Here is a 110,858-nt window from a genome sequence, read left to right on the forward strand (position 1 = left end):
AAGAAAGGAAAAATGTTCAAAGATGCAATTCTTCAGTGAGGCGAAAATGATATGTTGTGATATGGATGGGATAAATATGAAGCACAACGGAATAAATATAAGAAGTAAATGAAACACAACTAGAACAAGAAGAACAACAATATTTACGTGATTCGGCAAAGCCTACATTCACAGAAATAATGACACAAATTTCGCTATGAAAATCACAAAGTACACAATGTATGCCTTCTTAAATGATCACTCGTCTCTCACTATCAATGTATGCCCAGAATGACATATATAATAGTGAAACCTTCGATTATCCAACCACCTCAACGTTCAATTTCAAAATTCAAAAAAACTGCTCGTAGCCCATAACTTCTTGTCGACGAGACCAAGAATACTCGCCGACAAATCATTCCACTCGTCGACGATCCCATTTTTTTGCTCTTGGTATTTCAGAAACTCTGAACTTTTGGGTCTCTCGGGATTTTCTCATTGACGAGCACAGGATACTCATCAACGAGTCCTTACTGTCTCCTCATCGACGATCATAGGGCACTAGTCGACGAACCCTTGTTGTGCTCCCCCTTCATGTTTTTCTTTCTTCTTTGTTTATGAAATCCAAAATATAAGAGCCACACCACAAACAACAATCTCTACCTTAACGATTATATGTGTAACAACCTGCTATTTAAATGTGTTTTTTTTTTTTTTTTTTCTATACTATAACATTTACAATGCTCTGATACCAAACTGAATTAAACCCAACTATCAACCTAAGCAGTGAAAAACAGAAATCAAATAAATATAACCATATGTAATTATATATAATACCAGAGTACTAAATTATTTTCCAAAATATACATATATAACTATTCCCCAAAAATATCCTCAACTGGTTATGGCTACACAAAATACTCCTAAAAACACTCACTTTGAAATTAGGGCAATACTGAGACACCTCTATCTGCGAGTCTGATCTGTTCGCCTACTTGGATCACCTAAAAAATGTTAAAGTAATTGGGACGAGTCAACGCTCAGTAAGACGAAATATGTTATTGCTAGTGTGTGGCAAATGAGTTACAATACTATGAAAATCTGTTTCTATATAATCATATATAACTGGATCTGTAAATACAGTACAAGTAATAGAAACCACTACCATTTCCATGTTGCTTAACATATCTATATTTTAGGTTTCTATTCAAAATACTTCTAATGTACATAAGTATATTCTCTATCTCTGTAAATCTGTATATACGTAAAAGTAACTGAAAACTTTCTTGTGGATAACTGTGTGTCATAATTTAACCCCTCATGACAAGGTTGTGTGGCCCGTAGGCGGGATCTACCCTAACTGGCCGTCTAGGGTAAATCACTATACTCCCTCGGTCTGATCTGCCCTCCTCAACCATACCTGATGGGGAGTCTGTCCACGTCAGGGCACTATACAATCGACCTATTACCACGTATTATCTGAATAGGTGGTTGCACTCTATAAACTGTATGTAGCTACGGTACCGTGCTCTGTAACTATATGGTTCAACAGGGTCTGATACTATATAATACATTTCTATATACAACTATCTGATTTATCATGATTCTGAAATAACTGTATTTACCATGACAATGAAATAAATTGTAACTGTGTCAATTGTGTTTCTGAATTGAACTTTAATCTGTAAGTCATGGTACTGGAAAACTATATAATCATGGTACTGTAAACTGTATAATCATGATACTATAAACTGTATAATTATGGTACTGTAATTACTATAGAACATATCTACTAGCTGTATATTCTATAAAAACATACCCTGAAAATATTGTAAAACTTGCTTCTATACTATATTTATATTCTCAAGCTACATAGTAATTTATTACATAATATCCATAATTCATCATCTGTATAATGTCCCGTTGTAAAGAATAAACTGATAAAAATAAACATTTCACACTGGAAATCATTTTAGAACTACCTAGTATAACATATTTCTCTTACCTGTTTCCTGCTAAAAATCCCCTACTATAACGGGTCCAACACTCGCAGGGTTCTCCACTCAACACCTTGAAAATCATAAATCCCATAACTGAATATCAATATTTCTTTACCTACATTATTTCCTACAACTGTCATAAGGCCAAAAATTGACTAAAAGGTCTTACCCTAAATTTGAGATGAAATCCAACTCGATCCCACCGACGATCCGCTCCAACAAACTTGAAGAGAACTTCGCCAGGAGCGTCGTGGTGGTTTCAGATCGTCGATTCAGCGACTGACGGAACCGAAATCGAAGAGAGAAGGAGAAGAGACCGTGGAAGAGAGAGAGAGAGAGAGGAAGTAATTGTGCTGAAAATCTGATAAAAAATCTGAATTTTCACTATTTATAGGGCCGGATTCGTCGACGAGACACATCACCTCGTCGACGAGTCCTTAAGTAATTTCGTCGACGAACCTTACCTCATCGTCGACGAACTTCAGACTGTCAAAAAACCCCTCTCGATATCTTCTCGTTGATGAGTCGTAGCTTCGTCAACGAGGTCCCCTTGTGCACTTGTCGATGAACTCCCTGTGTTCATCGACGAGGCCCACTGAAAAATCCTTCGGGTTATTCCACCCAAAATGCAATGTCGTCGACGAACACGAAACGTTCATCGACAAAGTCGGCTGCCTCTTTCTGTTACTATTTCCATTACTCTCCCTCGTTATTATTTAAATACTATTATTCTTCGAGTCACTACAATACGCCCCTTAGTAGAATCCCGAAAAACATGTCTAATTGCTCCACCTTGAACTTGAAACGCTTGATTGGGTATGTCTCTCTTCTATCACTTGGAGACATGAAATAAGTCCAAGCAATGCTTGAACTTCTCAAAAGTAACTAATTTCGTCAGAATATCCGCTACATTTTCAAACGTGTGAACTTTCTCCAACACGAGCTCACCCGAAGCAATCAATTCTCGAACCCTGTGGAACCTCACATCAATGTACTTGGTTCTAGCATGGTATATCTGATTCTTCGCCAAATAAATGACTCTAACAATCACAATGCAGCACCACTCCATCTTACGGTAACCCCAGCTCTCTAACTAAACTAGTAAGTCATAAGGCTTCCTTTGCAGCTTCGGCAACTGTCATATATTCCGCCTAAGTCGTGGATAATGCTACTAGAGACTATACCATAAATCTCCAACACACCGGTCCTCCTACAAGGGTTAACACATATTCCGTTGTATACCTTTTGTCATCCATATCTCCAACATAATCAGTGTCAACAAATCTCATAACTAAAGGAAAACCCTGTTACTTGCTGAACATGATGTCATATCCCGATGTACCCCATAAGTATCTAAGTATCCATTTAATGACTTCCCAATGTTGTCTTCTTGGATTAGAAAGAAACTTACTTACCCACTCACTGCATGAGCCAAATCTGGCCTCATACACACCGTGACATACATCAAACTCCCCACATCACTAACATAGGGGACCTTTAACATATCCCAAATTTCCTCATCCGTACTTGGGCAATCTGTAGTAGATAACTTGAAATGATTCGCCAAAGGTGTACACACTAGTCTTACATCAGTCATGCTAAACCTCTCCAACACCTTTTATACATAACTGTCCTAAGATAACCATAACCTCCTTGCAATTCTGTCACGGCGAATCTTCATCCCAAGTATTTTCTTGGATGAGCCAAGATCCTTTATGTCAAATTCTTTATACGATAGGTCATTTAACTTATTCATCTCAGTTAAATCCTTTGCAACTATCAACATGTCATCAACGTAAAATAACAAGAAAATAAGAAAAACATCCTTAAGCTTGTTCACATATACGTAGCAATCATATTCACACCTCTTGTAACCAATCTTGATCATGTAAGAATTAAACTGTTTATACCATTGCCTTGGAGACTATTTCAACCCACAAAGAGATTTCTTCAACCTGCAAACAAAATTTCCTTTTCACGGTTCAATGAATCCCTCCGCCTATACCATGTAGATTTGTTCCTCCAAGTCACCGTGAAGAAATGTCGTCTTCACGTCCATTTGTTCCAAATGAAGATCATAATGGGCTACCAACCCCAATACAATTCCAATAGAAGTATGTCGAACTACTGGGGAAAAGATTTCATCATAATCTATCCCTTTCTTCTATGAGTATCCTTTTGCTACTAACTGTGCCTTGAATTTTTTTCCTTCTTTTTCTGAAATTGCCTCCTTCTTCCTATATGCCCATTTGCAACCTATCAGTCTCTTCCCATCTGGAAGCTCGACCAAATCCCAAGTTTAGTTCTTACATAGTGATTCGATCTCCTCAATCATTGCACCCATCCACCTATCTTTCTCCTGACCGTGCATTGTCTCTTGAAAAGTAGTTGGATCGTTGCAACTAGTAAGGAAAACATAAGATACTAACTTTTCAAATCCATACCTTGGAGGCCTAATAGTGCGTTTGAATCTCAATAAAGGAATATCGTCGACTTGCTGATTTCCTGAACTAGAACTCCTTTCAACCATAGGATCATGATCATTTCCGTTGCCCTAAACTTCCAACTCCACCTACACAACATGTTCATCACTGCCCCAACTTTCTAGCTCCTATTTCTGTTCATTATACTCTTGAGTACGCTTTATCATAGCCTTTTCATCAAAGACTACATCCCTGCTGATCACCACCTTGTTTGCCATTGGATCCCATAACTTGTACTCCTTCACATCCTCTAAATATCCCAAAAAGATGCAACGACGAGACTTTTGGTCAAGCTTAGACATCTCCTCACTAGATACGTGAACATAGGCCGGACACCCGAATACCTTCAATCCGGAGTAGTCTACTGCATTTCTCGTCCAAACCTCTTCTGCTACTCTACCCTCTAGTGACGCCTTTGGTGATCAGTTTATCAGAAAACAAGTCATACTCACTGCCTCGGCTCAAAAGTTTTTCGATAGTCCTGCATTTAATCTGAGACACCGGACCCTTTCATTAAGAGTCCAGTTCATTCGTTCTGCCACACCATTTTGTTGAGGTATCCAACGTACTATAAAGTGTCTCTTGATGCCCTACTCCGCACAAAACTCTATAAACCGAGAATTAGCGTACTCGGTCTCATTATCCGATCTTAAATATTTGATTCTCCCCCCTTGCCAGGTTTTCCACTTCAACCTTCCAAATCTTAAATTTGGCAAACATACTTGATTTGTGACACATGAAGTAAACCCAAACCTTCTGTAAGTAATCATCAATGAAACTCACATAATACACATATCTATCCTTTGATGCAACTCTAACCGAACCCCAAACATCTGAATGCACATAATCAAGAATACTCTTTGTCTTGTGTTTAGCTGATATGAACTTTGCCCTGTTTTGTTTTCCAAAAACACAAATCCTACAAAATTCCAACTGACATGAATTCAAGACCTCCAAAAGTTTCCTCTTGTATAGTTCTTTCATGTCATGTTCCCCCATATGCCCAAGACACATATGCCACAAGACAGTTTCATCTAATTCAACATCTATGGCTGCAACTCCACCTACAACGGTAGTTCTCTACAATGTGTAGATATTTCCATCCAGTTTCTGCCCTTTCATTGCAGCCAGATTACCTTTCCATATCGTCAAAATTCCACCTTTAGACTTATAATTAAAGTCATTACAATCCAAAGTACCGAGTGATATCAAACTCTTCATCAACTCTGGTATGTCTTACATTACACAACGTTTTTACAACACCATCAAACATTTTTATCTTTACATTTCCTATGTCAATGATCTTACAAGAAGCATCATTACCCATAATAACTGATCCAGAATTCACTAACTTGTAAGTGCTGAACCACTCCTTGTTCGCAGTCATGTGATAAAAACATCCTGAGTCAAGTATCCAAGAGTTCGTTAGATTATCCAACCCCGCTAAAACTGATAGAACATCATCATCACTACACGTTGAACCTCTTTTTTTGAACAACATTCACAAATTTTGAAGTACCCTCATATTTCTACGAATTTCCGTTCTTCCAATCTGGACATTCCGGTTTCACATATCCTTTTTACCACATTTATAACACCAGATTTCTTTCTTCTTGGATTGATTTCGAGATTTCTGATTGGATCCATGTTTGGATTTTCCCTTGCCTCGCTCGTTATTACCCTTTACCACAAGTCTTTCTCATTCATCATATATTTTCAATATTTGATGAAAATTTGACAAAACACTTGTTACCTCTTCTAGATCAAGAGTTTTTTTTTTTACCACGTAAGAGTGGTCACAAGATTTTCATAGTTATAAGTTGAGAGCAAAAAGTTTAAAAACATCAAAACTTTGTCATCCTCATCAAACTTAACATCAACTCTCATCAAATCACTAATAATTTGATTGAAAGTATTAATGTGTTGATCTATGTTTGATCCTTCAACCATCTTAAACCAATACAAACTTTGCTTAAGAAAAAGTTAATTATTGAGAGATTTAGACATGTACCAGCTTTCTAACTTTCGCCATATAACCGCTGAAGAATCCTCCTCCATCACCTAATAGAGTACTTTGTTGGCCAAACATAAGCGTATTGTAGAAACGGCCTTTGCTTGCAATTCTCCCCATGTTGCCTCATCCATCCCATCAGGTTGAACACCAAGTAATGCCTTTCCCATTCCTTATTGTATAAGAATGTCTTTCACTCTCCTCTACCATAAACCAAAGTTCCCGATTCCATCAAATTTGACGATGTCAAACCTTCCAGAAAACCATCCCAATGTCATAACAACAATCTCTCTGATACCAATTTGTTGTGATATGGATGGGATAAATATGAAGCACAGTGGAATAAATATAAGAAATGAAACACAACCAGAACAAGAACAACAATGAGATTTACGTGGTTCAGCAAAGTCTACATCCACGAAAGTAATGACAGACAAATTTCACTATGAAAATCACAAAGTACTCAATACACTTCTCAAATGATTACTTTTACTATCAATATATGCCAAGAATGATATATATGTATGTATAATAGCCCCTCGGAGGTTTCCCTCCGATTACCCAATCACCCCAACATTCAAATTCAAAATTAAAGAAAAACTGCTCGAAGCCTAGAACTTCTCGTCGACGAGAACAAGGGATTCGTCGACGAGATCAAGAAGAACACTCGTCGATGAATCATTTCACTCATCGACAATCTCATTTTTCTGCTCTCAGTATCTCAGAAACTCTGAACTTTTGAGCCCCTCGGGATCTTCTCATCGACAAGTCTTTGTTGTCTCCTCCTTGACGATCACATGACACTCGTCGACGAACCCCTACTGTGCTCCCCCTTCATGTTTTTATTTCTTCTTTATTTATGAAATCCAAAGTATAAGAGTTACACCACAAACAACAAGGTACAAGAAGGGATGAAACAACATTGCCTCCACAATCAGAAGGCAAAATCCTTCAATGATTTTTTTTCATCCATGGGCAACAATATCACCAAAAACACGGAAACATATATTAACATGCATGATCACATACTCAAAAGGCCAAAAAACAAAAAGAAAATGAGGAGAAATAGTTCGTGAGATAAGAATGGGCGATGCCAAACCTGAATAAACTGAGGACTGCTCGTCTCAGGTGAGATATGCAGATTTCGTTTGATCTGCATGCATTGGATCCGCAGGTGCACAAAGATTTTCCACAATGTGAGAGAGAGAATACCATAAAACTTGAGGTTAAGAAACAGCTGAGGGCTGGAGAGGACTTCCTCATCAGATTTTCCTCTTTTTCGGATGACTGCCCATTCTTTCTTCAAGTAATGGCCATTCCAAGGGAATATGCTTTCTCACTTCTAAAAGCATTGTCGTTCCATTTCATTCTTGGATACCAAGCATACTGTAAGGAAACATACGCTGTACATGCTCTCAAATTTTATTTTGTATGACTATACTTCAAAATTGAAAAATGGAACAGATCATACAACAATCTCAAAACAACAACAGAAAATAGCAAATAGGATCCTTTCCAAGTGGTAGACCAAGAGCTCCAAATTAAAACTCTCATTATGGAGCATTCAGGATTTCAGGTTGGAGCATGACATGACTAGAGTTCATTATTATTCACTTGGATGGTAGGAAGGAAAATTTGGGAGCATTGATTTTTACCTTTTTGGTTGAGAATTAAGAAGCATTCTGCAGACCAAATAAATAAACAAAAGACACTAGCATCATCCTTTAGGTCTGTAAGCATAACAGCATACAACTAGAAATTTACAATAACTGGAAATTCCCTAGGGTACCAAAGAGATGCCTATAAAATATAGAGAGCTACATGCTGAGTGAGGCATTTGCAAAGACAAAGCGCACAGAAGTTCATGTGTTTCTAGTGGTATTTTGTGCCTTGTGCATCTTCACCTGCGCTAAAAGAAAGTTCCATGGAAAATAAATTAAGAAAATATCTTATTAATATTGATATCTGCACATCATATTGTATTGACTAATCATCAACTTGAAAATATAAATATATAGTTTTTGCTGATGACAGCTCTTCATCACTTTCCCACACACAGCTTTCACTCACTTTTTCACGGTGCTAATCAACAAAACTGTTAAAATTTTCTCAAAAAGAATATAATCTAGAAAATTGCTGGCTAATTGCACTTTTGAGATTTTTTTTTTTTTAAAGAAATGGGTCCATGACGAGAAAAAAATCAGTAAATACACAGGAACCATCAATTAGCCTTCATTGATCTCTTTCTCCTTTGCCTTGCACATATCCTCTGCTGACTTGACGAACTTCTTGGTTAGCTCGTCAACCTGGGAAAATGGACGAGCACATGATGGTAATTAGTACAAGAAAAATATTTTGCATTAATTCAACTTTCATCAGCTGATAACTCACTTCCTTCTCCAATTTTTTTACAGTATCCTTTGGGAGACTTGAACCAGCTTTCTTTATTGTATCCAGTGCCTGCAAATGCCAAAGTAACAACTGCTTAAATACATTAACAGCATCATCTTTTTTCAATATGCAACATGTATGTAATAAAGTCAAAGGAGTTCTTTATATTTCCCATAAGCCCAAGCAACAGGGGTTCTTCTATCATTGCACACTTTTCTGAACTCTGTTTCCAGCATTAGTACTTTTGTCATATTCATTTGTCACAAAGTTCTTGCACCCTTATGATTTCAGAATAATGGTTGGTTGTGCATATACCTTTTGGCGAGCCCTTCTAATACTTTGTTTAACATCTTCACAAGATTTGGAAACTACCTTACACATAGCCTGGTTCAAAAGTCAAATCATAAGATGTGAACAGCAAGCAGAACAAAGACTAAAAATTTTAAGAAGTAAAAAATGAATGAAGGGAAAATTTATTGGGACCTCACCTGCATGTGTTCCTTTGTTAATCTGGTCATTGCAAAGAATAAATACATATATCAGTAAAGAACTCAACTACTACACAAAATTCTATGCAAAAGTACATGCCTCGAAACAACACAAAAACTAAATTCTTCAATATTTTTATCAATCAAATAAATGATTTTTGTACCACTCCAAGAGGCTTTGGTTAGCCCTCATCTTTTAGATTTCTTGAGATATACTTAACAGAATGAAACTAGTGCTTACGGTGGAATAACAGCAATCAATCGTTGGCCATCGTCCCTGGGGTTTAATCCTAAAGGAGATGAAACAATTGCGTTCTCCAATGCTTTTAAACCCTGCAAAAGCAAATGGTCAATGTGTTAAAACTTCAAAAATTTGCCGTCAACATGTTGCTACAAACATGTTCAAGAGTCTGTTTGTGCAACGGGAAATGTGTTGGAGCAGCTTATCTTAATTTCAATCCAAATTAGAATATATTATCCTCAAAGTTATGCCAGGTTAAATGTGGACATGCACCAATAAAGTGGAAAGTTCGCCAGCATATTAGAAAGTTCGCCATATTTACCAACTACTTTAGTTAATTATTGAAAACATCCAAATCATCTAGAAAATTTTGTCTGGTATGCACAGTGCACAGAAACACAAAATTTAATTAAAATGCCAGCCAAAATGTCAGATTCCAGGCATATACGTCAAAACAGATGCTAATGAGATGGAAGAATAAACTGTAAATTCAAACCAAACATCAAATTTCTTGCATAAGATACATTTCATTACATTTGAATCGTAAGGAGTTACTGATAGAGTTTTTGAATCCATGACTGAAACGACAGCTAACCGATTCAAAGGCATCTTCACTCCACCAGTTTCTACTATGATGTGATCAAGCATTCCTGCAAATACATATAAATGACCAAGTCAATGAATTAGAACACTGAATTAGAAGTGTCTACATGAATGTGCAAAGGCACTGTACCTGTAGATGCCCTTCCTGTACGTAGTTTGCTTAGATCTCGTGACAACGCAACCACTGCTGCATCCATCTGTGATGAAGCAGTGGTCTTAATGGTAGAAACAAAATCTGGTGGAAGTTCAACTTTTTTGGCATCATCATTGTCATCCCCTAAAATATGTACATGAAAAGAAATAAAATTAGGGAGGCAATGGTGAAAATAAAGTGATTGAAGTTCCATATTATGTATAACTGCATAAGTAAATGCATCTATCTATACATGCCCACCTGCAAAATTACACAAGCAATATCATCACTACAACCACCAACCGCTAACACAAAACTAATTTTTATAAAGTATATCCGACATGGTAATAAAGGAACAAAAAATAATAGGATTCCGCAAGCCTCTTAAAGTCCATTGTGAACATAGCATGCCAGCAATATCATTAACTATATACGGCAAAAAAATGGGCATGTTAACTTGAAGCTATAAAATAGGGCACACACTTTGAATTCCTCCTCCTAGTGCCATTTATTGTGCATGCTACTCTTTTCCACATTTTTATATTACTAAATGCATCAACTGATACATGTCCAGCAGCAAAATTACATCAGCATATTTCGCTACAGCCCTCAACATTAACACAAAAATTGATTTTTTTACTAAAGTTCACAAGCAATGTGATCATAAAAGGAACAGAAGATAACAGGATTTACCCAAGCCTCTTAAAGCTCGTTTTTAGTATGCCAGAAATATCATCCACTCTAATGGCGAAAAAAGGGGCATCTTTTAATCTATGTGCACTTTGAATTCTCCTAGTGTCACTCGTGCTGTCGTGCTCGCTACTCTATTCAAGTTTCTTCTCAAAGCTTTTATTATAGTCAGATATGGTGGATACCAGTCCCTATCTTCTTTCTCATAAGTGTATGTCCAGAATAAAACTTTCTTCTATACCTTAAAAAAAAAATCTACTTTGTCTTCATTGTGTGAATTTTCTGAAAAATAGCCAAACAAAAACACCATAAATTGAAAATGAAATTCAATGTTATGGCCAAAAAATAAATAAATAAATAAAATAACGTTGAACATGCAGCCCAAGGTGTGCCCAAAGTGTTTCCATTTCCAGTCAGATAGTCATATATGAAAAACTGCAAATGGAACATAGAAAACAAATATAAATCACATAGTGCACCGCATGATAAATATCTATGAGGTAACCAGATAGAATTTACACTGTTTGGTTGGGGAAAAGGTGGATAGAAGAAAAAATAAATTAATATAGCAGAAGATGAGAGGAAAGAAAGTGGAGAGAAAGAAAAACAAAAACAAAATTATTCCATTGTCAGTTACAGCTTACAATAATGCAGTGGAAGGATCACTTTTAGAATTTGTTCAATGCTGCATTTGGAAGCATGGATTTGAGTCGTGGATTTTAGATTTGTGTGAATTTGGACAAAATCTAATATAATTTTGTATTATATTTCATCCAAAAAACCTCACAAATCTAAATTCAAGGCTTCTCCCAAACAAAAGGTAAGTGTATTTCTATTTCTATGAGTCACTCCATTTCTCCTCAAAATCTCTCTGATCTGGGAGAGGAAAATGGCATTTTCTTCCCTTCTTTTCCCTCCACTTCTTCCTTTCTTTTCCCTCCAGTTCATCCAAACCAGAGAAGTTGTTGGAACTTCATTTCTTTTCTGTTCTTTTTTCTGCATTTCTCCCCAGCCAAATGCAGAATAGGAGAATTGAAATTCCATCACCATAGATACGGCGTGAATTCAAAAGCAATCATGCCATGAACAACAAGATGTTGAAGAACTAACCCGTGAAATTCACACGAAATAAATTACAAACAAAAACAATCCGAGCAATAAAATACTCAACAACTCCATAAATCTGGGAATAGATCAAATTTTGAAATGGGTTTACTTGATTTTTTTCCTTTAGAGAAACCCCTGCGACTTTCTCTGAGGAAATCAACGGCGGGTAGCTCGGGAAGCGTTCTTCTAGCACCGGAGTTGCAGAGGCTGGAAGAGAAGACAGCGTGAGAGAGGTTGCGGGAGAGGAGAGAGCTCCGAACGAGAAGGATGTTCCTGAAGGAGAATGCGTGTCTGAAAAAGATTGCCATGGCTCTATTATTTCATGATCTTTCTACTACAGCAGTGACAGAGACCAGAGAGTCGGAGACAGTTCCCCGCTTACTAGGGTTTTAGTAAATCCATCCTCCATAAACCCTAAGCAATTACAAAAATACAGGTAAAAAATTAATAAAGTGTAAACATTAAAATTTATATTTTTAAAGTTTTGAAAATGTATTATATAATGAAGGTGAACATTAGCAATTGTATTTTTAAGGTTTTGAAAAATATATTTCCTTAAACTTCCTATTAAAAGAACTTAATCATCTCTTTCAAAATTACAACTGTATTTAAAAATTAATCTTACTCATTAATAAAAAATAGACGGATTATATAATTAAAACTAGGTAAAATTATTAAAAAACCACAGAAGCATCTCATTCAAAAATATGTTGGTCAGAACTATTTTTCAAATTAATCATATGTTGAAAAGTATTAGCGGTGCACATAATAATGCACTAGAACTTTAAATTATCGAATTTGATAAGAAACATTTTATTAGTTTATTAGATTGTGCTATTTTTTATACTTTTATGAAGATTATTTGTTGACATATGTATTAATATATATACTTCTCGTTGGATGCCCTTTTATTATTGGTCTTCATTAGACAAACTATTACTCCCAAAATGTAATGATTCGTTTGGTTTTAATCATTCTTTTACCGAGTAGATGTTGATGGCAAGTTTAGTTTATATCACAATTTCCTTATCACGGAACCATTGATTATGATTGATCTACTCAACTAATTTGACCAATATCAACAATCTAAGAGATAAGCAAGAGCTCCCTTCAAGATGGAGTAGGAGTAGAAAATGAATGAAATTAAAATTTGAATGGGAAACTATGATGAAATCAAGTGGTAAGTTCGATTACATACTTCTCTTTATTCTATTCAATTCATACTTATCAAATATATAGTAAGGAGTATTGTGCAATGTGCGACAATTATGATAAATAGTATGAAAAATAAAAAGATAGACAAAGCAACAAAAACACATGAATTTAACGTGATTCGATAGTATGCCTACATCCATAGGAGTAAGCGTCGGCTGAATTTCACTATTTCAATTTAAGTTTACATCTTATGTATTTATATTAATCCTGACTATACATGGATATTTAAAAAATTCCTCAAAGACCTATATACCTACTTTTCTTATACATATATTCCACTTAATATGAGTCACATATTAAAACAAGAAGAAATATGATTCCAACCTTAAATTGGAAAAAAAATGAGAGCTCGTTGTGGATTAAGGATTCAAAGCTTGCCAATGATGATGTTTTTTTCTTTAATATTTCAAATTCATACTACCACTTTAAATAAAAATGATGTATAAATGTATGGATTACTTTACAAAAAGTTAATTATTCATATAAATCATTTTTTGCCATTAAATATCTATAAATTTAATTTCTTCAAAAACAAATGAAAACTAATAATTAAAATACAAAACAAGCATTAAAAATACAAGCATTGTCATAATATGTTTTTTTTTTAATTTTATGGATTCAAAAAAATAAACCAAAAATGATGCCCAACATGCTCAAAATTTGGCCAATATCTCTAAAAACAAAGCAAATTAAAATTGAATTGAACATGTTCATTTTTGTCATTAAATTAAACAAAAATTAAAAAATTACTAAAATAATAAAATTTAGACAGAAAATACAATGAGAATAGAAATTAATTATAATTATTTTATTTAACTACTATATTTTGAAACTCACTTTTTAATATAACAACAACAACCCCACTGTACATGATAATAATTATAAAAATGATTGTTTGAATTTTGTTTAAGTTTTTAAGAATTTTTTGAGTATTTTTATTTTAGTTTATTTTAAATTCACAGGTCATTTATTTTATTTTGAATAAAAAATTTGTACAAATTAAATATTTTAATCTGTAAAAATTAATTTATGATTATTGAAAAATATATATCACAAGTTGCATAACAATTAAAATGCACAAAATATGATTTTTATTTTTTGTAAAAAAAAAAAAAAAAGCAAAAATAATCAAGTTTCCATTTTTTTTTTTTCGGGACACGTGGGAGGGGACCGGGCTCCACTCCCGTCGCGGAGGCCACAGAAGGCAACACGGTCAACTCTCCGTCGTATCATTTTGAAAAATTTGTGGCACCCATTGCAGCAGCCTACCGATACTGGGTCACCCCCATATCCAAATCCTCCTCCTCTTCCTCCCCTGTTCTACTCATCTTCCTCGCTTTGCCTCCTATGTAATCCTAAATACCCATTTCATCCCTCTTCTTCCTGACCACGTTCTTGAACCAATAAGCATTTGTCTCATTGTCCGAAGATTATAATGAAAGCTTTCTCTGCTATCGGCTTGTCCGAGTCGCTGTTTCTGTCAAAGGCCGTTCTTCCCACCGCGAGGTACTCTTTCAATACGACCCGTCTTCAAATTGACTCTGTTTCTGTTAATATCAATGTGTTTTGAAATTCTGATTGTTGAGAAAATTTTGTTTATTGAGAAGTTCTTAGTTCGCGGGTCTGGAAGCCCTTTTGATAGTTTGGTTGGCCAATGCTTTGGGTAGTTTTTGTTAGTGTTTGTGAAGTATTTCCTTGCTCCGAAGAGCTCACATGGTGAAATTTTTTTATTTGAAAGCAAGGGAAGTGCTTTGAGAATGCTGAACCAGCGGGGGGCTTACCGAAAGAGAAGATTAGTTTAACACACTGGAAATTATTTAAAATGGTTTTCTGAAAATGCTCCTCATCCCATAAACTTCTGGTTGGTTTTCAGAAAGAAAAAGAAAGGAAAAGGCCTAAACATGGCACCATTTGTTAAGCATTTTGAGCGCTTACATCACATTTTGTTTGTAAATGGAATGGGGTGAGAATGAAATTGCTACTAGATAAGGATATAATAGTTTACAAAAAAAAAAAAAAAACAAAAACAAAAGAAGTGATCGATGTCATTCTAAGGCAAATTACTAGGCGAAAGTTGTTTATTACAACCAACATAAAAAGGAATTTTTATTCCCAAATCTCACCATTGAATTTGCATTCTTATGCTACTCCATATTGGTTGGATGTTGGAGTTACGCTGAGTGTTACTTGATAATTAACTAAGAATAACTCTCTCTGAACTACTATGTCTGTTACTGGTTATCTAGTGCCGGCTATCAGTAAAAGATATATTCTAAACAGCAAGGGAGACTGATCGCTGTGATTAGGTTTTCCAATTTTACCAAACACTATTAACATGGTATCAGAGGATGGTACTGAGACCTAAACCAGTCACAGCCACTGCCAAACCAAACGATAAGCCTCACAACACTATGTATGTATGCCAACGTAGGAAGGCTGTCCACACCATTTTAGGCATGAACTAGCTCCACCAGCCATTGGAAAACTGAGTAGTTGCTGGAAAATTCCTGGACAATGCTGCTAGATCAAAACCATATAATCCCCTTGAGTTTTTGCAGAACCAACACCATAGATACCCACAGATGAAGCCAATATAGATCCCTGAAATCCTATCACCAAATGTTCTCCCTTGCACACTCAAGCCGTCATGTGCTAGCCAAAGCCTAACAGCTCTGGTGTCACTTGCCGATGCATGTCATAAAAGCCCTGTTTTTGCTCCAATTTTGATCCCACTTGGTTTGAATACACATGTAAACCATAATTTCACGTTGTGGGCCATGAATTTTAGTCCACAATCCATCATCTTTAGTTGTTTACTTGTGGCACTCTGTTAATTTTCATTTGGCACCTTTGGTGGTTGTTTGCTAGTGTAGCAACTTAGTCCATTGGATGCCGAGGTAGTGTGTCATGAGCCGAATACTCCTCACCCTACGAAGGCTTAAGCGGCACTAATTATATTTAGTTGAAAGTACTTTGCTGTTTCATGACAAGAACAACTTTACAATCATCAAACACAAACTAAGCGGAAGCAGTAAATAAGAATTTATGTAAACATGAGTAATGCAGTAAACTCTAAAATAACAAAATTCATTATTCACACTTCAGTAGGCCACATGTGTTTAGTGAAGAGGCAAGAGCTTTTCCGAGCATCTCATCTACTCGAACTAAACTAGACCAAGTTCAAAACAGCCCCAGTGGGGGCCTCATATGCTGGCTTATCATACACACTATTTTTTCACAAAGGCATTATTCTATTCGTGGAGTAAACCCTGCGCTAATATGCGCTAGCATTTACATGATGGTTACCCATCCCATAAACACAAGACAAGCCTTCAATAGCAAGCATAATGCCTTGAATAATCTCGGCTTGTGACATTCTCTCCCACTGATGTGGTCAACATCCTCATATTTAACCCTAGGTACTCTTCAAATTTGTCCATGAGTGGTTCCATGTTTCCCATTTACTGCTGATTTCATCATTTTCAAGGCCGTCCACTTTGCTAAGAACTTGTGCTGCTTCTTCCTTGACGATGTAAACGCTTTGTTTGCAAGATTATCTTTACTTTTTGTTTGTTAGGTAGGGAGGTCTTCAGTGGTGCTTTGGTTGATTGACATCGGGTCGGGTTGGATCTTTAGTGTCATAAATAAATGGCTCAAGGCAGCTGACAGGATGCACCTTCGTCCTGTCATTTCTCCCGTAGAAATGAACCAGAAAACGGAATTGACACCTCCTTAGTCACCTTTAAGACTTCCATTCCAAGTATCACTTTGAAATCATCCTTCCGAACGATTGTAAAATATGCATGTCCAGCCCACTGCCCAAGCTTCAAACTTGCTTTGTTGCCTACGCCCATTGTAGGTTGAGTTGCGGAGTTGACCGCTTTCATTTGTCCTGAGTCCTTCTCCAATTTTGAGTTGAACTTTTGCTCTTTCCCTTGTGAGACAAAGTTATGGATAGTCTCAATATCCATCATAGGACGGTTGCTTTTACATTTATCCAAAATCCACAAACATTAACACTTTAGCCCTAGTAACTTTTGTTTGTTTTGTTTGCCTCGCTAATATGTCGAGTAATTGCTTTGCACCTGTCCTTGGGGTTTCCTTCTTATATCATCTTCATCATTCAGTCCATGTGTTCCTCATGCAATGAAAGCTTGTAAGGCATTGAACGGTTACTTGTGAGGGCAATTAGCAAATTTGTGAGGACGTTGACATACGAGACACGCCATTCACCTATTTATTAATGCACAAAAGAAGCAAAAGGCGTGCAATTTTGTATTAATGTGTAAGCCTTAGTATGTATTAAGTCGGCCTTTTTTGAGGCCTAGTATTTTACACTAAGCTTCGAAGCATTTTAGGCATACCTCATCTTAAAGTGGGCCTTAATTGAGACTTTTAAAGTATTGATAAAATCAATTAATTGTTCCACTTTTGTTGTTATTCAAGATTTGAAGACGAGGGAATGGAGGATGTGAGATTGCTGGAATTTACTACCTTTAAGTTGCTATCTCTGTCTACGACTTCTATGACTTGCGCCACTACTGTTACACCACTTAAATTCCATTGTCACCATGATCATCCTTCATTGGACAAGTTAGATTTCTACTTTGAGTTTTTGTGTTTAGTTTTGAGTTGGGTCTTGTTAATTGGGAAGGCACCATTGTGTCTCGTTTGCTTCTTGAGTCAAGGTGAGCTGTTAGATCTTTCAAGTTAGTCCATTGTGATGTTTGGGGTCCTAGTCTTGTTGCATCAAAGTTAGGTTTGATTTTTTTTTATTTTTTTTATTTTGTTGATGGCTGCTCAAGGATGACTTAGCTTCATTTAGTAAAGGATCGTTCTAAGTTATTTGAATTCCTTTTGTGCCTTTTGTCCTAAAGTATTGCCTTCTATGAGGATACTTCACAATGATAATGCTAAGGATTACTTCAATGCCTAATTCACTACCTATATGACTAAATTTGGTATGATTCGTGAGTCATTTTATACTGACACTCCACAACAAAATGGAGTTGTAGAGAGGACTAACAAACATATCTTCAAAGTCACTCTTACCTTGCTATATAAGGTGAATGTCCCAAAGTGTTTTTAAATGATGTTATGCTTATTAGTTGCTTTTTTTCTCAATAGAATGCCATCCTTAATGGTAATGTCCCTTACTTTGTTCCCTTGTAGTTGCTCTATTGTTCTCACTACCTCCTTGTATATTCGGATGTGTCTTTTGTCCGTTAGTTAAATCCAAGGTGGATAAATTGGATCCTTGTGCTATCAATTGTAATTTTTTTTGGGACAACTTTGTACTCAAAAGGGATATCCTTGTGCTAATGTTATCTTCTTTGACACTACACCATATTTTTTTGATTCCTAGAGTTATGATGCTGACGTTGATAGTCCTTTCCTCTTTGTCTTCCAAATTGCGGCTAATGTTATCTTTTTTGAGATTACACCTTATTCATCCTTTCATGTCTTTCTCTTGAGTCCTTCTAGTTGATTGGATCATCCTAATTTGTAGGTGTACACATACTCAAGGGAGGAGAGCTTCCTCCAAATCCTAATGCTATGATTTATGCCTTTGGTTTTCTTGTTTGATGGTCCAATTACCCATGATATTGACCTTCCTATCTAGTTTGGAAAGGTAAACCCAAAACCCAATCTCTAACTATGCTTGTTATGATTTCCTTGTCACTGTTTTTTTGGATTTTTTCCTTCCAAAATCTGCTTCTGAAACCTTATCCCATTGTGGGTGGAGGGCTAAAATGGATGAAGAGATATGTGCTTTGCATGTAATGATACTTAAGAAATTCTGATAAGTCTAGTTGCATTTCATTGGCTGTGTACCGTAAAAGTCAGTCTTCATGTTTCTGCGGCTCACATGAATGTTTGCCTTGTTGCCAAAGGGTATACTCAAGTGTATGGATTGGATTGTTCTAACACATTCACCCCATTTGCCACACTTGTGTCACTCCATCTTTTTATCTCCTTAGTCACCTCTTTCATTGGCTTCCGCATCAGTTAGATATGAAGAATGCGTTTATACATGGTGATTTTCAAAAGGTCTATATGGAGCAACCTGCTAAGTTTGTTGCTTAGAGAGAGAGCATTTTTGTGTTGTTGTCTAGAAAAATCCTTATACAATCTGAAGCAGTCGCCTACAACATGGTTTGGTAGGTTTCGTGTAGTGGTGCTTTGCTAGTGTAGGATTTTGAAGGTTGTTTTTATGGATGATATGGTTATTATGGTGATTCACGTAAAAGGTGCCCCTGAGGGAGGTCTATTGTATAAGGATCATGGTCACACTTGTGTTGAGGGATATATAGATGCAGACCAGGCGAGGTCATTCTTTGACAAAAAGTGGTAACTTGGTATTTTGAAAGAGTAACTGTGGTTGCGTGGTCAAGTGCGTAGTCTGAGAATACGGCCATGGCACACACTACATGTGAATTGGCTTGGACATGTAGGAAGAATTTGGTTTTCACATTCACAACCTATGGAATTAATATTTGATAATGAAGTCGCTTGTTTACTGCCTCTAGTCCAATATTCCATGAGACGACGCAACAAATAGAAGTTGATTGTCATTTTGCTTTGGAGAAACTTGTGTAGAAGCTCATGTCAACCACTCATATGAAGTCTGAATACCAATCTGCTGATTTGTTCACTAAATCTTCGGTGGGTGCTTGGGTTAAATTCATTTGTAACATGCTAGGAGCATATTATACTCTAGGTTTTTTTTTTTTTGGGGGGGGGGGGGGGGCTCTTACCAGCTATTTAGTGTCAGTTATTTTGTTCTATTACCTTATGTTAATAAGCGTGAGTTAGTGAGAATATGATGGTTGTTATGATGTACATGGCATATATTATTAATAGAGAGGGAAACCTATCACTGTGATTAGGTTTCCAATTTTACTAAACACTGTGGCAATATCCTTATACAATAACTATTCCATTCCACTCCATTCTGTTATGGTGAACTAAGTGTAATGTTAATATATTATTTCCCTTGTTTATTTGCCACAAGTGTTATGAATTATGATGCTCATTTATTGATATTTGAAGTTCCAAAAACTAATGTTGCTCATTTGGAAGGTTTTTATTTTTAGGGCGTGTCATAGCAAGAATTACATACAAAAAGTAAACTTCTGAAAAAAAAGTTCTGTAGCATTCATTTGGTTGTATGGGAAATAATCTATACTTCAATGCCAAAATAATAATTAACAGTTTCTTTTAAATCGGGATTAAATTCTGAAAAGTTCTGAAAATGATGCTGCATGAATTTAGGCATGATGGCTATGTGCTTATACAAATTGGTTGGCTTCAAAGTCTAAAGGATATTTCTTTATGAGTATTCAGTCTCTACGTAAGGAAGAAGAATAGATACAGGTATAGATTTTTTATTTTTTTTTCCTTTTTAAGAGGTAATATAGTTACCCAAAAAAAGTTAACACCCTAGTATGCCACGAAGAAGTATGAACAATCTGAAACATTATACATTCTCATTCTGGTACTGATCTAGCGATCCAAAGTTTTAATTCAATATATCCCTAATGGCATATATTTTTGTGAGTAAAATTGGAGCATTATTGCATTATAATTTTATTTTTCAGTCATTATAAGCCTACTTTACCAAAGAAAATCTCCTTTAGATTTATAAATACCTTAACATCCTCGTTTAATATAGCTGTTTCGTTAATATTTTTTCATGTATTAAAGTATATCCCTAATGTGCTGCATTTTAGAGCATGTGTGTACTATGGTCTCGCTCCCATTTCATGATCTGAAACATTCTGCATTCTAGGTAACTTTGAGTTCCTTCCCTTCAGACTACAAACACAATCATGATTTGTGAATTAGCAGGAGTATACCCTATCTTTTTGTTCTGGTCTATTTATCAACAAGAAAACTTGAATGGATGAAGCCTTGGAAGCAGAAAGCACCTTTGTGAATTTAAAAAATTTTCATCAAGTAAGAAGTGCTGTAAAGCCTGTAATCATATCGTGGATATGAGTAGAACAATTAGAACAGAGAGGATTGGACGTTTTGTGTCTTTTGAATTGTGATATTGCTCCTTTATAAAATTAGAACAATGTTTTAGATGATTTGAACTCTAGGTATGTTCAAAGATGGATCATGTTAATGATTGGATGCAGTGAGAAGAGATGAATTAGTGTGTGGTAAGAGGAAGAGGAAAACTGGAAAACAAAAGACCTATTTATTTATCTTTTATTTTGTGGAAGGATAGGTATAGTAATGGTCTTTCAAGATTTGAGTAAGTCTACTTTTTAACAATCCTCTTGTATTGTTGATTATGGTGATGCCATTTTGCCATCATAGCATGCTTCCAACATTTGTGTTCAACTGCTGACTAGAAACAGGGTGGACAGTATTTGTCTCTGTGGAATGTCTGAACTTCTGATTTCCCCTTATTCATTTGAGGCTTACAAAAACAGCAGGAATAATATATTTCCATCTTCTTTATTCTTTTTGCATCTCTGTGTTTTATTTTCTGTTTTCTGATTTTTCCATCTTCTGAAAATTCATTTTGCTTTTTTCGCATACAGTTTCCAGGTTTATTTTCCTACAAAATTCTTCATTTGCCACGCAAAGTTTGGTGAGCAACTAATTTTCTATCCTCTTTCATTTAGCTGCTGTATTAATATTCCAACTTTCACATGGAAGCTGAAAAAATGTACATGCTATTAACTTGTTACTCCATTGAATAGGCAGCTGAAAATTTGAGACAGGGAAGCTGAAAAAATGTGCATATTATTAACCTGTTACCCTGTTGATCTGTTTTGATATAGCGGCAGCTGAATCTATGATAGAAAGGCTGGAAAAAAGTGCATATTATTAATTTGTTACTCTGTTAATCTGTTTTGATATAGCGGCAGCTGAATCAGAGAGAGATGAGCCCTTCGGCTGGAGAGTGGTTCCTCCAACCTTGTTAGTTGCAGAAAAAGAAGAAGCCAAGGCTGTTCTAAGCTTGTTCTTGAAAAAACAAGGTCTTAGCAATGCAGTTGCTGCAAGAACAATAAAAAAATCTGACCTCCTCATTGACCACCTTGTCTCCAGGCTTCATTCTGTTCATAAATCTCGGTATCTAGTAGGTTAGATTTCAGAAAATCACTGCTTACTGTAAGTTGTGCAGATAATAGTATCTGAAGATTCCGCCCCTACTAACTGATCCCGTTTGCATTGCAGGACGAGAGCTTACAACTCTTGAAATCAGGGATGCTCTTATTCCGTACCTTGAAAACCTCCTTGAAGGGCATGAAAATGTTCTGTTAGATGTAGTGGAGAACTTTCCAAACCCACCTACCAAGGAAAGATCTGTTGCTCCGGTATTGCTGACCAATTCAACCCTAGATTACAAGAAGCAAAAAGCTGCATCTCGAACTCATGCAAGTGAGACTGGACCCGAGGGAAATCTCCGACCGCATATACTGTACCTTATAGAGCTCGGCATGGAGCTTGAGCAGATCAAGAAAATTATTCGCAAGTTCCCTGCTTTTGCCTACTACAGCTTGGAGGGGAAAATCAAGCCAGCAATAGAGTTCTTTCTCGATCTTGGAGTTCCAAAATCAGACATTCCTAGCATCCTTATCAAAAGGCCTCAATTGTGTGGAATCAGTCTGTCGGAAAACCTAATACCCACCATGACATTTTTGGAAAACTTGGGCGTGGACAAGAAACAGTGGGCAAAAGTTATATACCGTTCTCCAGCATTTCTCACTTACAGCAGGCAGAAGATGAATACAACTGTGGAATTTCTCCGTGAAATGGGACTTACTGCAGAGAACATAGGTAAGATTCTAACACGTTACCCAAACATCATTAGCTACAGTGTGGATGATAAGCTAAGACCAACAGCTAACTACTTCTTGTCACTTGGGGTTGATGTTGCGTCCCTTTTGTACCGATGTCCACAGACTTTTGGTCTAAGTGTTGAGGCCAATTTGAAACCCATCACAGAATTCTTCTTGGAGAGGGGATACACTATGAGAGAAGTTGGAATCATGATTTCAAGATATGGAGCTCTATATACATTCAGCTTGGCTAAAAACTTGATACCAAAGTGGGAGTTCTTTTTGACGATAGACTATCCAAGATCAGAGTTAGTCAAATTCCCTCAATATTTTGGTTACAGTTTAGAAGGGAGGATCAAACCAAGGTTTGCACTTGTGAAGGAGCGTGGAGTGAAGTTGCTGCTGAATGAGGTATTGTCTCGCACAGATCATGTGTTTGACAAAGCTTTAAACAGGAAAGGGAAGAAAATGCTGCACAGCAAGGCCTCAAGGGTTTCAGATAAGAGTGATGATCTTCACTCGGATGTGGAGCAATAAGACTGTTCTGTGTACATAGCAACCTAACTCAAAAGAAACACCAATGCAATGCCCATGCTATTGTCAGATCAAAAAACGTTGAAGCAGGTGCACTGAATGGACAGTAGAATAGTGGATTTAACATATTGTTTCTGAGAATCAGAGAAGATGTATATATATTTTTTGTTTTTGGTGCTGCATGCCTGCATCTGCAAACCAAGGGCAATGAAGTGTTGTTTAAGCTTCTATAATCAAATTTGAGAGTATGCTGTCTGGTGCATGATGCATAACGGTCTGGTCTGAAGGTTACTGTGCCTGGTTAGCTTCTTTCCTCTTTTCATTCTTGTATGCATTCTTTAATATTGTCAACAAACAAATCTAGTCTCTCTGACTTGGGATCTGATTTCAATTCCATTGGGTTGTGATTTCAAAAAATAATGATGCTGTATTTTAGAGTGTCAATTTTGAGACTTGAATTTAGATTTGTGTGAATTTAGACGATATTTAATATATTTTTGTATTATATTTTGTTTAAATTCACACATATTCAAATTCAAAACCTCTCTTAAAACATGGTTAGACGACTTGGGATGAGGAAGCCTTTGGAGAAGAATGTCTTTAGGGGTCTTAGGTCACATTTTCATTGTCATCTGAAAGTGTTGGTTTAAAAATGAGAAGTGATCACTAGAGTTGTTTGTGATGAGGTGTGGATGTATTTGGGTGGAGTTGAGTTGGAATGAGGCAAACTCAATTCAAAGATGACTCAAGCTCGACTTATCTTGTGTTTATTGAACTCGAACTTTATCTATTCAAAATTATTGAACTTGAACTTAAATTTGAGTTGATTAAACTTAATTTGGTTATAAAATAGTAGTAAATATATGTGTAATTTCAATATAACACTGGTACAATATAGAAAAATAGACTCAAGTAAAAAATGCTAATTCAATTTGCAAGTGATATTTTAAATTCGATGTTTGCATGTCAAGTTACTTGGGTTGCTTGTGCCTGATTAAGATCTTAGTCAGAGTCAAACTCAAGTACTTCACAAGTTATCTCAACTCCTATTTTTAAAGAAGGCGTTGATTCTATTTTGGGTTTATTTACTAAGCAACAAGTATCAATGGAGAATATGTATTCACTCAGTGTATGGGATTGAGAGTTCATAGTTTGAATTTGGATTTATGTAAATTTAGATATATTTCAATATAAAATTATATTGGATTTCTTATAAATTTGAGAAAATTTGAATTCAAAATTCTAACTCTATGCTTTCAAATATAATATAGTGTTTCTTGATCCTTCTCCTTTTCTTTTTTTTTTTGGATCAATTGAAAGTTGAGTTTGGGCTACGGGACAAGAGATCTCCCATCTCTCATTCCACATCCATTCCCACCCATCTTGAGATTTGAACTTGATACTTATAACAGGATATCTGAAACTTTGACTGTTGGAATGTCTGTTTTGGGCAACAGAACCTATTGGTTCTTACATACTAGCATATTAAGAGTTACTGGCATACTTATTTTGATATGCTCTTAAGGTATATTTTTTTTTGTAACTTGATTAGATTGAGTTAAGCACCTGTAACCCATACTCTGTGTAATACAATTGTGGAATAGGACTAGCAAAGAGGAAGGCTTTTAAACCATTTACATGATATAATGTTGGTTGACCCCCTTTTGTCTAGCCAACAATGGCTAGACAAAGGTTGGTCGCTCACCCCACAAATCCAAAGAACCATACTGTCCTTTATTTATTTCTTCTCCTATTATGTTATTGTTTTCATTAAGGTTGTGTCGGAAAGCATAAATTTTGAGTTTTAAATTTCAACAAAATTAAATATAATTTTATACTCCTTTTGTTTAAATTCACATAAACGTAATTTCAAACTTAAAACTCCAAACTCTCAATCACCCCACGGTAGTCTTTGGGAGTATGAATTTTGAATGGTCAACTCGAATTTATGCGGATTTCAGATAGACTTAGTGCAATTCTATATTACATTTTTTGTTTTAACTTCTACAAGTTCAAATCCGAAATCCAAACCCATGTTCCCAAATGTAAGATAAGATAGTACTTAAAACAATGAACTCTGAAACTTAAATTTAAATTTGTGTACATCTAAAAGGAATTGAATATAATTTCAAGTGAATCTTGACTCAAAATAAATGCATAGGACATACCAAAATAATTGAATTTAGTTTAATTCAAAATTTAATATAATTTAACATGAATCCTAACCCGAAATAAATACATAGTACATGCTAAAGTAAATAGACAATGGTAACACTAAGAATAATTGTAAATTCCTTATTTTTAGGGTTACACAAACGAGCCGAGTCAGGTTGGAGCCGAATAAGAGGACACATTACTCTACATAAGGCGTGGCCACGTGCGGAGTAGAAGTGGGCCTGCAATTGCTGAAATGGGCCTACATGTGGACCTTATTAATGGGCCCTAAACAAGGCTTGGGTGGGTCAAAATGCATTGGGGTTTGGGACAGTCGGTTGCCAGAATAGCAATTAGGGCTCTCCTCCCGAGGGTTAGGGTTCTTCATAATTATAGCTAAGCCCAATTCCAGGGAAGAGATAAGCATGAGTAGCAAAGTAATAAATAATAAAAATAATTATTATTATTAACCTTTGTTTGTAAGTATGAAATATTGGACTTCAATTTATGTGCGTTTGAGTAAAATAAAAAATTTTAATTTTGGTTTTAAAAATTTAAGATTCCAAATAAATAGTTAAATAATTTTAAAAATTTTTGCTTGTAACTCAAAACAAAGAGAGAGATCGAGAAAAATTACATTATTACTAGATCTTTTATTTTAGAATGTGGGAAGTTTTTATTTATTTTTCATTTTTTTGTGGGGGGTGGGGGACGGTGGGTTAGCTTGCATAAAATAAAATATTATTTTTTTATGACCCGAGAACTCCATATCACCACCAAGTCACATCGGACCTCATGGTGCGACACCAAATCCGAAGGATGTTTAGTACTTAGTAGACTCTGCCACCAACATTTCGGTAAATTCTTGAATCTGATCTTAGGGGCAATGAGTTCGAACCCTTGACCATGTGGTAGTTAAAATGTTGTTATCTAATTAATTTTGTTTTAGTAAATGGTAAGTATTACAATTTAGGGCAATTACAAATTTGTATGAGTCGCACGCGTGCCTTTGGTTTGAGGTTTTTAAAAACGAGACCATTTATGAAATGCGATATCAAGCATTTTTTTATATTTTATTATCTATTAGTAGTCATTTTATATTTACTCATTGTTTTTGTTTTTAAAAATTTTGAAATACTTTTACTATTAGTTATTTTTGTATTTTAAAAAATCATGGAGAAGATAGTTTGTGAGCGTCATTACTAGTAAATTTTAACCGAAATACAAATTCACAATTGAATTGTATTTTCATTAAGAAAACTCGCTTAGGATTGGTATTTGATTCCCGTATTGTGAGAATTTTTTTATTAAATTTCATGAATTTAATTATATTAGCCTATTTTTTTCCCCAAAAAAGGAAATCTGTTACTGCCAATGAAATCTTAATTTGTCATTAACTATTAATTACTAAAAGATCTCCTTAATGCCCAGGTGACATTATTATAAACCATACCTTATGTGAACAAACACTTCTCTCTAACTTTATGAGACTAAGATTTGAATATCCTTTTGAAACAATCTATTAATGTGCAAGATTAATCAAGCATAAGCCCCCACGGGTATGGTGCGGTGGAAAGACATTAGTACGTAAGAAGGAGTATCGGGGGTTCAATTTCAGGTAGATTGTAAGAACCCGAACCGTGATAATGGGTTTATATATATAAAGAGAGGGACATTTTGGTAAAAGAGCAGATTTGTTGACGAAGCCGGATTTCGTCGACGGAGCCTGTGTTCTTCTCATCGACGAAATTCAAAAACTCGTCGACGAGGAGAAGCCGAGGAGTCTTGGAAAAATCGGCAATCTCAGATTCATCGACGAGAACACCATTTTATCGACGAATTCCCCCGAGTCAAAGGGCTATAAAAGGAAATTTGCATTACTTCTTCATTAAGAAATTTCAAATATCTCTCTCTCTAAAACTCTCCCTACTCTCTCTCTCTCTCTCTAGATTTTTTCACCGATCGTTGATGGAATTGGAAATCTGAAGTTACCACGAGGATTGTGAAAGGATTCTCTACAACTTCTACGGATCGGAATCTCGATTCGAAGATTTTCGAGTTTTGGTGAAAAATCGAGGTAAGCCTCGGTTTTCATTTCTGATCCGGTAGTTTTGTAGATAACAATGTCGTGAGTATATTCTGTATTGTGATTTGTAGGTTTTGGAACTCGATTCGTTGTTTAGGGGCCTTGGAGTTCGGGATTGCTATTCGAGGGAAAGGTAAGGGGAACTATATTTATATTGGTTATTTTTGAAATCAGATTCAGTGAAACTGTGGTTCACGGTCCTGTGTGTGTTTTGGCTACTCATTTGGGGGGGATCTAATGGGAAAAACTATGAGTTTTTCATTATTAAAGTTTTGGGAAAAGGGAGTGACGGACTGCATCCTTGGTTTTGTTGAAAACCGTAGGTATATGTTGATTTATACTATGATATTGAGATGACCGTGCCTTGACTTGTTTAAATTATATTTGTTTGAAAAACCATGATTTAGATTACCAAATGGGTGTGGTTTGTTTGGTTATATGTGCATGCATGTGTGTGTGATATGTTAAATGGCTAGTAGGAATGGGGTTCCGAATTGTCCAGGTACTGAGAGTGTCCGGCTCTATATCCGAGAGTGTGTGTTTATCGCTTGCCACGTAGGTAAGAGTGTCCGGCTCTATATCCGAGGGCGTAAGCCTATACTAGCAGATTAGGGCGAAGGATGTGGATCCACCAGTTATGCGTCGGTACGATGCCATGGGAGTCAAGGACTAGCTATGTGTCGGTGGCGCCGTGCTTCGCGGGTTGGTCAGGCCAACACCGGATTATTGTGGACCGACTTCGGGCCGAAGAGTGTGATGACACTGTGGATTATTGATCATGTGTATGTGTGTGAGTGCGTGTATGTACTATGGAAATTTGTACTGGAATGCATTTAACTGCGTGTTTGTTGTATCATGATAACACTCAAATGCCACACACCGATATAACTTGTGTTTTTCCTTATTGAGAGGTGTCTCACCCCTACTGTACATACATTTTTACAGGTCTTTTGGGTAACCGAAACTAGCATCCTGGTGTAGGGAGCGTAGTGGCCGGTGTACCGCGTTTAGCGCTAAGTAAGTGTTAGGATTGTAATTTTGGTGGGTTCCCATTTTGGGATGTTTTTGGGCATCGGTTTGTACATTTTGATAGAGCCATGTTTTGCTCTTGTATAGACTCTGGTATGGTACTGCATATGTTTATATAGATGACCTTTTTTTTTTTCCGCTGCGTATATGTTTCGATTGGATGTGTTTAGGGTGCCTGGGAACCCCATGGGGTCGGACCCTTATCCATTGTATTGTATCTTTGGATGTTTAATCGGATACAGGGACAGGTTAGATTACATTTTCACCCTTGGGTCCCATTTCAGGGTTCGGGGCGTGACATAGATACTCGGGGTTCGGGTTGGCCGAACCTCCAATTGATGCATGGAAACTGTGTCCGCATTTCGGACTTTACCTAATAAGCGAAACCTAGGGAGAGGACGCTGATCCGTAGGTTTGGTACCGCACCGGGGGTCCGAATGACTTGGTGGTGGCTGGAGTTCCTATGTAATAAAAAAAAAAGATTAATCAAGTATAATTGTAAAATGGGATGTGTGTAATTTTATTTACATAATTGTATTCATTTAAAAGTGCAATTCCAAAATAAAATGTACATAATCGCATTCTTTTAAAAGCGCATGCTTGTTGCAAGCATATGATGTATGCGTTTTATGGCTTTTTACTTGTATAAAAAGATAAAGAATAATTAGATCATAAATAAATTCAATATTTTTAAATAGAAAATCAAATGAAGAGCTCCATTCGAAAATAAAATGATCATTAGATTTATTTATAATTATGTTAAAAAGTAGAGAGCAAGAGAGAGAGTAAGAGAGAATTAAAAAGGAAGAAGATATAAAAAGAGAATGAGACGAGCTAACTTGTTTCGTACAATTATAGACAACTTTGAAATTTAATTTACTTTAAGATCAATTGGTTTTCTTTTTAAAATTTAAACTCTATAATCCGTGTTACTCTTTCTCTAAGTTTTTATTTCAAGCAATCAACCACTTGGGTTAGGTGTACATACTGACCTATGATTCTATGTGTATGTTAAGTTTTAATATTCAATAAAAACTGAGTAAGAAACAACCAAAATGGATCAAAGTACTTTTTAAAGAAAAATTAATTGTACTATTTTCCTTGTCTAAACAAACACATAATGCATAAAACATGAGTAATGAAATTACCTTAAAAAAACTAGACAAAACTAGAATAGAATCGTAAAAATATATGTATTAAAAACTGTGAATGCATGACATTCATTTTTTTAATCAGTAGCAAGAAATATTGTAATTGAAACTCTTATTTTTACAATTAGCATTTACAATTTTCACAATATAAAAAAAAAAACGAAACAAGTGAAATACATAAATAAATTTTGTTTGAAGGATATTTGGTGTATTTTAATTGTTTGTTGCTCATTTGAGGTTAATTGATAAATTTTAATTGGTGAAAATTTAATGGTAGTAATATATCTAAGTTAGAAGATTAGCTACTAAAAATAAAAATTTTAGAGAGAAAATGCTACTAAGAGATAATTTAAGATAAAGAAAATGTCATTAAACCTAATAAAAATTATTTTTTATTTATTTTCATATTTATGTGATTAATTCTTAAAATGATTCAATAAAAAATTATTTTAGAGTTGTAATAAAAAATATAAATATTGCTTTCAAGTCTCTTTACCAATGATGTGATTTTTTAATTTTTTTTTAATTCAAACTTGGTAAAAATATGATACCAAATCATTCAAAAATGAGTTTAAATATCTTCTTGCCCCTTTTGAGTTTTGACCTTTTCTTCTCTATTTTGTTTCAAAAAAAAAAAAAATCACTTTCAAATTCTCCATTCTTAATGAATATTCATTTTATTTTTTATCTCATTAAAAAAAAAAAGAAAACTGAAATGCAGTAAATTCATGCTGCGTGGAGGCGTCTCTGGCAATCTTCTGGTGACTCGACCGTTTCTCAACCTTCTCCTTCTTCTTCTTCTTCTTCTTCTTCTTCTACTCCCTCTCAGCATTTCCCGACCCATTTGCAGTTGCAGAAATGTCCCATCTCTAGGATTTCAGACCCAACCCAGAAACAGAGGAGCAAAGTTAGAGAAAGAGAAGAGAAAAAATGTTCTACTCCAAGTGTTTGCTTTCCAGGAAAGGGCCTTTGGGCGTTATATGGGTCGCTGCTTACTGCCACAAGAGGCTCAAGAAATCTCAAGTCGTCGAGACTGATATCTCTTCGTCTATTGGTTCGTTCCCATTCTCTTTCTGCAACATTCATTCTCTTTTTTTTTTTTTTTTTTGGTATTTTTAAGGCTCTGTATGGTTCAGTGGAAGGGAGAGGGAGAGAGAATGCTTTAGTGTAGTTCAGAATGTTTTCCTTTCTTAAGTATGTAAGGGTATTTTGTTTTCTCTCACTTTCCCAACAATCAAACAGAGGGTCGGTGTTTTTTCTGGTACCGTTGTTTTGATATGGAGGTAAAAAAAGGTGCATTTTCTTATGGTATTAAAATGTTTAAAATTGAGATTAGCTATATGGGTATTCATATATAGCCGAATTAGCTTATACCCAATTCGTTTTTTCCCCAATGGAAGTTACAGACTCTTGTTTTGTTATGTTCTCTGCTTCCTGTATATTCATTTTGTAGCCTAGTTTCTGTTCCCTTAGCTACGTTTCTTTGTGTGTGTGTGTGTGTGTGTGAGAGAGAGAGAGAGCCTTGGCTATGGAATTTACTATTTGGACAAATTTTCTGATGTGGATTTTAAGATGGGAATGCCCAACATATGATATTGTTAGGCCAAAATTAGAGAAATCACGAAATACACGATGCAAGCATAAAAGAATTAAACATGTACAAGTAGTTGGTAAGCAAGCATACACTCAATATTTAAACATGGTTTGGCTCTTCTACTTGGACAAGAGTGAGAATTCACTGACATCGGCAATGATAGAGGTTAGATGGACTACTGAATTGAAATCGTCACCCTTGGTTTGAGTCTACCTCAATGGCCCCACCATTCACAAACTCTCACATCTTTGCCTTTTACTCAATTGGCGTCTCTCCTGTTCCACTATAATCCCATGAATGTACATACATCTGTAAAGCCCAAAAACCCAAAGTCAACTTGGGCAAGTAATTTTTTGTACTTCAACCAAAAGCAAACTCAAACTTAGGAAACTCTTACCTGCCAAGAGTCTATCAAATGGGAAATTCCTAGTCAAAGTAGGAATTTGAGGCATACTCCAATAGATGTAATAATTAGGTATGCAAACGAGTTGAGCCGTGCTGAGCTTTGCCTTGCTCAAGCTTGTTTATTAAATTTTTAACCGAGCTTGAGCTTGGGCTTGTGCCGAGCTCAAACCAAGTTTTAATATACTAGCCTAAGTAATTTCATTACTATATTGAACCCCTTCTATATAATCTAGAGGGCAAGTGATTTCAATTTAATTCCAACATTGCTTATATGTGTATATACATGCATGTATGTATATACCATCTTTGTCCTGCAATCTAACAATAATCTAAACTGTTACCGAATGCTAGAATCTGAATGGGGCTATCCCAATATCTCTTGCGATCTTATTCTTCCTTAAGTCCTGTCCTGTTACTGAGTTCCAAGTCTTAATAGCTATTGCACTATAGTGTCAGACTTTCTGCTGAGAGTGTGGTTGGCTGCTTAGACCACTGTTGCTTGAATTATAAGGATGCCTGGTTTGTGAGGGTACAGGGAATGAAAGTGTGGGAAAGACTGGGACTCTGAGGAAGTATGGAAAATTTAATACATGGAACTATTGTGGTGAATGCTGAAAATGTGATGGAAAACTATGGCACTATGACTATAAGATTTCATTAGATGTATTATTTATCTTAAGATCCCACCACCCTTCGCTTTATTGTAATGCTAGTTTTGATTTTGGAACTGGAGCTGGCTTTTCAGAAGATTTTGAAGAGGCTTCATTTAAGTTTAAGGTTCAAAATTTCCTCTCAGTAAGGGTGTTTGGTAACCATTGCTGCACTAGTGATGGAAAAGTGTTCTAAATTTGGCTAGATGCACTTCTCTTTTTCTCCTATCAGACCAAAAAACTATATATCACGTTCCTCCTCACTACTTTCATCTCAGCTGCAGCAATTGTTAATGTGCTTAGAATTTAAGCAGTTATGCGTGGTTTTGGGAGCCACCTTAAATAAAAGAAAGCAGAATTAGTAAGAAGATTATACTCACATAACTTTATTTATACCTTTTCGTTGTTTTTTTATTGGCTTATGATATCTTTTAAAATAGACAAGTTTCCAGTAGCAGGTCTGAACCAGGTTTGGATCTCAAATCACTGGAAGTTGTTCCAACCTGATTACTTAAATGGTCTTGAGATTGGCACCCTGGAACTGATGTAAATTATGATTAAAATGCATTAACTAGAAAACTGTTATTTTAGCTGGGAAATCTTATTAAATAAGGCATTCAAGGATGCATTGTTCCTTTCGCTTGCCTGGATAATGTTTAACACAACAGGGTTGATAACAGTCTATCTTTACCTCACTTATAAGAGTGACGTTCTCCTTTTTGGGGCGTTAAAATTTTGTGCAGAAGAGATTATGTAACAACTGACATAGGATCTTCCTTAAATCAATCTTCATGTACCATTTAAAACAACTATTGACAAACAGGTTGGAGCTTTAAAACAACTGTCACAGTAATACATCAAGGAAATCAAGGATTACACAAATGTCCATCCCAGACAGCTCACTTTGCTAATTAGAAATCATAGATATCCAACTGCCCATAATAGCCTGTAAAGTTGAGACTGTTCCTTTGAGAACCTTCCTGTTCCTTTGCCTCCAAACTGCCCAAAAAATCTCAAAGGGAATGAAGGAAAGAACCTTCTTTTGACCTTGTTAGAGCAGATCCTTTTCCAAGGCCAAATCTCACCTTCTGCTGAACCTGTGGTGATCCACTTCTGTTTGTCCATGGAAATGGCCAAGCTCAGGTCTCTGGATCAAGAACAGTGCAGAAGGATGTGCTCCACTGATTCAGCCTCCCCAAGGCACGGAAAATACCTATTCATGAGAAACAAGCCTTTTTTCTGAAGATTACCATAAGTTAAGGATCTTCTCCAGCATAGTGTCCCTTGTGAAAAAAGCCAGCTTTGAGAGGGCTGCTGTTTTCCAAATGAGCTTCCTAGGGAAATTGTTGCTGCACTCTGCTGGGTAGCTAAGGTGTTATAATAAGATCTGACTGACCATTCCATCTTTGTTCAAGGAGGTGGCCTGGCACTGAATCTTGTAAAGGCTGCTTTAGAAATTTGTCATAGTATCAATCTCCCAATCGAAAAATTTACTAATCAAATAGTAATGTTGAACTTGTATTAGTTATGGATTGTTTGAAAAATTATCTGGATTGACAAATAAGCACTCGTTTAGAAAAGTCAAACAGTAACTTAGAAAACCCAAATGTATTGACGTACATGGACAAAAATTGGAGAATCGAAACAATCAAAGAACCTTGGCACCTTGAAGAAATTGTCTGAAAATATAAGCTGTTGAAAAAGCATGGGAGACACGGTAATTTTACCAATTTGAGTGGCAGTTACTAAGTAAATGCTTAAAAGGTGTACAAAAATGCGGGGAGTCACTGGTCTTAATGGGTGGTTTGTTGTATTATATGCCAATAAAGCCCATATGGGTTTAGCATCAATTCAGTATTGGTGATTGACCAAATAACAAAGATAAGAGTTTGGTCTTGTAGGACATGGAAGTGCCACAAAAGTAGTTAAGAGTATCCTCAGGATGGGAATATAGGAACAACTAAAATATTTGAATTAATCTTTATGCTATATTCTGACCCTTCTGTAGGTATTTGAGTTAGTTTCAGGGTTTAAGATTAATTTGGATAAGTGTAAACTAGCTGCTATTAATTTGAGTCTTGCGGTGATTTTATGTTTTGCTGCCCTTGTGGGGTGTGGGATACTGGGATTTTGCAGTGGCCTTTGTGTAACTTAGGAGTCCCTCAAGTGGGAATCCTCGGTTTGTAAGGTTTTAGGTGTCTAATGGGTGGAAGGGAGGGCGTGCTCTTTTACACCTTGCTCACGTGCTCCCGCCGGTTTTTTTTTTTGGAGGGGGGGGGGGGGGGGAGTCCCATTACTTCAATCCAGATTTTTTTATTATTTTTTTTCTTTCCTTGTTTATGATTTTGGTGGGGGTGGCTTGTAAGCTTGAGTAGATGATGTGGGATTTTCTTTGGTTAAGGTTGGGTGAGAAAGGGGGATTCATCTTATGAGTTGGGACTTAGTTGGTAGGTCTTGCCGTCTTGTGAGGAGGGAGGCTTGGGTCTCAATAATTTTATGTCTTAAAGCTTTGGTTGATAAATGGTTATGGTGGTTTCCTTTGGAAACTAATTCTTTGGCATAGGATTATTAAAAGTAAATTCAGTTTGCAGGAGGATGGGTGGGATGCTAATATTATAGCTAGTCTCGCATGTAAGCTCATGGAAATTCATCCCTCAAGTTTCTTCATTCTTCTTTCCTCTTCATTTGTTTGATAAAGTGAGAAATGTGTCTAGGGTTCAATTTTGGATGGATATTTAGCTTGGGGATGTTTGCTTTTCTGTTGCTTTTCTTCCAAATTTCATCTCTATTTACATCCTGATGCACTTTCTTGTTATGAATAGATCTTTGATTCTTGGGATTTTCAGTTTCTTTTTTGTAATCTAATTGATGTGGAGGTGGAGTAATTTTCTTCCTTCTAGGTGGTTAGATTCTTTAAATTTTTCTCATTGTGTGGATGTTATGGTTTGGTGTTTGGATATGCACCATTCTTAATATTGTTCACACCAACAATTTGTTGCAGGCTAAAAGTTAAGACCATACATGGCTTTCGCCCCAAATGCTTGTGTTATGCATTATGGTTTTGATGAGGATCATGTGCATCTATTTTTGCATCGCTCCATAGCTTGGTGTTTATGGAACAAACTATTTTGGTTTGTTGGGTGAGTGTTGTGTGTGCCCTTATTCATTGAAAGATTTTTTTTTTTGGTTGATTTAGAGTGTTCTGAAGATGGGAAGATGTAAGGATTTTATGGTGGTGTTCTATATTTTATTGTTGAATAATTGGGTAAAATGGAAGACTTTATCACAAAGATGGGTCTCTCCCTCTATTTATAATTTATGTAAAAGTGCATACCCCCATGATGCCCTTACTAACTCTCTCTTGTAAACATAACACAAACACTAATAATGTTAAATGACTAGGATAGCCATCAACACTCCCCCTCAATTTGGAGCATATATCATATGTTCCTAGCTTGTTACAGATGAATGTAATACGAGCATCCTCCAAGGCTTTAGTAGATAAATCAACAACTTGCAAATCAAACTTCACATGAGTGGTGGTAATGAACTTCTGCACAAACTTCTCTTGAACAAAGTGCCAATCAACTTCAATGTGCTTTGTCTGCTCATGGAAGATCGGGTTGGAGGCAATGATTGAATGACAACTTTGTAGACACCCCAATTTTAACCAGGTTTTCATGAGAAAACCTAGTGTACTTAAAAGCTGACTTTATATCTCGGGTGTATTAAAATGAGTTCCGGCATTTTAAATTGAGTCCCTGTTCTTAAATCGAGCCCCGGGTATTTTAAATTGATTCCCAACATTTTTTAAATTTGAATCTTTTATTTTTAGAGTCCCTATATTTTTAAATTGAGTCCGGATATTTTAGGTTGAGTCTTTCATTTTTCAAAATTTTGATTGAGTCCCGAAATTTTTAGATCGAGTCTTTGTTTTTATTTTTATTTTTGGGCTTTATGTTGGCAAAAAAAAAAGAAGAGTAAAAATAAAAAAAAATAAAAAAAAAAAGAAAAAAGAAAAAAGAAAAAAGAGGGGGAGCTTAGGGTTTTAGATATTTAGGGTTTGTTTGTTTTTTTTTTTTGGTTTTTTGTTTTTTGTTTTTTTTTTTAAATATGAAGGAAGACAAGAAGGAAGTCACGGCCGTGGGGGAGAATCATTTAAAAAAAAAAAAAAACCTAAGCTATCCCCCCTCTTTGCACTCTTTCTCTTTCACTCACATAGCCACCACAACACCATCCTTCCAGCCTCCACCTCTATCTTCAGCCATACACTCACACCATTCCCAAATTCAATCCGGTAGCCCTCCACGGCCTCACGTGCAACCACCATCACACCACATCACGCCCTGCCCCGACGACGTTCCGACGAGGAACTCACGCACAGCTGCAAAACACATTCACAGCTCCACAACACCATCCTTCCAGCATCACCATTACGGCAAGCTCACCACCCACGCAACACCGTCAACCTCCCAGCCTCACCACCCTCACGTCGTCGTTACACCAGTCCCGTTGTCGTCGTACTGGACCAGCCGTTCTTTAGTTCTCTCGTTTGCCAGCGGAACAAGATAGCCATAGCCCGAGCTTCGTCGTCACTCCCCGCAAACCAGCATAGCCCCACTCCGGCCGCCCCATCAACTCTTGCTACTCATGCTCGCCGTCATCATCTCTCACACTACTCATCTTCGTCTCCATCGCCGCGCTCAGCTCCGGTCTTTAACTCCGGCCACGACCCAGTTCCTGCAAACCCAGACACGTACCAGCTCCCGTAGATCCAGCCTTAGCCACCTCACGGCCAGCCTCCAACCCCTGCTGTGAGTTCCCTCCACATATTGACACACGCACACCAACCTACGCACTCATGCACACACTAACCCACACACACACCATGCACACACAACTCACACACGCTTACTGTGCATATTGTCACACACGTGCATATGTATATATATATATATATATATATATATATGTTTGGATTTGTTTGGGGTTTTAATCTCTAAAGTTTAAGTTTTTATTGCATATGCATGTATATTAAAGGATTGATATTTATTGTATATCGTATATTAAAGGATTGTTATTTATTGTATATGCGTGTAGTATACTAAAGTTTAAGTTTTGATATTATTATTGTTATTGCCTTATATGTTTATTTGTATATTTATATTATTTTTGAATGCACATTTTTTTGTATAGTTTGTATATTTGTATTATTATTGTGATTGCCTTATATAATTATTTGCATATTCATGCACATTCTATTGTATATTAGCTTACATATTTTCATATTATTATTGCGTTTCAATTTTAGGTTTTGCTATGTTTCCATATTGTCCTTGTATATACTTGCATAATATATTTGTAGTTTGAGTTGTTTCCGTAATCTTGTTTCCATGTTGATATATTGTATGCCATTTATTAGGTTTAGTTATTTCCATATTTGTATTATTGTATTTCCATAATATTCTATGTACGTATCATCCTTACCATTATTAATATTATTATTACTATTATTACTTATTATCTTATTTATTATTACTACTATTAATATTGCTATTATTATTATTATTATTGTGTTTATTATTATTAATATATTATTATTATTATTATTTATTGCTATTATTATTATTATTATTCTATTTTGAATTATACGTATAATCAATTGTGTTATTTTTAGTGTTTCATATTTGTATTAACATGTTATTATTTTATTATTATGATATTTTTGTTATTAACTATTTTCGATTTTATCCCTATGATTGTAACAAAAGGGTATGAGCTTTTCAAGCTCCTCGTATCCTAGTTCTGAGGGAATATATATATTATGTATATTTTTGTGTGATTAATTTTTTTGCATGTGTATTTTACAAATTCATGAAAGAGAGTAATTTTAAAGATTTATTAAATTTAATTGGTGGGATAATTTTTAATTAATTGGGTACCGTTCGTAAGAATTGGCGCGTATTGGGTGCTCATACCTTCCCCTCGCATAACCGAACTCCCAATCCCTGTTTTGGTAACGCAGACCAATTTTACCCTTAATTGGGTAGTAATCGAGTGTTCTTACCACACTAAAAGGTTAGTGGCGACTCCATTCCTATTTTTTCCGAAAATTAATCAAACCATTTTTCATTCGCCTCGTCCCGCGTTTCGGGACGTCGCGACAGCTTGGCGACTCCGCTGGGGATTTTAAAGAGTCGAGCTAGTAATTAATTAGAAATTATCCCGAATTCTAATTTAATAAATCTTTTAATTACTTCTTATTTTGTGAATATTTTAATTGTGAATATTTTGTTTCCATAATTTTTGAATAATTACATTAATTGTGAATATTTTTCATAATTTGTGAATAATCTTGATCAGTTGTGAATGTCTTATTTCCATGATTTTTGAATAAACATATTAATTGTTAATATTTTGTTTCCATAATTCGTGAATAACCTTGATTAATTGTGAATACTTTATTTCCATAAATTGCAAACAATCTTAATTAATTGTGAATATTTTGTTTCCCTAATTTGTAAATAGCCTTAATTGTGAATATGTTGTTTCCATAATTTGTGAATAACCTTAATTACTTTGTGAATATTTTGTTTCATTAATTTTTGAATAATCTAATTAATTGTGAATATTTTGTTTTCATAAACATGTTTTATTAAATTCTTCAAGCATGTGAATATCATAGATTTGTTTATATAGTTTTGAAAATCTAATTGTATATATGTTTAGAGATGTAATTATGAATATGAGATCAAGTGTGAATATTTGAATATTGTGTGACATGTGGGGTAGAGGGTATAGGCTAAAATGGATGGATTACACCCTATACCCGGGTTTTCCTAATAGGACTAGATAGGGGTGTAATAACGTTTGTTCCTTCGTAGCTTAAGCTTGATGGGACCTGCAGACCACCCCACTCAGTGCGAACTTTATCCGGACCCCTATGGGGAAGGATTGAAGTTCAATCTGGGGACCTTGTCATCAATAAGGAATAGAGCCTAGCCACACATAACTATCCAAAATCCTTTGCCTAGGACAGAGCCCTGAAGAACCCTGTTTATCCAATCCTACCCCGGGTCGGGATAGGAGCCTCATACTTCTCCATGTGACTTAATCCCGTTTTTTGTATATGTTTTTGAAATAGTTCATGTTGTATCATACATTTTGCATCCATTTTAGGCATGCATACCACTTAGCCAATATTCTGGAATAGCCCGACAGTGAGATCACAACCCATTCTTCCAAAAAATAAAGCACTTGGCCTAAGTATTTTAAAAGATGGGCCGGTCCAATCCTTTTCAAATAATTCGGGTCCAACTCTTTTTAAAACAAACCCGGGCCTAACCTTTTTCTAAGCAAACAACCCGACCTAGACTTGATTTTCAAAAAGCCAAACCCAAAATTCAAAAGTGGGCTTCAACCCTATTACCGAAAAAAATAGGCCAATATGTTTAAGGAATCTAAGCCCATGTTTTAAAACACCCAAGGTCTTAATGTACATCTAAGCTTACAAGCCCACATTGAACCAACCCAATGGGTCAACTCGTCCGAGTTAACCCAAATCCAAAATATAACATGATCCTTCGTAGAATCTAGGGTACATAGACCATCACCGGGGAAATGAATAATTGAGGGAGGAATTGAATTGAAATGGTGGTCCATTAATGGCCTGCTTAATTTTGAAATCTTTCATTAGTTGAAAAGGTTTTTTTTCCCTAAAATTCTGGTAAAGTAGTTATTTAGGTTGCATTGCATTCATGCATTTCACGTGCATAATTTCACGTATAACCATGCATGCGTAGTCACTCCAATGGGTCAATAACCGCATTCCAATTGTCTGTAAAACTGGTGTGCCAAGCGGCAAAGTTAAATATCCGGGGTTCCATCGTTGAGTAGAACAAGATGATCTCTTTATTCTAGGCAAAATGTTAGAATCATGGGAACCCGTTGTCCTATCACATTTGAAATGTCGCAAATGCCATTGGGTTGAAGGATTGATTGGTATTTAACTTCAGAAGTGAGCTCACATGATACAGGAGTGATGGTGGAAAGTCAATCATGTCTTTGATTACCTAAGGATAATAATGAGAAGAATACATCCATGAATCCTTTTTGTTTAAATTTTTTTGAATTTGAATAAAATAAAAGTGCATATTAGTCTCATCTTATCCCATCCTCCTCGAATCATCACCCTTTGCCAAAATTTGTCTATTTTTGCTTGCATTTTGTGCAAGTGACATAGGAAATGGATGAAGGAAATGCCTCCAACACTTCAAGATGTTGTCAAGGAGCCTGGTTGGGACGTGGATTTCAAAATGATGAAGAGTCATAGGAGAAGTAGATAGAAATGACTTATCAAGCTTTGCCATATGTTTGCTTGATGAAATCGATGAACAAAATCTCTTGTCTTTATTATTTAAAATTATGATTGGTGTCTTAAGAGTATAATGATTATATTCTGATCAAATGAGGGGTGACCATCTTTGGTCGACCAGTATCCCTAAAAAGAACCAAATATTGATTCACTATTTGCTAACCCATTTGAGCCTGAATGTTAAACCAGTTTTTCTTAAACGTCATTTCACTAGAAATTTAACTTGGCTTTAGGTTTTCTAATGTTTGGCAAGTCGTTTGAGACAATGATCATTACTAAAAGGATGATAGGTCATTTTTTATGCTATCCAAAAGAAAGTCAAAGTAGAAATCCCTTGTAAGCCCTTTTGAGCCCGGAAAATTCAATTCTTAATTAACCCGTCAAAGGATCACACCCCACACGCACAGTTTAAAAAAAAAAGATTTGTCCCAAATGGAGCCCAAATGAAAGTGAAGCTAAGATCCCTCCATGAAAGGAAAAGCAAAAGGCGTAGTTAAATAAAAAAATGCAAAAAAAAAAAAAGATTAGAAAAATAGAAATAAAAGAAAAAAGAAATAAGAGACATATTTTATATGTGATCTTTGACTAATGATTACCCTTAATAAGATTGATAATTTTGAGCTTTATTTAAACCTTTCTTTCTCTAACCCATACCCCTAGTCTACGTTTCGGGCTAAATGAAAGTCTTGACCAGATTGTTATACATTGTTATCTCAATTGATTTGTTAGACTCAATGTTGAGTGTGAACTACGTAATAACTTGATCCTGAAAAGGTACGTAGGTAGTTTGTTCAAATAACAAGTTCGGTTAATACTTTGCGAATACTTTGCCACAAATTGGGGCAGAAAACGTTATCAAGGGATGTGATTTTTGAGTCTTAGTTTCCCTTTTCTTCTGGAAACCTGTCACCTTAAGCCTACGCTTCGTCCCGTGTCTTAAAGTCCACCCTGAGATTGGAATATTGATCAGACTACTTAATGAGACACCAGATATGACTCAAGATAAAAAATTTGAAATAAGTCATGGAATACCAAGCAAGAAAGTATCTTGGAGTGGAAGAGTTATGTTTTTTTGCCAAAGGAGGGAGAAAAAGAAGATGGTTGCTCATTGATATGATTCTCCTAGCCAGTAGCAAAACTACAAAGTACTGGTAAAGTTGTTTCCTGTTAAGTAAGCCCATAAAATCAAACAAAGACAAGTAAGTTTGAGCATTCCATTCGTATCCCTAATGAAATTGAGTTATCTGATTGCGTGTTTATTTATTTAAATTTCAAAGTGATTTTAAAATATTAAGGATGCAATCCAAAGAAGGTCCTTGTTGAGAAAATCTACTAGGTCAAGTTTCAGGGGAACCAATTTAGGGGCATCCTTGGCCGAGATCAGAGTGGTGTGTTGATTATAGGCATGTTGGAGAAAGAATTTTCGCACATCATTACGTACTTCATGCATTGCAAAAAAAAAAAAAAAAAAAAAAAAACCTTCGTACCCTTCAAAGCTTTAAAAGAGGATGGACGGTCAAAGGGTTTCAGAATCACCAGTGGTTTCCTATAAAGAAAGTCTTTGTGGAGAAAGAGCAGTCTAACTGGAGCAGATGTCATGTCAGGTTTCACAGATTTGCTTGTTCAAGTAGAATTTAACAATATGGCAATAAGCGGCTATAGATGCATTTAACTGAGGCGGGTCCCATTTTAGAGTGAAAATGGAAAACAAGGCCAAGATCAATTACAGATCCATTTAGCTGGGGCAGATTTCATGTTGAGCTTCATTGGAACCCATTCAGGTGCCTTCCTGACAAATTGGAATTTGAAGATAGGGTCAGAATAAAAAATGGGGTTATTAATCACAGGCACGCTGGGAGAGAAGATTCATGCATTTCATGCATTGCATAGAAAAATAAATGCATACATAGAACAACATATCTCTGCATTCTAGCATCACAAGTTAGCATCATGCATACATATAGCAACATATTCCTGCATTCTGGCATCACAAGTTAACAACATGCATACATATAACAACATATCTCTGCATTCTGGCATCACAAGTTAACAACATGCATACATATAACAATCTATCCCTGCATACTAGCATCACGAGTTAGCAACATCCATACATACAGCAATAGAGCACCCTTTACATTTTTCTTGTTGAATAAGCTTTTGAATGATCATCTGGCATTCTTGACTGAGCAATTCCTGTTGTGCTAATATTTGAAACTGGGGCAGCCGACCCCAAGCACACATTGATTTACTTGGAAACTGGGGCAGCTGACCTCAGATGCAGATTGACATACTTTGAAAATAGGACAGCGGATCCCATGAACAAGTGGATCCATTCATCGAAATCAAGACCTTACACCCAAGTGGATTTCCCCAATAAAGTAACCATTTTCCAAACTTTGATTTCACACCTTAATGTTACTTGAAGTTGCTCGGATCATCGTATACGCCTTGACTCGGATTCTTGCATTCGCAGCAAGCCATCATTGTGTCATGTGGCTCCGATCCTTGTATTTGTTATGACTCGGATTCTTACATTCGAGGCAAGCCATTATTGTGTCATGTGGCTCGGATCTTCGTATTTGCTACGACTCGAATTTTTATATTCGCAGCAAGCCCTCATTGTGTCGTGTGGCTCGGATCCTTGTATTCGCTATGGGTCGGATTCTTATATTCGAAGCAAGCCATCATTGTGTCATGTGGTTTGGATTCTCGTATCCGCTACGGCTCGAATTCTTACATTTGCAGCAAGCCATCATTGTGTCGTGTGCCTCGAATCCTCATATTTGCTATGGCTCGGATTCTTACATTCGCAGTAAGCCATTCTTGTGTTGTGTGGCTCGGATCCTCGTATCCGCTATGGCTCAGATTCTTACATTCGAAGCAAGCCATCATTTTGTCATGTGGCTTGGATCCTTGTATCTGCTATGACATTCGCAGTAAGCCATCATTGTGCCGTGTGGCTTGGATCCTCGTATCTGCTATGGTTTGGATTCTTACATTGGAAGCAAGCCATCATTGTGTCATGTGGTTCAGATCCTCGTATCCGCTACGGCTCAAATTCTTACATTTGTAACAAGCCATCGTTGTGTTGTGTGGCTTAGATCCTTGTATCCGCTATGACTCGGATTCTTACATTCGTAGCAAGCCATCCTTGTGTTGTGGCTTGGATCCTCGTATCCGCTATGGCTCAGATTCTTACATTTGAAGCAAGCCATCATTGTGTCATGTGGCTCGGATCCTCGTATCTGTTACGACTCAAATTCTTACATTCGCAGCAAACCATCATTATGTCATGCGATTCAGATCCTCATATCCGCCATGGTTCGAATTCTTACATTCGAAGCAAGCCATTATTGTGTAATGTGGTTCGGATCCTCGTATCCGCTACGACTCGGATTTTTACATTCGCAGCAAGCCATCCTTGTGTTTTGTGGCTCGGATCCTCGTATCCGTTATGACTCGAATTCTTACATTCGAAACAAGCCATCATTGTGTCATGTGGCTTGGATCCTCGTATCCGCTACGGCTCGAATTCGTACATTCCCAGCAAGCCATCCGTGTGTTGTGTGGCTTGGATCCTTGTATCAGCTACGACTAGGATTCTTACATTCGCAGCAAACCATCATTGTGTCGTGTGGCTTGGATCCTTGTATCCGCTATGGTTCGAATTCTTACATTTGTAGTAAGTCATCATTGTGTCGTGTGGCTCGGATCCTCGTATCCGCTATGGCTCGGATTCTTACATTCGTAGCAAACCATCCTTGTGTTGTGTGACTCGGATCCTCGTATCCGTAACGACTCAGATTCTTACATTCGAAGTAAGCTATTATTGTGTCATGTGGCTCAGATTCTCGTATCTGCTATGACTCAAATTCTTACATTCGCATCAAACCATCATTGTGTCATGTGGCTCGGATCCTTGTATCCGCTATGACTCGAATTCTTACATTCGAAGCAAGCTATCATTGTGTCATGTGGCTCGGATCCTCGTATCCGCTATGGCTTGGATTCTTACATTCGCAGCAAGCCATCCTTGTGTTGTGTGGCTCGGATCTTCGTTTCTGCTATGGCTCGGATTCTTACATTCGAAGCAAGCCATCATTGTGTCATGTGGCTCAGATCCTTGTATCTGCTATGTCTCGGATTCTTACATTTGAAGCAAGCCATCATTGTGTCATATGGGTCGAATCCTCGTATCTGCTATGGTTCGGATTCTTATAACCGTAGCAAGCCATCTGTGTGTTGTGTGGTTCGGATCCTCATATCCGCTACGATTAAGATTCTTAAATTCGCAGCAAGCCATCATTGTGTCGTGTGGCTCGGATCCTCGTATCCGCTACGGCTCAAATTCTTACATTCGCAGTAAGCCATCATTGTGTCGTGTGACTCGGATTCTCGTATCCGCTATGACTTAGATTCTTACATTCGTAGCATGCCATCCTTGTGTTGTGTGGCTCGGATCCTTGTATCCGCTACGACTCAGATTCTTACATTTGAAGTAAGCCATCATTGTGTCATGTGACTCGGATCCTCGTATTCGCTACGACTCGAATTCTTGCATTCGCAGCAAGCCATCATTGTGTCATATGGTTTGGATCCTCGTATCCACTATGGCTCGGATTCTTACATTCGAAGCAAGCCATCATTGTGTCACGTGGCTCGGATCTTCGTATTAGCTATGGTTCGAATTCTTACATTTGTAGTAAGCCATCATTGTGTCGTGTGACTCGGATCCTCGTATCCGCTATGGTTTGGATTCTTACATTTATAGCAAGCCATCCTTGTGTTGTGTGGCTCGGATGCTCGTATCTGTTATGATTTGGATTCTTGCATTCGAGGAATGCCATCATTGTGTCATGTAGCTCGGATCCTTGTATCCGTTACGGCTCGGATTCTTGCATTTGCAACAAGCCATCTTTGTGTTGTGTGGTTTGGATCCTCGTATCCGCTACGGTTAGGATTCTTACATTCGTAGCAAGCCATCATTGTGTCGTGTGACTCGAATCCTCGTATCCGCTACCGCCCGAATTCTTACAATTAGTGCAAGTCATCCCTGTGTACCTTGACCTGGATTTTTACATTCAGTGCAAGTCATCCCCGTGTACCTCGGCTTGGATTCTTACATTCAGTGCAAGTCAACCCTACATACTACCGCCTGGATTCTTACATCCAGTGCAAGTCATCCCTGTGTACCTCGGCCTGGATTCTTACATTCAGTGCAAGTCAACCTTGCGTACTCTTGCTTGGATTCTTACATTCAGTGAAATCATCCTTGGTATACAAAAGCAAACAACACTTGATTAACTTGAAAGCCATAGGTAGTTGTATAGCCTGGCTAAAATAGGTGTTTTTTTATCTTTGTAGGCTTGTTGCTACAAATAACGTAGGAAAGTTCTTACTACTACATTGAAGCAACAAAGCTTACAAAGAGGGGCAGCTGTAGACACCACTATTTTAATCAGGCCTTCGTGAGAAAACCCGGTGTACTTAAAAAGTTGACTTTATATCCCGGGTGTATTAAAATGAGCCCCGACATTTTAAATTGAGTCCCTGTTCTTAAATCAAGTCCCGGGTATTTTAAATTGATTCCCAACATTTTTCATTTTTGAATCTTTTATTTTTAGTCCCTTTGAGTCTGGATATTTTAGGTTGAGTCTTTCATTTTTCGAAATTTTGATTGAGTTTCGGAATTTTTAGATCGAGTCTTTGATTTTATTTTTATTTTTGGGCTTTTTGTTGGCCAAAAAAATAAATAAAATAAAAATAAAAAGAAAAAGAAAATAAAAATAATAAAAAAGAAAAAAGAGGGGGAGCTTAGGGTTTTAGATATTTAGGTTATATATATATATATATATATATATATAAATAGGAAGGAAGACAAGAAGGAAGACACGGCCGTGGGGGAGAATCATTAAAAAAAAAAAAAAACCTAAGCTAAACCCCCCTCTATGCTCTCTCTCTTTCACACACACAACTGCCACAACACCATCCTTCTAGCCTCTACCTCTATCTCCGGCCATACACTCGCACCATTCCCAGATCCAATCCGGCAGCCCCTCATGGCCTCACCTGCACCACGCCTAGCCGTAGCCCTCCACGGCCTCACCTGTACCCACCATCACACCACATCACGCCCCGCCCTGACGATGTTTCGACGAGGAACTCGCGCACAACAGCAAAACACATTCACAGCTCCACAACACCATCCTTCTAGCATCACCATTACAGCAACCTCACCACCCACACAACACCGTCAACCTCCCAGCCTGACCACCCTCATGTCGTCGTTACACCAGTCCCGGTGTCGTTGTACCAGACTAGCCGTTCTTCAATTCTCTCTTTCGGCCGCGAAACAAGATAGCCATAGTACGAGCTTTGCCGTCACTCCTCGCAGACCAGCACAGCTCCACTCCGGCCGCCCCATCAACTCTAGCTCCTCTGACCCGCCGTCGTTATCTCTCACACGACTCACCTTCGTCTCCATCGCTGTGCCCAGCTCCGGTCTTTTAACTCCGGCCACGACCCTGTTCCTGCAAACCCTGACACGTACTAACTCCCGTAGATCCAGCCTTAGCCACCTCACGGCCAACCTCCAACCCTTGCTATGAGTTCCCTCCACATATTGACACACGCACACCAACCTACGCACTCATGCACACACTAACCCACACACACACCATGCACACACAACTCACACACGCTCACTGTCACACACGTGCATGTTTATGTATATATATATATATATATATGTTTGGATTTGTTTGGGGTTTTAATCTCTGAAGTTTAAGTTTTTATTGCATATGCGTGTATATTAAAGGATTGGTATTTATTGTATATCGTATATTAAAGGATTGTTATTTATTGTATATGCGTGTATGCTAAAGTTAAGTTTTGATATTATTATTGTTATTGCCTTATATGTTTATTTGTATATTTATATTATTATTGAATGCACATTTTATTGTATAGTTTGTATATTTGTATTATTATTGTGATTGCCTTATATAATTATTTGCATATTCGTTGCACATTCTATTGTATATTAGCTTACATATTTTCATATTATTATTGCATTTCAATTTTAGGTTTTGCTATGTTTCCTAATTATTACATATTTGTATTATTGTATTTCCATAATATTCGGTGCACGTATCATCCTTACCATTATTATTATTATTATTATTATTACTATTATTATTTATTATCTTATTTATTATTACTACTATTATTATTATTATTATTATTATTGTGTTTATTATTATTAATATATTATTATTATTATTATTATTTATTGCTATTATTATTATTATTATTACTATTACTATTATTATTATTATTATTATTATTTATTGCTATTATTATTATTATTATATTATTATTATTATTATTCTATTTTGAATTATATGTATACTCAATTATGTTATTTTTAGTGTTTCATATTTGTATTAACTTGTTATTATTTTATTATTATGATATTTTTGTTATTAAATATTTTTGATTTTATCCTTATGATTGTAACAAAAAGGTATGAGTTTTTAAAGCTCCCCATACTCCAGTTTTGAGGGAATATATATATTACGTATATTTTTGTGTGATTAATTTCTTTGCATGTGTATTTCACAAATTCACGAAAGAGAGTAATTTTAAAGATTTATTAAATTTAATTGGTGGAATAATTTTTGATTAATTAGATACCGTTCATAAGAACGGACGTGTAGGGAGTGCTCATACCTTCCCTTCGTGTTATCGAACTCTCGATCCCTGATTTGGTAAGCAGACCGATTTTACCTGGGTAGTAATCGAGTGTTCTAACCACACTAAAAGGTTAGTGGCGATTCCATTCCTATTTTTCCCAAAAATTATTCAAAGCATTTTTCATTCGCCTCATCCTGCGCTCCGGGACGTCGTGACAAACTTGATTATCACACATCAGCTCTATAGACTGAGAATGTAGAAAACCAATTCTCCAACATGTTCTTCAATCAAACAATTTCACATGTAGCGTGAGCCATGACCCTAATTTTTGACTTAACACTTGACTTGACCACCTTAGTTTGTTTCTTACTCCTCTAAGAAACCAAATTCCATCAACAAGGATACAACACCAGATTGTGGATCTTCTATTGGAAGGTAACCTAGCCCAATCTGCATCAGTATATTCTTAAATATGAGTATGACCTTGATCTTGATATAAGAGGCCTCTCCTAGGTGTACCTTTGAAATATCTCAAGAAGCAAATTACTGCATCCCAGTGACTTGTTCTTGGAGAATCAAGAAACTAACTCACAAAACTTGTTGCAAGAGATATTTTGGGCCAAGTGAATGTGAGATAATTCAACTTTCTAACAAGTCTCTGATATTGTCCTGGTTTGGGCAACAAATCACCCATATGTGACACTAGCTTACTATTAGGATCCATAGGTGTATCAACAAGTTTGGATCCCGATAGTCCGATTTTATCTAAAAGATCAAGATCATACTTCCTTTGTGACAAAATAGTTTCGGTTTAAGATCTCGATACTTCTATAAAGTACTTCAATGGTTCCAAATCCTTTGTTTGAAACTTAGTTTGCAGAAATGCTTTAGGCTTTGAATATCTTGATCTTCATTTTCAGTATTCACCATATAATCCACATACACAATAAGCAAAATCCTTTCGAGTGGGGTATTACGGTAAAATGCAGAATGATCTACTACACACAATTGAAGGCCAAACTCAAGTACTACAACATTGAAGCAACTAAACCTTGCCCTTGGAGACTGTTTTAAACCATATAGTGACTTCTTGAGCTGACTCACTAAGCTTGACCCCCCCTGAGCAACAAACCCAGGTGGCTGCTCCATATAGATCTCCTCCTGAAGATCACCATATAGGAAAGCATTTTTCATGTCTAATTGGTATAAAGGTCAGTGATAGGTGGTGGCTAAGGAGATGAACAAACGTACTGAGGCAAGTTTAGCTACGTGGAGGGATGTGTCTGCACACTGTTGAAGGCCAAACTCAAGTACAACAACATTGAAGCAACTAAACCTTGCCCTTGGAGGCTGTTTTAAACCATATAGTGACTTCTTGAGCTAACACACTAAGCTTGACCCCCCTTGAGCAACAAACCCAGGTGGCTGCTCCATATAGATCTCCTCCTAAAGATCACCATGTAGGAAAACATTTTTCATGTCTAATTGGTATAAGGGCCAGTGATAGGTGGTGGCTAAGGCGATGAACAAACGTACTGAGGCAAGTTTAGCTACGTGGGAGGATGTGTCTGCACACTGTTGAAGGCCAAACTCAAGTACTACAACATTGAAGCAACTAAACCTTGCCCTTGGAGACTATTTTAAACCATATAGTGACTTCTTGAGCCGACACACTAAGCTGGACCCCTAGTGAGCAACAAACCTAGGTGGCTGTTCTATATAGATCTCCTCCTGAAGATCAACATGTAGGAAAACATTTTTCATGTCTAATTGGTACAAAGGCCAGTGATAGGTGGTGGCTAACATAGTAGTTAGAGGCGAGAGGCGAGCCGAGGCGCAAAGGGTATTTGAAGCCGAGGTGCAAGGCACGAGTCGAAGGCGCACACCTCACGAAGGTGAGGCGCACAACTATTAAAATGCTGTAAAATGCCTATTTGGGGTAATTGATATATGAACATATGAATATCTAGTAATATTAGAATTTAAAATGCCAAAACATTCAATAGCAAAATTGGAAATTTAATGAAATTGCCAAGGCCAAAAGCATCAACAATTCAACATAGTTCAACATCAAAATAAAAGAGTACAATAAAAGATTTCAAAGTCTAAAATCTAAATATCAGCTTGAGTTTAATTCAATACTAGTGAATTCTTAAGTTATGTTGGTCAAACAACCTTCTGTAGTTTAATACTTGTTGATTATTATATTAATTATTATGAATCTTCAACTTGCATTTTTTTCTCATTTTGTAAAATATATTTTTTAGAAGTTTAAGATTAAAATAAAATTATCAACTAATATTATAAGAAGAAGCAGCAGGCAGCAGAAAGAAGAAGAAGAACTGAAAAAGAAGAAAAATAAGAAGTGAAAGAAGAAGAAGAAGAGGAGGAAGAAGAAGAACTGAAAAAGAAGAAGAAGAAGAAGAAGAAGAAGAAGAAGAAGAAGAAGCAGGCAGCAGGCAGCAGAAAAAAGAAGCAGAACTGAAGAAGAAGAAAAAGAAGAAGACAACTTACGAAGGTTCGAAGGCTCGAAGACGAGCTCGCTGCTGGTTCGAAATGTCAAAGACACACTCGCGAAGGGTCGTGTTGGTTCAAAATGTGGAAGACGAACTCACGCTGCTGGTTCGAAGGCTTGAAGACGAGCTCGCGAAGGTTCCTGCTGGTTCGAAGGCTCGAAGATGAACTCGCGCTGCTGGTTCGAAGGCTCGCGAAGGCTCCTACTGGTTCGAAATGTGCAACAGTGCAAGATGAACTTGCGAAGGGTCGAAGAGGGCTAGGGCTCTGTTGGTTTGAATTGGATGAGGGCTAGGGCTTTGGCCTTTCTTTATTTAAACAGGCTCAAAAATTTCAAGGCGTGTCTCACGTTGCCTGACGCCCCTCTGCGGGTCGCCTTGCCTCACATGGTATGAGGCACTAGCCTTGTCGCCTCTCTGTGCCTCGCGCCTGAGGCGCGCTTTTAACTACTCTGGTGGCTAAGGAGATGAATAAACGTACTGAGGCAAGTTTACCTATGTGGGAGGATGTGTTTGAATAGTCCAGGCCATACACTTGAGTATATCCCTTAGCAACAAGGCGGGCTTTCAATCGAGCTAGGGAATCATTTGGCTTAACCTTCATAGTCTACACCCAACAACAACCAATCACAAACTTATTAGGAGGAAGATGTACTAAATCCTAAGTATCATTATCCTATAGAGCATGCATATTTTTTATCATTGCATTCCTTTGTCTAGAATGGCGAATGACTTCAAAAATAGACTTGGGAAGAGCAATAGAGGACACGATACTAACAAAATAGTAGTATGAGGGTGACGCGAAGTCATAAGAAACAAAATTAGAGATTGGATGTTGGGTATTAGTGTGTTTACTTCTCAAACAGCAATAGGAGGATCAACCACTGGGAAGAGGATCATCTGACGAGGGATCTAGAGGTATAGAAGTTGAAGCTAGAGGGGGCTCTCCTCCTTTGAATCGTTGTGTGTACACTTACAGATTGGGATGATCCAAGCAATGAGAAGGACTCAAACTTTATGAAGATGCAAGAGGATTGGACGAAGGAAATAACTTAGGATTTTGAAGGCTAGGTAGAGGAAGAGGAAGAGACTCATTAAGGTCAACAGAACTTGAGGAATTAGAGTAGTATGGTGTAGCCTAAAAAATGGTAACATGAGCATAGACAAAGAATCTATGTAAAGTAGGGCTGCAACGTCGATATCCCTTTTGAATATAACAATACCCCCCAAAAATACATTTGGTAGCGCAAGGATTTAACTTATCCGTTCCTAGAGTTAACTTTTGGACAAAAGACACTCAACCAAATATATGAGGAGGAAGGGAGAACAAAGGAGCCGTAGGGAAGATAACTGAATATGGAATTTTACCACTAAGGACAGAGGATGGCATTTTATTAATGAGAGAGTAAGCAGTGAGCATGTCATCACTCTAAAAAATTTTGGGGACATTTGTTTGATACAATTGGGTATGAATGACTTTGAGAATATGTTTGTTTTTCTGTTTTGCAACTCCATTTTGTTGTGGAGTGTGGCACAAGATGATTAATGGATCATACCAGAATTAGTCATATGGGTACTAAATTGGGTACTGAAGTACTCCCTAACATTATCACTAGGAAGTATCTTGACTAGCATATCAAATTGAGTCTTTATTTGAGAACATAAGGCGCAAAATATATTAAACAACTCAGAATGGTCTTTCATTAAATACAACCAAGTCAGCCTGGAGTAGTCATTGACAAATGTAACAAAGTATTGAAACCCCAATTTTGACGTGACACGACTAGGACCCAAAACATCATAATGGACGAGCATGAAAGGACTATCTAACCGTTTGTTGACTCGGGAAGCAAAGGGAACATGATGATATTTTGCCAATTGACAAGACTCATACTCAAGAGTAGACACAAAACTCATACCATGACCTAGCTATTTTAATTTGTGCAAGGATGGATGACCTAGGCGACAATGGATTTGAAGCGGTGTAGGTTGTGCAGGCAATGGGAGAAGAGAACGACTCAAACTAGTAGAGTCCACAAGCCTTACGTCTTGTGCCAATTGTCTTCCTTGTTTTCAGTCATGAATAATCACAAAATCAGGAAAGAAGGTTACAAAATAATTAGTGCCTTTGTAAGTTTTCTAAATGACATGAGATTGAAAAAGGGGAGTTAGGGGTTGTTTGTTTGTGCTTAATGGCCTCTAAATAGAGGTTGGGTTCTCAATGGTCCAAAATTCAGCGAATCGGTGTTGTTTGGTCAACTTGTAAAATAGATTTGGATTGCCTCTAGGAGAATTAGCATTCTCCCTGATGATGATTCAGTAAGAGCACAAATTAAAAGCTTTTTTTGACTTTTTACCCTTAAAAAATAACACAAATTACACAACCTCGACTCTCCTCCCATGATCTCCCAATTGATTCGTGCTCAATCTCTTCAAGCTCTCACCTCTCCAGTCTCTCCATTGTTGAATGAGCACCTTTAACGTTGTCTCTCTTCTTTCGATATTCTCCTTGCTCCTCTGACACCAACATGTTTTCTCCCCTTCTCCTTCTCCTTCTTCCTTTTCATTTATATTCTAATTTATTTATTTATTTTTAAAATTTTTTTTTTCTAGTTATGCTTGGGTTTATTTACTATTGCACAAGATCTCAAAATATGAATTGGGAAGGCTCATCTTGCTTGAATTATCTCCGGCTAGTGTGGCTTTCAATTTTGGAAAGACTCAAATATTCTTTTGCATATTAAAATGAATTTTGCTGTCTGATAAATCCAAGCCCACAGTAGAAAACAGGCCATGAATGCAATAGATTTAAGACTTTCCCACTTCCTTTGTAAGGATTTATGAATATTTTTCTTTGTATATATGAAGGATCAATATGTTCGATCTATTGATGGAAATTATAGAACTGATATTTTTGCAGAAGAAAGGTGGAAAAAATGGAGAAAAAGCTAGTATTTAGTTGAAGTTTTAATTATAAAAAAATATTTTTTTATTATGTTTCACAATAAATAATATTTTATGTTTTAAAGTATTTATGTTAGAAAATATTTTCAATTAATGTTTTTATGTTTTATATTTGAGTCACCTTAGTTTTGATATATATATATATATATATATATATATATATAAATTGATCTCAAAAAATGTTTATTAATTTTAACAAGGAGGTTTTTAAAGGATTAAAAACTGAAAAAATACATATATTCGGAGGTTAATTACCAAAAAACTAAAATAATTCAGCGTTCAAATTCAGAAACTGGTTCCAATTATATTCAGAAACCGGTTCACGTATTCAGAATTACAATTAGCATTTAATGCTAATTGCTAAATTTTATCAAACACCCCCTTAGGAATGTATAAAACAGAAGAAAGAGAGATGGAGGGAGTAGGATTTACTGTTCCTATCCCTTAACTATAGTTGTGGATCCATCAATAGGGGTAACTTGAGGTAGATTTTTAGGATACTAGTGCGCAGAAAAGAAGTTGGTTACACTTGACATATGGTCGGTAGCAACAGAGTTGATACTCCAAGGACTAGTGGGAGAGATACCAGGTGACATACAAATTGTAGGATTATCCTTCTGAACAAAAGATGCAATGTGATGAGATGCTTGTTGGGATGTTTGATACTGTAGGAACCTTGAATACTCTTTTTCAGAGGTAGTTAAGTACGTTGTTCACTTGAACAAATGCCTGGCAATGAGAGGTAGTTAAGTACGCCGTTCACTTGAACAAATGCCTGGCAATGAAAACGCACTTTTGGGATTTGAGAATGCCATCCCAACACACACACAACCTCGATACAGCAGCAAATCAGAAATACACAGCAAACAAAATGCTATTGGGATTCCAAAAGTGAACTTATGGATGAACTGAAACACACCAACCAAACCAAACACAAAGGAGTCAATCACTGATTCAACCACGAATGTGTCACCAACAACTGGACATAGCACTGAGACAACCCTACAAAATCAATGTATAAATGCTGCCACTGCTCCAAGAGACTTAGACCCAGCCCCAAGAAATCAACACACTGCTCTAACAGTACCAACCAGCCACTATACTGTAGAAAATCAGAAGAACACAGCAAACAACATCCTCCTGGAATTCATGGACACCATCCCAACACACAAGATCCACCAACTGGAGCAAACCACAAGCACACAATGAAAGAAAGATAAAAATGAATCAAAGAACACATCAATACCACTGTTTCAGGCCTCAATTAACTCTATAAACATTGACCAACAGCTATAGCAAGCAATCATTTCTGGAATGCCATACATGAGCAAATGAAAAAAGGTGATATCTTTGGGACAGAAAAGATGACATACAACTTGGTATCATGGTGTGAGGAAGGATTCAAGATATTTGGGAGGAAATAGGAGCAAAATGGCTGCTCAAAAGTGTCTCATATGCCGGTGCGTGGGCATGTGAAGGCTTCTCTGGCTGTGAAATTTTGATGGCTGGCAGATTGGCATGTTCTGTGGCTTGCTATGTCGTAATTTTGCAAAATATGAGGTGTTTCTTGTGGTGTTGAAGAGGAAAGCAGCATCCAGGATTTTTCCAGTGACTGCAGCTTTTTCGGCAACTGCTGAACCTCTTTATGGACTTTGGTGATGCTGATGACCCTTCTACAGCAGCAGGTTGCGTGGTATTATGGTGTTTAGGGTTTGATTTAGTAGCGGTCATACAATTAGGGTTTAGGTTGGATCTATTTATGATATATGTCAAAGTACATGCCAATTACCATACTGCCCTTACTATCTCTCACTTGTTGACATAACACTTGCACACTAACAATGCTAAATGACTAAGATAACTATCAATATTTATTTTTTCGGTTTTTTGGCTGGAGAGAAATGCTTGGACTTTTTTGAGATCATGGGTCATCTGTAGATTTGATTTGTCACAGGATTGTGATTTTAGGGTCCATGAGGGTGCTCACTACTAGGTGTTTTGGCAATACAGCTCTCTCCTGTTTCTTTTTCCTTTTTTGAAGATTTCTCATTCTCTTTGTACATTCTTCTCCTTAATATTTATTTTTTATTATTTTTTTTTTGTTTATATGAATCCAACAATGTCACTGTGGTTATTATCCTAAATATTCCCTTTTTTATTGCCTTATGCAGAGAAAATTTTGCTAAAAGACTTTCCTGAAGTTGCATGTAGAGTGCTGGGCTATCTTCTTCTTGGTGTTGTGAGAATATACTCGAAGAAAGTGGAATATCTTTTTGATGACTGCCGGAAGGTGCTTAATAGAATTAATGCTTTTGTGAATACCAAAATAGTGAACACACATAGGGAAGCTTCACATGCACCTTTCCTTTCTATCACTCTACCAGCCAGATTTGAACTTGATGCTTTTGATCTGGAGGTTCTGGAAGATGTGAGCGGGTAAGTTATCTGAAAAAAAGTGTTCACATGAACTTAAACATTACACCATTCTTAACTACCTTTTATTTGTTTCTCCAATTCTCCAGCGACCATGTGAGACCCCTTGAAGAGATCACGCTTAAAGGTTTTAGATTGCTTTAAACTTTTTGTTTGCTTGGTTCTATTGGTTATGTTTGATGTTATTTGTCCTTCTGATGAAACAGAAGCATGGAGAAATGAGACAGTGGGGCATTATTCTCTAGACATGGTATGTGTAATATGTTATTACAATGTTTGGTCAATGGTGACTAGGGAGATTTAGTGCCGTACACTTTTTTTAACAACTATTTAAATCATGCTAAATGCAGCAGTTTACCAGTTTCTGATCCCTAAAACTTCCAACAGCCAAAAATTCTTGCTGAATGCAGTTATCTTTACAACATGCATATATTTGTTCATACTTTTTTTTTTTTTTTAATATTTTAATATTTAAAGTTTTCATGAAAATTTCTGTGTTTATATTTGTTGGGATAAAAATATAATCCTTTGATGGGGAATTGGTAAATCAATGTTTCTTTTCTCGTGGGATATCAAGCGCTTGTTCTGTTTTGCTAATATTGGCTAGTTCAAAAACGTCGGTGGTGGTATCGGTAGCATTTCTTATTTATCAATTGCCACCTACACAATGGTTAGATTAATATATTAATGCACCACATCTAAAATAAAGTGTCAAGCACATTATTCAAATATTTAAAATAAGGAATAAAAAGGATAAAAAAAATGAAAAATGGAATAAAAAGAAAAGAAGAGAAATGGACTGAAATATCCATGATATAATGTAGTTTGAATCTTCTTAAAAGTTAAGATGCACATTACACATAAATGGACGTGGATTGGGTAGGTTTTGGTTTGAACTGCTCCATTTCATCACCTAATGGGTGGTTATTTTTGGGAAAAAATGCAACTGTCCTGACTAGTGGTGCTCGGTGCAACTGAAGCAACTACTGGTAGCATAGTGCGACTGCTATTACTTGCAGGCAAATGGTGCAAGTGCTAGCAATCCCAGGAGCAGAACATCTGATAGTATTGGTGGGACTTGTGGTGGTAGATTCGGTAGGTTGTATAGTATTGACCTCTTTTAGGCTAGCATGATATCTATCATGTGCAAGAAAAAAATATTGAATTGGTCATATTGTTATAAACAGTTCAATGTTTTAACAAGATTATGTTTCATCTAAGATACATAAAAATTTTTACCTTTTGTGATTTTGCAGTGTGTTTTTGAGGAAGATGTCGCTGAAACTTTTTCTGCTGCTCATGCTGAAACTTCGTCCGTTGCTCAAACGCCAGCTGAATAGTATGTGAACCACATGTAATTTTCTTGTTAGTTCATGTTCAAAGTAAAACACACACTGAAATGCATGCACATGCATTGCATTTTTGGGTGCGGGTGCTATAAACCCTTAGTGTGGATTCTGATATTTATTTAGTATAAAGCTGATTTTGTTTGCTTCTGCAAAAGGAAAGTTAAAGTTTAATTATTTACGAATTTGAATTTGAAATTTTCATGTGTGCTGAACAGAGTAGATTTATTTTCAATTTATCTTTTGTTGCAGTGTTCTGTCACCTTCGACTGTAAGTCGGTCAAATAATCTAAGCAGCCTAGAAGTGAGCTTGGAGAAGCTTCGGGATGAAAGGTTCCCTCAAGAAGAATGTCTGGACTTTGGATTGATTTGTATGGTTGAGGAAGAATGTCAAAACCTAATTAGTCCATTTGGCGAAGGACATCACATCGATGGGGGGGAGATAAATTGCCCACAATTGACATTTTCAGAAAATGGGGAGTCTCAGCTTATAAAAGACCAGATAAAGTATGTACATCAAATGACTTTTTTCTATGTTTTTTTTTTTTCAAATCCTCAGCATTCTGAATTACTTATTTTAGCTCAAATTATTACTTGCACATTCAGTTCAATTTACATTCCTGTTTACAGTGTTCTTTCGCATCATTTGATGGAAAATGAGATGGTGGGAAGTCCATCCCATAATCTAAGCAAACCAGAAGCAAGCATAAAGACGCCTGAAGATTTTAGGTTCTCTCAAGAAGATTATTTGGCTCATGAAAAGGCTGATGAAGTACCTACAGATCTTGTTAGAAGTAAAGAGCTTCATGCTGATGGAATTCAGAAAAAGTCTTTTGAGGAGACACCATTAGAAAAAAGCAGTTGTCTTGTTATTACAGAACGTGCAGTATCTGCTACAGTAAATACTACTCCAGAGTCCAAGTTCTCGACTGTTTCAGGTGTCGATTGCCAAAACCACTCATTAGCTTTGGAAATTATGATTCCTCATTGTGCAATTGTACTCTAATATTACCTTAATTCTGACAGCCTTTCTGGTCTTACATTTGCGTTTGTCTCTTCCAATTTTTTCCTACTTAAACACCTCCTTTCAAAGCAGGAGTTACAAACCCAGAGTTCATGGTCATTCCAACTCCAGCAAAGAAAGAGAGTTCTCACATTCCAAGGAAAAGAAAATGTTCATTTGACGATTTTACAGTGTTGCCTAACAAGTATGTTTAGGTCTTCTACACGTCTTTCATTTCTGCAGTACAGATTACATATTTAACACTTTGATGACAACCATTAGTTATCACCATAATGTCTGCTTTTGCCTTATTTTGATCCAACAATAACATTTTCCTAATGAATTATCTTGCCTATGTGTGGGAGCATGGATTTGGGGCCTTGGATTTGGAGTTGTGTGGAATTGGATGAAACTCAAATTGTATTGAATTTTTGTCCAAACCCACTCAAGTCCAAATCCAATTTCCCAAATTCACGCTGCCAAACACAACTTTACAGTATTTGAACTTGGTTTTGCATATGGAGTGCTGAATCATGATAAGTGCAAAGTATCACCAAGTACGGAAAGACTAGCGAACTTATACGCAGTCAGTGTACTCTTAGATTGCAACCCCTTCATTGTTATGAATAAATATTTTGGTTTTTGAAGCATGATTTCTGGGCATGTTTGAATATTCCAAAATTTTAGTGATGAGATAAATTTCTGGAAAACAAGGGGGGACTATGAGACATCATTTGAATTTCAAAATTACAGGGTACTTAGGGAAAGAATATATAATCCAAATGACTTGGTGTGTAAACGAAGGCCAGCTCCTCACACTGCTCTTGATGCGTGGAAAGCCTGTCAAATCTCCAATCTCGCTCATGGTTTTTCAGAGCCTTTGCTCCCCTGTGAGTCTGACTTTCCCCCACTTCAGTGGTTTCTTGGATGTTTGGATACTTGTTACTCACTAACCATAGCCCTGCAGATAGTTCTTTAGAGATTAGATCACTCTTTGGGGAGAAGAAATTAAAGACATCAAAGACTACAGAACCGGCGGAAATTGGTGAAGGTCTTGATAAGTTGGATGTGTTGGTATCCCCAAATGTTGGTAGATCTACAGAAGAGACTGCCCTTGCTCCAGGAACACCTGTTGATCACTCGACATCTGCTATATTGGATGTGCCAGGATCCCCAACTGTTGGTAGATCTTCAGATCAAACTGCAATTGCTCCAGAAACACCTACTGATCACCCAGCATCAACAAGATTGTGCAGGGGTCCCAGGAGCTTGCATAGATGGGGATCCATGAGTTCATCTGAAAGTGTAGATAGAGAGTCATTTTCAGCTGTAGATGAAGACTGTTGTCTTGATCTTATGAGTGAGGTAAATTTAGGTTTCCTAAAATGCTGATACAATTGTTACTTGTTTTAACTTTTCTTTTTTCAGGCATTAAACATGTAATTTTTCAAATTAACAGAACTTGATGGATAGATTTGGTTGTTTTGTTATCATTGTAAACGTGATAAGTTTGTATTTATCAAACATATGTGGTCTCAATCCAGCATGTACAGCAGAGAATTTTTTTGCAAGGCTGGATTTTGTTGGATTATTTGTTACTTGTTACTTGTTGCCCAATGGGCTTATATTACGTTTTGCTCTGTTTGGTTGCTAAAAAAATGTGGGAAATGAGATGGACTTGAATTTGAATATTCAATTTTTTATAATTTGAGAGAAATTCTCAGTGATGCTCAGTTGAATCCACAAACGCACATGTGCACACTCAATTTTAATAGGGGTGGCTGGGGAATAGGAGGGAACATGAAAGTGGTGGTTGCTGCTGCTAACGTCTTACCTTGTGTGATAGGATATATCTTCCTGTGAAGGGCATTCATGTGAGCAAGATTATGGGGAACTATGTAAGGACAAGTTATTAATTTATTCATTTTTTTTTAGTTTGCAATTTGAATGGTTATTTTTGTTTGTGGCATTCTGATATGAAATTTTTCCTCATTTCAGATGGGTGGTCAGTGAGAACCAGGTAAGCTGAAGGGGCTCAGCATTTTTTGTTGGAGTGGACCAAGAGTCGGCTTCTAGGCTTCTCTGCATGACTCTAAAATTTCTTTGTTGAATTTGTGGTACCCAGAGCAGTGGCAGGATACCTGCGCAGAAGCTTTCTGAATCGAAGAAAACAGAGAAAGGAGGAGGTTGTCAGCTTGTTGCGGGTTCTGAAAGGAAGAACGAAGGAAGAAAGTGCAAGGGTATTCTATGAGATTCTGGTATGTCTTTTTTAATTTTTAATAATTTAGTTTTTCCCCATTGTATTTTTTATGAAGACTTTTTGGTGCACATACAACCTTACCTAATAAAATTATGTGCTCATCTCAACTGGGTGACGGTGCCTGCTACAATTTTTTTTTTAATTTGTTGAAGTTACTATTTTCTTTTAGGGAATTTCTTTCCATCAGAGCTCATCCTTGAATTCGCTTCCTTATGAAACAAGCTGATTTTATGTCTGTAAAGTGGTTTCTAAAACTTCCCTATATGAGCAGAAGAAAGCTCCAAAGTGTATGAATTCTTATGTTAATTTTTTTTGGGATGAGTTTCTTCGCAATATATTAGGTGAAAATTGTGCATGCTTCCAACCCTTGATTGGTTAGTGATTGAAATTTGATGTTGAATGATTAATGATGACCATGACATGCTGTTTTTCGAGCAAAAAGGGCAGGAGGCTGATGGTCAAATAACTGAAGGAAGCAACCTCCTCCTTCTGCCTCGGAACGCAAGATGAGGAACATTTGCATTAGATATGTGAACAAAGTCCTATAATCACACTTCTGCCCAGTGCTCACAACAAATTAAGGTAGGATATAACTTCGCTTTTAAATCTTCTTTTTGCAGGTTTTGAAAACTGAAGGGTATGTAGGTGTGACGCAAGATAATGCCTATGATGACATCCTTGTGCTGGGCCTCCCCAGATCATAGAACTGTTGTAGAAGGATTGGTGCATAAGCCAGTGGAGGAGCAATGGTTGTTGGCTCGTCTCTGTATTTAATAGATGGCAATGGTATGGCTGCAAAAAATATTTCCTTGTAGCGATCCATGATCCATGTAGGCTCTAGTATCTTGTAAATTGGAACTTTTAAACATTGTATATAGAAGAACAAAGATGATAACAAAGCTAACCACTTGATAATTCTTAATGCATTAGGTGCGAGTTCACATTTTGAACTTTGATCTCAAATCTGCAGTACACAATGTGGTTGCAGGACTGCCTTTTTTTTAAGGGAATGGAAGAGCTAAGAGCTAAAGAAGACAAACAAAAGATGCTTGCCCATCAAACATTTACTTCATACTGGGATTATTAGGATGTGGAAAACACAATTCACTTAAAAGGGGGCATCAACTTCACTTCGGGTTACCAAGAAAGACTTGAGCCAGTCCACGGACTTCTTGGGGATCCGCTTCAAATTGTTGAGGTAATCTGTGTAGTAAAGCCCGAACCGGACCTTGTAACCCATATTCATTTCCATGCAGTCCATCAGAGACCACATGAAGTACCCCTGAACATCTGCCCCTTGCCTGTACAGGAAAACCAAATGATCCTTAGTAGTACATTCAAATGGCCACATAGAGCAAGGATCGATCCATGATATTGTCCTGAACAACTTCCTGGCTTCTGAAATAGCTGATAGATGGCTGAGAATGTGTTGAATTCTGGCATCATCCTGCAGGGCATTCTCCACTGAGATAGCATTGCCCCATTTCTCTGGATAACCTGTTGGAAACGGGTTTCAGAACAGGTCATTCGGTCATTGAAAGATCTTTCCTTCAAACACCCAGAACATATGACAATTTTTGAACCAAAACTGCATAATTTAGGCTTTTAGCATCAGAAGATGCTATCGACAAACACGGTCATACAATAAGACTAAACTATGTGCAAACTAGCACTCACCATTTTCAGTTATGTGCATTTTGGGATTGGCGTATTATTTCTTCATATATACCAGAGCATCCGTCAGCCCTTTCGGGTACAAGTAAATGTCTTTTCTCCCTGGTGCCTGAAAGAGATTAACAAAAACAGATGATCACATTATCTATACACAGGTTAAGCCTTCAATTGGTGGACTACTTTCGAAATGCCGAAACACCTAACACACATAATGTTAATCTCTTTGAAAAAATTATTTCACCCGCTGACCTATGGCCTTTCCATATTTTTCCTCTGCCAGGTACAATATACACAAGGAAGAAGATTGTTAACATATATATAGAGTAAATTATTTGACAATTCATTTGACTCTTGCAAGTTTGGAGGGTACCTTTGTGCTCAGGGTGCTGGAACTGATCATGTTTGGTGTATTGTTGATTTGGGTTTAATGGGTGTGAGGCTGCATCTTTGGAAGTGATTTGATAATTCATCTGAATGTTTCCAGCTTGGAGGGCACCTTTGAATTCAACATGCTGGGATTGGTCTTGACCTTGGCTGTTGGATTTGCTCTTTAGGTTCAATGGGAGAGAGTGCAAGTCTGGAAGTGTAGTAATTGATCCAATCGAAAGACCCTTAAACCAAATCTTTCTCATCCTCTGTAAAAGCTGACGCCCCATCTCTTGCCAGAGCTTTCATTATAAATGGGTAATCTCCAAACACAATGGCTCCATGAACCTATTTTTTGAATCAGAAAAAATGTGCATATTGAATATATTGCAATATACTTGCTAATTCATGGATTAATTAATTCATTAATTAATTAAATTTACTAACCAACCAACTAAGAAATCAAATGCTCTCTGGGATGCCTCTTTGTCGACCTTCATGTGGCTCAAACCAATCGGTCACCTGAAAATATTTTTTGTAGAGCTTAGCAGTAGCAGCATGGGCTGGTAGGATGTGGTGGGTAGCAAGGAAAGGGTCAGTTGCAGGGTTAGCATTAGGGTTAGAGGGCATTCCAACTTTGTAGCCAAATTGCCCAAACACTTGGGGCTCGTTGATACTTGTCCAATGCTCCACTCGGTTCCCAAAGGTTTTGAAAGAGAGATCAGCATAGGCTTTGAAATCATCCCTAATAAAATGAAAAAAAATTTAAAATTAGACAATTGAAAAATCAAAGAAGAAGCAAGGAAATGTAATGGGCAATTAATCAAGTTGGGATTTAAGAAGAAAGCATATAAAATTTTTTGGATATTGAAAGGAACTAGAAATGGTAAAAGCCCTTGTGCTTGTGGTAAATCAAAGTCGAAAGAGAGTGAAAAATGGGATTGTCCCTTCATTAATTTCTTTTTTTTTAAAAAAAATGTTCACTATTTGACAGAGGTAAATGTTGAAAAATAAAAATAAAATAAAATAAAGAAATTTAGTAATAAGTAGCTTTTTAATATTAAGGTTTTGTTTGAATCACGGGTTTTCTTAAGGGTCTGTTTGGATCAAAGATTTTGGTTAGGAAAAGGAAAGAAAAAGAAAATAAAAAAGAAATTCATTTCCAATATATTTTCCCCCTATACCAAATCCTACTAAAACTAAAATTTGTTTTAATATGGTTAAAAATAAAAATTAAAACAAATTCAAATGGTGTGTAAAATCATATTTTTACTCATTGATTGATATATTTTTTGTTTTCTTTCTTACTTTTCTTGATAACCAAATATAAAAAAGTTAGTTCCTTTACATTTTATTTTCCTTTAATATTTTTGAAGTTCCAAACATGACCGAAGGAAAGGATAAAAGAATTGGGGAAATATAGGTATTTATGCATTTTATTCACGTGGTTGAATGTTAAGAAAAGTAAAGGATTAATATTTACGGGTTCGAGGCGTGGAAATAATTTCTTACAAAATGTAAGATTGTATACTATATGTAGACCCATCCTGGTTTGTTCTTCCTTGGACCCCGCATATGCGGGAGCTCTGCTCTACCTGATTTTTTTTTTTTTTTTCGTATGCAATAAAAATGAACTCAATTCCTTTTTTTCCCCTTTCCTTCATATTTTCTAAATTTCAAATAAAAAGAAAAATAAGCATACAAAAATTACCATTCTTCTTTAGTTCATCAATAAAATAATTGTAGAAATCAAGGCCATGTTGATTTATTCCACCACTGAATGATTCAAATTATCCCTGTGATCCTTTCCTTCTTGGATAAAGCTGTCCCAAGTCCTGGCTCCTCTTCCTCCTTCATCTCCTGCTCCTTTTGTCTGCACAGCGACATTCAACACCAAATCCTTTTGTCTGCCTGTTGACTCATCATTGATAATTCATGAGTCAAACCACAAGTGAAGAATTGAATTTGAGATTTTGGGATCTCCAAGACCTAACTAGGCCCTTACCATTTGATTTGAGCAAACCCAACTGGATACAATATATCTATATTTTAACTAAATTAGACAATTTTCCTTGTATACATAGTGAAATTATATTGAATCAGGTGTATACATCTGATGTATCTAATAATTGAGAGAGAGAGAGAGAGAGATGAATTACCTGGAGGGTAGAAGTGGAGCAGTCAAATTTGAAATAAGGGGGAAGTGTTAGCACGCACGTTTCCTTTTTAAGTGGCACACATAACACATCTTGTTTTATTTGAAAATACTATTATCTAAATTATTATAATTATTATTTTATTCAAAAATTAAACATGGGAGATGAGGTTTACAGTAACTACTTGATATCTTAAGACTAAGTCTCTTAAGACTAAGTCGTTGGTTTGAAATTCAGATGGAAAATTTTGAATTTGATTTGAAATTCAAATAAGAGATTTTGAAAACTCATAATCCCTTGATGGTAGGAAATGTGAGAGGAAATCTCTTAGTGTATGGGGTCTTGACCAGTCTATAAATAGGGCCTGTGATTAACCATTAAGTCACACATTGACTTATGGTAATATAGAACTGACCAAAAACCTTACTCCTTCTACTCTCCTGAAACATAGTGAGAGTAAAGAGAATTCTCAAATCTCTTTCTCTATTTGTCATAGTTCTCTTTCTTATTTCAGATCCCTTTCTTGAAGACTTGAGCAGTTATGGCTGGAGGTCAGATCATTGTTCTCTTCCGCTTGTAAACAATTATTTGTTTGTAGTTTCTGAAATTATGCTTTCAGGAAGCAGTCCTCTCTAGTTACTAGAGACTTGGGTTGGGTGATAACAACTAAAGCAGGTTGATTAATAATAGGACTACGTCCTCCATTGATAACCTTCTGTATGACTTCTCCTTTCAAATTACATCTTATGCTATTATTATTGTTATTGTTGTAAGTCTTCTTCTAGTAAACACTACTATGGTTAGAGCTCTTCTTCACCTCACCAATTAATAGCTAAAGCCGTCCTCTCTCAAAAAGAACCCACATGATGGTGGTGGTGATGAATCACCATTGATGGGGTTTTGCTACTTACTAGAGCAACATTCATGAGAGCCATTGATTTGTTCACAAAATTAAAATAAAGCCACAGTGTAAAGACTCGAAAAATAGTAATAATAAAAATACCAATAAAAAAAAAAGAAATTTGGTTTGGTGTAGGATCAAACCGTCGACAATTTGAGAAATCTTAGGAAAATCATCGACGATTTTGTATGAGCATGGCTTGGAGAGGACAAACCGTCGACGGTTTTAGTAAGCTCAAGAAAACCGTATTTACCGAGGGTTGTTAAGGGTAAAAATGCAGTAAAACGGTTTGGTTAAAGACCAAATCGACAGTTTCCTCTGGGCTAGCAGCCTATATAAAGGATTTTTGTCACGCCCCGAACCCGAAAATGGGATCCAGGATGTGATTTAGTAACCCAACCTGCTCTTGTATCATACAACATCCATGATACTACATAATATAAGAGTCCGACCCCGTAGGGTTCACGTATACCCTATCAATCATCACATACACAATATATATAGATGCAGCGGAAAATTCAACCTAATACATTCAAAAACCATACCGGAGTCTATACAACGTTAGGATCTAGTCCCATAATACAAAACAAAATCCCCGAGTATCCACATAACTCAAAATGACACCCCGACTACGGTTTAGTACTTACACAAGTACCTAGACAGTGCTAACCAACACCTACGCTCCTGAAACACTAGAACGCTAGGGTCAACTACTGTATGATAGGGGTGAGACACCTCTCAATAAGGGAGAAATAGGTTATATCAGTGTGTGGATACATGAGTGTTATTTCAACAATAAAACATAAACATTTCACAATTTCAGTATTTTCACAATACAGTTCTAGTATACATCTCACCAAAACACCTCGATCTAGTGTCATCACACTCTTTAGCATAAGCTCTCGGTAACCTGGCGTAGCCTAAGCCCCACAGCGTTCAATTGGTGCAAACATGGTACAAACTCATACCCTTTGGTGACCAACTGAAATCATAGGTGGTATTTTACACCCTCGGCCTCAAGCTGGATATCTGAGCTTACGGTAGTTAACCGACTCGGCCACCTACAGTATTATTCCGGCACGCCTCATTTATCAGCCTTCATTTGTTAACCAGCACACTTCGATTGTCTTAGGCCTTCAATTTTATCTTGACTTGACATTTTCACAAAACCTGGAACAATTTGGAACTCATGTTCCTATATCTCATTTCAATTAGACACAGCCTACGGTAGTTAACCGACACGTTTTTTCACAAAATACATCATTCACAGCCTACGGTAGTTAACCAACACATTTTTTCACAAAACACGTCATTCAATATATATCAGCTCATTCCACACTTATTTGGGTAAACAAGCAAAACCTCATATAAGATATTTCGAAAATATAATTTAAAATAATCAAAGGTACGGTTATCTCTATAGCATAGTTTAACCAAATATATAATTTTCCAAAAGAAACAGAGATGATACTCGAAATCCCCAATTTCCCCAAAAACTGTAAACTCGAAAGTCCTATAATTTCACGTGATAGATTTCTCCAAATAAGTGGCCAAAACATTCGTATAATCGTAACCCACAGTTTTATTGAATCAGATTATAAAATAACTGATATAAACAGAAACCTCTTACTTTTCTCCGAAAATCAAAACACGAACTAAACGGTTCCAAAACAGGCAACCAAGTTCCCAAAACCTAAGAATCGAAGAACACAATTTCAATATAATTCTATCTACTACATATCTACCAAATCAAAAATAAAATCGGACCCTTACCTCGATTTCAGGAGAAAACCCGAGAATCCTCAAAATGAAGATTCGATTCGCTATAACCGTAGAGATTCCTCCCCTGATCCTTGTAGTAATGTTGGATCGTCAATTCGGGTAAGAGATAACTCTAATCTTAGAGAGAGAGAGAGAGAGAGAGAGAGAGAGAGAGAGAGAGTTGGTTTGAGTTCTAGAGAGAGAGAGAGAGAGATGATTTGGGTTTCTTCTCCATTAAGCAATGAAATAAATAGTTATAACTTAGTTGACTCGGCTAGTCTCGTTGACGAGATGACGTCCTTGTTGACGAGCATAAGAAGTTAGTTCGTCGACAATAGAGTTGCCTCATTGACGAGCTTGAGGATTTAGAATTTCCAAAATCTCTCGGCGTTCACTCGTCAACAAACCGTTGAATCCTGTCGCCGAGCTGCAGAAGGGACTTCGTCAACGAGAGAAGGAGCGTCGTCGATGAGTCCTACTGATTTTCCATTTTTAAAATTTTCTTCTCTTTTCTTATTTATTTAATTCAAAATTCTCGGGACGGGTTCTTACAACCTCCCCTCCTTACAAAAATTTCATCCTCAGAATTTACAATCTCTCGCTCGTTAACTCACCAATACCTAAACACATACCCGACTCTAGGAAGAGTCGATGACTACCCACATAGAAGCCCCGTCCCAAATATATAACATACCCTCACTTATAACGAAGGAATACCGTGGTTAGATACATAGGATCTCAGGAGTTCACATTTATCACAAAACCCTCCCAGAGACTAACCACACATTTGCACTCTAAACAACAGATACATCACATACTTACCAAAACCGTACATGTAAACATTACTCCTTAGAACAAATGTGGATATTTTTGGCGTATTTTCGTCTCCAATTTCCAAGAAGCTTCCTCAACCGCGTGATTCCACCATAGCACTTTCACTAACAGTATCTCCTTGGTATGCAACTTCTGAACTTTTCGGTCCAGAATCTAAACTGCTCCCTCCTTATACGCCAAAGCATCCCCAATCTATAAAGACTCGTAACTAATCACATGTGATGGATCTGGCACGTACCTTCTCAACATGGATACGTGGAATACATCGTGGATAAGAGAGAGCGCTGGGGGTAGTACAATCTTGTAGGCTATCGGACCCACTCGTTCAAGTACCTCGAATGGTCCAATATACCTTGAGCCCAACTTGCCCTTCTTCCTGAATCTCATCACCCTTTTCATCGGAGTGATTCTCTGGAATATTTTACCTCCCCCCCCCCCCCCCCAAATTCCAATTCATGACGGCGCACATTCGCGTAACTCTTCTGCTAACTCAGAGCTGATTTAATTCAATCCTTGATCAATCTAACCTTCTTAGAAGCGTATTGTACAAGTTTGGGACCCAATATTTGCCATTCACCGACCTCATCCCAATACAGAGAAGACCGACACCTCTGACCATACAATGCTTCAAATGGTGCCATCCCGATTGTAGACACCCTATTTTTGCCTTAGCCAAATAGAATACCGGGTCCCCTCTTATTATTTTCATTATTATTATTATTACCTTATTATTATTATTATTATTATTATTATTATTATTATTATTATTATTATTTTCCTATATTATTAGTACTTTACTATTATTTTGCTAGTATTTTTATTATCATTATTATTATTATTTTTCATTTTTGTTATTATTACTAGTACTTTTATTATCTTTATTTTATTTTTACTTTACTATAATTATTTTTCATTTATTTTATTGTTTTTGATATAGTATTATTATTATTATTATTATTATTATTATTATTATTATTAGTAGCTTTAGTATCTTATTTTGGCTATTATTATTTTTATTATTTTTGGTAATGTTATTATTATTATTATTATTATTATTTATTACTTTTAATATTAGTATTATTACTTTATTTTTATTAATATTATTATTATTATTATTTTATCGATAGTATCTTCATTTTTATTTTTTACTATAATTATTTATTATTTACTATTAGTATTATTATTATTATTATTATTATTATTATTATTATTATATTATTACTATAATTATTATTATTATTATTATTACTATTTCCATTTTCATTATTACCATAAGAATAAAAGTAAAACAAAAAAAAAAGAAGAAAAAAGATAAAGAAAATCAAAAAAGGAAGTTTGTTTTAGGGTTTTGAAATTTTTTTTTTATATAATGGCAAAGAGGCCAAGCAAAGGGAGGGAGCGGGGGCGCACAGTCGGGCACGGCCAAAGAAATAAAAAAAAAAAGACCTAGCCTTCACTCCATCTCTCCCATTCTCTCCTTCCCTATGCAGCCCCCTTCTCCATCTTCTTCTTCTTTCCTCCATCACAACCACCAGTCTCTACTCTCTCTAATAATCGGCCGCAGTCCTCACAGCAGATCCGAAAGCGGCCGCTGCTTCTTCGGCAGCCAACATACCTCCGGCCACCCTCCCGCGCCCACTCTCCTTGCTCCGGCCATACCAGCAGCACTCTGCCACAGCCCACCAGCCGTGAGCTTCCAGATACGCACACGCCAGACAGCTCACAGCAGTCTCCACACACCAGTCCTCACGGCCCCCCCCTGCTCAGCCTGCAGCAGACCACCACGAGCACCAGCTCCTGCCCGCAGCAACCTGAGGCTTCTCCAACAGTCGCACAACCCACGAACCAGAGTCCTCCGACGACTCAGTGACTGCCAATATCACCCTCTGCTCCGGCTGGCCACTTTCAAGCTCACCCAATAATACCAGCTTCGGCGTATTCCTGCTGCTGCCGCATGAACCGCCACTTCTCCGGCCACTCATAGTCGCCGCCGCTTTCCCACGAGCCTCCAGCAACCATCGCCGTCTCCGGCATCCTCTCAGTTCTGCGGTACCCCCCACTGTAAGCCATCCTGCTCTCACACACGCATGCACTCACTCACACCCTCATACACACCTGCTATACACACTGTTGTACACACAACGCACATAAATATACATATATATTACTGTTAGTGTTAATATGTATATATTACTGTTAGTGTTAATAGGTATATATATATTTTCTTATATATTGATATTATTAAATATTATTATTCTCTATATATTATTATTAGCAATATTATGGTATTATTTGTGTGTTATTATCAATAGTAATGTTATGATATTATTATTTAACAATATTATTATTATGTTAGTATTAATATTATATTGTTATGTGTAGCAGCACTATTATTATTATTACACTTATATTGCATGGTAGTTTTTTTTCCTTAATAATTGTTATTTATTGTTATGAATTACCCTTATTATTGTTATATTGTAGATAATATTTATATATATACCCATGTTCATATTTTTAATTGTTTTCATATTTAATACCCATGTCTATATTTTTTTATTGTAAATATTAATTGATTTGTTCCCATTGTTGTAGGGTTTCTTTTATTTGCAGTGGTAAGTAGTCTATTGCCTTGTATCTAAATTGTGTGTATATTAATACATTGTTTGTTGTAGCATTTAATTAACTATGCTATTAATTGTGGTACGTTATTTACTTAGTATATATTGTGCAATTAGGGTTTAAACTATTACGTGTTGTATTTAGGGTTTTAATGGTATATTTAGGGTTTTGTTCATCATATGCTTTATTTAGGGTTCGATTGGTCTCTTATATTGTCACGATATATTAATGGTAAGGTTTCAAAATTATTTCCATAATTATTTTCGCGTGTGTTATTTGTTAATTCTAGGGTTTAAATTGCTTCCCATAATATTTGCTTGTGTAATAATTTCCATTATTGTATATATTGCATGTATATTATAGGGTTTAATTTGTTTCCACATTGTTAGTGTATATTAATGGTAAGGTTTCAATTTTTTCCATGATGAATATTGTATATATCCTATATTTATTTTAGGGATTAATTGTTTCCATAATGATTATTGTATATATCGTATATTTATTTTAGGGATTAATTGTTTCCATATGTGCATATGTTGAGAGTTAAATTAGGGGTTTTGATTATTCATAAGTGAGTATTATTATATTTATAGGATGTTAATATCTTACTATATGCTAGTGTATTATTATTATTATTATTACGTATGATATATCATTATTATTATTATTCTTATTCTTATTATTATTATTATTATTATTATTATTATAAGTTTAGTATTACATTATTATTCTTATTATTATGTGTATATCATTACTATCTATTAGGTTGGTTTATTATTAGGATATGTTATTAGGTATTATAGTGATTTATCAGTATATAGTATACATGGCATATAGTTGTTGTTATTATTATTATTATGTACTGAATTACTAGGGTATTATTACTACCATTATATTATCGATGTGTTATTATTGTTAAGCTAGGATTATATTATTATTAAGGCAGTGCTATTATGATTATACGTTACGAGCGCGTGTTATATAATTGTTATTTATGTAGTAGTGTTGATATTTATTTTTATTATTTTATAGTATTATTTATTTTCGTTTGTATATATCCCTATGATTTTATTGCGGGGGGTATTAGCCTTCGGGCTTCACGTACCTTTAAGCTCTGAGGGAATATATATATATATATATATATATATATATATATGTATATATTATATTTATTTATTTATTATTTTATTTATTTATTTATTTTTAACATGTATTTATAAATTCATAAAAAGGAGTAATTTAAAGACTTATTAGATTAACTTAGGGATAATTTCAAATTAATTAGGTACCGTTTGTAAGAACGGGCGCATAGGGGGTGCTCGTACCTTCCCCTCGCGTAACCGAACTCCCGACCTCAACTCTGGTAATGTAGACCAATTCTACCCCTAACGGGGTAGTAATCATGTGTTCTAACCGCACTAAAGGTTAGTGGCGACTCCGACATTCCATGTTTTTCCTTGAATATTAAAAATAATTTTAATTCCGCCGCCCGGGGCACACGCGCGCCCGGGACGTCGCGACACCGATACTAGCTTGAAAACTATTGTTATAGGTAAACTCCACTAATGGTAGAAACTAAATCCAACTACCATCGAAATCTAACACGCAAACCTGTAACATATCCTCCAAGATTTGTATCGTCTTCTTTGACTGTCTGTCAGACTGGGGGTGTAACACTATACTAAAAGTAAGCTTCGTCCCCAGTGCTTCCTGTAAGCTCTTTCAAAATCGAGAAGTGAATCTCGAGTCTCGATCTGAAACAATGGACACTGATACCCTATGTATTTTGACTATCTTCTACACGTATAGATCTGCTAGCCTACTCAAGGAGTAGTTAACCTTCATCAGTACAAAGTGAGCAGATTTTGTTAACTTGTCCACGATCACCCAAATTGCACTCTGCTCGTGAACTGCTGGAGGTAACCTGGTGACAAAGTCCATGGAGATATGCTCCAATTTCCACTCCGGGATACTCAATGGCTCCAACGGCCCTGCCGGCCTTTGATGCTCAGCCTTTGTCTATTGGCACATCAGACATTGCTCCACAAATCGAGCAATCTCCATTTTCATGCCACTCCACCAGAAAGATTCGCGCAAATCTTAATACATCTTCATGCTATCCGGATGTACCACATACAAAGAATGATGCGCCTCCTCCAGAATCGTCCTCCTTATCCCCTCATCGTTTGGAACACACAGTTTGGTTCCAAACCTTAATACACCTCCCTCTGAGATGTTAAAATCTACAGCCAGCTCCTGCTGCACCTTCTCTGCAACCTCGACTAACCCTTCATCATTAGCTTGCGTAACTTTAATCCTCTCTAATAGTGTTGGCTGGATCACCAAGCTAGTAATGAAGCTTGATGATTACCATCCACCAATTCCACGCCATGACTCTCTAGATCCCATCTGATATGATGCTGACCTACTACTGCAAATACTGTTGCATGCTCTGACTTTCAACTCAACGCATTAACTACCACATTAACTTTCCCCAGATGATAGCTAATGGTGCAATCGCAGTCCTTGATTAGTTCAGCGACCTTCTTTGCCACATATTCAATTCCTTTTACGTGAAAAAGTATTTGAGACTCTTGTGATCCATGAAGAATTCACATTGTTCATCGTACAAGTAGTGTCTCTAGATCTTCAGCGCATACACCACTGCCTCCAACTCCAGATCATGCGTGGGGTAATTCTTCTCGTACCCTCCCTATTCTCGGAGACTTTACCTAGATACATAATCCGAGGGCTTATTGAGAAAGGTGAGTGCCCTGGTGTTAGCACTAGAGTAGAGGGAATCTACTTGTATGGGCGGGTAGACTTCCTTATTTTCGAGAATTATCAGTAAAAATAATTATGTTTGTGTGAATGTGATTGGGAGACAGAGAAGTCAACAATGATGTGATTATGAATGAGTTTTCTTGGTTGCTATGGATAGTGAAATACAATTGTATGTATATTTTGAAATTATATTAAACACTTCAGTCATACACTGTTATAACTTATTTCTTCCTTACGGAGAGGTGTCTCACCCCGACGATTATTTAATCTTTTCAGGTCTTTCAGGTGATCGATCTTAGATAGCTCTAGGGCGGGATTAGTTTTTGTGAGTAGATATTAGAACGGTTATGTGTATAGTTTTATGTTTAATATATTTTATGTAATAAGAAGAATGAGATTGTATGTTATGAGTTTGCATATGTAAATATAGAACTCTGGTATTTTGTTTGAGGTTATATAATTAATTCTGCTGCGTGAATGGTATCAGAGACGTATGATTGGTCTCATAACACTCCGGGCCCCACGTGGCGGGTCTGGGGTGTTACAAGTTTAGTCCACTGCCAAGTGAGTATGTTTTACTTCCATGATTTTGAAATTTCAGAAATAAAAAGAAATTTAAGGGAAATGATACTTCAGTGGCCTCTATGATTAGAAATATTCAGTCGTAAATTTTCAGAATTCTTTATGCAAAATACCTAGATTTTTCAGTCTTGGAAGAATGCTGGAATTGGCTTGCTTTCTTAAAATGGTTGATTTTGTTTTAGCATTGCTTTTCCTTTGTAGTTGATTGCTTCAGCCCTATTGGCCTTCATGCTTTGTGTTTGTTCTTTTGTCTTGAACAGTTTTGTTTGGCATTTTTGGCCCTTAGGTATGCCCAGGTTTGATGTTTTTTTTTTTGCTTGGGAGCCTTGGCTTCCTTTCTCATGGGTATGCCCAGTAGCACTGTACATATCCTTTTTGGTCTATACAATTTATATTTATTGACAAAAAAAAAAAAAAAAATAACGTCTAAATTATTTAAAATTCAAAATATGTGCATGTTGTTCTGAGCCAAACTATTGCCGGTTTCAGACAGGATTGAAATCTTGCCCCTGTCGCATTGCGATTTCCTTCATGCTTTCCCTTAGTATGTGAGACATAATTCACAACAATATATATGTGCGTGTGACATTTATTATTTTAATAATATGTTTGTTAAATGTTTTTATTAATCTAATATCATCTTTTCTCTTCAAGTTTTTTTATTACTACACTCAATCTCAATCATCATCATCTTATATATGATCATATATTAAACAATATAATTAAATATGATCATTTATAACAAACCTTGTGCACATCCACATGCAAGGTCTAGTTGTGTATGTATATGCTGTTGAAGATTAAACTTGAAGACCGGCAGCCCACCTCCATTGAAGACCGGCAGCCCACCGTTGTGGACATTGGAGATTTGCAGGCAACCTACTCCACCTACCAGCCCACCTCTATTGAAGATTTGCACCCACCATTGTTGATTATTTGATTTCTATAATTACTATAAATAGCTGAGTTGTGTGTGAGTAAATGTGAGCAAAGTGTGGTGTGTTGAGAGTTGAAAGCCAGTGAGTGAGCGAGAGATTTTGTTTTTGAATTCCTCTGTATTATTGTTTTAGATTGAAATATACTTGTTTGATATTTATCCTCACTGAGTTTCAGTCACATCCAGTGACTGAGTGTTCCTCTCCACCCATAAGTGGTATCAGAGCGTCTAGGTACGCCGGAATTCGCCAAACAGAGGCGAACAGAGGAGAAATTCAATTTTCTTCTCAGTTTTGAAGTTGCTCCAAATCCCAAATTAAGCCTGCCATTGTGCAATTAGACTCTAGACGATTCCAACGGTGGAAATTACGTCTCAAACGGACACTGGGTGAGTCTACACGCGCTCCCGCGCGCCTCCCACGAAGACAGCGCTCTTCCCACGCGCTGCACGCGCCGACGAAGACTTCGGCAGACGGCGACACGCGCCTCACGCTCCCGCACGCGTCTTCTTCGCCCGATTGGCGAGATCCGACCTGGACATCGACCCGCAACTCGGCCCAGCGACCAGCAACCCGGATCCGTACCCTCGCCTTGACCCGCATCCGACCCGCTCCCAGCTGCGACACGCGGCACGCGCAGAGAACGCCACGTGGCGTAACGGAAAAATTAACGCCGTTAAGCGGCCGTTAAGTTAAACCGGTTAGTTTAAAAATTGACCAGAATTTTCCTATAGCCGGTTCGGTGATTTTTAGACCGGTTCTTTGCAAACCAAAACCGGTTCCTAAGGTTTTTAAATCTTCTGAATTTATTGGTGCGATTAGATTTACCAAAATCAGTCCCCATCTCTCTGTTTTTTATATATTAAATTTGATGGCTAACGGTACTATCCAATCGGTCATTCCAAAATTGACCCGAGAGAATTATGACAACTGGTCGATTCAAATGAGAGCCCTTCTAGGTTCTCAGGATGTCATGGACATCGTTGAAGATGGGTACAGAGAAAGCCCATCAAAAGAAGTCGAAGCAGCTATGCCCGAAGCTCAAAGAACGACCTTGCGAGCCGATCGAAAGAAAGATTGCAAGGCAAAATCCATAATCTACCAAGGCCTTGATGAGGCCACGTTTGAAATCATTGCCTCCGCGAAGACATCTAAAGAAGTCTGGGACTCTCTCCATCGAACACACAAAGGTGCAGATAAAGTAAAAAAGATTCGTCTTCAGACATTGCGAGGTGAGTTCGAATCTCTCAAAATGAAGTCTACTGAATCCATTTCAGACTACTATACACGAGTAATGGTAGTATCAAATCAATTAAGAAGAAATGGAGAAATTCTCAATGATGAGAGAATTTGTGAAAAAATTTTGCGATCTTTAGATCCAAAATATGATTATATAGCTGTGACCCTGGAAGAAACAAAAGACTTGGAAACAATGTCTGTAGAAGAACTTGTGGGCTCACTCCAAGCCCATGAGCAAAAAGTCAATATAAGAAGTGATGATAAAGCACTGGAGCAAGCTCTCCAAACGAAGTTGTCCCTCACTACAGATAGATACGACAAAGGGGGGACGTCACAACAAGGAAGAGGACGAGACCGAGGATCTCGTGGAAGAAATTCTGGGAATTTTAACTCCAGAGAAGGTGGCAGAGGCAGAAGAGGTCCCACTAGAGGAGGACGAAATCAACAGAGCTATGTCCCACAAGGTAGAGGACAAGGAAGAAGAGGAGGATATAATAATCGCTCAAATGTAGACAAAAGAAACATTCAATGCTACAATTGTCACAAGTATGGACACTATAGCAATGAATGTTGGGGGCGACAACAAGAAAAGGTTAGCGAGGAGGCCAACCTTGCCGAAACTGATCATGCAGATGGAGAGTCGTTGATGCTGATGGCACACAATGCAACTCCTCAGGACCAGAGTGTTTGGTACCTTGATTCTGGAGCTAGCAATCATATGACTGGCAGAAAGAACTTATTCTTTGAACTTAATGAGAAAGTTCAGGGGGAGATCTCTTTCGGCGATAATTCTAAAATCCCAGTCCAAGGGAGAGGAGATGTTTTGATCAAACAAAAGTCTGGAGATCATGCTTACATCTCCAACGTCTACTATGTGCCAGCCATGAAGACTAATATACTTAGTCTCGGACAGCTCCTGGAGAGAGGCTATCGAATTAGCCTCAGTGATAAGCAGATGGTGATAATAGATGCTCGAGGAAAGCTTGTTACTCGAGTTCAAATGGCAAAGAATCGAATGTTTCCGCTCGCCATCCAACATGATACGCCAAGGTGTTTGAGCGCTATCATCAAAGACAAAGACTGGCTATGGCATCTAAGGTATGGGCATCTAAACTTTGAAAGTTTGAAACAATTGGGAAGCAAGAAGATGGTGAAGGGCTTACCCAATATTCATCATCCAAATGTGATATGTGAAAGCTGTATTTTGAGCAAGCAACACAGAAACAGCTTTGGAAAGCAAACCGACTGGAGATCAACCATGCTGCTCCAGCTAATACACACAGATGTGTGTGGTCCATTAAGACCATTTTCGAATGGACAGAATCGATACTTCCTCACCTTCATCAACGACTACAGCAGGAAGACCTGGGTCTACTTCTTGAAAAGGAAGTCAGAGGTGTTTGACAAGTTCAAAGAGTTTAAAACTCTTGTGGAGAAACAGAGTGGCTTCCGCATCAAGTCACTTCGGTCAGACCAAGGAGGAGAGTACAAAGACGAAGCTTTCCTGGAATTCCTTAGACAACAAGGAATTCAGAAACAATTCACACCATCATACACTCCCCAGTTGAATGGTGTAGCCGAAAGGAAGAACCGCACAATCCTTAACATGGCTAGAAGCATGTTAAAGGATAAAAATGTGCCCAAGAGTTTTTGAGCAGAAGCAGTGTTATGTGCAGTCTATCTGCTCAATAGGTGTCCGACGAAGAGCCTTGACACAAAGACACCATATGAAGCCTGGAGTACTCACAAGCCCAGTGTGAGTCATCTTAGGGTGTTTGGCTCCATAGCCTACGTCAAGATCCCAGAAGCAAGAAGGACAAAGCTGGATGATAAAGGAGAGAAGTGTATCCTTGTAGGATACGGTGACAGCACCATGGGATATCGACTTTACAATCCCATCAATAAGAAAGTCTTTCACAGTCGGGATGTCATCTTTGAAGAAAATGAATCCTGGAAATGGGACCAGGTTGAATGTTCCAAAGATGCGGAATTGACACTTGAAGGAGAAGAACCTACACAGACAAGAGAAGTGGCTATCGAGCCACAAATTCCTGAGCTGCAGACACCTCCACATGGTTCACCACAGAGGAATGAAGCTCCATCACCAATTGAGCGTGAAATCTCAGACATGAGACCTAGAGGAGCTCGAAATCTAGCCGACCTGTATGAAACTACAGAACCAATTGAAGAGTATGTTACTCTTTACTGTCTATTGTTAACCAGCGACCCGGTTAGCTTTGAGGAAGCTAACGAAGAAGACAAATGGAGAAAAGCGATGGATGAGGAGATTCAATCCATCGAGAAGAACAAAACTTGGGAGTTGACAAATCTCCCGAAGGGCCACAAAACCATTGGTGTGAAATGGGTCTACAAGACCAAAAAGAATGCTCAAGGAGAAGTTCAGAGATATAAAGCAAGACTTGTCGCCAAAGGCTACAAGCAAAAAGAAGGGATTGATTATGGAGAAATCTTTGCCCCGGTTGCCAGACTCGAAACCATCAGATTACTTATTTCACTTTCAGCACAAAATGGTTGGAAAATTTACCAGCTGGACGTGAAATCAGCATTTCTGAACGGTTTTCTGGAAGAAGAGATTTATATCGATCAACCACCTGGATATGTAAAGAAGGGCAAAGAAGATAGAGTGTACAAGTTGAAGAAAGCACTCTATGGCTTGAAGCAGGCACCTCGTGCGTGGAACATGAGGATTGATGACTACTTCCAGAAGAATGGATTTGAGAAGTGTCCCTACGAGCATGCACTATATATAAAGATGGAGACAGATGGAAGCATGCTCATAGCCTGCCTATATGTTGATGATCTGATCTTCACCGGCAACAATCCAGAGATGTTTGCCGCTTTCAAAAGGAGCATGGTCAAAGAATTCGAAATGACAGATATTGGCCAGATGGCTCATTTTCTTGGCATAGAAGTCATGCAAAGCGAGAAAGGAATTTTTATCTCCCAGAGCCACTATGCAAAAGAAATATTGAAGAAGTTTGGGATGGACAAATGCAACCCAGTGACAACTCCAGTTGAAACAGGATTGGAGTTGAGAAAGAATGAGCAAGGAGATGTTGACCCCACATATTTTAAGAGTCTGGTTGGAAGCTTGAGGTATTTGACGTGCACCAGACCAGATATACTCTACGGAGTTGGACTTGTCAGCAGGTACATGGAGACTCCTGACCAGTCCCACCTGAATGCAGCGAAAAGAATACTCCGATATGTCAAAGGTACCATCATCGATGGTATGTTTTATTCATCAAGAGGTAATTGCAGACTTATTGGCTATTCAGATAGCGATTGGGGAAGAGATCTTGATGAAAGAAAAAGCACAACTGGATTCACATTTTTCATGGGAGATACAGCGTTTACATGGTCTTCAAAGAAGCAACCCATCGTAACGTTGTCATCATGTGAAGCTGAGTATGTTGCTGCCAGCTCGGCTGTTTGTCATGGTATATGGATTAGGAATGTACTGAAGTATCTGGGATTTCTTGAAGGTAACCCCACAGAAGTTTACATCGACAACCGATCAGCGATTGCACTTGCGAAAAATCCAGTTTACCATGAAAGAAGTAAACATATTGATACTCGGTATCATTTTATCAGGGAGCATGTCAAAAATAAAGAAGTGGAATTGATATCTTGCAGAACGTATGATCAGATTGCTGACATTTTCACAAAACCACTCAGACATGATATTTTTGCAAGACTGAAGACAATGCTCGGAATGACAAAATTAGGAGAGTCAAGTTTAAGGGGGGATGTTGAAGATTAAACTTGAAGACCGGCAGCCCACCTCCATTGAAGACCGGCAGCCCACCGTTGTGGACATTGGAGATTTGCAGGCAACCTACTCCACCTACCAGCCCACCTCTATTGAAGATTTGCACCCACCATTGTTGATTATTTGATTTCTATAATTACTATAAATAGCTGAGTTGTGTGTGAGTAAATGTGAGCAAAGTGTGGTGTGTTGAGAGTTGAAAGCCAGTGAGTGAGCGAGAGATTTTGTTTTTGAATTCCTCTGTATTATTGTTTTAGATTGAAATATACTTGTTTGATATTTATCCTCACTGAGTTTCAGTCACATCCAGTGACTGAGTGTTCCTCTCCACCCATCATATGCATGCATGCATGTATGTATATATATATATATGAAAGAAATAGGTAGTTTGGATCAAAGATTTTTATTGAGAAAAAAAAAAAGAAAAATAAGAAAGAAATTTATTTTTATTACATTTTCTTTTTATGACATATACTACTAAAAGTGAGAATTTATTCTAATATGATTAAAAATTAAGATTATCAAACACTAATGATATGTAAAATTAAAATTTTATTCATAATTTTATATATTTTTTATTTTCTTTCTCACTTTCTTTCATAATCAAATATAAAAAAAATAAGTTCCTTCGTGTTTTACTCTCTTTTTCCTTAATTTTTCAAATTCCAAACATGACCTAAGGATTTTTATTTTAATAACATATTTTTTATTCATAAGTGCGCTCTCCTAAATAATGTATGATATTTGCAAGTGCATATATAACTGTGCTTTTGACCGCTGATGTTTTGTTTGTATGTGTATATGTTATATGTGAAAACTCCAAAATAACCTTTAGACCAAATATATTCAACTCTTGATTGGACTAAATTTAGTGTCACAATTGGCCATTACATTTTTTTTTTTGGAATCTAATAATCTACACTACTAGAAAATGTGCTTGCAAAGCACAACTTTATTTGCAGGCATCTGGATATACCCGGATGATAAACCAAGGGGCAGGGCCGTTGTCCCGGAGATTGATGCCGCACCAGGGGGTTCGAAGGGCTCGTTGGTGGCTCGAGTCCCCTTGTTATTAAAAAAAAAAAAAACCCAAAATTAAAAAGTAGAAAAGTACTGCCCATCAAACTTCATATCCTTATTACTTGATCGAATTATTTTAAATGTGAAAACCGTAATAATTTATTTGTCAACATCTTGAATTCTCAGGCATTGAAAGAGGGATCGTAAGATCACTTGGATGAACCCAAGAACGAGTTGAACCACCTTGCAGACTTCTTGGGGACCCGGTTCAAGTTGTTGAGGTAATCCGTGTAGTTAAGCCCGAACCGGACTTCGTAACCCGAACCCATTTCCATGCAGTCCATCAGAGCCCACATGAAGTACCCTTCAACATCTGCCCCTTGCCTGCACCCAAAAAATTAACCCAGACAATCCCTTCATCCCATTTGATTCATACCCATAGAAGTTACACTAATGACATGTTTGGTTTGCAAAATGAAATATGGTAAAAAGGAATGGAATTAAAAATTTTTGAATGGATCTCATGATGAAATCAAGTGAAAAATTGGATTGCATTCCTCCCTATTCCTGCGCACCAAACATGTAGCAACACTTACTTCCTGGCTTCTGAAACTGCATATAGATGACTGAGAATGTGTTGAATTCTGGAATCATCCTGCAGGGCACTCTCAGTCAACATCGTGTCGTCTCTTTTCTCCGGATAACCTGTTCGAAACGGGTTTTATAATTTTAGAACCGATAAATTGATCATTAAGACTCTGTTTCGAACTCGAAATATACGAAAGGGGATGAAAATATTAAGAATTTTACATTTCCTCTATAAATATTGTATGGTAAATCAATGAACAAAAGAAATCATAGGCAAAGTAAATTGATAGTTGAAGAATTCCTTCGTAGACATGTGACAATGTTTGAAAATGTTAGAACAGAGGTGAAAATTAGCAGTTCTTACCATTTTCTGTAATGTACATTTTGGGATTGCAGTACTGTTTCTTTATGTAGACCAGAGCATCCCTTAGCCCTTGTGGATACACATAAATGGCATCACTTCCAGGTGCCTAAAACAGAGTGGCAAAAACAGAGGATCAGATTATTGCGTTAACATGAAGTGTTAGGCTTTAGTCTCTTGGAGCATGAATGTTCTTACCAGCTCACCAATGGGCTTTCCATTTCTGTCGACTGGCAGAGACAAAAACATCTTAGCCATCATAACCATTAATCATTAAAACTATAGCTACTAAAAATATTATAAAATGAAAATAAAAGAAGAAAATTTTCTACATAAATATAGAAAAACGAAAAGAAATAAATTTTTATTTTTTATAAAAAAATCAATACTTCTTCTGCCAGTGAAATACTGACTTGAAAAAAATCCCATGCCCAAATAGGGCATTAGTTCTTCCATGTTTGGAGGTTGAAGCATATACCTTTCAACTCAACATGCTGGAATTGATCATAGCTGGTGTATTCAGTGTCAGGGCTTATGGGGAGAGAGAGTGCATATCTGGAAGTGTAGTAATTGATCCCTATGAAATCAAAAGACCCTTTTACCAAATCCTTCTCCTCCTCTGTAAAAGCTGGCAGCCCATCTCTCACAAGGGCTTTCATTATAAATGGGTAATCCCCAAACATCAATGGTTCCATAAACCTGTTTTATTATCAAACAAAAAAGTGAATTACCTTAACCCTGTGTTTGCAGAGTACTTGAATTTGGAGTTGTATTGCGATTTGAATAAAATATAGTATAAAATTGTATTAAAATTTGTCAAAATTCAAATTCAAGATATTAAATTCATGCTCCCAAACACTACCTAAGTTTTCTATCTTCTCTCTAGTGTTTTTTTTATGCTGTCACGCCGAAATGTTTCAATTATGGATAAATTACTACATTATTCTAAAAATCAAACCATTAAAATTAAATTTACTGACCATCCAACCAAGAAATCAAATGCTCTCTCAGATGCTTCTCCATCGAGCCGTGTGAGCCCATGTGGCTCGAACCACTGAGTCACTATTGATATCCCAATCTCCCCACCTTGACTAGCCTGTGAGAAATAAATTTTTTAGTTATAAATAAAGAAAAATAAAAAATTGGGCAGAAACCCTAATTGAACTCGTGAACCCTAATCGAGCTTATAAACCCTAATCGAACCCATAAACCCTAGCGATTAATTGAATTTGTGAGTTGTATACTTGTGTCACCTGATAATTTTGTTTGTAGAGCTTAGCAGCAGCAGCATGTGCCAATAGGATGTGGTGGGAAGCAAGGAAAGGGTCCGTTGCAGGATTTGCATTAGCGTTAGAGGCCATTCCAACTTTATAGCCATACTGCCCAAACACTTGAGGCTCATTGATGGTTGTCCAGTGCTTCACTCGGTCCCCAAAAGTTTTGAAACAGAGGTCTGCATAGGCTTTGAAGTCATCCCTGATAGTTAAATGGAAATAAAATTTAATTAGGTAATTTATAAACCAAACAAGGAACAAGGAAATTTAATGGGGACTAAATTAAACTGCAATTAAAAAACATAAAGCTTGTGTAGATTTAGATTTGTGTCGATTTAGAAGAAACTTATCAACCCAATTCCGTGTTTCGCTTCCGTCCAAATCCATACAAGTCCAAACTCTAGGCTCACAAACAGTAAGATTGCATTTGAGAGCATAAATTTTGAATCTTGAATTTAGATTTGAATGAATTTATATAAAACTTAATACAAATTGGTATTACATCTTTTCAAATTCATACAAATCCAAATTTAAGTATCTTCTAAAAATGCGATAAGGTGAACGTAAAAAGAAATTAGAAATAGTACACAATCTGACTGCTCAAGAAGCCTTTGTACTCGTCCTGCAATACTTGTGGTAAGTCGAAATGGAAGAGTGTCACAAATGGAGTTATCCCTGTATTAAATTAAAAAGAAATTCAATATATTATTTAAAAGATGAAGGAAATATATATTGATAAGAGATGGGGAGAAGAAGAAATAATTAGGAGTTTTTTGACATTAAGGCTTCGTGTAAGATAAAAAGAAATAAGAAGATGAATTTTCTATTGTATTTTCTCCATATATGTTTGAAATATTACTAAGGATGTACTATTATCTAAGTTTGGTTAAAAAATAATAAAAGTATTAAAGATTAATAATAGCATATGATATCAAAATTTAGTTTGTTGTTTCATTAATATTTTATTTTCTTTCTCATTTGATTTTAACAATTAAGTGGGAAAAGATATATTTTCAGGCAAAAGACACTCAGCTTTCCCAAGGTTTGACAAAAAGACAGATACCTGCCTTGCCCTAAGGTCTCAAAAATGTCACAAACTTTTCTAGAAATTTCAAAAATATTGTAGACCTGCCTTGACGTTTGCAAAGACTTAAGGGAGGTCTTTGAAAATTTTAAAATCTTAGAAAAAGTCTCAGAAAATTTTGAAATCTCAGAACAGATCGTTGTCTTTTTGTCAAATATTCTCAGAGAAGATTAATGTTAGAGAAGATTAATGTCTTTTACGTTAGATTATTTATATATAAGAAACACAAGCATTGAAAAGATACCGTTCTTTATTAGTTCATCAATGAACTTGTTGTAGAAATCAATGCCTTCTTGGTTTATTCCACCACTCATTGTTCCATCTGCAACAATTCAAGATACAATTTATGCGCATAACTCGTGTGCGATAATAATGGAAAAATTGTCATCTTGAGAAAAAATAAAAATAAAACAAACCTCGAAGTTGTATTGGATTTGAATAATATGTAATATAAAACTATATTAAAATTTGTCCAAATCCAAATTTAGGATAAAAAATCTATGCTCTTGAAGACAGTTTTAAGTTTTGATTTTGAATTGGATTTGTATAATTTTTGAATAAAACTATAATGGAAAATTATATTAAATTTTGTATAAATTCAAACAAAAAAAATGTAAACTCAATAAAGTTTGAAATCGATATATACTCGATCCCAAAGATGATCTAATTTTTTTTTGGATGAAGGATAGATCGGAGTTTATTACATGGAAGAATCCTTGGCCAAGCAATGGAGAATCGATAGGTGTCGACGCCCATCTTCTTCAAAAGTTGTACATCATCCTATAATTAATATATATATATATATATATATATCAATTAAAAAGGAAAAAGAAAAAAAGAAAACCAAACAATGGAATTAGTATCTTTAATTAATCAATTCATGCTTTTTATTTCAACATGTGTGTGACTCACAACACATTTCTAAAATTTAGAACAAACTCATTTTCAATATTATTGAGTATTTCTCTCTTAATATATTTTAAATAATTTAACAAAAAATTATTTTAAATAAGATTTATGAATAGCAATATATATATATATATTAAGAGTAATCATATACATACTTTGTAGCGATTGTAAGAATCAACAGCAACATCCGTGTCACCCTTTCCATCTTGGATAAAGCTGTCCCAAGTGCTGGCTCCTCTCCCTCCTTCATCTCCAGCTCCTTCTGTCTGTACCAATATTTAGGATATGCGCTCTCAGTCCATTTCATTTCAGTATATTTAAACGCAGACCACAAGTCAAACAAGGCGAGAGAGAGAGAGAGAGAGAGAGAGAGAGAGAGAGAGAGAGAGAGAGAGAGAGAGTGAACCTGGAGGGCGGAAGTGGAGCAGCCAAACTTGAAATCGGGGGGGAAGTCTTTTCTGGTGACTAGGGTTTTGGGTTGGGGGATGACGGCGGGCTGAAGCGCCGGAGCGGCGGGAACTGCCCCTCCGTTGAGCAGCTTCTCCAGCACCGCCGGCGGCGCAATCTGGACGTGCCCTTTCAAACACCTTATGCAATACTTATTACTATTATTATCATACTTTGGGCGAATGGTGTTCTTATAATACTTAACATTATTCATATTCCTGCAGCGATCAATCATCACACCCATTTTGAACGAAGAGAGAGTATTTCCTCCTCTCTCCAATGAACCCACTTGATGATGATGATGATGAATCGCCATTGATGGGTTTTTTGTGCTCAAACATGCAACTGCATTAACCACAGCCATTTCACTAAGAAGCAGAAGAAGAAGAAGAAGAAGAAGAAGAAGAAGAAGAAGAAATTGGATGTGGGGAGTGAGCGAGAGAGCAGAGCTATTTATAGAAGATCTTAATTTCCACTATTCATTAATTAATCTAAGCTAGTAGGACTCTGCTGTATCTTGACTTCTCATATATAATTAATAAAAGTTTGCATGTAAATTAATTATAATTAAAATTTTATATCGCGATGACTGATTGCTGAGGGAGGTGAATCGATTGAATGAAGTCATTCTTTAAACATCACTGTCTCGTGCAGCTCGTTGGCCGGCGTAAACGCACAAACATAAATCGTGTCTGCAGTCGGTGCATGCAAGAAAATTATTACAAGAAGATTTTACATGAAATCTTATAATGAACATATAATTAATTAATTTGTTAAAAATTTATTGATATTTTTTTATTTAATAATTTCAAGCAAATCATAAAGAAAATATTTAATAATTAATTCAATCGTAAATTATATAATTATATATATAAACTCAATAAAGAAAATATATAGGGCTTAATTGTGGAAATAAGTTTTTATTTTTTATTTTTGTATTTTTAAAATTATTTAAAAAAATTTAGCTAATTTTGTTTGCAATATTTGTATAAAATAAATGAATGATAATGAATAGTTTTAATTTGATTTATTTGTGGAAATAATTTAATTTTTAATTTTTAGTTTTTCAAGTCATTAAAAAAATACCATCTTATTTTAAAATTTTTTAAATTTATATAAAAAATTAGAAACTATCAGTTCATTACATTATAATTTTCTAATTCTTCATTCTCAATTCGTACGAATCTAAATTCAAATCCCAAAATTCATAATTCTAAATATTATCTTTGATATGCCCATAATTAATCACGCTAATAAGGGCAGGTCAACACCCGTCTCATACTTTCTCCAAGTCTGACTTTCTAACAAGTGATTAACTCCGACCTAATAAAGAGAAAGAGAGATTCACGCCGATGCCCTTATTAACCGAGTAATAGGCGCACGCACTTATGGCCGAAGAGCGATTCACGCCCCCACGTAATAAATCCAAGCCAACCAGCGGTCAACTCAAGCCCCTATAAGTAGGGACTGGGGATACAAGCAAAGGTAAGTGATAAGACACTACTCTACTGTTGCATTAAGCCTCTTTGAAAGCTTCCCTCTTACTTAGGCATCAGAGAGATCCCCCGGAGTACACCCCGGGTCCTCCAAGCCTCTCTTTTCTTCCTATTTCAGGTCAACAAGAGTCAAGGAGCATTCCAACCATTTTTTTTTTTACCCCGCAACAGTTGGCGCCGTCTGTGGGAAGCTACTTTTAGGAGGCGATATTATCTTGCTCTTGACTTTCAAACATTCAAGCAATGCCAACCTCACGCAATTCCACCTCCTTCCCTGATAACAAAGAACCATCCCAATCCATCCAATGGACCTTCGATTCATTTGGTGTCAGTAGGGAGGAGTTCCTTGCCTTCCAGAAGGAAATGAAGGACATGCTCAACCAACTCTTACAACAGAAGAGTCAGGAGGGGCACGTCCTTCCCCAACCACAAAAGAAACCCAGCGCAGACAAACAAGCTGACGAACTAAGGGAGAAAGAAGAGAAAACTCAACCCAGCAAGAAGGTAGAAGATGCAAATAGCGTGGACGTCAACCAACAAAGATCCACCGAGCTCGAGGAAAGAATAAAGAAGATAGATTACATAGAGAAGATGATGAAAGAGGGCAGAACCAGGCCCTACCATGGGGAAACATCCCTAAAGTGCGCGGAATCTCCGTTCAGCAAAGAGATCATGGAAGCTCCATTGCCCAGCAGATTCAAGATGCCCACCTTTGAGAGATACGAAGGTTTGTCTGATCCCATTGATCACCTGGAAAATTTCAAAATGTTAATGCAGCCGCAAGGGGCTCCGGACGCCATTATGTGCCGAGCGTTTGCTACCACCCTTAAGGGTACTGCCAGAGACTGGTATCGAACTCTTAGACCAGGATCTGTTGGTTCCTTCCAAGGGATGGAGCAAATGTTCATTGGCCACTTCCTCAGTAGCCGGAGAGTTGCCAAAACAACAGGCCATCTAATGAGTATGGTGCAAGGGGACCGGGAGACTTTAAAGAACTTCATGCACCGTTTCAACACAGCGACCCTAGAAATCCGCAACTTGGATATGGGGGTAGCTTTGGCCGCCCTGACAACGGCTCTCCAACCCGGAAGTTTCTTATACTCCCTTGGGAAAAAACCTCCATTGGACATGGGGGAGTTCATGATTCGAATAGAGAAATACATAAACCTGGAGGAGATGATGGACACGAGAGGAAATCGTCTAGAACGGAAAAGGAGAAACAACGGCAGAGAATCTGGAGACGCGTATAGACCTACAAAAAGGTAAGAAACTAGTGCGCTACAAACAGGTCAAAAGAGTAGAGGACAGCACAACAAGTTCTCCACCTACACACCTCTAAATGTACCGCGCTCAGAGTTGTTGATGCAGATCAAAAAGAAGGACTATGTCTCATGGCCCGAACCTATGCGAACGCCTCTACACAAGCGGAACATGTCCAAGTTCTGCGCATTCCATAGGGATCACGGCCACGACACAGAAGAATGCATTCAGCTAAAGAAAGAAATCGAAGTCCTAATAAGAAGGGGACATCTGTCCAGATTTGTCAAGAAAGAAAATTCACAAAGGGAATCAACCGAACAGAGGAGGCACGGCGCAAAAGAGAAGGAAGAGCAAGCTATTGGGGAAACTGCGGTGATCTTTGGAGGATCCGCCAGTGGAGGAGATAGTGGAAGTGCACGTAAAAGATATGCTAAACAGGTGCTGACGATAGAAAAGGGGGAAACCAGTAGCAAACGAAACAAGAAAGGTGACGCCATAACCTTTGACAGCGGAGATGAAGAGGGAGTGCAGCAGCCACACGATGACGCACGAGTGCTCTCCCTACTTGTAGCCAATTACATGGTTAGGCGTATACTGGTAGACAATGGGAGCTCGACCAACATCATGTTCTGGTCGGTCTTGGTAGGGATGAAGATCGGCAAGGAACGATTGAAGCCGGTCTCGACCCCTTTGGTAGGATTTGGGGGAGACACTGTTCACCCTTTAGGAACCATCACGTTACCAGTGACAATAGGGACGACCCCGCAGCAGGTAACAACGTTGACAGAGTTCCTGGTGGTTAACCGACCTTCGGTGTACAATGTCATCTTGGGTCGTCCATTCCTTAACGCAGTTCGAGCGGTAACATCAACATACCACCTCAAAGTTAAGTTCCCTACACCACAAGGAATAGGATATGCCAAAGGAGATCAGGCCGCTGCCTGGAGTTGCTATGTAATGGCCTTGAAAGGGAAGATGGAGGCCAAAGAAGCTCTAACAGTGGAAGACCTGGAGGTCAGAGGAGAGTATCCCCAGATCAGTACATTACACGAAGATATCAAACACGTACCACTACAAGGCCACTAGGAGAGAAGTGTACAAATTGGGAATCACTTGCCCGATACTTTGAAAGTGGAGTTGACTGAACTCTTGGACGAATTCTCTTATTTGTTCGCATGGTCAGTTGCAGACATGCCCGGCATCGACCCTGCTGTGATAGAGCACAGGTTGCAGGTCAACCCTAACCACCGACCTGTAAAACAGAAAAAAAGGAGCTTTGCGATTTAACGGATCAAAATAATTGACGAAGAGGTGACGAAACTGTTGCAGGCCAACTTCATCCGAGAAGTGGACTACCCCGAGTGGCTGAGCAATGTGGTCCTGGTCAGAAAACCCAATGGAAAATGGCGCACCTTCATAGACTTCACGGACTTAAATAAAGCGTGCCCAAAGGAAAGCTTTCCTCTCCCTCGAATTGATCAGCTAGTGGATTCGACCTCGGGACACGAGCTCCTCAGCTTCATGGACGCTTACTCAGGGTACAACCAAATCCCTATGAGTCCTGCGGATGAGGAAAAAACTTCTTTCGTCACCGAAAGGGGTTTATATTGTTACCGTGTGATGCCCTTCGGCTTAAAAAATGCAGGGGCCACATATCAGAGGCTAGTGAACAAGATTTTTAAAGAACAGCTCGGAAAGACAATGGAAGCTTACGTGGACGATATGTTGGTGAAGAGCATGGAAGCAGGGCAACATTGTAAGGACCTGAGGGAAATGTTCGAGCTCCTCCGTCGGTACCACATGAGGTTGAATCCCTCGAAGTGCGTGTTCGGCGTTTCTACAGGTAAATTCCTGGGCTTTATGGTGACTCACAGAGGTATAGAAGCAAATCCGGATAAAATACGAGCGCTGCTGGAGATGGAAGCTCCAAGGACTAAAAAGGAGATACAAGTTCTGACCGGAAGGATAGCCTCCCTCAGTAGATTTATCTCCTGCTCAGGGGATAAAGGCTTACCTTTCTTTAGAGCACTGCGGAAGAAGGGAGGATTCGAATGGGGGGAAGATCAGGAGGTAGCCTTCGAGCAGCTTAAGCAATATCTCGGATCCCCTCCTCTCTTGACAAAAGCAAAGAATGGGGAAGACCTCTACTTATATATAGCTTCCACAGAGAATGCCGTCAGCTCGGTCCTAGTCCGGGAAGAAGGTAGAAAGCACCAGCCTATATATTATACAAGTAAGGTGTTAAGTGGCGCCGAGAAGAACTATTGTACGGTGGAAAAAGCCGCCTTCTCCATCATCTGTGCAGCGCGCAAATTAAGACCCTATTTTCAAGCCCATAGGATTGTCGTGTTAACAAACCTGCCCATGAGACAAATTCTACAGCGACCGGAGAGTTCGGGGAGAATGACGAGGTGGTCGGTAGAATTAAGTGAATTCGACAAACAGCATCAATCGAGGCCCGCGGTCAAGGCTCAGGTACTCTCGGATTTTACCGCAGAAAGGCTCCCCGAGTCATCCACCAAGTCGGAGGAGTGGACACTGCACGTTGATGGGTCCTCTAATGCTGCTGGAGGGGGAGCCGGGTTCATCCTCTCTGACTTGGAGGGCAATGAAACTCTCTTCGCCCTAAAACTGGAGTTCACAGCAACCAACAACGAAGCGGAGTACGAAACCCTGTTAGCCGGCCTGCGACTGGCAAAAGCATTAGGGGTGGCACAGATCAAAGTACTGAGTGATTCCCAGCTGGTGGTAGAGCAACTCAAAGAAGAATTTGAAGCTAGAGATCCAAGAATGAAGAAATATCTCTCCAAGGCAAGAGAATACATAGAGGCATTCGTCCAGTTCGACATAGAACACGTACCGAGAGCAAAAAATAAAAAGGCGGACGCATTAGCGAAATTAGTCTCGGCAACCGGTTCGAAATGGAAAGACACTATCTATCTTGAACGCATAGGAAAACCCTCATACGAGGAGGACAGAATTAACTCATTGGCGTCCGAATTCAGCAAGGACGACTGGAGAGCGTCCTTATTCCTGTACCTCCAGGACGGATCCTTACCAATAGATAATAAGGAGGCTCAAAAGGTGAGGAGGAAAGCGGCAAGATATACGTTGATGGGCCGGGAGCTCTACAGGCGATCCCTTACACTGCCCTACCTCCGATGTTTAAGCAAAGACGAAGGGGAATACATACTACGAGAAATCCACGAAGGAGTATGTGGAAACCACCTTGCCAGTAGGGCTCTAGCTCACAAAGCTATGCGACAGGGATTTTACTGGCCCATAATGAGGAAGGACGCGGTTGAGCTCGTAAAAAAATGTGACAGATGTCAAAAGTGCGCAATTGTACCACGCGCCCCCTCAAGTCTACTCTCTCCTCTAACCAGTCCCTTCCCTTCTGCTCAGTGGGGGATAGATATCATTGGACCTCTTCCACAGACGACTGGCCAGAAAAAATTCTTGTTGGTAGCAATAGATTATTTCACTAAGTGGGTAGAGGCCGAACCCCTAGCCACCATAACAGAGCGGAATATTACACGCTTCGTATGGACCTCATTAGTTTGTCGCTATGGCATTCCCTTAGCGATAGTTACAGACCACGGGAAGCAGTTTGACAACGAGCGCTTCAAAAAGTTCTGTTCGGATCTATCTATTAAGCTTCTCTTCGCGTCAGTAGCGCACCCCCAGAGCAATGGACAAGTAGAAAACATGAATCGGACGATTCTGCACGGACTGAGGACCCGACTCGAATCTATGCAAGGTAGATGGACAGAGGAGCTCCCTTCCCTTATATGGGCGTACCACACTACCAAAAGAGCAGCAACAGGGGAAACCCCGTTCATGCTTGTTTTCGGCGCAGAAGCAATCATCCCAGCAGAGGTGGGCATACCCTCTTGGCGAAGGAAATACTTTAACGAGCAGACCAACAGTGAGGAGCTCAGGTCATAAATAGACCTACTGGAAGAGAGACAGGATCAGGCAAGTTTAAAAGTTGCAGCGTACCAGCAGAGGGTAGCAAAGTACTACAACAACCGCGTCAAAATAAGAAATTTCCATTCAGGAGACTTAGTCCTGAGGAAGAGGCGAAACAACCCGTCCGAGCAGGGGTCGCACAAGTTAAAGCCTAACTGGGAGGGCCCATACAAGGTCACAACAGAAATAAAACCCGGAACATACAAGTTGGAAGATGTAGGGGGAAAAGAAGTCAAGAACACATGGAACTCTGAAATGTTAAAGAAATACTATTCTTAAAAAACTGCTTCTTGCAGCGCTGTAATAAAAGTGTCACTTACAAAAGTTGCACTACATCAATAAAGGATGAAAAATTCAAAATACATATTTTGTCCCTAGGAACTAATTTGCTTTGCTCCCTTCTCCAGCTTCCTCCTCCTCCTCTTCTTCATCCTTTTCCAGATCCTCCGCAGACTCGGGGCTCTCCTCGCCATAGCCATGAGAGCTTACACCATCAAGAGGGATCTCGGGATGTTTAGTCCTTACTTGATCACGACACCTCCTGAATCCAACTCGGTAAGCTTTAGAGGTGTCGATAACAAATTGGTTGGAGTCCTTGTATTTCTTCACTGCAGTTCGGGAAGCAGAAGCAGCAGCAGTAGCTTCTCGGGCAGGAAGTTCCTCCCTACGAAGGCGATCGATCTCTGCCTTCAAAGCTTGCTTGCGGAGCTCGGCCTCGTGTAGCTCGTTCTGAGCGAGGACATATTTTTCCCATGCATCCAGTGTCTGGCGATACATCTCCGCGACTTTCTCCTCCTGGGCCAGAGCCATCGTCGCCAGTTGGGGAAAAATGCTAGGTATGGAACAGTTAGAAAGAGCTCGCATAAGTAAAAAAAAAAAAAAAAAATTATAAAGCAAGTAAAGTAGACACCTGGTACGAAGTATGGCGGATTTTCGCCGAGAGAGCGTCAGGAAGGGTATATTGGGCCTGCACAAAGTCCTCAACGTGCACAGCCCGACGAAGAGCAGACGCAGAACGGGTCGGCTCGTGAAAAATGGCTTCCACTTGAGCCTGCGAGTGCGTAGGAGGAGCAGCATGGACCTCGTCAGTAAGTGCGCCGGAATCACCTACTGCAGGGGCTTCCCTTTGAGAGGATTCTCCTTCGACCTCTCTTCTCTTCTTCCTACTCCTACTCACCCTTTGCTTTCTAGCTTCTCCCATGAGCGATTCATACCTGGTGAAGTCCATATCTGCGAGTATAAAAGAAAAATGGAGTAAGAACACCCACAGTAAAGATAACACCTGAAAATACTCATACACAAAATTAGGGGAGAGAATGACTTGAGGAAACGGGGCTGATTCCCCATTGCACAAGGACACGCTCCTGGAGTAGCTTCTCATGAGGGATAATACCCCGTTCACCGAGTGTACGAAGTTCTTTCAGGGTGGCCTGCTCTTCGGGGGAAAGTCTGGGGAGGAGATGGCGCACCTGAACTACAAGGGAAAAAGGGGTGAAAGGAGAAAAAATGGGTTAGACGGATAACCTACTTGTAAGCCTTGAAAAAGAGGGTGGGGAAAGATAACAACGTTACCGTCAAGAGGAGAAGACCAGACAAAGGATCCGTTGTAATTCAACTCTCCCGAAACAAAGAAGTAACGGGTCTTCCAATTATGGATGGAAGAACTGCCTGGTGAGAAGAGTTTATAACCTGGTAGAGAGTTGAAATAATACAGCTCCTTCTCTGCAGAATGAGACCGCATTTGGAAGCAACTTCTAAAAAGTGGGACGGTAGGCTGATGGCCCAAGCGGAGCAGGAGCACAGCAAAATAGGTGAGCGAAAGATAAGAGTTCGGAACGAGTTGTGATGGTGCTATGCGATAAAAATGTAGTACGCTAGAAACAAAAGGGGAAAAAGGGAGCCTAAGACCCAAGTCTAGATAATCGGTATAGAGGCAGAGCTCCTCGGATTTTTGGTCAAGAGCTGACTCAGTAGCAGAGGGTAACCTAACAGTGATATTCGATGGTACGACAAAGAAATAATGGGTGTTCTGCAGGTCAGACGAGGAGAGCTCACAACGAGCGCTCCGAACTGTTATAGGTACCCTAAAGGGCTGTGAGGACGTCTCCATAGGAAAAAACAAGCCTGAAGGAAACACTACCTAGACCTAAGGGTCAAGCAGAGCAAGCAACAGCAAATATCAAGAAGAAAGGAGGCCAACACAGATCAAGACAGTAAAATTTCACACAAACAACAAGGCAATCTTACAAGACAAGATCAAACATACAAAGCTAGCGCAAGAACAATGAAGAACATGAAGAACAACAAGACAAAAATACTATAGAAAGGAAAGCATACCTAGCACCGAATAAGGGACTTGTGGAATGGAGAGGAGTAGAGAAGGAAGCAATCCTCTTGGAATGAAGACGAGTGCGGAATGAAGGAGTCCACTGGCCTTTATATAGAGAGGAGGGCACGAATCCCTGTGGCGGGAATCTCAAGAATTTTCATTTACGAGAAGGACTACGTCTCGAGGGAGGCATAGGAAACAGAAAATCTCTGACAAATGCACAGACGAGGCTTCCCGAGGACAAACGCCACTTTGGAAACACCAAGTCCTCGGACACAGCGACGGACGGATGGCCATCAATAATGCTTTCCTCCAACCCACTTTCCAAGGTAGGACGCATTTAATACCTGCGTTTTGATATCTCTCGCAGGACAGAAGCGTGCAAGTGCCTCGGGAAAGCGCGAAGGACGACCCAACAAATGAGCACGACTCATCGGCGCAAGGCCCAAAATGACGAGCACGACTCGTGAGGCCAGACCAACCAACAGATGAGCACGACTCATCAGGAGGATGGCCCAAAATGACGAGCACGACTTGTGAGGCCAGAACAACCCAACAGATGAGCACGACTCATCAGGAGAATGGCCCAAACTGACGAGCACGACTCGTGAGGCCAGAACAACCCAACAGATGAGCACGACTCATCAGGAGGATGGCCCAAACTGACGAGCTCGACTCGTGAGGCCAGAACAACCCAACAAATGAGCACGACTCATTACGCGAAAGCCTAAACTGACGAGCCGACTCGTGAGGCCAGGACAACCCAACAAATGAGCACGACTCATTATGCGGAAAGCCCAAACTGACGAGCCGACTCGTGAGGCCAGGACAACCCAACAGATAAGCACGACTCATTACGCGGAAAGCCCAAGCAACGAGCATTATTTGTAATGTCGCACAGCCGAGTAGGTTGGTCAGCTCGGCCTGATTGTTCAAACAGCTCGGCAGAAACAGCTCGGCACGAGTCCTGCTTCAAAGAGCTTGGCACGAATCCTTGTTCAAACAGCTCGGCAGAAACAGCTCGGCACGAGTCCTGCTTCAAAGAGCTCGGCACGAATCCTTCCCCGAACAGCTCGGCAGAAAACAGCTCGGCACGAGTCCTGCTTCAAAGAGCTCGGACAAAAGAGCTCGACACGAATGTTTCCTCGAAGAGCTCGGCCCGAACAGCTCGGCAGAAACAGCTCGGCACGAGTCCTGCTTCAAAGAGCTCGGACTAAAGAGCTCGGCACGAGTCCTGCTTCAAAGAGCTCGGACAAAAGAGCTCGACACGAATGTTTCCTCGAAGAGCTCGGCCCGAACAGCTCGGAAGAAACAGCTCGGCACGAGTCCTGCTTCAAAGAGCTCGGACAAAAGAAGCTCGGCACGAATCCTTCCCCGAACAGCTCGGCAGAAAACAGCTCGGCACGAGTCCTGCTTCAAAGAGCTCGGACTAAAGAGCTTGGACTAAATAGCTCGGCACGAGTCCTGCTTCAAAGAGTTCGGAAAAAAGAGCTCGACACGAATGTTTCCTCGAAGAGCTCGGCCCGAACAGCTCGGCAGAAACATCTCGGCACGAGTCCTGCTTCGGAGAGCTCGGACAAAAGAGCTCGACACGAATGCTTCCTCGAAGAGCTCGGCCCGAACAGCTCGGCAGAAACAGCTCGGCACGTGTCCTGCTTCGGAGAGCTCGGTCAAAAGAGCTCGGCCCAAACAGCTTGGAAGAAACAGCTCTGCACAAAACAGCTCGGCGCAAACAGTCGGCATGAGCTACTTAAGTATTCTACCAAAAAAAAAAAAAAAAAAAAAAGAAGAGAGGAAAGACGAGGAAGTGTTAAAACCGAAAGATGCAAACACAAATAATGATTCAAAATTCTATCCAGAAATTTGAAACTGGGGGGGGGGGGGACAACTGATATGCCCATAATTAATCACGCTAATAAGGGCAGGTCAACGCCCGTCTCATACTTTCTCCAAGTCTGACTTTCTAACGAGTGATTAACTCCGACCTAATAAAGAGAAGGAGAGATTCACGCCGACGCCCTTATTAACCGAGTAATAGGGGCACGCACTTATGGCCGAAGAGCGATTCACGCCCCCACGCAATAAATCCAAGCCAACCAGCGGTCAACTCAAGCCCCTATAAGTAGGGACTTGGGATACAAGCAAAGGTAAGTGATAAGACACTACTCTACTGTTGCATTAAGCCTCTTTGAAAGCTTCCCTCTTACTTAGGCATCGGAGAGATCCCCCGGAGTACACCCCGAGTCCTCCAAGCCTCTCTTTTCTTCCTATTTCAGGTCAACAAGAGTCAAGGAGCATTCCAACCATTTTTTTTTTTACCCCGCAACAATCTTATATAGATTTTAAAAAATTAAAAAATAAATTATTCTTTTGTGATTATATTAAATCTAAAATAAAAAATAAAAAATAATTTTATATTATTAAGCAAATTATTTATTATTTCTTTATTTAATATAAGTATCAATAAATTAAAAAATAAATTAGAGTTTTTATAATTAGGGAAGGACGGGGCCGGCGGCCTGACTTTTGTCCACTAAAGAAAATTAATTAAAGGGGCCAATTTCACCATACCAAACACAGCTTATCTTATAATTAATTATTATTATTATTATCCTTCCCATTCCCATTTTATAATATTAAATTTTGTTCAAGAGTCAGCAGAGAGGGCCCACTGATGATCATCATGAATCATCCCTGATCGCCAGCATTGATTATTTAGGCCATTGTAGGTCAGTCCATAGCTTTGCACAAAGGTGGAGAATTTTTGAGTAGAAAGCTTAATAAGGATTGTCCCCTTGCATATTATGTATAGAGTGGTTCATTAATTAATTAATTGGATTTGATTTATTTGGAAGATAAATGATTATATTTTAAAAATAATTTAAAAGGAAATAAATTTAGGAAATTATTAGAAAGATAAACTTGATAAATTGGATAAAAATCCATTAATTTGGATCAAATCTGACTTACTTAAACTGACTAATAACTAATTCTTATAATAAATGAGTTAATTATGATTTAAATTTTTTTTATTCACTCCTAAACTGACTCATAACCAATCTTTTTATTACTGACGTTACACTGCCACGTGGGAGAAAGCCACTGACTTGGATTAAAGGGCATGGATCACTGACGTGACAGTGAGATACAGACAGGGGCTGGAGTAGGGGGGAACATGATCATTTAAGAGTAGCCTAGGGAGATACGGGTTTACAGGGGTAGACACCCTATTTTGTCTTAGGCTCTATATAGTAAGAGTTAGACCATTCAAAATCTTATTTATTTGTACAAATCTAAATAAAAGATAAGTAAAAGATATAAAAATGACATAAAAAAATAGAAAAATGAAGAAACATAAAATCTGGTAGGCTAGCATCTTCATGCTTACACTTGCAAGAGATTTCAATTAGACATGTGAATAATTGCACAATTAGACAAGCGAATAATTGCAAAATCATAATTTAAAGTAGACAAAAATTAACAAATCCAGTTTAATTTGATTGATCAATCAAATTCTGATTGATTAATCATAATTAATTGGATTGTTCCCTCTTTAAGCCTATAAATAGTCAGTTTCAGAAGGGTGAAGTGGGAAGCAAATTGGAGAAACATTGGAGAAAGAATTTTGCGAGATGAATTGGAGGGAAAATTTGAATACTAGAGGTGAAAGGAAAGCCGAAAGTTTGCGAGGTTGAGGTTTGGAGAGGAGGAGAAGGAAGGTGTGTTAGCCTTATTGGTTACATAATCATATTTAATGTGTTTTGATGATATTAACCTAATTTTTAGTTCCAAGTTTAACCTATCCCTGCAAATCAAGTTAGTACAGATACAAGTGACAAATACATGAAGGTATTAGATCAAATGTAAAGATCGGACCAAGTGGACATTTGAGTAAGAAAAATCAAGGTGGACACCCACTCGGAAGAATTCAAGCACAACCAACAAAGCCATAGTATAATAGAGAGTGTTTTGAGATAGGAACTACTGTAACTCTTGTGGAATTGTTTCACGCAAGATCATTGAGCAAAAGTTGAGTAAATGCATTTCATATTAGGTTATAAGTATATAGGATATCACTAAACCCTTAGAACAAAAGTTATTGAGTTTTCAAAAAACAAAAACAAAGATCGAGTTTCATAAGGGATAAGTTTTAAACAATCCTACTGTTGTAAATCTTTTAAATACTTGATCTCGGTTGGGTTAAAACTATTTTTATGCACCTAAGTAAACAAGAAAATCAAGTTTGTAAAGAAACAGGACAAATTGTCGACAGTTTGGCCCATGTACATCGACGATTTTAGGCATAAAGTAAAATGTATTTTTTGCTTGAGGAAACTGTCGATGGTTTGCGTTGGAGTTCCACACCCAACAACTATATATGACTAGTTTTCAAAGTAAACAAATATATATTAGCCCAACAACCATAAAACGACTAGTTGCTTGTTTTGTCTATAAATACAAGTCAAAATGCATGTTTAAGATTTGATCAAAATAGTTATATATATATCATTTGCAAGCACACTTGATTTAGTTCATCATCTTTGTGCTCAACTTCTCTCTTACTCTTCAATCTTAGTGTGATACATTACTTTGAGAGAGTTGTGTGAGGATTTGATTGTATCAATTATTAGCTCATTCAAGGAGCATTTATATATATCATTTGCAAGCACACTTGATTTAGTTCATCATCTTTGTGCTCAACTTCTCTCTTGCTCTTCAATCTTAGTGTGATACATTACTTTGAAAAAGTTGTGTAAGGATTTGATTGTATCAATTATCAACTCATTCAAGGAGCATATATTTTGTAAATCATTTTCATCATCTTGTTGTATTAAAGTTCTTGGTGAACCAAAGTGAGAGGGTTCTTGGTAAACAAAATTGTAAGGGTTTTTGGTGAACCTTGTTGGAAGACTCTCTATAAGCGTGAAGGGATTTGTTCCTATTGTGTGAGGCTTCTCCGCCAGTGAAGGAGGTTGTTTAGTAGATTGTGGAAACCTTGAGTGTGACTCAAGGTGTGCACATAGGCAAGGGGCTGAACCACGTTAACATCGGTATTAAGTTTTTCCTCCCTTCTCTTTATTTTATATCTTGTGCATGATTTACTTTGTATTTAATGTGATATAATCATTTACATCTTGCCAAGGTTTTATATTTTGTACAGAAAAGCAAAAATAAGTGAAAGAATCTATTCACCCCCCTCTAGACTCGACTCTAGGGCTAACAAGGTGGCATATTGGAAGCATACTGAGCTCTGATTTCAGAAGAGAAGAGCAAAGACAACAAAGAGATTGAAGATTTAAGATTCAAAAACAAGAGGAGTGAAAAGGTTAGTCTGTTTGTTTGAAGTTTATGATCCAATTGTTCATGAATAAATTCGCTAACTTTTTATTAATGCAAAATACATAAAATTATTTGTGACGAAGGAAAACAATCACTAAAATGTTAATTTTGACGAACACTGATTTGTTACTAAAATGTTAATAGTGACAAATTTATTTTATTACTATTCACTAAAAAACCGTTATTAATATATTAGAGTCATGCTTAGCTCGGAAAAAATTTCTTGTAGTGATAAACTTAGTAGTGACGAAAACTAATTCGTCACTCCTGAGTCTTTAATATTAGTGATGGAAGTTTTTAATTATATTTGTTTGCTATTTATTATTTTACATAAAAAATAAATTTAATAGATTTAATAATTACTACGCTAACTCAATATATGATCATATATTGAATAATATAGTTAAATATGATCATATATAACAAACCTTGTGCATGTGCAAGGTCTAGATGGAATTCTTCGTCCCAACCTCCACTTTTTCTTAACATCAAAATGAATGTGCATATATGGTATTATTAACAAATGTGCACATGCAAGGTCTAGCTGGAATTGTTCTTCCCCACCCCCAACTTTTTTAAAAATGGGAAGGAATATCTTGAATTATTTTGTGTTTTGGCTATCGCCTCCATACCCCACCTCGCCGTCATAACATTCTAATAAAAGATATTTTAGACTTTATTTTCAAGAGGACATGTTCTAGTTGTAAAATTTTGAAACTTCGTCAAAATTAGTCTCAAGTTCAAATTCTCGAAGGAGTGAAAACAATGTGAGATGTGAGATTTGTTACCTTCTGTTTTATAGCTCAGATATAGTCTTTCAATAGAGCAAAAAAGAATAAAGTAAAATACCAATACATTGAGTTTTCACGTGGAGTTGTGTGTACTTGCGGCAAAAAGTCTAAGCAATTTTCCCCCACGGCATAGTGAAAATTTCATAAAAGCTTCGAACATGTAGGTATGCTAACGATCAAATTACTAAAATTCTTATTTCGTTATATATTTCTTTTGATTTGCTATACATGTGTTCATAATCTTAAAGCCTGTTTTACACTATTACTAATTTATACTTGGAAAGAATCACAATATACTAGCAAGAGACTTTGTGTCCTCCTTTACATACTACTTAATACATAAGACATACACTTTATATGATTAAAATTTTGACATGTATTATACCATAAGACTAATGAATGAAATTAATGATGTGGGTCGTTTTAAATGTGTTTTTTTTTTAAAATTTATTTTGAGCTCAAATATTAAATACCTAAGTACTATACACTTTAGTACACTTTGGGACCTTACTTTTCCTTTTCAACTTAGCTGTCAAATTATTTAAATATAATTGTCTTGTCATTGTGACATTCTTTTTCTTTCTCCCCACCATCCCATATTCCCTTAATTTTTTTTTTTTTGGATATCGTCCGAGTGTCCCCAGCCGGCATCTACCAGATTACCCTGCGATGCATCACAGCCGAGACTAATCCCCATGCCCCACAGAACCCACCCCAAGACCCTGCAGGGAGGTAAATCGGGATTTGCTCAAGGCAGCAGGAATCGATCCTGAGCAGCTAACCTGGGTCACAGGCTCAGCCGGGTCGCCCTTGGTTCTTAAGCTAAATGTCAAACATGTGTGAAAATCCATTTAGATTTTTATATGTGGGTTGTTAGCTGCCTAAATAGAAAAGGCAAGGCGAGGGCAACAAAATTTTGTCCTCCCCCTCTAGACAAATTTATTAAGTAATCTAAATTTAACACATCATACTTATTTTAATTCAATAGATGATGTTAATTCATATATTAGATCAATAAATAAATTATAATTAACTTTCATTTTAAAACAAATCAAAAGGATTCATTAGTCATTATTATTTTATTGAATTAATTTATAGATGAGTCTATCTAATAATTTTTCTTCCTTTCGCTTATAAAAAATTCCTCATCTCACTTGTCACGTATTTGGTCTAACTTTCGCGAAACATTATTCATTTCGACTCTTCGGATTTAGGAGTGGCAAAACAGGTCGAAACTCGACGGGTGACCCATGACCCTCCCGTTTAAATCAGATTTGAGTCAATGTAAGTTGACCCATTTATAAACAAGTGAACCCAGACTTAAATTTTCTTAGTACTGGTTGATGGTTTCTTACCGTCACTTCACACAATCCCACAACATAGAATCAATTGAATTCATGAAATAATTATCTAGACAGAACTTCGATATATATCAACGATCACGGGTCAAACACTTCACACAATGTGAAGGGCCAACCAACCAATTCTATTGTTCCATTAGAGGAATAGAACAGAGCAAAAAAAATACCTTGTTCATTCAAATGCTTCAAGATACCAAAATGAATCAACTCTGTGCAATTGTTCATGATTCAAAGCTTACAACCTAGCTTGCTTCCTAAAATTCATATTCCCATTGAGACTTTTATAACCAATGTTCAATAACAGGGCTGACAAGCAATTCCATGGCACCATTTCAAGTTTCAACCATCTATTTAGAATGTCTAGGAAACACTGATACCAACAAAGGACGTGGACATGACACAATATCAACACAGTGATGCAACAACTTTGAGAAAATGAGGATGCGACACAGAATGTAGTGACCCGAAAAATAATAGTATTTTAATAATAAGAGGGAGAGAAAATAGATACAGAAACAGAAGGAGGCCGTAGACTTCGTCAACGACATTGCATTTTGGAGATTATAGACACCCTATTTTTGCCCTAACCAAATAGAACACGGGGTCCCCTCTTATTATCTTTATTATTATTATTATTATTATTATTATTATTATTATTATTAGTACTTTACTATTATTTTGCTAGTATTTTTATTATCATTATTATTATTATTTTTCATTTTTATTATTATTACTAGTGCTTTTATTATCTTTATTTTATTTTTACTTTACTATAATTATTTTTATTTTTCATTTATTTATTGTTTTTGATATATTATTATTATTATTAGCATTAGTATCTTATTTTGGCTATTATTATTTTTATTATTTTTGGTAATGTTATCATTATTATTATTATTATTTATTACTTTTAATATTAGTATTATTACTTTATTTTTATTAATATTATTAATATTATTATTATTATTATTATTATTTTTTTATCGATAGTATCTTCATTTTTATTTTTACTATAATTATTTATTATTATTATTATTATTATTATTATTATTACCTTATTGATCCTTATATTATTATGATAATTATTATTATTATTATTTCTATTTTTATTGTTACCATAAGAATAAAAGAAAAAAAAAGAAAAAAAAAATCAAAAAGGAAGTTTTTTTAGGATTTTCTAGAATATTTTTTTTTATAAACGGGGGCGCGCACAGCACATAGCAGAGGAGGAGCAGCGCAGTCCAGCGCTGAAGGGAGCAAAAATTTTCTTTTTTTTTCTTCTTCTTCTTCTTCCGGCGCATCCTTCCAGCTCCAACCTCCATCGCAGCCTCCAGCCTGCATCAACAGCCCACGGACCTCTCAGCCTGCTGCAAGCTCCGGCGAACCTCCCTGCAGCAGCTCCTGCCTTCTCCAGCCACGAGCCACACCAGCAGAGAAGCTTCCACCAGTTTCCCTCTGAACCCAGCAACCCGACAACCCCAGCCTCTTCCACGGCCAGCACCACCTCCTACAGCTCCTCACGTAGCACAACCTCCTCCAGCCGCAGCCCCAACCTCACAGCAGCACCCGCAGCAGCTTCATCTTTTCCAGCTCCGACCGCCAACAGCCAGCCACCGCCGTGAGCACCAGCCGAGACCCTCATCATCTCCGGCCATCATCAATCTCTCCCCAGGACCTCCGGCCACGCACAGCCTCTGCAGATCTCCCCGGCGAGTCCCTCTCTAAGTACCCACTGCCAGCCCCAGTGTGCACACGCACACACACATGCATGTGTGATGTTTAGGTAATTTGTTTATTTATTTATTTATTTTTTCTCTTATTTTTATTTTATACATATATTGTATTATTATTGTTTTATTCAATGTTTGGGATTGCTTTTGTTTTGTTTTTATTAATATTGTTTGTATATTGTTTAGGGTGATTTAGTATTTTATTATGGTTATTTATTTGTTTGTATATTGGTTAGGATGGTTTAAGGTTGTTAAATATTTTTATTCCTATGTTTATTTAAGATGCTTTAATATTGTTGTGTATGTCATCATTGTTATTCCTTCATTTTTTTTATATGGTTTGTATATTAATTTAGGACATTTAATTTTGTTGTATTTTTTTTTTTTACCATTATTACATATTCATTGTTGTTGTCTGGGGCATTTTTAATATTATGGTATATTTCATCATATCTATTTTTTTATTTGTATATGTATTTAGGGGGTTTATATGACAATATATTTATTTTTATTTGTATATTTATTCAGGATGTCCATATTAATGTTTAATCGTTTAATGCTTTATCCTTATTACATATTTGTGTTTATTGATATTGTATATTATGGCATATTTAAAATTATTGCAATACTGTTATATATTTTTAACATTTATTATCATATTTTGATTTATTGTATTGTCATTGTTGTTTGTCTTAGGTTATTATGCATATTAATGTTAGGGTTGATTTGTTGCCATAATTTCATTAATTGTTTTCTATATTTATTATTGTATATTTACATGTTAATTTTCAGGTTGATTTGTCTCCATAATTTCAATTATTTCCATGTTTATTATTTTGCATTTGGCATATTAATATTTAGGGTTGTAATTATGTTATGTTACTATTTAAGCATATTTTAAGATTTTTATTAGTTTCCATATTAAGGCTCATTGTTTCATATTGTTTTATTATCATATATACATATTCATATCTATTATGGTTTGTCATTGTACATATCTATATAATATTATGATTTATTATTTTGTGTTGTATATACTATGGTTCATTATCATGTAGTAGTATTGTTAGGGTCTTGATTATTTAATGTTTATATTTAACAGAATTTTAAGTATTTCACATTAGCACGGTTTAGGTATTTTTTTTAGAGTTTGGATTATGTCATGTTCATATTTATTAGGGTTTTGATCACTTCATAGTATCTTTGTGTACTTTTAGGTTTGAAATTGCTTCCATATAAATTATGTACTTAGGGTTTTTGGTCATTATTGTACTTACTTTATATTTAATATTTGTATAGTTAAGGTTGTGTGTTAATTTTGGTAGTCATATTGAATAGGTACGTATTAATTTTAGAGATAACTTGTTTCCATAAATTCAATCATTTTCTTGCCATTTTCATTAGTTTACATATTTTAATCCTAAGTTCGGTTTGTTTCCTTAATTAAGTGTTTACATATGTGTGTCTTGTGCATATCTTATTACTATTATTGTCATTTATTATTATTATTATTATTATTATTATTATTATTATTATTATTATTATTATGTGCTGAATCATTATGGTATCATTACTATTATATTATTGATGTGTTATTATTGTTAATATGAGATTACCATTAGGGCAGTGTTATTGTGATTATGTGTTGTTAGTGCGTGTTATATAATTATTATAATATTATTATTTATGTAGTAGTGTTGTGATATTATTATGTACATGCTATTATAGTATCCGGTTGTATTATTAATGTAATATTATTAGTTTAGGGTTGTTATTATAGTAGTATGTCTCTATTATTGTTACCATTGTTATCATTTCCTATTAATATCCATAGTAGATATTCTTAGTATTTTTGTTTCTATGGCATATTTATATTTTGTATTATGTATTATTGTATTTATTATTTTATAATATTATATTATTTTCATGTGTGTATATCCCTATGATTTTAATGCTTGGGTATTAGCCTTCGGGCTTCACGTACCTTAAGTTCTGAGGGAATATATATGTATATATTATATTTATTTATTTATTTATTCATTTATTTTCCATGTGTATTTATTTATTCATAAAAAGGAGTAATTTAAAGACTTATTAGATTAACTTAGGGATAATTTCAAATTAATTAGGTACCGTTCGTAAGCACGGGCGCGTAGGGGGTGCTTGTACCTTCCCCTCGCGTAACCGAACTCCCGAACCTAACTCTGGTAACGTAGACCCACTCTACCCCTAACCGGGTAGTAATCATGTGTTCTAATAGCACTAAAAGGTTAGTGGAGACTCCGACATTCCCTATTTTTCCTTGAAAATTTAAATTTTGATTTTTGATTTCGCCGCCTGGGGCACACGCGTTCTGGGACGTCGCGACAAAGATAATATTAAATAATCATAAATTCAGGAAATTGCCAAGTTTCGTCGACGAACATAGGATTCCGTTGACAAAGGTCTTCAGAATTTCATCGACGAACACAGAGCTTCGTCGACGAGAAAATACCGAGAGAGGTTCTGGGGCGGTCTGAATTTCGTCGATGAATATAGGGTTTCGTCGACAAATTTATTGAAGGATTCGTCGACGAATCTGATAGTATATAAGGCGGGAAAACAGGATATTTTTCATTTCTCTCGCCGCTCTCTCTCTCTCTCTCTCTCTCTCTCTCTCCTCTCTCTCTTCTATGACTCTCTCTCCCTTCTCTCTTCGTTTCCGACCCCACCAGTCGCTAGATTGACGATCCGAAGCTACCACAACGCTCTTGGCAGAGTTCTCTGCAAGACTGACAGAGCGGATCGTCGGGAAAATAGAGTTGGATTTCATCCCAAACTCAGGGTAAAGACTTTTATCCAGTTTTTGACTTCCTGGAAGTTATAGGAAATGATGTAGGCAGAAAAATACTGATATTATGTTTTGGCATATGTTGGTTTTAGGGTGTTTTGTAGGAGGCCCTGCGGGTATCAGGCTAAAGTACAGTAGGGGCTTTTCAGAGTCAAGGTAAGGGAAATATGCTATGCTAGAAAATTTCTAAATATTATACAGTGTATTTATTTACGAAAATTATGTATTAAAGTATGGTGTGACTTGTGATTATGTATGTAGTACGGGGATATGTTTTAGGAATTGTGGTTTCATGATTTTTATGAATTTCAGGACTATGATTATGTGAACTTCAGTATCATGATTTTACGGATTTTATTACCATGATTATACGAATCTCAATACCATGATTATACGAATTCTAGTATTACGAATATGCAGTTCCATGTTATGATTATTCAGATTTCAGTACGTTATGCAGCATCATGGTTATTTCAGTACTTTAGAATCATGGTAAATCAGATAGACATGTATATAGAAATATATTATACGATATCAGACCCTGTTGGACTTGTAGCTACAGAGCACGGTACCGTTGCTACAGATACTATGTTACTTTATGAGTGCAACCACCTATTCAGATAATATGTGGTAAAGTCGACTACCTAGGCCCTCGAAGAGGTTAGACTCCCCATCCAGATAGGGTAAATCCAGCCTATGGATCACACAACCTCGTCATGAGGGGCATGTCATGACACAGATAGCCATAGGGAACAGTTTCAGTTACTATTACATACGTATAGATTTACGGAAACAGGGACCCTACTTATGTACACTAGAAGTATTTTGAATTATAACCTAAAATACTGCTATATTAAGTAACATGGAAAGGGGTGGTGCATTATATTATTTATACTGCACTTCTACATTCAGTTATTCATGTTATATGAAAACAAATTACATGATATATAGTAGCTCATTTGCCACATACTAGTAATAGCATATTTCTTCTCACTGAGCGTTGGCTCATTCCAGTGTTGAAACATTTTTCAAGTGATCCAAGTAGGCAAGCAGACTAGACTCGCAAATAGAGGGGCGACTATAGTGCCCTGTTAGAGAGTGAGTATCATTTTTGGGAACGTTTTTGTATAGCCCTCACCAGTTGAGGATATTTTGGGAATGTAGTTATGTTTGTATATATTGGAAAACATTTCAGAACTCTAGTATTGTATGTAATGGTTATGGTTATGTTTATATGATTATATTTCTCGCTGCTTAGGTTAACACTATGGTATCAGAGTATGTTATTTGCTATTATGAAAAAAAAAAAATCAATTAATTAAGCAGGTCGTTACAGAAAGGTTATGTTAACTAATTAATATATAAATGCATATATTTAAGCATGTTTTTTTTTTCTTTTAGATGACAAATATTAAGTAAATTTTAATTTAAAATGAAATATAAGCAATATCCATGCACAATTAACAATTCCACATTTCACAAACTACATTTATGTGATCATCAAATTCAACGAAAAATCCAAAAAAAAAAAACACTTAAGGGAGTAGCTCATCAAGAAATTAAAAAAGTAAATAAATAAATGAAGGATTAACATAGAGTTGCGAATTGGTGATGGCTTTAGAAACAGAGGTTGATTCTAAGGGAGCTCCGGCGATGCTCTGCAAGGATGGGACAGTGGTGCTAGAGCTTCAACTTCAAAGTGCAACAATCCCAATGTCAAAAAACACTTGACTCTCATTCGCATAAACTCCCCAAATGAAATCAAAGGAACATTTCCACACCTTAGTACGAACTACAAATAAACAGAAAAGGAGAAATAGGATCTCCTGGCGAAGAACAGCAGCGGCGAGAAGAAGAAGAAGAAGAAGAAGAAGAAGAAGCAAACCTAGATCTTGGCGAGGAGCAGCGGTGGTGGTGGTTGGAGTAGCGAACGGCGATGGGCGAAAGCTATGCTACGACGGTGACGGGCGAGGGAACGGCGAATGGCGACAAAGAGAAGAGGATCGGGAGGGAGGGGCTATGACAGAATCGAGGGAATGAAAAAATTTGAGGGAAAAAACGAGGAAATAGAGATTGGGGAGAAGGGGCCAATAGTGACGAATTTGTAAATTCGTCACTAATAGTTTCAGATAAATAATTTTTATTTTTTTAAAAGGGAAGTATTAGTGAAGGTTCTTAAAATCCGTCACTAATAAGGGGCCAATAGTGACGAATTTACAAATTTGTCACTAACAATTTCAAATAAATTATTTATTATGTTTTTTAAAAAAGGAAGTATTGGTGACGGTTCTCAAATCCGTCGCTAAAAATGGGCCAATAGTGACGAATTTACAAATTCGTCACTAATACTGTGAAGTAATTTTTTTTTTTTTTTAAAAAAAATGAAAGTATTAGTGATGGTTCTCAAATCCGTCACTAATAATAGATCAATACTAATGAATTTACAAATTCGTTACTAATACTCTGAAGTAAAATTTTTTTTTTTTTAAAAAAGGGAAATATTAGTGACAGCTCATAGTGATTAATTTAGAAATTCGTCACTAATATTTTGAACTAAATTTTTTTAAAAAAAAGAAAGTATTAGTGACGGCTTACAAATCCGTTACTAATAATGGGTTAATAGGGACGAATTTAGAAATTCGTCACTAATACTCTGAACTAAAATTTTTTTATTTTTATTTTTAAAAAGGAAAGTATTAGTGACGGCTCCCAAATTCGTCACTAATAATGGACCAATAGTGACGAATTTACATATTCGTCACTAATACTTTGAAGTAAATTTTTTTTATTTTTTTAAATAATAGTAATGACAATTATTTAATCGTCACTAATGTTAATCTTTTAGTGACGGATTTAATTCATCACTAATACCATAGAAATCGTTGCTAATATTTTACCAGGATAATTTCTGGGCGAAAAATTTTTTCGCGCGATATTTTTTAGTTTTTAGTGACGAAACTATTAGTGACGGATTAAATTTCTTCACTAATAGTGCCATATTAATTACGGTTACGAAAACCGTCACTAATACCCGATTATTTGTGACGAATTTGAATCCTTCACTAATAATTTCGTTACTAAAAA

General features: G+C 37.1%; 4 protein-coding genes across 9 annotated transcripts; 2 read left to right on the forward strand and 2 right to left on the reverse strand.

Annotated features, from left to right (window-relative positions):
- Positions 1–8,398: 8,398 nt before the first annotated feature.
- LOC131167387 (uncharacterized) lies at positions 8,399–12,559 on the reverse strand. The gene is made up of 8 exons (XM_058126192.1): positions 12,236–12,559; positions 10,327–10,473; positions 10,128–10,243; positions 9,594–9,685; positions 9,353–9,374; positions 9,180–9,248; positions 8,865–8,933; positions 8,399–8,779 (listed from the first exon to the last, which is right to left on the reverse strand). Exons 1-8 carry the CDS (start codon positions 12,432–12,434, stop codon positions 8,699–8,701), a joined length of 795 nt encoding a protein of 264 aa, XP_057982175.1. The 5' UTR covers positions 12,435–12,559; the 3' UTR covers positions 8,399–8,698.
- A 2,010-nt stretch (positions 12,560–14,569) lies between these two features.
- LOC131167388 (transcription termination factor MTERF5, chloroplastic) lies at positions 14,570–23,937 on the forward strand. Of its 2 annotated transcripts, XM_058126194.1 has the most exons (5): positions 14,570–14,847; positions 21,897–21,946; positions 22,221–22,442; positions 22,537–23,139; positions 23,265–23,937. In XM_058126194.1, the coding sequence occupies exons 1-5, from the start codon at positions 14,777–14,779 to the stop codon at positions 23,282–23,284; spliced, it is 966 nt and encodes a 321-aa protein (XP_057982177.1). In that variant the 5' UTR covers positions 14,570–14,776; the 3' UTR covers positions 23,285–23,937. The 2 variants fall into 2 exon arrangements, with proteins under 2 accessions (XP_057982177.1, XP_057982176.1); XM_058126193.1 differs by having other exon boundaries at positions 22,537–23,937.
- Positions 23,938–30,824: 6,887 nt separating this feature from the next.
- On the forward strand, positions 30,825–63,016 carry LOC131167389 (sister chromatid cohesion 1 protein 2). 5 transcript variants are annotated; one of them, XR_009140118.1, is made up of 16 exons: positions 30,837–31,149; positions 56,465–56,729; positions 56,816–56,853; positions 56,933–56,976; positions 57,983–58,065; positions 58,325–58,579; positions 58,703–59,010; positions 59,169–59,280; positions 59,829–59,965; positions 60,043–60,440; positions 60,922–60,973; positions 61,074–61,095; positions 61,201–61,333; positions 61,956–62,121; positions 62,324–62,533; positions 62,645–63,016. XR_009140118.1 is itself a non-coding variant. In XM_058126195.1 (14 exons), the coding sequence occupies exons 1-14, from the start codon at positions 31,026–31,028 to the stop codon at positions 62,037–62,039; spliced, it is 2,055 nt and encodes a 684-aa protein (XP_057982178.1). In that variant the 5' UTR covers positions 30,825–31,025; the 3' UTR covers positions 62,040–62,293. The 5 variants fall into 5 exon arrangements, 3 of the variants coding, with proteins under 3 accessions (XP_057982178.1, XP_057982180.1, XP_057982179.1); XR_009140117.1 differs by having other exon boundaries at positions 62,324–63,016; XM_058126195.1 differs by lacking the exons at positions 62,324–62,533; positions 62,645–63,016 and having other exon boundaries at positions 30,825–31,149; positions 61,956–62,293.
- Positions 62,444–87,029, reverse strand: LOC131167506 (beta-glucosidase 13-like). Its single transcript, XM_058126311.1, has 17 exons — positions 86,625–87,029; positions 86,374–86,484; positions 86,014–86,089; positions 85,554–85,631; positions 84,813–84,900; positions 84,205–84,427; positions 83,932–84,047; positions 83,430–83,650; positions 83,150–83,181; positions 82,955–83,060; positions 82,599–82,707; positions 82,226–82,386; positions 70,839–71,098; positions 70,643–70,720; positions 63,628–63,723; positions 63,065–63,118; positions 62,444–62,848 (listed from the first exon to the last, which is right to left on the reverse strand). Exons 1-17 carry the CDS (start codon positions 87,027–87,029, stop codon positions 62,444–62,446), a joined length of 2,619 nt encoding a protein of 872 aa, XP_057982294.1.
- Between the last annotated feature and the right edge of the window lie 23,829 nt (positions 87,030–110,858).

This window comes from Malania oleifera, chromosome 11 (genome assembly GCF_029873635.1).
Source record: "Malania oleifera isolate guangnan ecotype guangnan chromosome 11, ASM2987363v1, whole genome shotgun sequence".
NCBI classification, from domain to species: Eukaryota; Viridiplantae; Streptophyta; class Magnoliopsida; order Santalales; family Ximeniaceae; genus Malania; species Malania oleifera.

Excerpts from the sequence above, each read along its gene's own strand:
- LOC131167387 (XM_058126192.1), bottom strand. The coding sequence starts at position 12,434 with ATGGCAATCTTTTTCAGACACGCATTCTCCTTCAGGAACATCCTTCTC. Across the intron at positions 10,474-12,235 it reads CTCTAAAGGAAAAAAATCAA|GGGATGACAATGATGATGCC; the intron begins GTAAACCCATTT and ends TACATATTTTAG. Across the intron at positions 8,780-8,864 it reads TAAAAAAATTGGAGAAGGAA|GTTGACGAGCTAACCAAGAA; the intron begins GTGAGTTATCAG and ends CCATTTTCCCAG.
- LOC131167388 (XM_058126193.1), top strand. The coding sequence starts at position 14,777 with ATGAAAGCTTTCTCTGCTATCGGCTTGTCCGAGTCGCTGTTTCTGTCA. Across the intron at positions 14,848-21,896 it reads GCCGTTCTTCCCACCGCGAG|TTTCCAGGTTTATTTTCCTA; the intron begins GTACTCTTTCAA and ends TTTCGCATACAG. Across the intron at positions 22,443-22,536 it reads TAAATCTCGGTATCTAGTAG|GACGAGAGCTTACAACTCTT; the intron begins GTTAGATTTCAG and ends TTTGCATTGCAG.
- LOC131167389 (XM_058126195.1), top strand. The coding sequence starts at position 31,026 with ATGTTCTACTCCAAGTGTTTGCTTTCCAGGAAAGGGCCTTTGGGCGTT. Across the intron at positions 56,730-56,815 it reads GTTCTGGAAGATGTGAGCGG|CGACCATGTGAGACCCCTTG; the intron begins GTAAGTTATCTG and ends CCAATTCTCCAG. Across the intron at positions 60,974-61,073 it reads GCAAGATTATGGGGAACTAT|ATGGGTGGTCAGTGAGAACC; the intron begins GTAAGGACAAGT and ends TCCTCATTTCAG.
- LOC131167506 (XM_058126311.1), bottom strand. The coding sequence starts at position 87,029 with ATGGCTGTGGTTAATGCAGTTGCATGTTTGAGCACAAAAAACCCATCA. Across the intron at positions 63,119-63,627 it reads CAGAGGATGAGAAAGATTTG|GCACCAGGGAGAAAAGACAT; the intron begins GTTTAAGGGTCT and ends AATCTCTTTCAG. Across the intron at positions 62,849-63,064 it reads AAGGGCTGACGGATGCTCTG|AACCCGTTTCCAACAGGTTA; the intron begins GTATATATGAAG and ends GACCTGTTCTGA.